General features: G+C 42.0%; 1 protein-coding gene across 1 annotated transcript; it reads left to right on the forward strand.

Moving 5' to 3' along the window:
* The first annotated feature begins 22,726 nt into the window (after positions 1-22,726).
* FER1L6 (fer-1 like family member 6) lies at positions 22,727-100,787 on the forward strand. The gene is made up of 42 exons (XM_008505332.2): positions 22,727-22,829; positions 24,076-24,211; positions 41,695-41,777; positions 44,834-44,960; positions 45,375-45,429; positions 45,525-45,656; positions 45,927-45,989; positions 50,168-50,246; positions 51,367-51,523; positions 52,644-52,830; positions 54,399-54,591; positions 56,948-57,297; positions 59,277-59,385; positions 61,122-61,302; positions 62,753-62,873; positions 63,948-64,048; positions 64,712-64,802; positions 65,597-65,716; positions 66,744-66,896; positions 68,231-68,417; positions 68,967-69,091; positions 70,935-71,069; positions 71,609-71,758; positions 74,988-75,098; positions 77,127-77,288; positions 78,295-78,478; positions 78,665-78,849; positions 80,317-80,439; positions 80,570-80,609; positions 81,225-81,340; positions 82,914-83,045; positions 84,241-84,366; positions 84,891-85,018; positions 86,842-87,012; positions 87,832-87,992; positions 88,254-88,396; positions 88,939-89,027; positions 91,036-91,134; positions 92,507-92,748; positions 93,078-93,241; positions 95,830-95,930; positions 100,607-100,787. Exons 1-42 carry the CDS (start codon positions 22,727-22,729, stop codon positions 100,785-100,787), a joined length of 5,796 nt encoding a protein of 1,931 aa, XP_008503554.2.
* Positions 100,788-144,179: the final 43,392 nt, after the last annotated feature.

The following is a 144,179-nucleotide window of genomic DNA, read 5'->3' on the forward strand; positions in this document are numbered from 1 at the left end:
CCACGCTTTGGCTTCCCTGAAACAGGACCAACAGTCAGGCAGGGCTCATGGTGCTGAGTGCTCCCTGTTCTCTCTTTGGGGGGCCGAAGGTTATGGCCTACAGGATAGGGAGCAATGGCAACCGATTCCTGGAGTTACACTTGGAGAATGAGAATAGTAATACACAAAGGGCTAGAGGGTTTAACATTTACCTGCAAAAAAGAGTAATACTTAAGTGACTGTCTTCCCTGTGGTGTTTAATCTCTGCCTGACACCTGCTGCATTCAAAGCTTTGGCTCTGATGCTAGTGGCTTTCTCTACTCAGTATTCAAGAGCTATAAAGGGTTTTGGCATTTCTGCAAAGGGATTCAGGTTAACTGCTCAGAAGAAGCTGAAAAATCATTGAATTAGACTCTGTAAAAGCTGCTCCTATTTTTACAGATCATTTGAGTGTAGCAGTCATTTTTTTCCAAAAAAACCCACACCAAACTACCTGAGATAAAAAACATAATAATGCAATTTTTGTACTTTGAACAAGGAAAAAACAAATTCAAATGATGTTTTTGAGTTAGGCACAAAACTTTTGAACTTTAAAAAATGTATTGAGTTGCCATTGCAAATCATGCCAGCAGCCTTCTTACGTGGTTGATGCAGATATTCAGTGCTGAAAACCTGGAAATGTGGTCAAGAACCCGAGTTACAGCTGAAGATCTGTTGGCAAGAGTGATATTACTGTATTTGCTTCCATTGAGTGCTGAGGTGAGAGGCTGTTTTCAGCAGGGCAGTTTTCTTACATTCTACCTGAATGTCATTTCTTCAGTGATTATGTGGAAAAGCCAGCATGACAGTTCTGTGAAGTTCTGCTCATAGCATGGGCTGAGCTATAGCAGCAGTGGTCTCTTGTCCACTGGGACATCAGCCCTGGGAAACGGTAATTAAAACATCTCCGCTCATCACTGTCTGCCTGAGCAAGAGTAGTTCAGATCTAACTTTGTTGTGGCCAGAAGGAAAGGTACACAGCCCTCTTTGTGTCCTCATTTTCACATGTAGGCAGAAGCAAGGTGTAGGGGATGATGTGGTGTCTGGCAGGAGATGGAGAGGGCAGCTGGCAGGGTTTCCTGCAGGGGTAGGGCTGTTCTTTTTGCTTCCCCAGTACAGACAAGGACTGGGATTACAATAAATAATATTACAATAATAAAATTACAGTAAATAATATTCTTTGTGTTCATCCCCACTTCAGCTTGGTTCCAGCCTGTGGCACTGTAAACCTCAGGGCAATGGACAGCAAGCCTGGGCTGCTGCCTGCTGGGGGAAAAGCTGAGGAGGTGACAACTTCTCTGGGGAATTTTGGAGCAAAACAAATAAACTTTTTATTGGCAAAGACATGCACAGCCTCTTATGTGTGTTATGTGTGAGATGGTGTTATGTGTGAGATGCCCTTTAGGTTTTTTTAGTGTCCTCATGTGAGAAAAGTGATGAATAAGGCAGTGTGACATACCTGTATACTCTACTCTGTGTTTTAATTGTTTCCTCTATCTGTAATTTGTAATAGGAATTACAGCTGAAGAGGTTTTGTAAGAGAAATACAGTCAAGATAGTTTGTGCCTAGGAGTATCGGATGTTCCATTTCAGAGTGCTATGAGCCCTTCTTCAGAAACAAAAATCACTTAAAACTCTTTTTCTGATCATATTTTATTTATTCTGAAATAGGCAAGATTTCTCTCCACAGCCAGTCTTCTTGAACTCTGAAAACTGAGATAGTTTTTACATCTGCATGGTCAGCTCCAGAGGAGGAGATTCAGCTGCTGCACTGTGCACATCTCCTGCTGTGCCACATCCCTCTTGCTGTTGCACTTCACAGGCTCTGCTTTTGTCAGCTCTTCCTTGGGATAAACACAGCAGACAAATATGAACTGTCAGTGTTGTTGCTCAGATTTATCTAGAGATGTCACCCTCATTTGATTAAAAAAATCACAAACCAATCTGCAGCCCTGTGCAAGGTGTTGGATGGCAAAACATTCATGCCAGCACCAAACCCTAATTTGGTTTTATCGCTCCAGAGAATGCAGATAAATGTTTGGGGTTTTTTTAAATGAGAAATCGAGTTAATCTCCTTCAACAGAAGGCATAAAACAAAATTAAACAGAAAACTGTTTAGCCAGTTTTATCTAAGAAAGGAATATAAGTGCTCCCACTAATATCAAAGTGCTTATTTACAATGGAAAGTTACGGTTATTGTCATCCCTGGAAGAATCATAATAATATTTAAAAAAAAAATTCAGGCTGGAGTGTCACCCCCTTTCCTTTCTGATGCAAACAAGCCAGTAAAAGATGAAGTCTGGGGCTGAGACACTCTGTTTGAATGACATATTTTGGACATATAGTTTGTCTGTTGAGAAAAGATGCAAATAAAATCTTTTTTTTTTCTGAAAGATTTGTTGATTTCACCTAAATATATTTCATTGTGAGATATTTTGCCCACACTTAAATTTGAAAGGTAAAAATCCCTAATGAATCATGGTTATATTCTTCCCTTCACCTGCAGAACTGAAGTGATCCTTTCCTTACTGCTGGTGACAGAGAGTGGGGCAGCTGTGAGGCCACAGGAAGCTTCCTGGAGCTGTGGTATCTGATGGAGATGGGTGCTGGCTGCTCCTCAGGGGAGAGTTCAGCCACGTGTAGGGTTGCAGTGGTTCTTCATGGATCTGTGGAGGTTGTTGCTTCAAGCATCTCTTAAAGGAAAAAAACTGCATTACATTTTTGGGGCCAATTAAACCTTTCTGATTCAAATGCCACCTTGGGAAGCTCAGGGCTGCTGCTGTGTCCCATCCCACTGGCACCCTTGTGGTGCTTGGTCCTGATAGAGCAGCTCCAAACCACAAGCAGCCAGTGTAAGCTGGTCAGGGAGGTAAAGTGCTGAACCATTCATGTCAACACGCTGTAAATGTAGATGTAAAGGGCAAGAAGATTTTAGCTGTGGGTAATCACTTCATTTTCTGCCAAGCAGCAGTGTTGTGCCTACATATCATCTGGCTGGGGCAATGATGCTTCAGAATCAGTAGTAAAGACCTTGATGAAAACTGAAGGACAGAAGTGAAAGTAATTCCTAACTAGAGCAGTCCCTAACAGCTTCTTAGGACTGACTCATTCATCACATCAATTTTATATATGGTGGTGGTCAGATAATTCCTTTTAAAGTAGGAGAGCAGATCTGGATCATTGCACTGAAATGAAGAAATGTTTATTCCCTAATTGTGCTGAATGCAAGATTGCTCAAACACTTTAAAGCCAGTATGGTAAACATGGTAGCAACTTCACAGGGAGCAACCCAGCTGAAGTGATCTGTAACAATAAAAAAAGCAAAATGTCTTTCAGTGCACCAGGTTAGTTACAAATAGAGGTTGCAGATTCCTGTGTCTGAAGTTTCAAATACAGCTGTGTTTGCACTGCATAGTTTGAAATGTCTCTTCAGCAGAGAGTGTTATTTCAAATTGACACACAAAATGTGCTATCACTGCACTTCTGGAAAGTATTTGGTTAAATGGATGTTTCTGGGAATGTGCCCTGCTCTGCTGTTGTTGGCACTAAAGATTTGTCATTGCAAATTAGAAATAAAAATGGTTTGATGTTACCAAAGACAATGAGCAGGAAATCTGCACGCCTGTCCCTAGTGCTGGTTGCAGGAGAGATTTATCCTGCTGTCAGCCAAAATGGGGGGTTTATTCCTGCTTTTTACTTAAATCAAGGTAAAAACCCCACAAAAGTTATTTAACTTGATGCTGCAGTCATTGCAGTACTATGTGGCTGGTAACATAAACACAAGGTCCAGTTTAAGCTGATGTGACCTGTGTCTGCAGGAACTCTTGCAGGCCTGAGTTATTCAGGTGACTGCTGGCAGGATTCAAGGCTGAATTTTAGTATAATAAATCCATGAGACCTTTTAAAAGTACTGGCCTTCAACCACACATGTCACCCCTGTCACCCAAGGAGATCGCTACTGTTTTTTCTGGGTTTTTTTGGAGGTAGAGAGGCTTCGGTCATTCTGGAAAGAGGAATGTGTGCAGGCAATGGTTCAAGATTTCCCAAGCCATAGGTTTCTGTTTCTGGAACAGCCTGCAGTCAAATCCAGAGAACAACACTAATGAAGATGGCCTTAAAAATGAGCCCAACTAATAAAGTGTGATGTGAAAAGATCAGCTTACCGGGAATTACTATCAGAAAAATAAAGATGGCTGTATTTTTCTTGCAGACAAACTGATTTTCAAAGTAGCTGACCTAAAAATGAAATGGAAAATATTGAGACTACGCCTCAAAGTCTTCCAGGGTGTATTTGCCTTGTGTTCAGTGCCTGAGTGCCTGTCTGTGTCCTCTTCTGCTGTACTGCCTGCCTGGGCTGCCTCATCCTGAGGGACAGTCCTGGCAGAGAGCTGAGATCTTTTTATTTTGTATTTTGTTCTATTTGGAGAACATGTTTGTCTGCTCAGCCTGGACTCTGCCCTCTGAGAGCCATGAGCCTGTGGCTGTGTGCATGGTTCTGCAACCCTCTCCCTGGCTGCCCCATGAGCATACTATTATTAATATAAAGCAAAAGAACAAGTTCAGCATAGACCAAGACTGGTGTTTCCTTTCTCCATTTTTTCCTAAATTTGTAGTGTCATGGTTAGCACATCCAGAGGGGATGCAGAAGGCTCAGCTCCTGGCTGGGTTTCTATCAGACTTAACCTTGAATGTCCCAGGGAACACCTACCAAGTGTTGAGTATCAAGACTTTTTCATGGAAAGCTTCAATTACTGTGCTGGCACTCCAGGAGAAATACCTGGAGTTTTTGTAAATAAATATTTTTATTTACAAAATAAATAAATGTATTTTTGTAAATAAATGCCATATCAGCTTAGCAGCTGGCTCCATCCATCCTCTGCAAAGTGGGTGTCTGGCTCCTAAGTATGTGAATCAAGCTCCAAGATACAGTGTTGGGTGCAGTGGGTGCTCAGAGCTCTGTGAGAGTTCCTGATGCTGCAGCTGTTTCTGTAGCTGTGGAGGAAACAGATCTCTGAGAAATGGGGTGGGAGCTCTGTGGTGGCTTTTGGGGGCCAAGGGAGAGAGCAGGTGAGTACTCTGGGCTCTGCTTGCAAATGGTTATGTACTCAGAAAGAAATCAATTAGGTGACAAGGGATTTATTTATCTTTCAAAAAAAAGCATCAAGTTTTCTTCTCTCCAGTGCTGTTCTGTGCTTGTGTGAAAGCATAGTGACAGTTAAATGAGCTTAGTTAAATGTTTCATAAAACATGTTAGCTATGGAGAAGGCAGAGGAGCTAAAATAAAGTCTAGCATTTTCCCTGCAGACTTTCTCGAAGAGACTCCTGCAAATAATGAGGTCTGCAAACCTATGATTCCTACATGCAGTTGTTCTGGGGTTTTTTTTTTGTTTTCTGGGGGTTTTTTTGGGTTGGTTTTTGTTTTTTGGTTTGGTTTTTTTTTTTGTACCACACAGAAATTCCTGCAAATGGCTTGTTTGAGAAATATCCTGCAGGTCCTGAATTTTCTTCTTTTCCATCTGAAGTAATTTTTCCCTAATCCAATTTAATCTGAATTCCGTTTTCCTAAGTTTTCAAGTGGGAGAAAAAATTTGTGTAAATGTGTTTTTAAGTCCACTCGTGGTTTTTTTTTTGGGGGGGGGTGTTTTTTGTTTTTTAAGGATCAACTAATCATTATTTAAAGATCTGTACAAAGAAAGGGAAAGGTAGGCTTTTGAGGACAGCTATCAATTTCTTAGATAATCCTATTTCCCTGAGTGTAAGTGGTCTTATAAACTACCCCTGGATATGAAACCCTGTATGAGAGCAATGCAGGTCTGCATTTTAAAAAGATCTTGGAAAAAGCAAAGACTCAAATGCTGCTGTGAGCAACAGCATATATCACAGGTGACTGACATCTGCATTTCCAATTTCAATTATTATCTCATTGCTGCTTGGGTTTGTCTTGTACTTATTAAGTTTTAGCATGTCTGACCTTTGTTAGTATCTTCTTTGTGACATTAATATCTAAATTAAAATTGAAAAACTTGACCAGGAGTCTACACAGTACCTTTCAGAAAACTAATGTAAATGTTTTGAAAAAAAGATTTAAATTCATGCTTATGGAGATAACTGACACAAAACTTCTGTCCTCTTTCTCTTTTCTCTCTTTTTCCTAGATGTTTATTTTATCTGGCCTCCAAGCCCCCAGTCCAGTGGAATTTTTTTGCTTAAAATAAAGTCATTTCTTTGCAGGCCAACAAATGTGCATCTGCATCAGGAAGACAAGTTTGGCTTCTGTGTTTATTAACCAGTGCTGCTGCTTTGAGGAGGTGGTTTGTTTGTTTGTTTCTCTGTTGATCCTGGCAGTGTTGGTGTGTTCAATAACTGACATCTCTGCTGTGACTTATGGCAGATCAGAATAGCAAATATTATTGCTGACTTCATTTTGAGCATTGGAGTTTTTTGTATGCCTCCTTGTATAGCAAAGGCTATGATTTCTTCTGCATGTGTTTATGCTTTTGGTGTGGGAAGAGAATTTAATGGAGGCACATTTCCTACTGTTTACAAATCAAACCCTCCTAATAAACAGTGAGTCAAGTCACAGGAATCTTAGGGTGATATTTCATCTTTCTTATATTTTCTTTCCTGCTTAGAGGGTGCTTTGAGGCAGCCTCTATATTTTCCCCTCTCTTACAGTCTGGACAGACCTCGATGGACTGTTGATTTTAAAATCTCAGAGTATTATAAAAAGAGCATAGAAATGGCTTGTATAAAAGGAATAATTTTCTTTTACCGTCACTTTTTGTGGTTGCTGTATTTTTAGTATAGTTTGAGGTAGTGATTGGAATGAAGATGTCAAACTTGCTCTGTGAAACCAGTTCATCTTGCAACCAGACAGCAAATATGATGTTTGGAGAGGGATGGAGTAGTGTGTGCCTTATACAAGCTCCCTTCAGCCCTTAGTTTGGGCTTAAAATTCTGGATGAGAGCCCCAGAGCCAAAATGCTCTTGTCCATTCTGTGAACTCTCTTTAGGGAAAAGATGCTGCTACGAAGAGCTTGGACCCATGTCTCAGCCAGCTTTGTGAATGTGGTTAAAGGTCACCAACAAAAAATGTAAGAATAAAATTGTGCAGAATGAGAATGAACAGGATTCTGATCATTGTAATTGTTGCTGTTAAGCACCAGGGTGTTTGGATCAGGGTTCCTTGGGGTAGGCTTTGGATACTGCAAAGCAAAGGGGAGTCTCTGTCTTACCTTTGTGCCTCAGTTTGGGGAGGCTGTCTGTCTGTCTGTCCCTTGCTGGCATCTCTGAGGGCTTTGGTGGTGATCTGCTGTGAGGCCATGCTGGTAATTCTGATATTTCCATTTTGCATTGCTGTCTTCTGTGACCCAGTATGGAGCTGTGGGTTGCCTCATTTGCTCTCTAGGATGGGAGCTGCCTGGTCTCGACTCAATCTGTGTGACCTTCCTGACCTGTTCACTTGAGCTTACTTTTTTTTAGTAAAATAGGGTTCATTCTTCCACCTTATCAAATTGTAAAACAGTTTTATATGAGTGATATGAAAGTGACATGTAAAATGACTGTTCATATGTCAGAGCACTGACTGAAGCATACCCTAAGTTTGCTCAGGTTTTTAAACCTTTTGGGATAGGAACTATCTCTCACATAGGTCTGAATGAGTCCTAAGATGGTGGCACCCAAATTTTGAATGGGTTCTTTAAGGAATGATCACTCTTGTTAAAAGCCACTCACAAGCACTTAGCATTTGCTGAGGCCATTCACAGAGATGTGAAATACTTGTGCTTGAGCAACAGCAGCAGCATCTTTCTGAGGAGGAGATTTGAGTGACCAGGGAAAAAGGTGAGAAGTGCAAACATGGGCCCAGAAGATTCCTACTGGAGCAAGGCTGGCCAAATCCACAAAGACAACTCTGCTGGGTGATGTTTGCCACTTCCTCCATGTTGTGATAAGGGAAGTGAGTTCATGGAACCAGAGAAACCACTCTCCTGACTTTGCATACTCCTATCTGAAGCTGCACCTGAATTCATGAACGTGTAAATAAACATTTGTCAAAAGCACAAGGAAAATTCTCATGGCTGTGGCACTGAAATAACAAGATTTAGCTGCATGCTTGATATTGACTCAAACTGGTCTGAGCACACGCTGTACAAAGCTGTTGACACACCAGTCTACTTGGCAAAATCTCCATGTTGTAGTCTAGTTTTATATTTGTACCTGGCCTCCACCTGATATATGTGATAAAGGCTGCACCACAACATAGTTTCAATGGGCTGACAATCAAAAGGAAACTGAAAAGTAGACATTGTAAGGGGAAAACCAAGTCCCATAGACAGAACTGTAGATGGGAGTTTGCATTCCTTCTCCTTCCCCTTCTCCATGCTATGCCTGAAGAATTTGCAGTAATGGAGTCAAATTCTCTCTCTCTTAGGACAGATTTGCATCATATGTGGGAACATTAAGAACTGTAAACCACCCAGGGGTGAATTTCCCCAAAAGGTAAGACTCAGAGTTACTCCCTGATTTCTCAGCCTGTCAGTGGTTTTGCTGCAATTGTGGATGGGTTTTTCTCTACAGGCAAAGCACATAAGAAATGAAGGGGATTATTTACAGAAAAGCTGGGATTCTCAGGTGATATTGTTCCACCAGATCATACTATACAAATAACCCAAACAAAAACACACAGAAGAAGACTACTATACCTTGCAAAAATACTAATAAGAAAATGATAGGATGCATCTGGTCATGGAAATACTTGTGAAAAAATTTCTAGCGTTTATACTACCAGAGTAATGATCTTGTGCCCTAGGTACTCAGACAAATCCCTTTCAGCTTGCTGCTTTTGTACCAGAAAATGCAACATCTGTCCATCATTTTCTATAACTGAGTTGAGCTACCACTGACTGAGTCGGTTGTAAGATCTAATGAGAGCTGAATACCACCTGGGATGCCCAAATCAGGGCCAAGTTATCAGATGGTCAGAAGTGCTGCTGTGAGTATTGTTGAAGAAGTTTGCCATGTGCAGAATTTCATATAACTTGTTTGGAAATCCTGTTTGGTTAAAACTTATTGGTACTTACCTCATATTGGTAAGTGGGACCACATCTGAGAAGTTGTTATCAAATACAACATGAGTTATTTTGGGAGCTCTGAATTGCAGTGTTCAGGTGACCTGGCATTGTAGGGACCCATGGTGGAAGCTGAAAAGGCTCTCTTCATAGTACCCTCTGTCGTACTTTGCTTTATGGAGCTGGTTTGCAATAAAGTCAGGGCTTCAGGAAGAGAGGCTGCTGCATACTCCTGTAATCTCCTGTTTAGGACCTGCAATCAGCTCTGAACCAGAGCCATACAAAGTCATCATCATTCTGGTCTCATTCTGTTTTGAGACATCATGGAAGAAGATTAAATAAGGTGATAATATAAAAACAGCTTTATAAATTATCCTACTGGTGTTATGAAGACAGAGAAAAGTGATGCAGAGAAAATGCATGAAACAATTCCAAATCCATTAGCAGTGGATATGCTCAGAAGCCCCATGTCTATTATGCAAATCTGTGGGTACCTGTCTGTAAAGTGATAAAAATGCACACTCCAAGCAATGCTCACAAAGCTGAGGCTATAAAAAAAAGATGTAGATGTGTAAGGCAGTGACACTAAGTATTTTCCATAACTATACATCCAGAGAAACACAGATGAGATTGGGAAAATCAGAATTACTGGCAATCTAACAATATGCAGAAGTGATTTTTTCACAAGTGCTGATACATTGAATAAAAGCTGCTTTCTGCAAAAATTAGGAAAAAGATCATTGGGTAAAATCAGGAGATTGGTCTACCTGACACCAAAATCAAAAGCATTTCAAAGGTATAGCTGTTCTTGCCTTATCAAGCCTGTACTGTGGAATAAGGTCTAAACAAATGAAGTAGCACATGGGGTATTGCTTAGATGCAACAAATTCCTCATCATGTAAAAGGAGAGAAGGTATACAAATAATTCCGTGGGCAATATTAACTTTAAAGCAACTTGTTCGTAGAAAATTAGGTTCAGGGGCAACAGAGGAAGGTAATAAAATGAATTTTGGAAAGGAATGAAAGTTTACTCTGAGCAATGCTGTGAGAAGTTTTAAAGCACAAAGCCCTCCCTCATGCATATGACCAAGCAGCTGAGGCCTGGAAGCTTGCCTAGGGGTAGGATCTGTATTAGGGACACTGCTGAGAAAATGCTGTAAAAACTTGTTTCTGTTGAAGTAAAAAAGCAAAATAGGCATCTGCTGACATGTGAGCATAAAAATGTAAAAATTATAAAGTATAAAAATAAAAACCACCACAGGAGTTCAGTTTCAGTTTAAATAAATAAACTTTTTGTGGATTAAGTAAACCAGCAGGGCTTATCTATGTGGGACACTTGCAGAAATGAGTGGAATGAACCTCACTCAAAATGAGGAGCAGCAATATGTTTTATCAAACTATAATAATAATTTATCAGAACTGGTGATTTAGATCACTTGAAGAGCCACTGTAAAGGGTATAAAAAGTGGTTTTAATATGATGTTATAAAACTGATTTTAAAAAGTTCAATGGCAAGTTTCACTTTGTTAATTACCACATGGAAGAAAAAGACAAAAGAGAACTGAGTTACAATCAGGTTACAATGATTCACATGGAGATCCAAGACCAAAAGGATAAGGAAGACCCTCCCATCAAGTCACCAGGTTCAGAACAGACCCCCTTGCTTTCTGAACTTCTCAGAGGAGTCTAAGTGCAGCTGGATCCAGACTTAGTCCCAGGCTTGGTTCATGGTTTATGTCTGAGGATCATAAAGTTCATGTCCTGTTTCGTTAACATCAATTCACCCTGCAATCAAAGTTATCAAGGGAAAGTCAACTGCAGGGTTATGCATAATATCAGTCGCTTACCAAAGATCTGCTGTTGGTAAAAGGTCTCTGTGCCTTGAGTAGCAACCTTGAGAGGTGTCCCAGCTATGGGGGACATCACCACGATGCAGTAACCCTGCTAGCTCAAAAAAGGCTCACCTGGGCTGTAACAGAATGAAGTGGGTGGCTTGTAGTCAAATTATGTGTGATAGAAAAGGTAGGCAGAAGACCACCCACAACTTTCTTTGTTCCTTGATATATGAGCCTTGGAAAAGCCACCTGCTATTCATTTATTGATGTACGACTGGTGTTCCAAGCTCAGATGCATCAATGCTTACTGTGCCACACTGTTCCTTTGGGGGCTTTCAGAGAACAGATGGAAACCAGGACAGCTCAGAGCCTGGCCACCTCTTAGGCCTTTACCTCCTCTGGAGCCAGTACCAAACTGCTGCTGGTTTGCTTGAGGGATTGTGTGCATTGGTCAGAGATACAAGTAAGTGCAGTTGCCAAAAAAAATGTTCTTTCCCTTGTGTAATGCAGGACAGCTGAGGAAGAAAGCAAACTGACTTTATCATGTTTTTAATTACAGTTGTGCAGACACAACTGTTTGAATGGTTTATAGAGAATTTTATTACATAGAGAAATCAAAACATCTATGGTTGAGCTGCATGAGAAGCTGTAGGAATGCAAATGAGGAGGAGAAATTTATTTGACTCACATGGAAGAAATCTGGCAGTGTAAATTCCAGTCTCTTCATACTTTAAGTAAAAGTGAAAAACAGATGCACACAACACAGAGACATCTCTTGTATACTTTCAAACCACTGTGAAATGCTTATGTAACAGCAGTGTGGGATCCAGGTACAAGCTTTTGGAAGCTACATTTGATTTTTCCAAATAAAACTAGATAAAGGATATGGCTGAAGCTTCTTTAGGTGGAGCAGGCAGGTGGGGTGTCACTAATCACACTACAGGGCAGGTCTGTCTAGTGCATATTCACGTGATAATCTTTCTACTTGATGCCAAAATCAAAGATTGCAGAGCTCTTGGGTGGTGTCAGCTAATGGGGAGACTGCATGTGTAGCAAGACTACAGTGGTCTGATTTTTGACGTTTATGTGAACAGGTGCTAATCCCTTCATGGAGCTGGTTATTAGATAGGTCTTGTTATGCCCGGAGGGATGATCTCACTACCACATGACTGAGAAGGACTACTGGGTCCTTTATTCCTCTCTCTTTCCTGGTTCATGTTGGCAAATGTGCCTTGGGTTAGGGCAGTGGTGTTTTTGAAGTGAGGGGCACAGGGGTGGCTCCTGTGAGAAGCTGCCCCCAGCTCCAGTTCCAACCCTGCCTCTGGCCAAGGCCAAGCAGATCTGGGAAGCTGGATGCACCCTGGTGAGTAACATATTCAAGATAGGGAAAACAAAACTGAAAAAAAATTAAATAAGAACAAACAAACAAAACCCACCACCAAAACAAAACAGAAAAAGATGGGCAGAGGAGAAGGTGAGAGCAAGCAATGCCAGAGCAAACACCAAGGTCAGACAGGAAGGAAGGGGAAGAGGTGCCCCAGCAGAGATTTCCCCTCAGCCTGTGGTGAGATGGAAGCTGTGTCCCTACAACCCGTGGAGAGCCATAGCAAAGCAGTCCCTGAGGAAGCATGGTGGAGCAAGTGTGGACTTGCAGCCATGAAAGATCATGGTGAGCAGATGTGGAGGTGCTGCTGAGGAGTGTCACAGGGGGGCAGATGAGGAGCTGCAGCCTGTGCAGGATGACAGAGAGGGTCAGATGTGGCAGCCATGGAGGACCCCGTGGCAGAGGAGGTGACTCTGTGGGCAGCCCAGGCTGGAGCAGTTTCTGAGGGACTGCACCTCCTGGGAGGGACTCATGTCCCAGGGGTTCCTGAGAGGGACCCCACGTTGGAGCAGGGGAAGAATGTGAGGAGTCCTCCCCCTGAGGAGGAAGGAGCAGCAGAAACACCGTGTGGGGAACTGACCCTGAACCCCCCCTGCCCGACCCCTGTGCCCTGAGGGGAGGCAGCAGGGAAGGGATGCCGAGTGGGGTGGGTGAGCAGAGGTCTGGGTGTTACTGGCTGGACCTAAATGGCAACATTTTTGGCAACCCAGCCAGGAGAAAGGGAGAGGTAAGAGGCAAAACATAGACTGAACAATCTTAGAGAATGGAATGATTGTGGAGACTTTTGTTTGTTTAAGTATGGTGAAGGGACTAGGAGGTGGGGGGTGAGTGAGCAGAAGCCTTCTTGCTACCAGCTGGGCCTAACCTGGAACAAAATGTTAAACCTGAACCTTCAGGAAGAGCTCAGGGGATTCCCCTGGTAAATGTCCCCAACCCTCATGACACCTCTTATAGGTCAGCAAAGCTCTCAAAATGCTACTTTACCTCCACTGACTTTACCTCCAAGAGGTTCCAGGTGACTAATTCACATGTGAACGTTCAGTCTGCAGATAGAGCATGTGAAATAAAATGAAAGCCTTTATGTTTGCAAAAGTGACTATTCTGGAGACTGACACTGTGTGGTTTCAGCAGAATAAAAGATATTCCTGCTGTAAAGGCAATCATGGTAGGGGGGTTTGAGTAAGAGAAAATACTGGTGTTGTAAGAGTTACAGCATGGGCTACAAATCTTTGCCATGTTTGTTTTCTGGTGCTAAAGCACAGCGAGTCAGGGAAAATACCTCACAGCATTTAAGACTGCCAGGGAATCAGGAATGTGCCCAAAGGAGGATCATGAGTACACAGCACCCATGTGTGTGGGTGGTTAACATCCAGGCCTGCAGCGTGCTGGGCACCCCTGATCCCACTGAGGCCCCTTGGAGCAGACTTTGCCAAGCAGTCCCATGTTCTGCAGCCCATGGGTTTCACAGTGGCACAAACCTTCTCCTTGGCCCTGTCATAGCTTGGACTGGCATGCGGTGTTTCCTGTGGTGGATGAGGACTCCGTGCTGCTGAGATGGGTGCTACAGTATACACAGGTACAGCACCTGCTCTCTCACAGAGGTCCTTGTGAAGGGGGAACCAAATGTCCTGGTGGCCACGTGGCTGCTGTGTAGCTTGGGTTAGATGTTGCTGTGGGTGTTTGAGAGTGAGGCCATAGAGGATAGGGTTGTGATGGTCTCTTTGACCATGGTTGTTTTCCACATCCTGCAGTTGTGTAACCGATACCTGTGTATTTCTTTGCTGTGCCTTTGGAAATGGAGGTGTGTGGTCAGGCTGTGTTGGTGCTAGTGAAGGGGGGTGGCCTCTCCTAAAACCCATGTGATGGAGGAAGTCAAAGGTTTCCTCCTCTTAGAATGGCAGAAAGGCTTCAGGGATAGTGGGGAAGGTTCAGAAAGAATGGCTTTGATAATCCAAAGGATAGGAAACATCTGAGAACAGCAGAGTTTTGTGACTTTTAAAGAGAAAAATGTATGTGAGGACATGGTAGAGGTCTATAAAACCCAGAGTAATCTGGGGAGCAGAGTGGACATCATGTTCACTGCCTCTTCCAACTCAAGAATGCCAGGCCAATCAATTGCACTAAAAGATAGAGTAAAAAATCGCTTGGTTTAGGCAAGATTTAGGCATTGGGTTTATGAAAGCAGTGGAGTAGGTGGCACTGGGGAGCTGTGGTTGCAAGAGGTGCTGGGTTGAAGTGCTCTGCTCTTACTTCTCTCCCCTCCCCATTCAGATCCTATAAAATCAAATTCCTGGGCGACTCCCTCAGCAGGGTATCTCAGGAGTGTCCTGCCATAATTTCCTAGTAGATATTCCTCTTGCCATAGCTGCTGCTGTCTCTACTAATTAATTCAGATAAAAGATGCAGAGCTGCATCCTTACCTCCCTTTCTCTGGAAGGCTTGGATTGCCAGGATACCTCTTGCCTGAACAACTTCTAGCACCAAGTTTTCCTGGAGAAGATGGCTCAGGCTTACTCTGCCCAGACTGCAGCCTCTGTGGTGTGCTCCAGACCTCACACCAGATTCAACTTGGCTGCATAGGATGTCACCTGTGTGCCTCTGGGAGCTCCTGTTCAGAAAGCAGAGAGAGAGAAGTCATCAACTATTATAACAGGTTGTAGTTAATTTACGCGTGGGAACTCTTCTTCCATTTCAATGTTTATATGGTAGCTGTGCATGATGTCTTTTCCAATCCTTTTCCATCAATAACCATCTTTTCAGGACTGAATTTATTCATGAAAACTCAGCAACTTTCTCTGAGTCTGAACTGACGGAGAAGTCAAAGATGATTGTGAATTTAAAAAAAAACCCTTCCCTTTAAAATCCTATTGTATTTGAGAGCCTTGTCCTTCATCCTCTGAAAAGAGTAGATTTATGCTGGATTTGTTCTGGTATATCAACAGTACATGGTCCATGTTGCACTAACTAGCAACAGCTGAACAGCTTCGTGTGTAGTTATGCATCTTTAGCAAAATGCTACTACAGTGAGAAACTGAACAAGTGTTTTCTGCTAATCTTTGCCATTTCACTAATGATTTAGTGGCCCAAATGTATCCCAGCCACTTGTCTTTTGCATGCATCAGTGTACTAATTTTTGTACTAGTTTTTGTAGCTGTAACTTGTCTGGAAGCTGCTCTATGCCCTTGGTCACTTCAGTCACTTTCCTTTGTCCCCTGCCAGTTTCAACTGTGTTCTTTTGGAAGACTGCATGGAATATTCCTTTCAGAATATTAAAACCAGGTGTATAAAGTGGCATAGTACTTTTTGTCACAAAACAAAGAAATCATGGATGCTTCATCCACAAAAGGGACTTCTAGACATGATCTCTGCATAAATAAATTGTCCTTGAAATGAAATCCTCAAGTGAATTTTCACAGTAAATTGCTCCATTTGTCTGTCATTCCTCTTTCTATCTGAAGTGTATGGGAAACTCTGCCAGTTTTGTTTCTGCCTGAGTGGAGCCCTTTCTCTCCTTGCCTGTTTTCCAATTTCTGCACAGCAATGTGTTGTTCCCAGCCTGTGCTTCTCCTCAGTGTCTGAAGGATCTGCATTACTTTACACAAACCCTCCCTTGCAATTGTAATGGCACTGTTCATACTAATAATGATAATGGAAACTGAGCACACCTTTTGGCTGCTGTCATGTAAACTGTCTGAACAACTCACTTTGTCAGAGGTTGAGGAAATATTACTGAGTAAACACTCATAAGTCACAGTGGTTTCTAGAAGTTACCTGGCTGGGAAGCAGGACAGTACCCAGTCTCACATAATCCCTCAGCCAGAGAGCACTGCAAGCAGCACTGCATCACTGGAGGTGGCTTCAGACAGACCTGGCTTCTGCCTTTTTTTTTCCTCACTATAGAAACACATAGTGTTTTCCACATTTAATCATCAAGTGGCTGCGTGGATAAAAATGTTCATGTTTTGTTCTTGAGTTATTAGTGTCAGTTGATACCAAACCAAATCCCACCATTGAAGGACAGCAAGAGCCCTGCTGTAGACTTGAAATAGAGTCAAACTTGTGGTTTCATCATCATCTGACCCAAGCTGTTGGCTCCATCTTCCGTCCTGTCCTTTCTCTCACTCCCCATTTCCAATGGCTTTCCTTCCTTTTTCTCCTGGCTGCAGACTTCCTGGTTCCTCCTACAATGTAGTTCCAACATGTCCAGTTGTTTCTGATGTATCAGTAAGTTAAACTGGCTTAGAAAACTGTTGCTACAGTTGGTGTCAGCATCAGGAACATGGCTAAGAGCAGATGAGGGCAGGGGGGAGAAGAGTGGTACAGGGGAATGATGCCCCCGTTCCTTTTTTAACACCATTTAGCTGATAAATTGGCTCAGATTACTGTGTGAAATAACATCAATGATAACTGTCAAACTAGATGGTATGAACATATCTTAATACCTAGAACATCTGTGCTGACTAGCCAAGTGCTAAACCGGCCACAAACCCTAAAATAATAAAATCATAAGAAATGTTGGTACCCTTTACTTTGTAACAACCTGTTTTTAAGCAGATGGAGAGCAGTTTCTGTTTGGAAAGACCCAAATTAACCTTCATGTTGTAAGACATTACTCTTGCCAAGAGACCAGACATTTCTTCCCTAGTGGTTCCTCAACACAACTCTTTGGCAACACTTGAACATGACTTGCAAAGCTACTGAACTGAGTATCAAAATGACTGCACATGCAATGTTGTGCACAGTGAACCACGTCTCCTCTTCTTGTGCTAATTGTATTAATTGCAGCAATTTGTTTATCCTCTTGTGGGAATGGCATTTTTTAATACACAAAAGAAGTTTACTTTTGCAGAACTGTGCAGCACAGTGAAGTGTATATTTTTTATATGAGAGATGAAACTATCAGGTAGTTGACACCCTCTGTATTAGGTCAACAGGTTAATGTTTAGTTTAATTTGTTTAAGCAAGACATTGCCTTAAATGTGCCTGTGGTTTGTCCCAAAATTTACATTTGTACTGCAACAAGGCCTAATGGAAATGCTGCATTTGCTGTATTGCTGTGACATGGTAGATCATAATCTGCTGTATGTATAATTTGAAAATTTTATGCTTTCAAAAGCCCCAGGAAAACGAACTGGAATTGCCCCCATACTGCAGCTGCTTGAGCTGTACTTCAGAGAGGATGTGTGACTTGTGCTGTAGTAACATCAGCTTCTCTACAGGGAGCAAATTTCATCCTCAGCCCATGCTGTAACTCCTCATATCTCTGCACACACCATTACCAGTATTAGGATCTTGGTATTGAAAGCTGTATGGATGAGATGGTACAGCCTCACTGAGCAGCTTGTTCTAATGCTGGACAGTCCTCAACTTGAAAACTTTTTTTTTCATATGCAGGACATACAGGGAGCAATATATTTGCACCCTGCAGGGAATTAGACTCACAGGCTTTTTCTTGTGCTTAACATTCCTCCAGTTTCTGATATCTTGGCCAAACTCCCACTGATCTCATTGGGTATACTAGGGATAGTCAGGAGAGTCTGTGCATGTGGAGAAGTAGAAACTTTATTAGTGCAGCAAATAACTGAACTACACGAAGCATACATTTGATATTGTGGCACACCAGAACATGAGGATGTTGTGTATCTGGAGCTTTTTTATGAGCCAGGATGCTGGATGAGTCATAAGCTGGTTCCACCTGACCACAGGAGTGGGAAGAACCCACTCGTGGCAAGAGGAGGAAGAAATGTCTCTGTAGTGGAGCACTGTGAGCCAAAACCACAGAGTTTTGCAAGGCTTCCCTAAGCAGGTAATTACACTTGTACACATCAGTGCTTTGGGAAACCTTATCTAGAATAAGAGTCATGAATATAATTAAGTGTTTAAACAACCTCACCCTACTGTGGCTGATACCTTGGTGATATCAGAAACACAGGCAGAATCCTGTTGACAGTCAGGGGAAGAAGAGTGGCATGTCTTGCAGGGGCTGGATGAGTTGCTGAAGGCTGGTTTGACACTGAACAACAGGAAAGCATAGGATATGGAGGGAAAAAAGCCCAGGTAATGTGTCTTCTCTTTTTTATGGTGGGGGTTTTTTTTGTTTTGTTTTTGGTTTTTTGGGGTTTTTTTGCTTTTTGTTTTTTTTAATAAGACAACCTCCAGTGAGAAAAATGAAGTTTAGTAAAACTTAGAATTTTAACACTGAGGTGCTTGCGTGAGGGTTTAATTTATGTCAGCAAGTTTTGTATTTATTTTTGTACTTTAAAACTCTTTAAGGAAGGATCATTAATTCTCTTGAACTGCAAATGGGAGGAAGTGGATGTCTCTTGCAAGCATATTTTCTTGTGTCCTTAGGGTTTTCTTTCCCTGACAACTGTTTTTTAAAAGTGTCTCTGGGATTACCCATGTTCACACTTGATGTGCACCACACTCCCTGAGGTGCAAGTAGTGCAAGTTTCTCTTTATAGTAGTGCAAGTTTTAGGTAGTGCAAAGATTGTTTAAATAGGATATCCTGCTTCTAGTGTATTTTTTTGTTTCTACCTTCTTTTGCAATAGAGCTTAATGTATTGCCAGCAAAAAGATTTTGTCCTGGCAGCAGTAGGCCAAACCCAGACTTGTTCATGGATTTTGTAGCATTTCTACAGACTCAGATGTGGAACTAAGATAAAAGCTTGGCCAAAGTGCTTAGAGGATTTAGCTGAAAATTTACCATAAATTAACTTATATAAATAGCAACGCTTAAGTAAATTTAGTGTAGTGATAAAGTTTAATTTGTGCTTGCCCTAAATTCTGGAACAACTGCACAAGGCTTTGTGTGTGAAGAGAAAGACGTGCTTTATTTCACCAGTTTGCTTCTTTCATTGAATCAGTGTAAGAAAAGGTACCTAAAACTAATCTAGAATTAGCTCTGGTAAGATTCAGATTAACTTTTCTGATGCTTTTGCTGAAATCAATTTGTTCTGCTTAGAGAGTTACATGGGTTTGGAGCCAGAGTCATTAAATGTTCTGTGAGTCTGATCCTGCAGACAACAGTAATCTTCTCTGTCAGATTCCTGTGGTGTTGGATTGGTCTCTGCACCAGAGATTTCCCAGATTCAGAGTTTTTAAAATTGACTCTAAATTTTTATTAGCTGTGGAAAATGGAAATGTTTGTTTTTCATGGACTGCATACATCTCATTTCAGTTCACATGGCTGATTTGTAAGAAGTCAAGGTTGTAAAAACGCAGTGTTGTGAAGAAGCAGTGCTCATACACTTGGGAGTCTGACTTGTTCACAGGACAATGTGAAATAGCCCAGTGACATGAATCCAAGCTAAAAAATACTACTACTGGTTTCTTGTGGGTCCTTTGCTTAGATTGCCCATGCTGACATCAATAGATTTTTGTTCTGAGGATGCTGAATCTTTGGTAATTAAATGGTCTTATTTTCTTACGTACTGCTATGAAACTTCAGAAATGAACCTAGTTTCTATGGGTAGTAAGGAAATACAGGTGATATCAGAGCTGACATTCTACTCATTGATACTGATTTTATCCCAGATGGAGCTCTGGGATAGCTCGAGAAAAATGAGTAATTGCTTCAGAGTTTACACCAGCATTCGTGACAGAAGGTATGACACTAAAAATAAATTATGTTACTTCAGCTATTTATCAAGATGTGAATATTTTTTTTTTGTTTTTAAATTGCACCAATTCTACAAATGAGACCACAAATAATTTTGCAGCTGAAGGCAAAGTACAATTATTCCCACTTGTGTGTATCTCTTTGCCTGCCTGTGCACTTTGAAGCTGCAGGGAATTGTGATCCGTTCTTTTTCTGGCCTATGCTATGATTTATCATCTGCACCTGCTGAGGGAAAGGCAAGGGACAATCCCCTCACAAACTCCCTGGGAAACATTTTGCTCTCATCAGCCCTGTGCCTTGTGGCACAACCTGAGCATGAAGTGACCATTGGCTGGGGCTCTGAATCATGATGGTGTTCAGCATCTTGGGGCTCTGTTGCTCAGTGTTGGAGTTTGACCTCTCCTGATATTGCTGGCTGTTTCCAGGTATAGCACTTGGAGGGCCTCACTTCCTGCCATTTAGCTCAAGGCAGCACATCCCCATCTACCCTGTGTAAAAGTCTCTGGTACACAAAAAACTTGAGAACTTGTTTAGAACTCAGAGCATGGGGCCATTGCTCAAGATGTTCTTAATTCAGAGCAAGCCATGAGCTTTGGACGTAAGTTTTGCTTGCAGGGAAAGGAAAATTCAGCTTGAAGGTTGGATCATCTCTCAGTGTAGAAGTGGCTCCTGGTGTTAAGCCTGTAAACACAGCAGGAAATGTCCTGCTGCTGGTTTTGCACCTGGCTAAAGTGTGGTGGTTTATGTGCCCAGAAAGTGCTCTCCACTGAGAAACAAACAAAAAAATCAACGCTACTCTGAAGTATTTCGAGCAAGTACCTCCAGAACACTTTTTACCTCAAGGATGCATAAAATGCAGCCTTCTTCCTCTTCCTCATTGCATACCTTGAATCCTTTTTCCTGGAATTTTTGTGGATCAGAATGTTGTACAGGCACTAGAGAGCAAGGCAGTGTCTCCAGCAGGTAACCTGAGGGATCAAGTCATTCCTCTCCTTGCTCATTACTTGTTACTTTTACTGCTTTTTTTTTTTTTTTTTTCATTTTATTGCCTTTTTTATTGTTTGTTGTGGAGCTATTGTAAAAGCTGTGGGAGTCTGGCATTCTGGTCTTGCTCCTAAAGCTGCTAATGGTATCACTGAATAACTTCACCTGATTAAAGTAACTGCATGGGTAGAAAATGTGTCTGATGGTGTATCTTTGGATGAGACCTGGAAAACATGCACTGGCTTCTCTGAGTAACAGCAGCCTTGGGTCCTGCCTGCAATGCACACATGCTATACGCACCTCAGGGTGGTTTTGCTGAATTGGTTCTGATACAGCTTTTCCCCACTGTCCCTTTCTATTATGTTGATTTTTAGCACTGTTTACTTCTACCTTAAAATGTTTATTACAAGCCTATCAAATAAATAAGTTCAGCGGAGACCAGACCTGTAGGCATCTCCATTCCTGCAGAGAGCATGCTACTGAAAAGACAAAACTCAGCCCTTTTTATACTCAAAGGATGATAATAATGACAGGTCAGGGCTTTGAAGAAGCACAACCAGGTGGCATTTGAGGACTGAAGCACTGGTGACACAGACAGGCTTTGCAATGTCACTTCTCCACCAGGATGGGGTGATGGATAATCTCACTTTGGAGGGCAGAGATTTGCTGACTCCAGCCATGATCAGGCAAGAACTCACACTGCTCTCTTCCCTTCACTGATCTACAGAAACACTGACATCAAGTTACTTGTGTAGAGCCCTGAGACAGAGCTAAACTGATCATGTTCATAAAATACAAGCTATGTTCCATGTGGAGGTCAGTGCAAGGGCAGAGAAAAACATTTGAGCTTCTTAAGTGAAATCCCTGAATTTTACCAAAAACTATAGGTTTCCCCCCTTCCTGAACACTCTATGCAATCTCTCTGAATTTGAAATCTCTATCTCATTAAGAAAGTTTGATATATCTTTTGGTTGTTGTTGATTTTAAACCCTCTTGCTCAGGCTTGCCACATGGGGATGGGTTTAATCTGAACAAATGTAGATGTCCCAACTGTCTAGACTATTCTTCCAGCTGATGGGGAGAAATGAACACTTCTAGTTTCTAATTCATTTGGATGCTTTTCTGACACATCTTGATACAGGTCACCTGGGATGACTGGCTGGGAGGTAGCAGCCTACCTCTAGATGTCTGAAGTTAGATGAGATGCATCTGTCACTGGCATCTAGATGTATGGCAAGAGGTCAAATAAACACAATACTGTCACTTTATGGGGTATTTATGTCTTTATTCTCTCATTGCTTTTTGATGAAAGTGTTGGTTGGGTGGCTGAGCTGGATCTAGCTGGTGTAAGTGGGAAAAATGTCAGAGGGATTTTGCTGGTTATCACTACTGAGCATGTGGCCTGAATTTCTTTTTCAATATTGATCAATATTTCCTACTTTATTTTCCTCTGAAAGTCACCCTGAAAGTCTTGTTTCCTGGAGATTTTTTTAAATTTAAATTTAAATTTTTTTTTAATTTAAATCCAGGCTGGAGCCACACAAAAAGCCATTATCCAACCTGTACATACAGACTGAAGGAGAGATGCAGGCTGTGCCTCATGGGCAGTTACTCTGAACTGCTGTACTCTTAAGGAAACAGGAGATAATTGGATTAACTTTAGCCTGCAACAAAAGATATTAATGTTAAGTGAACTTACTTGGCATTTCCTGCAGTTAATGATCTGTACTGATAGAAGGCAACTCATTTGTGTCTGAACACTTCTCATCAGCTGTGTCTCAGCTGTAGCTCAGGGCTTTGGGTGGCTCTGAAATGATGCCTTTGGCCAACTCCATCAGGAATGCTGGCCTGGGAGAAGTGGATGAAGGAGGCACATTCCTGACAATGGAGTCAGTGTATGGAAAACTACCAGGCTTTGGTGTGTCCCTGCTGAAGGCAAAGGGGTCCAGAAATCTGCTGTACATGGTGGCTTCCTCCAAGACAGAGATGCTGTAGGGTGGTCTCTCCACTGAGAGCAAAAGGCTGTGGTGCCTCTCCCAGAGTGCCCTGCAATGCTCCAGCAAATGTTATTTCTTATGGGGGATTTGTCAGTGGCAGGGAATTGCAGAAGATAAAAAAGAGACTTGCTGTAACACATTGCTTGTGACAAAAATATGTAATTCTTTCTAAAGCCAAAGTCAGCTTTCCTCACCTTTTTTCCATGTGTTTTAACTTTGTCACCCAAAATCCTGCTAGATAGGAATTACTTATAGCCTTGACACTGTAGGGCCATTAATTTTTCTATTCCTTGGTTTTACCATCTTTAAAAATGAGTCTGTGCTTGCCCTTTCAAAGCTCTGAAATCTTCAAATGAAAGCAATTCCATTTATTATCAGATAGATATTTCTGCTGCCTTACTGAGAAAAAAAATTAAAAAAAAAAAGGAAGTGTCCTTTGAAAAGGGCTTGTCAGAGTAGAAAGGCAATAGGAGGCTGTGTGGGATTACTGTGATTATTTTTTTTTTGTATTTTATGGGATTCTGGCACTGAAGAAAGTATTTTTTCCTGCTGAAGGCAATTCACATGATACCAGATAAGCCTTTACTGCTAAATGGTACCTGGAAGAGCCTTTGTATCTTCACTGGGCTTCTGTGATGATCCAATCTGCTCATATCATCGGGGCTCTTCCTTCCTTGCTCTCAGCAATGATGAACACTGTCTGTGAGTTTTATTTTGAGTTTCAGGCAATAGTCCCATCCATTGGGTGTCAGCAGCTCTATCAGGAACTGCAACACAAGTAAAACCAAACCAATTATGCAAGGGCAAAATGTTTTTGAAATAACAGATATGGAAAAGAACTTCAGTGATGTATTGGTTTCCCCCTTCAGTAATATGAATACCCTCAGCAAGTCTGCAGATGTCTCCAAGCTGAGTGGTGTAGTTGATTCATGTGAGGGAAGAGATGCCATCCAGAGGGATCAGGGCTGGCTGGAATAGTGAGCCTGTGTGAACCTCATGAAGCTCAACAAGACCAAGTTCAAAGTCCTGTTCTTGGGTCAAGGCAATGCCCAACATCAGTAAAGATTGGGGAACAAACAGATTGAGGGCAGCCCTGAGGAAAAGGACCAAGGGATTCCTGTGGATGAGAATTTGGATATAAGCTGGTGATGTGTGCTTTCACTCCAGAGAGCTGTCTCTTGGACTGCATAAAAAGAAATGTGACCAGCAAGTTGAAGGAGATGATTCTCTCCCTCTACTCTGCTCTCATGCACAGTATCCAGCTCTACGGCCCCCAGCAGAAGAATGACATGGATGTCTTAGAGTGAGTCCAGAGGAGGGCCACAAGAAGGATCAGAGGGCTGGAACCCCTCTCCTTTGAGGAAAGGCTGAGAGAGTTGAAGTTGTTCAGCCTGGAAAAGACATAGTGGCCTTTCAAGACATAAAGAACACCTACAAGAAAGACAGAGAAAGACTTTTTACCAAGGCCTCTAGTGACAGGACAATGAGCAAAGGTTTCAGAGTGGATGAAGGTAGATTTAGTTTTGACTTAAGGTAGAAATTTTTAATTATAAGGATCCTGAGACAGTGGAACAGGCTGCTCAGGGAAGCTGTGAATGCTCCATCATTGGAAGTATTCAAGGCCAGGTTGTATGGGGCTTTGAGAAACCTGATCTAGGGAAAAATGTCCCTGTCCCCCTGTACTCAGCACTGGTGAGGCCACACCTTGAGTATTGTGTCCAGTTTTGGGCACCTCAGTAAAAGAGAGATCAAGGTGCTGGAGTGAGTGCAGCAGGGGACAACAAAGCTGGTGAAGGGCTTGGAGAATAAATCTGTGAAGAACAACTGAGGGAGGTGGGACTGTTTAGTTTGAGGAAGAGGAGGCTGAGGGGAGACTTCATCACTCCCTATAACTACCTGAAAGGTGGAGGGGTTGGTGCTGGTCTCTTCTCACAGGTAATTAGTGATAGAACAAGAGGGAATGGATTCAAGCTGCAGCAGGATAGGTTTAGACTGGACATTAGGAAAAAAAATTTCACAGAAAGAGTGGTCAGACACTGGAATGGATGCCCAGGGAGGTGGTTGAGTCACCTTATCTGGATGTGTTTAAGGGTTGTTTAGATGTGGTGTTGGAAAATAGGGCTTAGGGGAGAGCTTTGTAGAGTAGGGATGATGGTTGGACTCAGTGATCCGAGGGGTCATTTCCAACATAAAAGATTCTATGATTCTATGCTTCTGTGATATTTTTCATAGAAGATTGATTATTATCTGTGTGTTTGTACAGAAGGGGTTATGTTAATCATTCCTCCAACAACTTTTTTTTTTTTCATAAAATAATCTTTATCTTATTTAATGTTTGTTTGCTGTTCTTTATTAAACAGTCCCAATAAAATATGGATGGAATTTGAAGTACAAGCGTTGCAGGCCTTATCCTTCACAAGAAGGTTCATTTCCAATTTCTTTTTTTTTTTTTTTTTGAGACAGGCTTCTTGCCAGATTATGCAGACAGCCATTTCTATCTCTGACACTAACAGCGCTTGTGGCTAATTCTGAAGCTTGGCTGCTTCTGAACACCTTGAAAAATACTGCAGTTACCAACAGTGTTCAATCAAGTGTGCTTGTTGTTGACAAAATGTGACTCACACCCCAGAGCAGCAAACTTTTCTGAGTTGCACCCTGTGATGGCTGGATGGTCACAGGGACACTGATGAGAAGCAAATACCGAGACATAAAGATGTCTATTTTAAGCACTAGAAGTGCTGTAGTCATTTTATACAACCTTTGTTTGACTACCCTCTCTCCAGCTCCAGTAACATAAAGCAGCAATATTAATGAATGATGTTGTATTGATGGCTATGACAAAAGTGGACAGAGGAGATGTTTGAGAAACATTCAGGTCCTCTCATCTGCAAGATGCAGCTGACTTTAAATGAAAGGGTGACTTTTGTGGAAAATCTGGGCTGGTTGCAGACTTTCCTTTTACAAGTTTGGATTTTCCAATAGCAAATAGAAACTGAATTGCTGCAGAACCAGTGCAGACTGATTTCCAGGCCACTTTAAAGGCTTCTGGCATTCTCAGTGCAAAACACATGTATATGTGGCTGGCCATGGCACCTCCAGCAGGTCACCTGGCACCGAGCTGCAGCAGCCCCATCTCCTCCTTGGACCCCTTGGAAACTTCCTGGGATTTAGCTTGGGGAATAACAATGCTCTACAAATAATAGTTCAAGGTGATATTATTTCTCTCTCACGACTACTTCACAGCCAGAGAAGGAAGTAGTTTACTTGGCCTGGCAGGGCACAGGCTGTCCAGAGTGAAAATGAAATCCCACCTGCAATGACTGTCTGGACTTTGACTGCACCATATGTTTCATGAAGTGCTCCATTTAAACTTGACATCTATAGAAACTTTGAGGGCAGCATCTGCTTTTCTGGCTTTTAGAAGGTAAAAGTCTGCTATGAAGATAATCCCCTAAGATCATATTGAAAACTAATTGGAAAATAGAACAGGAGGTTATTGTGGCATATGTGACTGTTAGGCATGAGCATTTCACAGCCCCACTGAGCCTGAAATATATGAGTTCTGTAAGAGAAATGGGATATTGATCCTGTTGGAAGAAATGTCAGAAGTACCTGCTACTAGCCTCTTCATCTAGGAACATCTTTTATGTTGGTCAGTGACTGTCTTGTTACTTATTCAAGCTGGGACTGCAGTATGTACAGTAAGAACAGATTTATGATGGAAGGATAGATTTAAAAAGGAAAGAGATCCAAGGCTGGTGATGTAGGATCACAGGGACATGCAAAATGAAAAAAGTGTTGTCAGCACATGGGCAGAGCAACAGTCATGACTTTAGTCTCTTACATACGCAGCTGTAAATAAAGAACTATATTATGTGCTCAAGTTTTGACAGTGGCTTTTGTTAAAACTGTAGGAGGGAAACCTACATCCCTTAATCTCCACCTCTACCCATCAGGGTCCTTGCATGGGCCCAAGAGGTCTCTTGCTGCTGGACCTTTGTAGTTAGTAAGGTGAGCTACAGCTTTTCTGAGGCTGAAATAAAAAATGTCTCTGTCAGCTGGAGTGACTTTAGAGCTGTTTTGTGCTCGGAAACCTTTCTGTTTATGGAAGTTGACCTGCTCATCCTCCTGAATGATCTCCTGACTTTTTGTCTGCCTGGTAGATGAGCTCAGATGCCAAGCACTTTCCCCAGAAAACAGTCTGGTTTTGTTCCTATGCTAGAAAGGATTAATTTGTGATTAATGCTTCCCTACTGAAGAGCCAACAGGTATGTTCTAGTGCAAACAAAGTGCTGATAAAAGAGAAGCATCTTTGCAAATGTCACTGCTCAATTGACATTCACAGAACATTTTATGTCATCACTGGAGAGTGATGAACTAGCCAGCAATTTGAGGATCATGTGGGTGGGCTGTAGCTTTGGGCCTAATAGCTGTACTGAGCAGAAGGCAGAGCCTCATTTCCTCATCAGAACACAGGAGAGCTCACAGGATCTTTGGGACTGACATGGTTTGGTACAAAATAGTGCAGCCCTGAGGATGTTTCATATCCATGGCCCAGGCAGCCTTCAATGACTGGGGACACATATGGGGAAGAGAGGGAGAGGAGTTAAACCACAGTGGCTTAATTCATACCTGGACAGGAAACTGACTTCTGAATTGGAACTGACTCTACAACAATGTCCAAACCATATGTAGTATTGTGCACTAAGTTCACCCAGATGGGACTTTTTATTCCTCTCTTCTCTTAGCTCCACATTAATTTGCTGAAAAATCTTGCCAACAGTCTTTGCAAAGCTGAAGATTAAGTATATTGGGAGTACTGAACAGTAACAAGGGCCCTGGGGAGAGCTGAGCTGAGAAACATGGGCTTGTATGCTGAACCCTGGCACTGACTGTGATGGGTCAAACCCCACTACCTGTGAGTAACAGCTTGATAAATGACACTTGTCTGCCTGATGTCAAGGAAACAAGGGTTGTTCAGGAACAGTTCTTGTCCAGCATGGAGACCCAGGCTTGTTCTTATACCCACAGGGCACCAAATGAAGTATCAGCACTATATATATCAGCATGAAGTATCAGTATCAGACCATAGGCTGATCTTTGACCTCTCCTGGCTAACCTGGCAATGAAGCTTTTCTCTGCTGGCTGAGTGGGTTTCTTTTTCAGACCAGCACAGACCCAAGCCTGTCACTTCTTCCTTACTTCTGTGGATACAGCAGGTTTTTATGACACTGCAGTAGAACCACAGACATTAGCAGGGGGCTGACACACTTTGTGCTTCCTGAGCCACACTGCAGCACCTGCTGGATAACTGAGTATGTGGGAGGGGAGGCAGGTCCTGTTTTTTATACCAGGCTCCACAAAAACTCTACTTATTTTCAGATGGATCATTAGCTAGATGCCTCACAATAGCTTTTAATGCATGGATTCTTCCCTTTAAAAGACAGTAATACCATTTCTCGTGCCACCCAGACACTGAGATAACAGCAATTTGTATGTGCTGAGGATACAGCCTATTTAAGCTTCTCAGGTTTTCTAATCAAATATCACTTTGTCTCAAACACAGTTGTTCCAGCACTTTAAGGACTCTCCAGCAGAAAATGATGTATGGTTCATGTTCTCTGACATACCACAAGAATCAGCCCATGATTATAGCTGCTTGCGTTCGACAACAATGTGTCCAGTTTGGATCAATTTAGAATCATAGAATGGTTTGGGTTGGAACGACATATAAAGGTCATTGAGTCCAACCCCATGCAATGAGCTGGGACATCTTCAATGAGACCAGGTTTCTCAGAGCCTTGACCTTGAATGTTTCCAGGATGGGGCATCTACAGCCTCTCTGGGCAACCTGTGCCTGTGGCTCAGTCCACATCCCACAGAGCAGAAAGCAGGCACTGGCTCCCTCAGGGTTTCAAAGGTGATTGAGAACAATATTCTGTACCCATTAGAGAAACCCAAAACAAAACATGTATCACTAAATGCCTGTGGTTGTTGTTGAGAACCAGTTTGTTCAAGCCTTACATGCATTGCCCCATCTCTACGCACTCTGGTTTCAGGTGCTTCTCAAACAACACCTAAGTCTCGCAATGGTTTTCCATGGGACAAGTAAGTGTTTAAAATCCATTAGCTGAACAGACCACCCAAACCTACATAACTGGCTGTGGCATGACTGAGGCTGGAAATAGACTCTGTATCTTGACTTTCTTCTTATCCCTTTCCTTCTGCTAGAGACCTGACTTTGCCCAGAACTGGTCTGGTTTTTTATGAGAGAAGAGGGCCTGAGTCACTTTTTAAATGTATTGACTATTGAAAACCTCCCCTTATGCAAGCTCTCTACACATTTACACTCCTAAATGTCCTATGACTTGGTCCTGGGCACAGCCCCCACCTTGATTTATCAAGTAGCTCAGAGAACTCCCCCTTTGTAAATACAAGGGAGTTTCCTGTTTGGCCTCAGTGTCATAAAATGGAAACCCCATCACTTTCTGTTCAGCAGCTTCTGTGGCACAGAGGGATTCATAAGGCAGAGGGATTGCTGCAGACACCAAGCCATCAGTGCTTGGGCTGGCTGCTGATGCTCACAGCCCAGCCCCAAGGGTTCCTGTATCCTGGCCTGGATCAGGAACAGTGTGGCCAACAGGTCCAGGGAGGGGATTCTGCCCCTGTACTCAGCCCTGGTGAGGCCACAGCCTTAGTCCTGTGTCCAGTTCTGGGCCCCTCAGTTCAGGAAGGTGCTGGAGCAGGTCCAGAGAAGAGCAAGGAGGCTGTGAAGGGATCCAGCACAAGTCCTGTGAGGAAGGGCTGAGGGAGCTGAGGGTGTTCAGTCTGGAGAAGAGGAGGCTCAGGGGAGACCTCATCACTCTCTACAACTCCCTGAAAGGAGGTTGGAGCCAGGGGGGAGTTGGTCTCTTCTCCCAAGCTCTTACCAGTAAGACAAGAGGGCATGGACTTAAGCTCTGCCAGGGGAGGTTTAGGTTGGATATTAGGAAATAATTCTTTACAGAGAGGGTGATCAGACATTGGAATGGGCTGCCCAGGGAGGTGGTGGATTCTCTGTCCCTGGAGGTTTTTAAGAAGAGACTGAATGTGGCACTCAGTGCCATGGTCTGGTAACCACAGTGGCAGTGGATCAAGGGTTGGACTTGATGATCTCAGAGGTCCTTTTCAACCCAGATGAATCTGTGATTCTGTTCTGCTGGACAGCAATGGGAGATGCAGAGCATGAAGGGAAAAATAATTCAACCAATATTACTGGGGATTGATTTTCCAGGGGAGGGGAGAAAAGATGCAAGGCTTGGGGAAACACAGCTTCCCCGGTTTGGGATCAAAAGATCATTTGTGGTGTTTTCTGTAATGTGTGATGGATGGTTGGTGAAGGCAGGGTGCCCTTAGGGTGTTTGCTGCTGCTCGCCTGTGTTAGAAACTGCAGCTGGAAGCACCTCCCTTTATTTTACATGGATTTCAATAGAATGCTGTAAATCATTTGCTGAAGGCAGCTTCAGTTTTAGCTATCACCTTCCTGAAGCCTGGTACCCCAGCTCTGGACCCTGCATCCCTCAGGGGTCATTTACTGGGAGCCAGAGGAAGAGCCAGTATTACTATGGTGACATTTTTCACTACCCTTGTTAGGATGGTAGGTAGAGGCCAGGATCCCACTGTGTTTGGGCCAGGATGTGTGCTTGCACAGCCAGTCTGTGTCCTGAAGAGGTTTTGGTTTTACTGGTGAGGACAGGCAAAGGGTGAAGGGAAAGGAATAAACAGTATGATGGCCATGCAGATAGGAAACATCACATAGCATCATTTCAGTAATTCAGCCATATCTTCTGTGTAGCAGGCATGACTTTTTCAGTGATTAAGAATAAATGGCAATGGTTGCTGGGCACATTGCTGCAACAAGAATCTCCCTATTACCAGGTGTTCTGCAAACACAAATTGATTTCTGTGTATGTATAGGCACACACACAGAGTCTGCTTCTGCTTGCCTTGTTGCATGACACCTCTGGAAATGTGAACTTTGGGAAACAGGAGCAGAAGTCACACCTGAAACATGGTTCTTCCAAGCAATAAGAACTGGAGATACCACCCTTGCAGCCTGTCCTTGCTGTTAAACAAATTATAAAAAGTCAGCGTGATTTTTTTGTCCATTCCAACCTGGAGGCACACAGACTGAGGAGCAGTGTGTGTGTTTACATCCCTGTCTTTCAGCATTAAACCTCCTCTTAAAAAGCTCCTGTAGATAGCTCAAGGCACACACCCCATATAGCCTGGGGCCTGATATACATGTCTATGCACACTGAGCCTTGTTTCTTATAGTCTGTAAGTCTGAAAACATTTCCCATGCAAAATGAAACTGTCAAGACATGTGTACTCTGTATTTTCTCCATCTTCCTAACAAAGTGTCTCCTCTTTAGACCTTTTAATCAGACATTTTTATTACTATCTCAAAAAAGAATGAAAAAAAAGGAAAAAGATAAACAAAAGTCCTTATTAGGTCAGAGCAGCTGCTAAAAGGTTGCCTCAGCTTTTGCAACTGAAGCACTAATTGGGTTCTCACTATGGAGCCACTGTTTCCAGCTGAGGAAATGAGATGCTTGCTGACTTGTTTCAGGTCTTACAGCAAGTTTCACTTAAGAAAGAATATATTTGGGGTCTGGATGGTCTAGGAAGTTTACAGCCTAGCTGGGAAACTCTCTCTTTGCAAGGAAAGTTTGATTGTCTGCCAGGGTGTTGGTGAACAAAACTGGTTAGCCAATGGTGGTTACTCAGGGCACCCAGGATGTGACAGCCTTTTTCCTGCAGAGATGCCAGTTCAGCTTATTCTGTTGCAAATTTTAGGTCACTGTAGTGAAACTGTTCTGTATTGGCAGTGAAGAGTTTCTGAATTCAGCCCTGCACAGGGGAGGTAATGAAATTAAAAATTTTGTTTTCTTTTTTTCCTTCCTCTCACCCATCCCCCCTGTTTTTTTTTGGTTTTTTTTTATTTTATTTTACCAGTTACTGTGAGCAACCCACTACTGAGAGGGCTGAGTGACTGCACGCAGTGTTTAGGATTTCATCTGGAACCAGAGTGCTTCAAACCCTGGCTCTGGTGAAGGAAGTGGCAGTGTTGTGTGGCATGTACCGAGTGACCACACTGTTCTGCTGCCAGCCACGTCTGCCTGGACTAGATGTGCTATTTTATACTACTGTGCACATTGCTGTGCCTTTCCTTAGTGAAGCTCATGCGTTTCTCTGAAAAGGTTACTAAGCCTTTTAAAGGAATTGGGTAGATAAAGCATCAGTAAATGCCTGGGACATAGGCACATCATCACCCAAACCTAAGGCATGTGCTGCTGGGTGTTTCCTGGGTTTCTGATGAAGAAAAAGGGATTTCACACATGCTTTTTAAAGAGACAGGACTGCATGAAATGCCTTATTTAATTACAGTTTCTCCTCTGGGTACTTTGTCACAGCAGGGAACTTTGTTATGTATCTTGGGAAGAATAAATCCCCTCACCCTGCTGGGGTGCAGATGTTTATTGCCATGAATGGACAATCAGGCCATCCTCTCTATAGGTCAGTTTCTAACAGACAAGTTTAAGAACAGTGTGAAAATGGACTTGTGGGAAGTGCAGTACAAAAGAGGTCTTGTGCCCCTGTAACCTGTTCTCAGTGAGGGCTGGAGTGTGGCCAAGAGGAAGTGTCAAGGAAGCAGCTGTACATGCAAGACTGGAGGCAAGAGTTGTGAATAATGTGAAAGTTTACTAACTAAAAATAACACATGCTAAGCCTTTTAACTTAGGATATGGGAGGAGCAGGAGGAACCACAATTGAATATGAATGTAAAAAACGAGAAAATATAGAAAAAAGAAATTATATTCTTATTAAAGAATAACTGAGTACACGAATGCTTGGAGAGATGTTTTTTCCAGATAGTGGTTGCTCAGTCTGTCTGAAAGCTAAGGTGTCTTGGTGGGCATGAAAATTTCAGTGTTATTTTAGCTTGGAGCTGTTGCATGAGGGCAGTGTTTGACTCCCTGGCATGGTCCCACAGGTCTCTGCAGAGCAAGAGGAGTTAATGTTTGCACAGGGATAAGTCTGTTCTTGTATAGTGTTTGCCAACTTGACTAACCAGGCACCACAAGTGCTACCAGCAATTAGCAAGCTGAAATGCTGTCTGAAATGCAAATGTGAGCTTGGAGATCCTGTTCATAATGTAAAAGGTAGCAACTGGAAGAAAACCAGCAGGATGGAGCCCTTGGCAGTGGCACCTCAGGCCCAGAGGTATGTCGAAAACCCCAGGGAATTCTTCCAAGGTTAAAGTTAATTTCAGTTAATTATATTTAAAGAGTTCTTATTGAAGGAAAAGAAAGGAAACAAGTCCCTTTAATGCTTATTAAACTCTTCCAGGCAGACATGAGTATTACTGATTGTATTCATCTGTTCCATACTACCTTGTGCTTTCTTTTATCATTCCTACTTGCACTAAGTCAAGGGAAGACTCTGAGACCAGCAGGTGCTGGGTCAAGCTCCCTGTGGAGGGAGGGAAGGATTCTAACAGGTGCAGGATCAGGAGAAAAGAACCCCCTGTGTGAAATAACTGCATTCTTTATTTTGTAGGTGTATGTTAGTGTTTACTAGCTCTGTTACCCAGCTCTTGTGCATTGACAGAAGATAAGTCATGGGATCTGACCACTAATTTACATGTGTTCAAGATGTGGCTTCTTTGCTGTCATGACTCATGATGTATAAGGATGCTAAATGTGTCAACAAAAAAGTCATTGCTTTTCTGCAGAAGGGGAAGGATTTGAAAGAACTGAGGCTGCATGTTCCTAGGAAAATGGACAGTGCTTGCAGAGGTCTTGTGCTGTGGCATTGCTGTCTCTGAAGCCTTTTCTGAGCTTTGGATCATTCGTGGCAGAACTACATACAATTAAAAAATTCAATTCTAGGTTGTTCAGAATGTCTTTGAATGTAGTTGGTATTTCTTCTTGCAGATCATCTTTTTGGTCATTCTGCATATAACAGCATCTAGGGAAATAATCCTAATGTCTTCTTCACTCAGGTTTTTGCATCCCAAGAGGGGCCAAGGGTGGATACTTGGGAAAAGGGTCCCTGATCCTGCCCTTAGCAGTTTTGTACAGTTAAAAGCTTATGAGTTGGATAGTTATAGGACTCCCTGGCCCCAACTCCAGAAATTTACCTGAAATCACTTTGAATTCCTTGGTCTGAACAGCTTTTCTTGCAATATGATTAATTTTCTTACTGAAGAACACTTCTTCTCATTTGTTTTAAACTTGTCTGATAGTGTCATTGAGTGGTCCTGCTGTGTTATCTGGGGACAGAAACTGAGAAGCTCCTTCTCTATTAATCTCTCTCTGTCACTCATTTTTTGATAGCTCATTGCCAAACACCACTTCAGTTCTAGTTGGCCAGTGCAGTAAATCCAGCTTCCTCTCAAGGACATAGTGATCCCATGAGACCATGCTAACTGGGAGTGAACTCACCTTCCTGTCCAAGTGTGTCCAAAGAAAGGATTAGTTTCTTCACTATCAGGCTTTATGCTAGATTAGGTATAATTCTGAAAAAAGGCTTGTGTTATGTGCTTTGATCATTCTTAGAGAAATATGATAACGAACCCGTATCTGATTAAAATCCATCATGACTGTCAGATGACCCATCCATTCACAGATCTGGTATTCATGATCAGGAAACCAACAGAAGATGAGAAATACTCTTAGGAGGTCAGATCCAGTATCCGTCTGTCACCGTGCTCTGTCTGAAGGTGATATTCAAGGAGAGCACATGAGCCTGCCCACCTTTTGTGGTCCATTCCCACCAGCATTAGGAACATTTTTGTCTTGAGTGTTAATGGATCCATCCCTGTCTGGTCCTCTTGGTATTTTGAGTCCTGTTTCATCAGGTGCATCTTCATTCTAGTGTTATGGGTTTTGCTAACTACTAGGCAGCTCTGCTTTCACCTTTTTCACAAGCTTAAATTTATAAACTTTGATCCTATTCCAATTTAGTCATCCCTTCTCCAAATGAAGAGTTCCAGCTGTTTCAGTCTCTGATCAAGTGACACTTCCCACCGTCTTCTATGCCTCCTCTAACCCTGCCATCTTTCTTGAGATATGGAGACCAGACCTGCACACAGTACTTGGGATGTCAACCAGAATTATTCTGTGATTTTGTCTTATGACCCCATGTGGTTTCACTAATGTTTTAGAGGCAAAGTGACACCCACTGGCTTCTTCCCAATGTCCATCCTGATGATACCTAGCACTGTGTTGGCTTTTTTGACTAACTCTGCACACTGAGCTGCTGACTTCAGAGACCACCAGTGCTGACTTCAGGACCATCTCCTTGAGTCTCCTTGATTCTGAGTTCAGAACTTCTCAGTCACACCAGATTATTCTTAGTGAGGTACATCACCTTCAGAACAGTCTCTCATCTCTTTTCCCAGGCTGAACAGACTCAGCTGGGAGCCCTCTTCTCATCACACTTCCCAGTATTTTTACATTCCTGAGTTTTGTGATCTTTTCAAGATGAGCCAACTGGAACAGAAAGCAGCAGCCAAAATGGAGTAATTTAGTGGCACATATTGTTTCCTACTGTAATTTTATCTCATTTCTTACATTTTCTTAAATGACTGCAGCAGTCTTTTAAGTCAGTGACTGCTGCAGTGCAATAGACTGAAGTTTTATAGAAAATTATCCACAAAGAAAGCAGAATTTCTTTCCTGAGTTGTAATAGCAAATATAGAGCCTATTATTGAACGTACATGTTGAACACCATATTGTCACCTTGCAAATTAGTTTTCCTTTTGCTCATGAGAAATTATTAGTCAAGACATAAAATGTCAGTGTCACTTAGATGTGAAAACTCCACTCTTCTGAAACCTGTGTGTGTGCCACAACTTTTTTTAAAATATCAGCTTGTCATACAGGCTTGTGTATTTACCTTCCTGAGAAACTGAAGCTTTTCCTTTACAAATCCTTTGACATCTCAGAACAGCAGAACCAGTGGGAAATCAGGAAAAAGGGAAACAAGTGAGAGCTCTGGGCTGTGAAAGAACCACAACAGAAATAATGGATTTGGGGATAAAGGGAGTCTCATGATTGCATCAGGATAAAGAATCTGACAATATACTGTACAAAGCAACTCTGCACTGAGATGAATTAAATGAAAAGAGATAAATTAAATAAATAATCAGACAAAATTTTCCCTTAACTTCTGTAGTCCTGAGAAAAGATGGTATGAAATGGTACATCAAACATTCATTAAGTTATTTCTTTCTTTCCATGTGACCTAGTGCACAGAAGGTATTTTATTCATCCCTCTTTGACAACCAAATGTAACACAAAAATTTTTTGCCCTGGGATTTTATTTGTTATCACACATGACGTATTAGCTTAACAAAAAATGTTTCTGAATTAACCAGTTATGCTTGGATTATAGTTTTAGATTGATTAGCCTTTTCATTTTCATGCTCCATCTTTGAATTGTTATTATATTTTAATCTTTGAGATGAGTGGTTTAAATGATGAGATAATTTACTTTTCCTTTCAATTTGCTTGACTAGTATATATCATGGAAGTAATAAAATGAGCCAAGAGTCTCTCCTGTGGCTCAGCATTAAAAAAAAAAAAAAAAAAAAAAAAAAAAAAAGAGAGAGAGAAAACACTTCTATCACCCAGACAATTCTTTTTGCTTGTGTTTATATGATGGAAATTAGAACTAATTGTGTGGAAATAATGACCCACCTGGTGCAGTACTTTTTGATCTACTGGAGAAGTCTTGAAAATTATATTTTGTTGAAAGAACTTTACAGAGGTGCAAAAAAATTCGAACCACCTTACAAAATGCAAAGAGCAAAATGAATGCAAAGATAGAAACCCAGGGAACATATTTTGCATTTATGTTTGAGAAGGCTGAAGGCTGTTTTTCCTTTGTCTTCAGTTTCTAACACTGTCTCAGCAAAGGCAGACACTGTGCCCATAGCTTTACGATCCTAAGGCACCAAAGCTGGCTCAGATCTGAGCTGCACGAACCTTTGATCATCCCTGAACTAATTAATTTTGATGGTGTCAAAAAGTTTGCTGAGACTGCAGCTTCCAGGGAGGAAGAACCTTGGGAGGAAAAGCAGAGCAGCTGTAAGGATTTTCAGCTTCCTGGAGCACACTGGCAGCTAACTCAGCCTGTCCCCATGAAAATGTCTGGATGGTCTCAGGATATGTACTGCATAAACAGGTTTTGTTTCTGTATCTGCCCTCTGTATTTCCAGGGATCCCAAACTCACACCATGCTGGTTTCATTGCTCTGTGTCCACCAGGAGCTGTTCATATTCCAGCAATAGGAAAGGGCATCCCAAGGCTCATGGCTGTGAAAATGGATTTTGAGAGGCATCCCAGCTTAATGCAACTCAGGCCCAAGACTGGTATTTCTTTGGAAGAAAGGGAGGAGGCCTTGTGGAAGGGAATAGAAGTTTCCTCCTTGAGCTACAGACCCCCGTGTTTAGGTGGCTCAGATTGTTTTACCGACTTTATAACCAATGGAGAAGTGATTTCTGCCAGAGAGCCTGTGCCTTAGGAGTGCCTGTTTGACTCTCGATGGTGCATCTTCTGAATCCGTAAGCTCTTCTCCCCATGCACCAATTCTCTGAGCACATGAACTTCTGGAAGGATTTTGCTGGAAGAAGAAACTAAGTTAGGAAGAACTCCAGAAAGAGTAGTAAGCAGTAGTAAGCATTTAGTAAGATCACTTGTACTCTCTTGCTGACAATTCTAATTCTGAATTTTTTATTTGTTTTTTTCTTGGCCAGCTTTCCTTTCAATTAGACTGCAATTAGCAGTTATTTTATATTAGAGAGAACATTATGCAGTGAAGAAGTGATTATGAAGCCTCAGTGATGATGAGAAAGCTTAAATGAAAAAGAAACAGCATGAAAGGGTTTTTTGAAAGGTAAGCTGGAAAGCTGGAAGCTGCCATGGATAAAACATGATGAGGGCAGAATAAATTATATGACCATTTTTCAAGGAGTATGAAAACTAATTTAGAGATCCAGTGGACCAGTGCCATTGGTAACAGGAATTGAACCCTTATATTTACAGATTTGTGGTGCAAATCTGACACAGTCGGAGTAGATTCAGGTGTTGTGGTATGGCCAGTGCCCCCCTCTTATTTCCTGGGACCCACATTGTCACTGTGCATACTCAGAGGAGAAAAGGTCATCCTTACCCCAGATGTTTTTACTACCCCCATGTGGATGAAGCTGGGAGACTCAGTCCTCTTTGAATTAATCAATGTTCTAGATTAGCTGGGATGGGTGATCTTTAACTGCTTCTAATCTGCAAAGGGCCTTGGGCATTGCTCAGCTACCTGAAGTACTTAACTTCAGTAGTAGGAACAACTGAGGTCCTCAAAACTTACAATGGGAAAAGTGTTGGTAACCTATAGGAACTCTTTCTTCCATCTTATCTTTTGGCATTAATTTGTTTTACTGTATCTTAAATTAGCCTGCTCATTCTAGGGAAGGACAAAATCCTTATGTCTATTTGTATCACACAGCATGTGAGGGATAAATTTTCCCAGTACTACCACAATACTATCACCATCCTCACCACGGGTGACAGACAGATGACTTTTTTTGCATCCCAAGTCTTTCTTGATTTCCCAGACTTTTGCAGTGCCATGTTTGTGCCTTCCTGTGGGAAGCATGGGAAGTGTTTTCTCACAGCACCTTTGTGGTCTATCTCAATGTGGCAGATACAGTTTTATACCTGGCTTGGAGATAACAGATGCATGTGAATAACTTTGAGAATCATGTGAAACTGCACAGAAACATGAAAGTTTTTTTTTTCCTGTGAACATTTTTACAATCTTGGGGAGAGAGAAAAGAGTATTTTTCAGCATTTAATTGTATTTATGTCCTAACATGCACCAAAAAAGAAACTTCTTTGTAGAAATTTGAAGAAAGCTTACTTTTCTTTTTTCTTTCTGGGAGAAAGACATTTCTATTCCAAAAAGAGTAACCACAGAATGTTTTTAAGAAGGCTCAATGATTTAACTAAGCACCGTGGATGTTACTCACGTGCACAATATTTGGAGACATACAGTGCCATCAGATGACATACACTTTACCTACAAAAGTGATGGAGCCTCTTTGTTGTAAGGGTTTGATATTTTAAATTCCATGAAACTTTCACTGACTTGGCTTAGACCTTTACAGAGAAGATTCTCTCTGGCAGACCCTATATATATTGCACACTGTCCTGGGGAGCAACCCCAGGCTCTCCTTTCCCATAGCTGAGTTTTGTGAGTAGCTTGTGCTTGCTGCTTTTGAGGGATACTTCTCTGCATGGCCAGCACTGTCCTTGGCCATGGTAGCCAGTGGGACCAGAGATGCAGGAGAAGTTAGGTGCCCCCTGATGCCTTTCTGCGCCTGAATCTCTGTCAAACTAAAAGGCTGGGACTGAAATCTGTTTTGCTTCAAAGACAGATCTGCTGTTGGCATCTGTGGAGTTTTCTCAAGCCTGGATGTTTCTGTCATTACATCGTGGCACCTCCTGCGGTTTTGTCTTTAAGCAGTTTTGGTGTTATGCAAACATAAAAAGCATGGAACATAGCCCAGTTTCCACATCAGTGGCTTTGTTAATGGCCATTCCCTCCAGCTGCCTTCTGACTCCTTTGCTTGAGACACTTTTTGCCTTGGTACTGCATTCACACTCATAATGATTGCATGAGTACAGTAACTGTGCATCTTCTCTGATTGTGCCCAGCATTTCCAGCATTCCTCTTGGGTCTGGCCAATAAACTTAATATGCCAACTCTGGAAACACCTTGTAAACATTATCATCTTTCCTTCCCAATTTGCAGTAACTTTTCCTCCATACCTAAATGCACTTTGAGTTTGCAGGTGATTTCAGGTGTTTGAGCACTGGTTGCTATCAGGTTTGCTCACCTCGTAGGTGTTGCTTGTTAGGGCTGGTTGGGTTGTGGCTTCCCTAGGCAAGGTTTTATTTCTACAGCAATTCAGACAAACAATTTCTCTGATGTCAAGAGAAAAAAATGTGCTGATTATTTATCATTGCATGCTTGTGGCCAGCAAAAGATGTGAAAAATGTTGCCATTGTTCTAAATCCTTTGTGATTCCACTCTCACCACCTGGTTTGTTTGTCAGTAGTGTAAAATTCTAGAGCAGCATAGATTGGTTTTCCCTGTGAAATAAGTGGTATATTTTTTTCCTTTGAAAAACTGTAGTATGAAATCATGCCCACAGAATGCTCCTCTTGAACCAATGTGACCAATAATTAGAAAAGCATTGGAGAGCAGTATACTAATAAAAATGAAGCTCTAGGTAGGCTGGAATTTTGTGTGGGACTTAGTGAATGCTTCAGCTCTCAAAATGAGGTGTAAAGAAATATATTTTCAAACTATAAAAGCATAAAATTTCAGCATTTCAAAATGAAATGCTTCAGCTACACTGAAATGTTTTTCTTGACATTTCAAATTGAAAAGGACCAGTTTGCCTGCAAACAGAACTGCCTATTTCTCTGCTATGGAATATGCAATCAAAACTATGTTGGCTTCAGCAAACACGTAAGGTCTGCAGCAACGAGATTTACGTTTTCACCATTAAATGAAGCCAAGTGAATCATCTGCAATGACTGGGTTTCTTAGTACATATCAGGATGGTCTGGTTATTTCAAAACGATAACTCCACAGGCTTTTCTTTAATGAAAATGTCCTCTCAAGCTTAGCTTGATAATGCTGAATTCTTTTCTCATTTTTTCTTTTTTTGTTTTAGTTCAAACATTCAAAGCCAAGTGTTTTTATTGTCAACCTCTCTTCCAAGCACTGTCCAGTGTATCCTTAAGAAGGTCTGTATATATTTCCTATATTATTGTTACTGTTTTGCCAGAACTCTATTGGCAGCAGACAAGAGATATACAGACACTAAGGGTCATTGTTAAACACTGGCTCAAGCCTCCAGAAAACTTCAGAAACCAGTGAAAATTAAACTGCACACTCCAGTGCTCCGAGATTTGATTTCTACTCCCCATCCTCCTCTTTAGTGATGAATCATGAAATTTAAAAATACAGACTTTTTAAAGAAACAATAAGAGAACTCTGAAGAAAACAAAATGCAGCAAGTAATTTCCCAAAGTGTAAGGCAATTGCAGGACAGACAGCTGCTTCTCCCACTTTTCCAAAATCTTGGCTTGAAAAGGGCTCTCCAGGCACAGCTTTGGGGTTGATTCTGGGCTGAAGCAGCTCTGTAACACAGCTTGAGGAGAAACACACATCCAGCCCTCTTGTTGGTTTTGCTCTTGGAAAGAGTGGGAATGAACTAAATAAATGGCAAAACCTGTTGTGGAATGTCAGCCACTGATATGATGGGTGTCCTCACCAAGTAGGTTTACACTAATGTTTTTGTTTTTATCTTAATTCACTGAAAAACTTCTTTTAATATGGAACCTGTAGTGAGAAGACTTTATGTCTGGTCTTTTCACAGGCATAAGGATTATGTCTGTCAGTAGATTGGAATCTTGGATTTCATTTCTTTGTCTCTTGCTGTCTTGATTTCAAAAGAAATTTTTGTTTTTCTCTCAGTACATTTGCCTTTACATTCCCAAGTTGTAAGAATAACCAGAGGTTTCTCGTGTTTGCTTTCAGTAAGAGGAAAACTAGAGTATAACAATCTCACTTGGAAATAAAAACTCCCTGCTAACAGTTCCTTAAGTGCAGCACTGAAAGGGGCTTAATGATATCACACTGATCACTTCTCTTCATTTTTTTCAGAAAGGGGCTGTTTGCTGGCATGAAACTGAAGAAGAAGAAAAAAGGAGAGAAAGGGTTGACTATTGCAAACAAAGATGCACTGGGTAAGGCCTCATAAATCAATATTGCAACAGCGAAGAGCAGGTGGGGTGTATATGATGTCTGACTTCATGTGAACTCATTTGAATTGTGTCTTAGAGTTTAGACTAGATAAAGCAGGCAGTAAAATCCTTATCACTTCCAAGTAAACAGAGAGAGAATTATTTTTGCATTAACTGTTTCATTAAGTCCACCTTCAGATTCTGAGAGTTCAAACTCCTGTATCTGGTAGAGTAAACCAAAAAATGTTAGCCTGACTCTTACCATAGAGAGATGACACATTTTTGAAAGCTTTTTTTCTAATCTAGAGATAGATAATTCATTATGGTTGTGTAATTCTTCCAGAGATCTGTTTCTTCTAGAAATCATAACACAACCTTGGTAGGCTCTGCTGGCTGGATAGGGTGGTCAATAAAGCTGGGAGCTTTACTTAGTAGCAATTCTCCTCTTAAGATCTCTTTGTTTTATTTTTAATAATTATTTTTTTTTACTTTTAAGACATGTGGATATATCTGTAAGATATGCAGTTTCCTATTTCTGTCCCTTAACACACTGTTGGTTTCCAAGCTAAGGATACATTCCACTGTACATCCTACCACTTTTAATTTTTCTCCTATCACCCCAGTGCCCCCACTCACTAAAATCTGTAGTTCAGCCACAACAAACTCACAAAATCTTCACCTTCTGTAGCTTTCTTTTGCAGTCACATACCTCAAATGTAGTAGAATTTTTAAAACACAGGGTACTATGTGTTTAGTGCAGCCCTTGAATTACTGTGTTTTAAGAGACCAGCCACATGTCTTAACTCACTGGTGGGTAGGAACAGGAATACGTATTTTGTGCCCTAAGTGTTATTTAGCTAGGGAGCACTACTTTTAAAAAGATTCTCCTCTGGTTCCTTACAGCGAGGGGTTTGGGCTTTTGGAGCAAAGAAAACTAAAGACTACCAAACTTCTTATTAATTAAAGATGTGTTAGTGCTTATTTATATTCTGCTCAATGAAATACACCATGGTTTACAAGATACATTATACTGTAGGTTGCTTCAGTCTTCTATGTGAGCCTTCAAATCTATGCTTCAAATGATTGTGTTTGACTCGTTGGATAGATTTAGGTCTTTATGCTGCTGCTTCATCTATTTCATTAACATCTTCATGGCTGAGGGGTCTGAACTAGCAAAGGGGAAGCAATCACCAGTTCTCTCTTGTCGTAGCTGGATTTGGGATTAAGAGATCTGTTGGGCTGTGTGCAGTGGGGGAACACTGTCACTCACTGAACCATTTGTATTTTCTGTCACTGGATCCATACAGGGCAATTGTTCCAGCTGGTTGGTTATGCACAACATACATGTGGTTATTGAGGGGGGAAAAAAGGATAACTAAACAGATGATAAAATGCCAGGAAAATGGAGCTCCAAAGAGTTTACATCTCAATAGAAACATGGAACCCAGAAAAATTGGTCCATGTGGAGTGTCTGGACACTCCTGCAGACACGTGCCTGTACCCCAGTGTGTGTGTGGGGGAGTTTTATCTGCTTTAGCCTCAGAGCAAACAATGCAGAGTACTACAAGCCCATAGTCAAACAGCCAAACAGCATGTTCTAGAGTAAACAGGATATGGAAAGTAGTCATGGGAACTTGGTGCTACATGAGAAAAACTATGGGCCCATTAATGGCCTTAAGGCAATCATAAAACTGTTTTGGTTGTAAAAAACCTTTAAGATCATCGTGTCCAGCTATTGACCTAACACTGGCAAGTCCACCACTAAACCATGTCCCTGAGTACCACATCTACAGTTCTTTCAAATACCTTCAGGGATGGTGATTCGACCACTTACCTGGCAGCTTGTTCCAGTGGTTGATAACCCTTTTGGTAGATACTTTTTTCCTAATATAAAATCTAAACCTCCTCTGGCACAACTTGAGATCATTACCTCTTGTCCTATCACTTGTAACTTGGGAGAAGAGACCAAGGCCCCTTCACAACACCTTTCAGGTGGTTGTAGAGAGTGATAAGGTCTCTCCTCAGCCTCCTTTTCTCCAGGCTAAACAGCTCCAGTTCCTACAGCTGCTCTTTGTTTTATGAGGTTCCTAGTGAAGGAACCTTCATGTAGCTGGTTCATGCCTGGCTGCCTCGCCACACCAGCAGAAGTTGTCTCTGTCTATATCTGTCATCTTCATTGTTGCAGGTACCACTTGACAGCTTCTGAACCAGAAATACCTCACATCCAATCACTAAACATTTCTTGGTTATAACAGTAATTTCTGGGATGAATGAAATACAAGCACCCAAATTTTAAGCTTTCAACACATGGCACCCTTCTCAAGGCAGGTAGTGACAGCAGATATGCTCTGCAATGGGAAGAGATGCTGGTAGGACTTCTGTTAGACTAGCAGGACAAAGCAGAGAAGTATGGGAATGGCTTCTCTGGCCAGTTATAGATGGTTGCTGAGATTCTCTTTATCATCAGGAAGAAAAATAAGTGCTTCTGGAAGTGATTTGTCTTATCTGACTGTAGCTCTCTACAAGATGTACCATGAATCATGCTCTTCAACTCTTTTTCTGTCTTTGGTCTTCCACTTAATCTTCTCTGCAAAGAGGAAAGGTGAGAAATTATATGCTTAGAAACTATTTCTAAGCATATTTCCACTATGGTTGTTTGGAAGGCACTGAAGCATGTCAAACTGTTATTACAAACCATGGATGGCAAACTCACTGCTGCAACGTAGTATGTGCAAACCCCATCATCTGTCCCTGCTCTGTTTTTCTAGCAGATGAGAGGTGGGATAGCCAGATGTGTCTGGTGTGCAGGTGAGGTGAGGTGAGGTGAGGTGAGGAGAGGAGAGCTGCTGGAGGCACAGTTTATATGGTGGATGACTTTGCACAGGAGGGGAGCTGCTGCTGTAAGCAGAGCTGCTCAGTACAAACCACTACTGAACCTCTAATTGGAATACCCAAATAAATAAATAATTGATTCCTGCTGGTGAATTCATTGCTTGCAGTTAGCTTTTTGCTCATGGAAATCAATTGGGTTTTACTTTTTTGGTTGTTTTCTTCATCAGGCAATCATGATGAAAGTGCTAATCTTCATGGTGAAACTCTTGGAAGAGAAGAAGAGCTACAGGAAGACTTAATGAACACTGATGCACTGACCAATATTTTCGGATCTTTAAGCCCAAAGAGAAAAAGGTGCTCCTTGGCATACACTACCTGAGGGCCCCCAAAACACCTTTTCCATCCTTCTTGGGAATGGCATTGCCCTAGGACAATTTCTGCTGACAGAAAATCCATTTGCTGACAGCAGAAATCCCTTCACTGCTGCTCTCCCACATGACAGGATGGGGTGTACTTGTCAGCAAAACATCATCAGCTCAGTGCAGATTGTCACTGGATGCTATCTACTTAAAGGAGAGATTGTAATGGATGCTGAGAGTTCCTCAACGGTGCTGCTAATGAAAATGAGCCAAAGGGAACAGCAGACTCTATAGCCAAGTCCTTGTGTACTTATTTTTTCATACAGGGGAGGAATGGAGTCAGGTTTGATGGGATCTTTCCCATGCATGGCAGGTAGATGCCTAATGACCTATTCTGTCATTTTTATAGGGCAAAGTTGGTGAGAAGAATTCATGAAGATGAGATGAAATCCCAGAATTACCAGGTGAGCTGAGGATGCTGGTGCTCACGTGCCTGTGAAATCCCCAGGCAGGCTAAACCTGAGCCCAAGAGTGCCTGTGGTGTCCTTGTGCCCCACAGATTGCCATCACCATCATTGAGGCCAGGCAGCTGGTAGGTGAGAACATTGACCCCGTGGTGATCATCGAGATAGGTGATGAGAAGAAGCAAACAACAGTGAAGGAAGGCACAAATGCCCCTTTCTACAATGAGGTAGGTGCTTTCTTTTGAAGAAGGGGAGTGAGGGCCTTGGGCATTTGTGAAGGGCAGTGCTGTGCAACCATGCAAGAAGGAGAGTAGAAAACAGGTCTGAGCTGTGCCAGACCTGAGCTAGGGAACAAGGAAAGAGTTCTGCTGTGTCCAACCTTCCTCCCCAGCACGCCCAGTATCTCAGTGGGGCTCTGTGTGGTGACCCAAAAAGCTGAACCATTGCTGGCTACCATCACAAGGGTGATTCCAATCTGCTGTCTCCTTTTCCCACAGTACTTTGTGTTTGATTTCGTTGGACCACAGGTGTTCCTGTTCGACAAAATAATCAACATCTCTGTAAGTACCTAGGAAAGCTTAGCACAGTAAGTAAAGGCCATTGTGTCACTTCAGCTCTAAATGATTCATCTTAATGTAATTAAAAAAAAATTAGGTACATAGAGTGCTGTATACTCAGCATAAAATACAGGAAAGAGAGAGAATAGGGAGAGGAAAAGTAGGAGGCATGTGGCGATGATTTGAAGAAACATCACTCTAAAGGAAGAGTGCATTTTCAGGGACATTCATTTCAGGGACACTTTGGCAACCTGCACAGTAGAATGAGAAAATTCAGCTTAGTTAACTCTTGTTAGCATTGTCTTTACCGTCTAATTTTCAAGTTTCCACCCTTTTCAAACAATTTATCTCAGTTCCTTAGATGCAATTGCTTCTAACTCAACTGTCCAGGTACCTTACCTTCAACAGTGGCTCTCAGGGGGCTGGGGTGTGTCAGTGGTTGCTGTTATCACAGGATTGGGCTGCAAGCATTCAGTGGTGCTTCTGGGAATGGCAGGAGCAAGCACTTTACTGCTTGCTGCAAGTAAAGTCCCAGGGAAGCTATGTGCCATCTCAGAATAGCCCTGATGGAATACACGTGTGCTCTTGGACTTGGGGCATTAGATTGTGATTAACAGTTTGGAAGGCCAGGTCTGTGGAGCCATGCTAATTATCTTTCCTGGGTCTCCTGAGGTTCATCACCACATTTAGCAAAGCTCCTAAGGAATTAAGAAGATCTTTTGAGACTCTGGACAATTATGTATTTGTATTACTTAGAAGTACCACAAGCTGTGCCCTTCATAAACTGTTTTTTTGCATTTCTACTGCCAAAAGCCCCATCACTTGGCAAGAGAAATGAGCAGTGTTAGTGCTCCAGGAAAAGTTCTTTTTCTCCAAGGTGCTCAGTCCTTTTCAAAACGTACTCCAGGAAAGGGTCTGTGCTGGTTTTGTTTGACAGATACACACAGAGGTCAGGAGCTACAGGAAGCATCAATGCAAAACCTCTCAGAGAAGTTCACTGTGTACCTGCTTTGCTGAGCTGCTACTACAGTGACTTTTCCCATCTACGGAAGTAAAAGATGTCCATTTACACATGGCCAGCTGGAAAACTCAGTTTCCAGTGCTGGTAGTAAACTTGCTGCCTGAATCCTAAATTCCAGTTCAGATTCACTGTATCACATGCAGTGCTCAAATATATGAAGTTCATCCCTACATAAGGTATCTGCAGATCTGACATTTACTTATCCCTGTGGACAGAGTTTACTCCAGGCTGACAATGATCCACCTCTTGCATGGGTGTAGATAACATTCACTGTTATGACTTAGATTACAGCATGTGGTCCCAATATCTGTTTCTGACAGGATTAGTACCAGCATGGTACCAAGGCATCAATTCTAAGGGGCTACTGCTGCTTGAGGATGTGTATTTTCCTCCAAGATATGAGCAGTCTTTCCCATCTCATGTGCTTTTGCTAAGAAGATATCCAGTGGTGGAGGAGAGTGACAGCTTTCTGAGGGTGCTGGGGATGTGGGGTAATGTATCATTACCTGCTGTGAATCTGTGGTTTCATCAGGCTCAGCAAATTACCTGATTTATAGCTCATGAAGGTGCAGTACCAAGAAATTAAAGGTATTCTAGATAAAAATCACTTTAAAAACCCCCACAAAACCCAACCAACTAACCTACTGCAATGCTCATGTACGCTACTGAAAACAGAGATTCATTATTCAATATATCAGGGGAATAGAAATAAATAAAGAAAAATAAAGAAAAATTGTATGCTGGGAGTAAAGGAAAGCCTGGGGGATGGAAAGTTTTCACAGCAGGAATATCACTTAAGGAGAAACAAAGATTGGCAGCCTCCATTGCCAGCTGCATTACCAGCATTCACACACTGAATTTGCTTAATCTGTGAAAGTGAACTCATCCACATAGGGAAGCTCAAGGAAAATAAAAAATATTAGTACCATTGTCCATCAGTTCAGCAGCTAGTCAAGCTGTATTCGAACCCCGTGTGTGAAGGGAAAATTAGATCTTCGTTTCTTTTCACCTGCTAATGAATAGATTTTTTCTTCATTAATACCTGTCAGTCAACTCCAGCAACCTTGTAGTAATGCCAAAGTAAAACTGCAATGTCTATTTCACACTAAACCTGTAACTCCAGTACTGAAATACTCCCCATTTAACACTGTTAATGCTTGTCTTCATTCAGAAAGTCTGAAGAAAATTGTTCAGTCATCTATAGAGCCAACTGTGGAAAGACATAAACCTTGAATTAGGTAGGCTGTAGATATGATGCTCTGTCTCAGAGAAGACAAGAGGCATTTGCTATAAGCTTCATGCTCATCTGCTTTATTGTATTAGAAAAAATATGCTTGAAAAATAATACCAGTAAAATATGCAGAACATTTAACAGAAGCAGTGGGTTATTTCATCAGCAGTTAAAAGGATATGGAAACCCCCATCATTGCAGTGGGAGCAACAAATCTTTTCAAGGTTTACACATCTAATGCTCTCTGAATAGGTTGTCATGCCCTGGAGAGGAAATGCAAAGCAAAATGAGACACCATTACTTTAGATTCCCCACATATTCTCCTCTTGTTTCTGGATCTCAAATAAATCCCTTTTTACAGCCTTCTATTCCCCTTCAGTCCTTCCCATGTTGGATCAGCTGATTTGGGCAAGCTTCTTTTTCTGTGTAGTTTCTCCAAAGCTCTAATTTTACTTGGTTTAAGGATGAAACCCAACAGTTTTCATGGTGTCTTTTCCACCTCCGTGTGCCCTAGACTGATTTCATAGGAGTGCGGGTCCAGTGCTGTGATGGGACCTGGCAGTATCAGGGACTGAAGAAAAGTAGCACAAGTGCATGAAGCATTCGCTTCACACTGCATCCTGTCTTGCATGAAGGTTAATTATTTTTAAAGTATTAATAGTAGAGTAAAATGATACTGCTCCTTTGTTTGCTCTTGATTTTTTCAGCCCTAGAAACTCCTTCCATGTTGAAGTGGGAAATTACGAAGGACAACTGAGTGTGTTTCCTCCATCAGAGGGGCACAGTCTTTTAGCAGAGAATGACATTACATTGCAACAAGAAACCTCCTGAACTTGCTGGTAGATCTTGATGAAAGACCATATGAATGATGAAATTTATCATATCTTGGCTTTGTAAGTCCAAAACCAGGGTATGATAGATTCCAGATTCCTAAAATGCTTTTAGAGGCTTGGTTGTTTAGCTCCAACATTTAAATTTTGCTTCTGTGAACTTGAACCCCATGGTTTTAGTTTCTCCTTGTAGTTTGGCCCAGGTGTTCCAGAGAATACAGGCTACTTTCAGATAGTACAATCAAGGAATAAGTTTCAACCTTTTAAGATACTGAGAGCCCAGGTGCAATACATTTTTTGAGAAATACAGTTCCAGAACCAGTTTTCTGTTAGAAGATGTTGCTGGCCTCTGCCTTGTCATAAAATGAAGCATACAGATGTATTTAAAACCAGACACAGGAGTACATAGATCTAGGAATCATGACAAAGGAAAATTATTGATTAAATTTAATTAAAATTAAATTATATTAATTACTTGGCAGGAAGCATAAAAAGACAGAATTACTGGGGGCTGCTTACCATCTCATTTACATCTATACAACTTCTTTGATTTCATTATTATTGGGGAGGATAAATCATAATTGAGTTTCTTCTTGGTGTATGTGCACACTGAAAGGTTGCAAAGAATTGCTTTACTTCTTTCTTCTCTGGGTGTACTCAGTTCTTATGGCAATTCACATAATTCTGCTGCACAGAAAGTGATATGATTTCTGCAGCCTTATTGTAAAACCAGTTATGCCCTGTGCTTATAGTCATTGTGATTTACTGCCAGGATAAGTAATACAGCTGCATCTGCTCTGAATTCACATCTGTCTGATTCCCACTGTATATAACCCTGGGGCCTGGGATGAACCTGTGTGATTCCACTTGGATACAACTATGTTTATTTCTAATTGGTGCAATATTGGGTAAAGCACAGCTTTAAAATGCTTGCTGTATCTTCTGTGGCTATGTACACCTGGTTTTGGGTGGTGCTGGATGTTGCTGAACATAACCTGTGGTTTGGAGCTTGCTTTTTCTTGGATTGCTTGGATTGCTTTTTCTTATGCTGACTGGGAAGAGAGATACTGACACTATTTAACTTGCCTTTTTCTAACAGGTTATGCACAATAAGCTGATTGGGAGTGTGCTGATAGGCTCCTTTAAAGTAGATCTGGGGACAGTGTACCATCAGCCAGGTAAGTGATGCATTTTTTGTCTGTTAGATGCTTTTGGTTTATGCCAAGGGATAAACTGAACAAGGCTGATGCAAGGATTATTTTCCTTTTTTGGTAACTGGGGCACCAGCCAATTTTCTGGGGAAAATTTCAACATTGGAAACACTTGGACAGTCTGCACATAGGTGGGAAGCACTTATCAAAGCCAGCTTTTCTTCGGGAGGTCAGAGTGGGCAGCTGAATGCTCACAAAACCTGACTCCACTCATTTATTAGAGAGCAACGAAAGCTCTGCTGCATGTGTTGGGATAAATGGGGTAGAGAGAGGGTGTGATGGACCATGGAGGGAATAGTGAGGAGAGCACAAAAAGAGAGGAGGGATATGTCATAACGGGAGAGAGAAGAAAGAGGTGAAAAAGAGGCAACCAGGGATCCACTTGGTCTGCCATCTCCAGAGCTGTCCAGTGCTTTCTGAAGTCTTTTTACAGCTATCCACAAAATATGATATTTCTCTTTTCAATAACTGCTCAAGGACCCAGTGTTTTCTCAGTCTTTAGGAAGTGACATATTAATGTAAGGTTTAAGGGCCTTGCTTGGGGAGGGTTGCTTGAGCAGGACTGCAGCAAGGGCTGTCTAGGGTGACTTGTCTTGTGTATTTTCCCACTGGAAAGATGGAGCTGAACCTCCTTGTAGCTGCTTCTGCTTCCTCCAATGGACATCCGTGCTCCTTTCTCCCCTTCTCAGCTGGCTGTCAGCATTACACCTGGACAAAGCTCTCAGCAGGGTTTTTGCTGCAGGAGGCTACTGAGATCTTAAAGCAGATCTCATAAAAAAAGGTGGCCTTAAAAAGCTGCAGCCTTAAGTCAGCTGCTGAATCTCAACTGCTTTGTAGTCATTGATCTCAGTAACTGCTGATGAAAATGAGCTTGCTCCTGACAGACTCTAGATCAATGCTCTTGTTTGCATTTTTGGTCACACAACATTTTTGTCCCTCCAGATGTGTGCTGTAAACAGTTGTACTTTAGCCTGATCCTCCTGGACCCCACGTGTTGTTTGCAGTGCTCTTTCTTGGAGTGGAGAGGAAAAATATTTGCATTTATTTGCATCCTATATTTGGGTGTTTAAATCTGTCCATCTTACAGGTCATCAGTTTTGTGACAAGTGGGCACTTCTCACAGACCCTGCTGACATTAGGACGGGAGCCAAGGGGTACCTGAAGTGTGACATCAGTGTGACTGGGAAAGGTGATGCAATACAAGCAACACAGAAAACAGCTGATTCTGAGGAGCAGATTGAAAAGTAATGCAATAGCTTCTTTTTTATTGATTCCTTGTTTACAAAGTATCTCAAGAGTCATCTGCTCTTCTTAACTCAATCCCTCTCTTCCTTACTCAGAGTTAATAGCTGGATAGCGTCGTACACCTGGCTGTTCTGATGTGCTCCAAGAGAGGTTTTACAGTCTTCTCAACTAAATTGAAGGGCATGATAGGGTCACTTCTCTGCAGCTGATAGAGTTGACCATGCCCTGTGGCTAAGTGCCAGATTACCCCTGACAGAAAATTCATTGATCTGAAACCAGATAGATATTTCTGAAATGCAGTGAAGTAAGAAGAAAAAATATGAGGAAAAGCTAATCCTTTTCCTCTATCAGATGTATGTGCATGGATATTTTTCATGCCCTTAAATAAACTCAAGTGCATTAGCATTTTCCTTTTTAGAACTGAGAAATTCAAAGTGGTAAAGGGTGCAGTCAGCATAATTTAAATTTTACAGAAGTGGTGTTTCTGGTCAATACTGATGTAGTTCATCAAGACAATGAAGAGTGATCAAGATGATGGGAGGGCTGGAGAACATGGTATACAGGAAAAGGGTGTGTTGGGCACTTGGTTTATTGAGCTTTAGGAAAAGGAGATGAAGGAGGGCAGAGACAGACTCTTTTCAGAGGATTACAGTAGAAGGATGAGAGGGTTTGGATGTAGGCTAGAACAAGAGAATTTCAGAACAGAGAGAAGAATTGTGTTTACTGTGAAGATGGTCAAATGTTATAGAGGCCCTAAGAGAATGGGGAATCTCCATCCTGGGAGATACTCAGAATTTACTGGACAAGGTCCTGAGTGACCTGATCTAATTAGCTATGCTTTGAGCAGAGGGTTGGATGAGATGACCTTCAAAAGTCACCTCCAAACTGTGTGTTCTGTGCTTTTGTGGTTTTATATCACAGACATACTTGCTGAGTTATGCTGTACCATTTTCCCATGGTAACCAGAAAATGTTTTGGCTTAGATGCAGAAGCAAATTCATTCACCTTTTTGTGTCTACTTAGGATGCAAACTATCTCGAGATGACAATTTTGTTGGAAAAAATATCACTTCATTGTCTGAGCTTTCATTTTTAAAGAAATGACTTCTTTTTCTTTTAGGAACCTCTTGATCCCAAAAGGCTTTCCATCTGAAAGACCGTGGGCCAGATTTTACGTGAGAATTTACAAAGCAGAAGGACTTCCAAAGATGAACTCTAGCATCATGGCCAATGTCACCAAAGCATTCATAGGAGACAGTAAGGACCTTGTGGATCCCTATGTGGTGGTCATGTTTGCAGGTCAAATGGTAATTGGGAATCCTCTTGATCACAAATGTAGGCCTTCCTTCCTGTTAGCTGTGCTGCAGGCAGGTGATTATGTCCTTTAGCTTATAGCTACATGAATTAAGTAAAACACACGTATACTTCATCAGAAAGAAGATTCAGTTCTTCAATTATGCAGGAACAAAGTGATGGAAACAATGCCAGCAGATGATATATCATCCTCACAGTAGTAAGTCAGGCAGCAGAAGGGGAAAGTAAAATCTGTAGATTTGTTACTAAAACATGAATTATGAGACAGTGAATTACCCATTGTGGTCTTAGGTAAATGCTGTGTTCTAATCTCCCTAGAGCGGAATATGGAAGCAGGACTGAAATTGATGAAGATGGTTCAATCTGGATTTTAGGGCTTTGTATTGACTTCTGAATTAATCTGCTGTAGTTCAGGACACTTGCAGCTTTTCTGCAGTTAGAAGAGGAAGCATTTGAGTAGACTCTTGTCTCAGTGTTGCCTGGCTTAACTGCTCCAAGAGTTCCCTCAACATCATGGCTGCTGAGGACATTCTGACTTTGGTGGAAGAGGAATGCAGAGGAGGTCCACAGGGACTGATTCCTCTGGGGTACACCTGTGAAACACCTTGTCAGGGATCTTGTCTTGATTATTGGTGTAAATATGAGGAAAGACTCAAACTGGGAATGATTTTAAGCTGTCAGTGCTCTCTGTTTGCAAGGAAACCTCAGGGAAAACTCCAGTTAATGCTTTATGGATGAGAGTGAGGCCCTTGGTGCTGAGTTCATGTTTTGTTGTGAATCCAAATTGCAAAGTATTAACTCTCAAACTAGGATGGGTTAAAATGGTCACACACATGCAGCTACTTCAGGTTTAATAGAGGGATGAAGAGGATGTATGAATGGGTCACTGATGTGAGTTTGCATGCTGGTGTGTAAAACGTGGGGTTAGACTTTTTGTTGGTGGGTTTTCCAACTCAGTTCTCCCTGTCAAATGGAAGAGAAGGAAGCCTACCACAGCCTGGGGCTGCATGGACTGTGATGCAGTCCTGTCTTCTTCAGGCTAGGAGGAATATTTCCAAGCTCTTCATCCCTATAACACAGACATATGCACAGAACATGAGTCACTGTAATCATATTTTATACTGGATAAATTGCCTCATTTAAGATAATTCAATTGGTACATGCAGCCTGCAGCTGTATTGAATTTAATCTTTTATGTGACAAACTGGATTGCATTACTACTACCCAGGTATTTCAGTAAGCCATTTGAAGATGTGCAGTGTGTAGCAAAAATGTCAGTCTGTCTACACAGCTATGTTTTGTGCACCAAGGCCCTAAAGAATTAGATCTTATTCCAGCCTCTGCTGTGTGCCCTTGAGAATTCTTAAGCTGTGATGTCATCTTTTATTAGGTATAGAGGGGAAAACAAATGTGTCAATGGGGAAGGCAAAGTAGTTTTCAGATAAGATATTTGTGCTTAAAAAATCACTGGAGAGATGCTAAGTGCATTTTATGCTACAGTCATTGCAGTTCTCCATAGTTTGATGTCTCTGGGGTTAAATTTGCTGAATTTTCATTTCAGGGTCGGACAACGGTGCAAAAGAACTGTGCAGATCCCATATGGCATGAGCAGATTATTTTCAAGGAAATGTTCCCTCCACTCTGCCGAAGAGTCAAAATCCAGGTCTGGGATGAAGGCAGCATGAATGATGTGGCCTTAGCCACCCACTTCATTGACTTGAAGAAAATATCAAATGAACAAGATGGTGACAAAGGTAAAACTGTCTGTTCATGCCCTTAAGGCAAAAAGTACTTATTGGCTAATGCCATTTTAGGAGTGCTTAGTGCTCAATCCATAGGTTTTGTTGGTTCTGAGTCACCTTTTCTTGCTTAATTTGAAGTTAAATTACATTGTCCTCAGTGCACAATGGTCTGCCAATGCCTTTCTTGTTACAGGGTTGCTATGTAGTTTGGTACTCCGTGGCTGTGGCAACAGCCTGCTCTAGTCCATTAAGGCTGACTCATGTGAGTTTATAGGTTCTGTCAGTTTCTGTCAGCTTCTTTCATTAAAGCACAGTGAGCAAACCATGGGCAGAGCAGGGTTGTGTTTTTGCCTTAGCCAGTAAGAGCAAAGGCAGAGCTCAGCTGGGTGGTACTGTAGCTCAAGAAGGTATCAAGGACTAGTGTGTTTGTCTTCACATGTGTGAGGTAAAATTCAGTATCTGGAGTCTTTTCATTGATATTTGAGCCTATGTTTACAGCCTTATTTATGCTATAGGATTCAAGTGCAGAACATGTTTAGTTATCACAGCTCTTCAAAGGCACAGTAATTCCCTAAACTTGGCTATTCAAATGTGGATCTGAGTCCTTAATCAGAAGATAAAGATAATTCATATTAGTGAGAAGTGTCCTGGGATTGGGAACAGTTTGGAAAAGCTGAGAAGGCCTCCAGTCCTCTCCCACCATGTTCCAGCCCTCAGTCTGTGGAAGCAAGATCCCTTTTTCAAGAGGTGCAATAAACCTCATGCTGCAGCATGTGTGGTATGAATACTTTAGAGAAAGAGCTTCATGTTGGCAGAGTGCCCAGTCTGGTATTGGCAGAGGCTCCTTTGTTCCTAAGAATTGCCCTGCAAAACCATTCTCCCTATGAAGTGCTCACCACATGTACAGAAATGCATCTAGGTTTGGCTTTCTGTGTGGGTGAGAGCATCTGTGATAGAGAGCATCTGTTATTTGGTTTAATTGCCAGGCCAGCATTAAATTCTGACACCTCCCTGCAGGTATGGAGGCCACACCTTTGGTATTCAGGGTGTGCAGTACACTGCTTTGCAGCTGTAATGAGTGGTAATAGTTTTAATAAGTGCTGCTTGAGAAAAATAGTAGTGATATGGTCTGCAATACTAACAGACAGTGCAGTACACTGTGCAGTGGTGTTTCATACAAGGATTAAAAATTTCATTGGTAATTACATTTTCAGTTTTAATTTGAGGAATTATACCACTCTTGGCCTGAGTTCACCAGATTCTAGTCAAAATGGCATTATGCTTATTATAGTTTTGATTCTCTTGCTTGTTGTGGTCAATGTTTCTCAGATGTGCATATGTATTCTCATATATTATCATTTATTGGTGAGGAATAAGACAACTGCAATTAGGGGAATGAGCACACCTCCTAAAGAGAGTACTGATATTTCCACCTCTGCAGCTGCTTCTCAACCCTCCTCACATTGGGCACCAATAAATCTGTCATGGTTTAACACTGGCCCAGCAATGAAACCAAATAGCAGATGCTCTCTGTTAATCCCCTTCCGTTCCCTGATAAAGAAAGGAGAGACAATAAGGGAGAGAGACTTTTGGGTTGGAAACTAAACTACACAGTTTAATGAAACAGTAATGATAAAGAGGAAAAAATTACTAAATATATACAAATATACAGGAAAATTGATACCATGTTCCCCCCCCTTTCCCCCAGTAACTCTCAGATTCCCACCAAAGCTGCAGGGCAGCCCTGGGAAAGTCCAGGCTGGATTCCTGGGGTCAGCAGCAGTGGAGAGCTGAAGGCAGGGAACACACAGATTCAGACTGGCATGGATCAGGACCACAGGCAGAGGAACAGATGGAATCCTCCCAGGATGCCAAAGCAAACAGGGACAGGTGAAGAAGGAAGGGAAAGAAGGATGGGGTTTGACTCCTGTGATCCCTCAAATTTATACTGAGTATGACGTGTATGGGATGGGGTACTCTGTTTGGTCAGTTTTGGTCATTTATCTTATCTGTTCCTCCCTAAGAGAAGGTTTGCAGGTGCTACCTTTTTATTCCTTTTCTCCTTTCTGAGGGTAAAATGTTCCTCAGAGCTGAGCAGTGTCTTTGGCTCTGCACACCAGTCTCCAGATGTAACTATAAGCATTGAGTGTTATCAGTCCTAGAAGCAGACACTGACTGAGAAACTTGCTGTTAATTTCAGCAGCTGCAGCTACTTACAAGAGACTTAGCTGAAAGCAAAAGTACAAGACAGAAAATTACCTTTATCCTGGCCCAAATCAAAACATTGAGACAAGATTTCTTGCAGTAAGGAGTGAGGAGAATGTGCTAACACTTATTGGAAATGCCAAAAAATGTGCTTTTTCTTCAGGCTTTTTGCCTACATTTGGACCTGCCTGGATCAATCTTTATGGCTCACCCAGGAATCACAGCCTCATGGATGACCACCAGGAGCTTAATGAAGGTTTTGGTGAAGGGGTCTCCTTCAGAGGACGTCTCTTCATTGAAATTGCTGTAGAGATACTTTCAGGAGGAGCTCGTGAGTCAAAGTTCTCCAGTTTTACCAAGGATATCAAATTGTCATCTAAAGATAAAGACTTCAAAACATGGAAAGGAAAAGACAAAACTGAGAAAGCAGGAGAGGATCGAAAGTCAGTTTCTCCTTCAGATAAAATGAATTCAACTGAAGTGGAAGTTGAACCATTTGATGTACCTGCAGAGGTCAGTATGATATTAAGAGACTGATTGACACATGTCCCTAAACCTCCAAGGATGGAACCAATGTGTGTATTTAGGTTCAGGCCATGTACTACTGCTTTTATGGTTTCCTTACAGCTTCTCCATGCCTCCATACTTTCAGGACCTTCCCATAATAATGCAGCACAGATGGAGCATTAGTGTATAGAATTATAGACTCAAATAATGTCCTCAGCCTCGACTTGTGTTAACTGATGTTACTTTCCTAACTCCATCTGTTGCACTGAGTTAAATCATGGGAAGATCTTTGAGAAGGTTGTGCAGTTGTGGTGGGGAATGTGTTCTCAGGTGTTGAGCCAATTATTGAGCTTTGAGTCGGCTCTGTCACACCACTATTTGGGAGCAAGAGCACATTGGTACATATTTAAGCTGTTCTGGTTTTGTTCTTTTTTCACCCAAAAGATCAGAAGAAAAATATTCTTATACCAATTTTCTTCCCAGTTTAGCATGGCACTTGGTCAAAATTTTGGTTTTTGTAATGGGAGTCTCACTTTGGCACTCAAGGCATTCATGTCTTTTGTCAGATCTGATTCTTGGTCTTTTGACTCCATCTCTACAAGTTAATAGGACAGAGGAAATTGTTTTTTGGTCTCAGGCCCTAGCCTTGGTCAATGGTTATTCTTGGCCTGTGCCTGTCACTGCCAGTGTGAGTGCCAGCATGAAACAGGTCTAAGAGTGTGATAGCAGAGGGCAATTGCAAGCCAGTTGTGTGAACTTGTGCCTCAGTCTTGCTTTATGTGCTCATATGGTTGTAAATTGTTTCTGTCCCTCAGTTGGTCTCTGGAGATTGTAATAGAAGTAACATGAGAAGAAATGTATTTCCATATGCATTTTCCTTTATGTGGAGGAAATCCATAATGTTGAGCAGATCAGACTCTATGGTCTTAAGTGCTAGCAAAATACTCTAGCTAGAGGAACAAACCCTGCTGTAACACCAATAAATGTTAAAAGTAGTAATAAGGATTTGTTTCTGACCACTGTGCCTGAGTTTCAAATGCAGAATGAGTAAAAGGCAACAATATAAAACAGGGATGCTGGATATGCTTCTGGTTTTGACATTCAGCAATATTTCATGCTACAGTGGACACAGTAATTGTATTACACCTCTCTGATAGGAAAAGCAGGACCTGGAGACATGACAAACAAGGTGAAAAATGTCTCATAGAGCCTCTGAGACAAGAGGCAAATTACTCAGCCCCACAGCACAACTTTATTGACCTATTCCAGCAGCAAGAAGATATTAAACATTTGTAATTTCCTTTCTTTATAATGAGAGAGAGATGTGTGTGCCATAATCCCTGAACCTGTGCTCTGGGCTCATGTTGAACATAATCAAGGTGCAGGGAAGCTAAAGCTGTGCTGGAGCTGCAGTCTGTCTGTGGCTTGAGCTTTGATAGGTGATGCTGCTAATCCTTCTGCTGAAGACCTGTGCTAGGCAAGCACTCCCCTGCCTGGATGCATTAGGATGGCATTCCATGCATAGCATTATCATTGCAATATGAAGGAAGGCTACTGATGGATTCACAGAGAAATGCCTTCTATCAGGGTGATAATATTTTATTGTTGCTGCTCAAATAGGGTCCTTGAGCTGCCTTAGATGTACAGTTTGAATTATGATATAACAGTATGTGAAGATACTGAAACCATGTATTTGTGACTAATGAAGAAGAGTATGAAGTGAGGAGTGATGACTTCTATGTAATCAATTATAATCTAACTGGACTATACTGACAAGACCAAAGTCACATGTGTCTTTTTTCTAATCATATACATTTCCCAGAGAAGAGCTATTACTTGTTCCAACAAATTGTGCCTTGCTGACCACCTCAGACTGAAAGATCCACAACACAGCTGCTAGAGACTTAAAAAGACTCCCCTGTGCTGTAAAACAAGAGCATAAAGTAAAATAAATGTCATTTTTCTGCTTATTTCTTCTACAATAGACCTATGAAGAGAAATCTGAGGAGTTCCTTCTCTTCGGGACATTTTTTGAAGCCACAATGATTGATAGGAAGGTCGGGGACAAGCCAATAACCTTTGAGGTTTCTGTTGGTAAGTGTGTTAAGCCCTTCTCCAAAGCAGAGATGGAGTCTCAGGAGCAAGGGGTTGTGTTGTTGACAGCTGTGCCTCAGGGCTCTAGAGTCAGCTTCAGAGCATGGCTTACACATCTGAATTAAACCCTGACCATCATTTCTCTAGGTAGCAGTCAAGCTGAACATACTCATGCCCAGCTGTCTCTGCTCCCAGATGTCCTGTATTAATACAGTTCCTCTCACTCAGTATATCCAGTGACTCATCCAGAATGGAGCCTCCTAATATTTTGAGAGCCTGAACTCACAGTTTAATGCAAAGAAAAGTTAATTCTCTGGTGCCCATTGCAATTTGGCCCTGGCCGCTTTGGAAGAAGGACCCATGTGGACCCTTTTGGCCAGTGCCACTGAGCTACATCCATATGGGTCTGTGGGTGTAGCATGGAGGTGAAGTACAGCCAAGCCTTTTGAAAAAGTATTCACCAGCTTGTCCTCTAAGATTCTCCTGCTACACATTGCCCTCTTTCTGAGTAAAGCAGACTGTAATACCTGAGGGACCTCCTCATGGTGGAGCTGAATTGTCCCCTAGAGCGAAGTAATGAGACAATTAAGACATTTTCATGAGCATTGAGTGGAAAATTTCAAAGCAGAAGAAATTTCCCAATAGAAAGCTGGTCTGGTTTCCTTTGCAGGGATTTGCTTTTCTCTGTACTCACCCCATTTAGAGTCCAAGTGCACAGTGGCACCCTGGCACTTCCATCTCTGTGCCTGGGTACCAGATTGTGCTCTTCAACTGTATGGCTGTGTGCAGGGAGAGATGTCTGTGGCAAACAGGGCAATCAGTGAGTGACATTGATTCCTACTAAAACTCAGCAGGAAGCAGAGCTGAGAATGATGAGAAACTCATTTGTATGTTCGGGGTGGAATTATACGGATTCTGGTAAGAATAAATACTAAAAATGAATCTGGAGCTGAATTCTGGACCTGAACATGTACCAGCTATCTGAGCAGTAGAAGTTTGGATTGCCATTATTTACATGAAAGACTGAATGAAAAGTCAAGATCAGGATGTCATATGGGGTGATTCAGCACATCTATCTCCTGCAGGGAATTTTTTCTTCCTGTCTCTAATAAAATCTGTAATTACCAGTTTGATGGTTGCACCTCTTTACCAGTGCTGATAATTGCCCTTTAAGACACACACCTATCAGAGAAGATGGTTTTATTGTTAGCAGAGTTGTCTGGTATCAAGCTTAAAGATGGGGCCCTAAAGCATCGTTACAAACTCTGAAACTCTATTATGCAAAATTTGTTTGTATGAAAATGAGCTTTAGCTCTTCTGAGATGTGATGTTGAAATAATCATCCATATGTTGTAAAGAAGACATATATTTGCTATGTAAATCAAACCTATATTTGGGCTCCTGAGTCTAGAAATATCAACAACAATATTGGTTTTGCTTCTGAATTCCTTTAGCAAAATCAAAAGTCCAGGGGGCCAGCACCCCTTAGTGATGGGGGTTGTATACCAGGTAGCTCACAGGACAGGAAAGGAAGCACTGTCCTGTAGTCTGAAAAGTCATTGGGACTGACATTCCCAGTCAGGACATTTATAAACTGTGGTATGGCCAGAGCAGCTAATGAACAGGAGGGGATAAAGTTTTCCACTGGTATGACTGATCTTTCTCATATTTTAACCTCATTCAGGTTTACTACCTGCAAGGTAGTCATCTCTTCACTTGTAACCCTGTGTCTTTAGGTAACTTTGGAAATATTACTGATGGGGTGTCAGCAGGAGCTGGAGGAAAAAAGAAGACACATGATGGAGAAGTTGAGGAAAGTCTGCTGCATGAGGGGGAGGATGAAATTTCTCATTACCTTGGGGTACCCCTGGTATCCACCACCCCTCCTGAGAAGCCATTGATCACAACTGGGAACAGGTGTGTTTCAAAACCTTATGACGCAGGACTCTGGTCTCAATTTTATAATCCTGCAGGACTCATTGATTAATCCTGGTAGCTTTAAACAGTTTGTGTTGAATTTAGGCTTTCAAATCCTCAGTTTCATCTTTCACAACAGTAAATTTTCCAGGCTCCAGTGAACTGAACGGGTTCTGAGCCATTTTACATTCATATTCTGATCTTGGCCACAGGGGTCTTTATCTTCTGGTCTTTCTAAAAGGGCTGTGTTATACCAACTATACATTGGAAAGCTATAGGAAAATACAATTCCTTCAATGCTATCCCTGGCTTAAGGGACAAGTGACATCTGCTCAATGACCAGCTCCAGAAGCAGAATAACACATCAAAAATATTAAAATCTGGTCAAACCAAAGTCAGCTTCTCAGGACACTACCCAGAGCTGGTAATTATAGATGTAGACTTAAATAGCAAGTAGCAGCAACAGAATTGGGGGGAGATAATCCTTGAAAAAAGAATGGAGCAATGGATGAAAACATGCAGAACAGTTCTTCTGTGTGGTCTTGTTTAGAAACAGAAGTGTATAAGTTTAATTAATTTCAAAGATGCTAGTAAAAATAAATATTTTCTTTGTTGCTTTGGTGGGTAGAATGATTTCTGATATTGCTGAGTGCCAGGATTAGATAGAACCTCTTTCTTAAGAAGGCCAGATGCTGCCAGATATTTTACAGATGGAAAGACCAGGTGGGAAATTTCAACCTGCATCTTTTTAGTTTCTGGACTTTCCTAAAGTTAAAAAGTACTTTCATCCCTTCTTGCAATCAGTGACTGATTCAGATTAAATAAGAGTGGGAGAAAAAAAATGAATTAAAATACTAAAGTAGAAATTTATGTTTCTGCAGAAAATAAAGAAAAAGGGGTGAAAAAAAAGTATTTGACAGAGAAATTGACAGAGCTGCTTCTCCTGTTTAACAGAACTGCATATTTTAGTTTCTCCCTTAAGAACTGATTTAAAGAATCTTTGTAAAAGAATGAATCATTATTCAAATATGCTATTTGCTTTTTGGCTCACTCCAACATTAACCAAGTTTTCTCTCATTAAGCATACCTTTTCCTCAAATTTATGTAAAATGCTGCCTCTTTCTTTCCCTCCTGTCCTATCTAAAACAGGTTGGCCAGTCAGTGAATTTCAGGCTCAGACATTCTGACATTGGAAAGTAGTTGAAATGTTCTTCCCTCTTATGAAACCACTGAATTTCAAAGTTTTTCTATCCAGGGATCTCACAGGTAGCATGAGTGTTCTTCCCATGCTTGTTCTTCCCATGTATTTACTGATTAGCACGTGTGAAGACGTCTTGTTATGTCTTTGGTTTCTGTGTTGTGACAGAGCACCAAAAAGTTTTTCTTTCCTGTGCCTCTACCTGAACTCTTCTCTCACCCTCATGATCCACTCCATACTTTGTTTTCACAGGAACTACCAGTACCTGCCATATGATGAGAGGAAGCCCTGTGTCTGTGTCAAGAGCTACTGGGGCAACCAGACCTTTCGTCTGTACTCTTCCAATACACTTGAGAAAATGGCTGATCACCTGGTAAGTGGCAACCATCCTCCCAGGCTCAGGTATTCAGCTGAATGTGGCAGTGAGAGGTCACATTCCCTGAAACTTCCCCCAACTGCATCCTGAGCTGTTAATTTTCTTAAAGAGGAGCTGATATCAGCACCTTCTCCTTTAATTTTTTTGCACATTGATCTGGTCTGTTGGAGCTAGTTAAGTATTCCTGTCCACTTTTATTTATTTATTTATTTTTTGGCCATAGGGTTGTCCTCTTTCCTCACAAATGTTTTATTCTTTGTAGAAATAGTCAAACAATGAAAACGTTGGATATAGAATAATTCCATCTCCTATGGCTCCTCCTCTGATGTCTTCTTGCTAGTCCACAGGGATTAAACTGTGTTTATGCTGGAAACTCCTTAAAGGACACTTTTTGGTTTTAATTTTCCCAAAAACATGGATAGAGACAAAATGGAATATAATCTCATGGGTACTCGTGGTGGCCTAGTCAGTGTTTTCCAATAATGATGTTTTTTTTCTACCTTTATTTAAAGTTGACACTCTCATCAGTCTCAAGAAAGAAATAATTTATTTTTAAGGCAACTTCTAATGTTGAATATTTTAATGTGGGGCATTCAGATTTAGAGTCAGATTCATCCTCTCTTTCTACACCTCTTGTATGACAACACTAAAGTCATAGTGATGCAAGGTTGTATCTGAGAAGACAGTGGCTTATAGGACAACGTTTTCAAGTCCACCTATTTGAAAATTAAGTATTAATACACAATTATATTAACAACCAACTTTCCTCCTGCCAGGTGAAGAATGTTTCCCACTGGCTGGTCTTCACCAAAGAATTGAGAAAACAAAGCTGCTGCAAGCAGCAGTAGCTTGTAGTAGTTGGAGAGACTGGGGAAAGGGTAAAATAAATCATGCTGCCAGTCTTCTCTCTGCACTTTAAGCATGGTGATATATCAGAGGTCCTGTTCTGTAAGGTTACAAAGTCACCTCCCTCATTCTTGCTAGTCATATAGTGAGTAATGGTGTTATAATACTGGCAGAATGATAAAGTGATTCCCTCTACACAACAGCTTTTGTGTGTGTTTTTTGTAGGAAGAATCATTAGAGGAAGTGAAGAATTTGATCAAGGTTTCAGAGATTGCAGCTGGGGAAAAAATGAGGATGACACTAAGTGATTTTATCAATCAAAGCAGGTAACTAAATCTACTAGAGGCATGCAGAAAATCAGCTTTATAAGTTGGCTACAAATTCCAGGGTAGACAAGGAAATGTTTTTTTTAAAGTACAGTAAACTTACTGAGATACAATTTTTTATTCTGCTGTAAAAGCAAAGACCTTCCTACATTGCAGTTTCTATGTACACAGATAAAGTATTTTATTGTTACTTTTGATATTTAGTATTGACAGTAGACCATTGCAAATCATTGCCACATTAGTTTGGCTTTCTAAACTCTAATAAAAGAACATACATGGGAGTACATAGGAATTAATAAAACACATGATAGACATATTTGCAAAGTACAAGGTTAAGGTGAGAACAAAGGATTTAAAATGCTGGGATAAACCACCCGGTAAGCTCTGTGCCTGATGACATGTTAGAGGTCAAATAGATATAAATCCTGATTTAGATATTAACATTGTTTCTGTGAAATGTGGTGCAGAGTTCTGGGGCTGTGCTTTTTGAATCTTATAGGTGCTCAATATTTATCTCAGAGAATTTCAGCATCTCTGTCTTCTGGGTCATGTACTGTAGCAGATAGAGAGCATTCCATTCCAGTGCATTTTAGCAGCTCACATAAAAAACCCAAACCAAACCAAACCAACACATTTAAAGGATCTGTTATTACTGTATCCTAGGGCTTTCATTACCTTTGCTGAAAAGAAGCCCAAAGGACTGAACTACACTGCTTTGGACAAAAAGAGACTCATGCTGTTCAAGCAAGAGCTGGTATGTGTGTTTTTTCTTTGATCATTGATGCACCAATTAACTGAAAGCACACAAGTTGTATACATACTAATTTCTATTTGGTTTCACTGTGGTGCAATGCTTTGTAATTAATAGGAATATGACATTCAAGACCACTTTTTTTTTTTTTTTTTTTTTTTTTTAAATGCACTCCACTGGGCATAATAAAGTGTTGTAAGATATCCTGGAATAAATCAGAACTTGTTAGTTTTAATACAGATAAGACGTAATAATTAGCTGCATGTTCTTTTCCATGCCTCTTAAAATGGGATGATGTAGAGTTCAGTGGAAAAACACCAAATTAACACTACTGTTACACATTTAATTTCTGTTGTGGAGCTGAACTTCAGGACTAGTTGAGTGTGGCATTTGATATTCCTTGACCTAGTCATCTTCTCCAGAGAACCAATAAGAAGAACCCAAACTGAGTGCAGGTCATCTGAATGTTCATTAGCCTCTCATTTACTGTTTGTGGCACAGACTTGCTTTGTGACTTCTGTCAGGACCAAGGCCCCATAATTCTAGGTGGTAACCACAGGTCTCTTGAGTCTTCCAATGCATTTGATATACAATGCATGCAGACAGGGGGGAACACTCATGTTTTGTTTTATTCCCCTCCAAAGGGTTGATAACTTTTTGTTGTAACAATGTAATTTTTACCTTGAACCAGTGTCTCCATCTTTTTAACTTGAATCTAAGACAATTTTCTTCTACTGTGTTTAATTCAAGCTACTTGAAAATGCATACAAAATACATATTGTCTTTTGTGGCTGCAGGAAGCAATGTCCAGTGATGCCAAGGGAATTGTTCAGCAGCAGAAAAAGAAGAAGCCACTGGAGGAAATGATGCGTGAGACTCAGACCTTTATAGATAGAATTAGGTTCTTGGTTGATGAGGTAATATATACAGAAATTCAAATAAATTTAAAATCCAGAACTTGACTTGAATTTATTTAATCCCATGTGACTAATAACTCCTGACCTGGTTATTCAAGGAGTTCTCTGAATAGCTGGACTCAATCCTGTTTTGCATTAGATGGAGCTATAAACAGACTGGAATAGGAAACACTGGGCTATTTGGGATGAAGAGGATGCAGTATGGAGAGATTTTTCTTCTTTCTTATTTCTTTAAATAACGTCCTCCCCTATGGGCCCTGGTAGCTTGAAAGAGAGCCAATTTTCTGATTTGAATTCCTTTGTGTACTTGTATGGACATAGTGATTTGGACTGGTGTGATCTTGGGGGTACAGACAATGTTTGGATATACTATATAAACCTGAGAATAACAGCAGAACAGCCACATGTTTTCAGCCAAAATCTAACCAGCCAAGTGCTGTCTCTCTGAGAGCTTTCTATTCCATGGCTATTCTCTGGCTCAGAGGGCAGGTGGCACAGTCTGGCATGGTTTGCCTCCTATGCACAAAGTCTCTTCCTTCCCAAAACAGAGTGACCTTGCTCTCAGTGCATCCAGGGAATAGCCCCTGGACTGGTCTTCGCCTGAAAATATTCTTAGGCTTTCCTTGGAAAAATGCTGTTTGTGGCAGGGCAAGGCATGGAGCATTCTAATAAGCAGAATAGATGATCATGTATCCGTGTTTTAGTTTTACCCTGCTCCTTTTTGGTTTGCTGGTATAGATGAAGTGGATGGTATTCCCATGGCAGGTACTTTCAACTTACATAGTCTGAAGGTAAGTTAATTCCTGAGACAGTCCTACCCATTCTACAACGTTCTTTACTTTCAGCTGTGCTTAGGTTTGGACTGCAAAGCAGGAAGTGACAGCCTCTTTTATTCTGGGTGAACATCTGCCATTCCACAGGAGTCATGAGGAAATCAGCTCTTGGTAGAGAGTGTTTTAACAAAATTAATAGTGGTGGCTCATAGAAAGCATTCAGATTTAGTTCAATATTCCTCATTGTTTAACAGCCACAGAATACAGTGCCTGATGTCTTCATCTGGATGCTCAGCAGCAACAAGAGAATTGCATATGCAAGAGTCCCAGCAAAGAACATCCTCTATTCCCCAGCCAAAGAGCAGAGAGGCAAGGACTGTGGGAAGATCAAAACCCATTTCTTGAAAGTAAGTTTGGGGCACTCTGCAAGCATGAATAATTCCTGGAGAACATTTAGTATCCATTTTTTCCCCCAGAGATTGTATTTTACAGGTTCACCATTGTAATATACTTCAAATGCACACACATTTATATCTGCCATCTACTAATGTTTACTTCTTTTATTTATGCTTATCCTGTATTCATCCTTATCCTGTATCATTGCCAGGCTTTTGGTGTCTGAGTAATTAAGTCAATACTTGTTATTTCAGTTTTATAGAATTGATTATCTAAACCAATGACATAAACAGGTAGAAGAGGTAAAGGCTTTTTGCTGGCAAAGGCATCAGAATGCAGCACATGAAAGTCTGGGAGGAGTCTGATAAGAGATCAGCACACAGTAACACACATAGCAAGGAAACCCAGGCATCCAGAGGTAATACAGCAAATATTTATGCTTGCTATTTAAAATGTACCTAGCTTTGTGCATTATATATTTATTGGAATTATTCATCTTGAAGGAAAGTATTAGCAAATATCCTTCCACAAAGTCAGGGTGATCCGTAGCTCCTGACAGTGGAGTTTATTGTGCAATTTAATTGTTACTATGACCAGCAAGAAAAGCCCAAACATGCAATGTAACAGTAACTTTGTATAAAGATTTAGTGGCTTCTAATCTGGAGCTGCTGGGAGCACTCCCATTAATTACAGCTAAAACACACATAGAAATACCTAAATTCCTGATAGCTGCCATAGGTTAAGCATGGTATTATTTGCCTTCATGACTGAAAAATACCATAATTAACTCTCTAGCCCCTTCAATATCAAGAATTACCTCAGGAAGAGATTTTTCTAAACACTGAGCTTAGCAGAGCTAGATGAAGCAGGAGAGAAGAGGCAGGAAATAATAGTATTGCTTGTCAAGACTAATAATGTTTTATACTGAAATATTTTTTCTGGCCTACTCAGCAGGTTAACATTTTTAGTAATATATGGGTCTAACTATCAGAGACCAGAGAAACTGCGTGGAGTGTAAAGTGGGCTGAAGTCTAGGAAAAATAAGGTACCAGGCAGCACTGATATGCATGCAGCTATTAACTTGTATGCACAAACCTCTGTGTATCAGCCAATATGCCTCTTACATAGACTTTCAACCAAGCAAACTACTCATTTGTTCCCTAGGAATCACAGAATTCCTTGTCTGAAACACATCTCAGGGCCACTCATCTCACTGTGAGGAAGTGCCATTTTTCAGTATATCACCTTAGTGAATGCTCCTTTGTTTCACTCTGGCTTGATAAGACTCAGCAACCAGCCATCTCCCTCTCAAGTTTATAGGTTTATGGGTGGATTTTTTGTTCAGTTACCAGGCAAGCGCTCAATGGGCTGGACTGTTCAGGCAAAGGTGGACATCTACCTATGGCTTGGACCTTCCAGCTTTGCCCAGAACATCATGGAGAACCTACCTGTAGGATATGAGACTGAAACACCATCCAACACCACCTCAGGGCACAGCGTGGTACCCTCACCTGCCTGTCTTCTATATAAAAGTAAGACACTGTTTCTTCTCCATATTATCAATTAAAAGGGCTTCTAAGAAACATATGGCCCCAAAAGGACTAGTTCAGAGAGCTGCAAGGCCTATCTTTAAAGTAAGACTTCTAAGATGATCACAGCTTAGCATCTTTTGATCAGAGAAAGCTGATTTTGTTGCCAAGTCATCAGTCCTTCCACTGACACTTTGGAGATCTCAGGGAAAGAAAGGACCTGTTCTCTTACAATTTCTGTTCCGTGTCCCATGGGTCTGTTTTCTTATAACAGGGAAGTGGTGTCTTTCAGTTCTGTTAATGAAGCTACCATGTTGAACATCTAGTAGATAAACCACCAATGGGAGATAAAACAGTAGTGTCTTAGATCAAACATTGATTTTAAGTGCATGCAGAAGTCTTAACTTCTGAGCATCTCAGGTGAGGGTGTTAGAGAGTGCCAGCAACATTTCCTGGTGTCAGATCTGTGTTGGATGGTGGTGGATCTTCGCTTCCTATGTGCTTCATTGTTTCCATGAAGTTGACATCAGTGTTTTCTTTGCCATGATGTAGCCCAACACTTCTTCCAGCTGAGAGCCCACATGTATCAGGCGAGGGGGCTCATTGCAGCTGACAGCACTGGACTTTCTGATCCTTTTGCAAAAGTTACTTTCACATCACACTGCCAGACCACAAAGGTAAGTTCCAAAGTCCCTTTCAGTAAATGAAAACACAATGTTTTGGGAGGTTTGGTTTTTTTTTTCTTTTTCTCTGATTAACCTGTAAAGAAGAAAGGCAGTAAATTTGGGAGCCCTTATGGTTCTCTTTTCCTATAAACTATGTGTACAAAGAAGACTTTTACGTGGTTCCTGTAACTGTGCAAGCCAGCATGGCTCTTTGTGATAGAATTTTGCAGCACACAGAGGATTTTAGAGTGGAGAAGTTGAAATGAGCTGAAACCAGAGAGCTGTGGGACTTTCTGCAGCCTTTAAAAGCTGCAAAAATGTGCTCATAAGGAGTAGTCTCACATCTCCCTCAGGCATTTCTGGGGGCAAATGGTCTCTTGGGGATGTTTGAGGAAGCCTCTAGAGAGAAGGGGGAATTTCTACACAGTTTCAGCAAGAAGGGTTTTAGTACAGCCCTGGAAAATGAAGGACTGACTTACAGAAGTTCTCAGCCATCTACAAGTAGCCCGGAATTAAAATGGGGCTACAAGCAGGATTTGATGAGTCAAATATGGTCTCATTTCAGGAAAAGTGCTTAACACTTCCTACCTAACCCCTCCCCTAAAAACTCCACAGAATCAGTCTAAATTTAATTGGCAGATTCCTGCTCTTGATTATTCCCACGGAATGCAAGAGCTGGCTGTGCACTAAGGAGCTCATTGCCAGAGGCCAGTGCAGTAGCACTTGTTATCTCTCTCTCTTCAATTTGCTGACTCTGTGCAGAGAATGGAAAGACCCTGACATTTCCTGAGCCATGGTTATGAGCTTCTAAAATCCCTCTGACATTTTCTTCTCCTAGGAAGCAAGTTCTGTAGGAAGTGCCTAAGGCAGGAAGAAGCAAAAGCTCTCTGATCTCTGAGTTGCAGGTGACAGTGTTGCTTTTGCCTGAAGGACATGAATTGTTTTTTTCCTGTAATGTGATTTAAAGTTCTAATAAAAGTTGTGAATGAAGCCAACTAAGTTAATGTTTAGAGGCAGCAGATTCAGGAAAGCAAAATTTGGCCTAGAAAAAAAAATTATGTGCACTGAAGTGTCAAGTTTATTCACTGCCTGAATAAAAGATTGTAGCCAATAACTTGTATTTTAGAAGACTGTCAATCAAGAGCCAATAAGCTGTAGTCAAGAGCCTTATTTCCATTCAAAAGAATAATAGCAGGTAATGAGTCATTTTTCAGTTGGCATATTTTTCCTCTTTAAATGATATCTTTGCTAAATATGTTTCCTGCCAAGACAGTTTAAACATTGTCTATGATGAAATGCCAGATGTATCCACATAAGCCAATTATAGCAAATTTAAAACTACTGATTTTTTAATGAGTGAGTCATTAAAATAGTTTTGTTGTGCGTTTTTTGTTTGTTTTTACTTTGTTTGGTATTTTTGTGTGTGTGTGTAAAATTTTTATGTATCATTACACTGCAGGAAAAAAAATGGAAAACATTCTTACTGGAGATGTGAAAATTGGCCCTGGCTAAAGGCCTGGGTTTTTTTTAATAGCAGCATGTGCCTACTTTCCTAAATCAACAACTTTCCTCTAAATTTAATACTAAGTTTTGTCAACACAGACTGGTGGCCATGTATTGATATGCCCACGAGGGATCAATGAGACAAAAAGGGAAATAAAGAAACTGGAGATAGCAGCCTCAAGGCAAAAGAACCATTCTTCAGTCTGAGAACAGGTGCATAAATATGCAGTGTCTCAGAGAAGGAACTGTTCAGGCTGTGGGAAAGGATGTCACCAGCAGATCAGCCTGTCCCAGTGAAACACTCCCAACCAAGAGGTTCACAGTTCATTAAACATTTCCTCTCTTCCATTAGATCATTCCTCAGACATTATCCCCCACCTGGAACCAGATGCTGCTTTTCAACCGCATTGTGCTTCATGGTGACAAAGAGGAGATGGCTCAGTTCCCACCAGAGGTTGTCATCGAGCTCTATGATGACGACGCAGTGGTAACCTCAAAATCCTTCTTAGTAAAAAACCTGGGTTCTTACATCTTACTGTCAGTGTGAAAGCAAAGCTGTGTCACTAAACAGGCATGAAATGGATGACCTTGCTGAATGGAGCTCAGTGTTATAGTGATTTACAATTTAACATGAACACAGCCTTGAGACTCACTTGATGTCCTGGCAAAGCTCAGGCCTTGTTTTTTCCCAAGTGAATCTTGCTCCCATGGCCTGGCTTAGAGAAATCAGAAGGATCTTGGGCCCTGCTCCCTTGCACACAACTGTAAATACTGAACCTAATTTTGAGAAGACACAGATCTATCTCTGACCATGTAAACTGTGACAGTCTCACTGGCTGACTATGAGCTCAGAAACTTTGGAAGCTCTGAAGAGGTGATAAGCACTCAGTTCTTCCATTTTCATAGCTGCCTTGCACTTCAGCTTGGTGTTTACTTCAGAAAAATGTATTTTTTTCCCAGATACTAAACTCTGCATCTGCTCCTATGATTCAAATGCCTTTGATATCTGTATTCTCCTTTATTTAGGGTAAGGCAGAATATATTGGGTCTACAGTGGCTACCCCTGTGGTGAAACTTGCTGATCAAAAGTATGAACCACCTAAACTTTCTTACCACCCAGTGCATTGTGGAAATCTTTCAGGAGGAGACCTTCTTGCTACATTTGAGCTTCTGGAGGTAAACTAAACTTTCTGAACTGTTACACATTTACACCTGGGGCTCAAAAAAGCAACAGTGGCATCAAGGCCCATCAACCTCTTAAATCAGTGGAATCTTCAACTGGAGCAGGAACATCCTGCTGTTGGATCTTGGAGTCCTAATGCAATCTCTGTCACTTCTTCCACCCTGCCAGGGGCCGCTGCCCATGTACAGATCACTGCCAGCCCCTCACATGTTCTGAGCCTCATTTTCCTGGCACTTATCTTTCCAACTGCAGCACAAAAGGAAAATTCTGCATTATCTCTGGGGGTAGCCCAGCAAATCATGACTGGGATGTATCGTGCCTGGGATTTCAGGGAATTTGCAGAGCCACCACTCAGAGGAAGCTTTTCTCTGCTGAAAACCTATAGCAGTTTATTCCAAAATCCGAAATAGGAATAATGTGGAACTCTGTGACATTTTTTTGAGATGTTCCAAAGATAAACCAGCCTCTTTAAGACTGATGGGTTAATCCTGTTCTTGTTGAAAATCTGAAATATGACACCATCCTCATTATGATGGGTACCTAGGGAGAGAGTCTAGTACCTTAGCCATGATTTTCCTACTTTTTAAATGAAATTAACTTTTTGGTAAACAATGAGACCATTGTATTACATTTTGCCACCTTTTGGGACAAGAAAAGCAGCACTGCTTCTGGGATTCATGAGAATATACCCCTAAGGCTTCTCTAGAGTTGATGACAGCTACGAGTAAAGACCCTGCAATCCTTATTTTCACACTCTAATAATCTTCTCAGTGACAACAATCTAAAGCATTTCATATGGCAGATAACAGCAGTATGGGCACTGAACAAAATTTCAGGAAAATAAATATAAACCAGGCTTTGAAACACTCTCAGAGCTTATGTGCTGGTGGCTTCTTCCAAATCAGGGGATTTCTGATGATACTCTGTGTGGGGATGAAAACAAAACCCACTCATAACTTATTTATACTTACTCTGAGCCCATAACCTTTCCCATGACATGATGTGTTCAATAACTCTGATCTGCAGGTGCCATTTGGCTCAATTGAAGTGTTATGTAAGCAGTGAATGCTCCTTTCTTAAAATCAATACTGTTATGCTGGGTCTTGCTGAAGGAATAAAATAATCCTTAAAGCATGCTGGCATTTAGAAAAATAGTGGCTGAAAAAAAATAGATTACCGAATCCTAGGAGTCTTGATTTTTCTCTCAAAGTGGGCTCAGGATTTACTTTTTTTTCTTTTAAATCAATAAAGCAGGATCCCCTTGTTAACATACCTTGTGGATATTTTCCTCTACTGTAATTTGAGTGCTAGATGATTCTTCACCTCTTGTTCTGTGCAGTTTGACTGTGACTGTGAAACAAAGTCCTTCCTGAGTTATTCCAAGCTAATTTTATGGAAATGAACAGCCTCACTGTGTAATACAGAAACACTCTCAGCTCCACTAGTTTTTAAAAGAACAAAGATGAAGATCCAGGGTATCTTGATTGGATATCAGTCTTAGGTTTTGCAGTCCTAGAGTTCTTGTTTCAATTTAAGTTAATATATTATGAGGCAAATTTTTGGAGTGTTTTATGTCTGTTAATACAAAGTTGGAAGCTCTGAATGTAACTAAAGCTAAGCAGGTGGATTTCTAGACATGCAGGTATTGCTTGCAAAGCTGTGTGTTTTTGCTTGACTTTTAAAACAGCATCACAGAAGTGGCTGATAAAAACCAAATATATTGGGCAGCAACAAAACTAGGCCTAGATCTCTAGCCTCAAGTTCTACAAAACCTATTAAGTGAATTGCTTTGGATTTTTACTGGTAAAAGGCAGTAAGTATCTGCATGTGAATTATAGCTGTGAGTTATGTGAATACTTACATAGTGGCATAGCTGCAGGTGCTGTTGCAGAAGATACATTTTCTACCCATCTCCTTCACCTACAAGGTACCAGGGAACAGATCCTGTCTCCCTTATGCTAATTAAACTCCCACACAGCTGTACATAGCTGCAGATAACAGACAGATGGCCTAGTTAAAAGAAGCAGAACTTCATCTTTACATGTCCTTTGAGAGCTGTATCTCAGCTGCTCACCTTTTAACAGTGACAACTTAGCTTTTGAATGGTGAAGGACTCCAGAAGTTGTTTCCTTTTCCAAGTAGCCATATGCACAGTGCACTTCAGGTACTGTACTTCATGAGAAAGCTGAGGAGAGATCTGTCTATAGGGTTTTTAAACTCACGTGTGAAACTATGTTCCTGCTGTTCTGTTATCACAGCCTGAGCTTCTGATAGGACTGATCATCAGGTGCTGGCCTCAGCTGTTCTATACAGAAATTTGCTAAATCAGGCCAGGCTTCTGATCTGCCCTGCATGGACAAACAAGGTCATAAACACACTGTTGAAAATGTGGAAGGGATTGGGAAATGAAGCCAGGGAGCTTTCCTACAAGAAAGTGAACCAAACAGGAACCAGGCCCCAGAACACAGCAAGACCTGATGATTTTAAAGGTGGTTTCCAACCCAAAGAATTCTGTTTCTAAGAGGAGAAGAGATGGTCAAGACTCAGACCCACAATGGAGTATTCTCTCCCCAAATAAGCTTCTAAACATGGGGAAAGCTTATGTATAATCATGTGCACAGAAGTGCCTCCTGCCACACAATTTCAGCTGCTGCACAGAGAAGGCCCATCCCTAATGCTGGAGATGTGATTTGCAAGTTCTCACATGGTGACAGCATGCAGTAATGCAGCACCAGGATTCTGTAGTGGCTGAAAAACATTTTGTCTGTCTGGCAAATATGTGGTTTAGCTGGTGCATCCTGTCTGCTAACCAGCCTTTTTAAGTTAAAATCAGATCTAGAATTTTCCTGTGACAATCTTCTAAGCAGTTTTGCACAGGATTTCTGTTAAATAGAATTACCATGCTTTCATTTTGTAATATATAGAATCACCATGCTTCAGTACACTCCTGTCTTTAGGGCAGACTGTGTCCTGCTAGGACAAAGGAGATGACTTTTTTCAGAAAGATGCATAGATCCAGTCTATTGAATACTCTTCCTGCCAAGTGTTTTAGTATCACAGCAGGACAGATAACAATCCAGGTCACATTTCTCTCACAGCCCAACCTGTCTGCTCTGCTGTGTGTCTTGCAGAACTGCATTAAGACCATTCATAGATACCTCTGAGACTGATTATATTGTTCAAAAAAAACCCAGCCTGAGTTATGACTGCTCAATTTTTTAGATTCCTGAATCAGATCCAGATAGACTTCCCCCACTGGATCCACCAAATGCTGGCCAGATTTATCCAGTCCCAGTCAACATCCGACCTGTTTTAAGCAAGTACAGAGTAGAGGTGAGTTACTTAAAATATTCCCATTTCCAGATCTCATCTCCTTTTACTCTCTTACTGAACTGTGAGATTAAGGGGTGATGATTTCAGATCCTGATCAAGAAGAATAATGTAAAAATAACATGTTGATCCCAAAATAAACATGATAAGTACAGATCACATTGGTCTAAGTGGGCATGTGAGGCAGTGCTTCCACTTCAAACTGGAAAAGGTTAAATCTTGGTCCTGGGCTTCTGGGATGGAACTGTTCTAATGGCAGAGCTTGGCTGATGGACTTGCTTTGTGTGGAGCCAGAGAAGTGTTTTCAGGAGATGGGAAGCTCCCCCTTGCAGCTAACCTTACTGGCAGTGAAGTTCTACATCAGCCACCTCCTAGGCTTTTTTTATGTCTGAAACATCCGCCAAGTGATGTCACCTGCCTATGTTCACAACTTCTCTAACCTCCTCTCTTGCACCATTTGGGCCCAAAGTCCCCTTATGTCAGAAAGCAGGGAAATGTGGCAGCTTTTCATACTCATTTGATGCCTGGATGCTGCTCAGCCTCACCACTCCCTGTCTCTCATCCAGCAGCCTTCATACCAGCTGCTTTTTTGCCCATTTTACTGTGCCAGGTCAGACCCTGCTTGCTTAACCTGGTGGCCCTTCCCAGGAAATACTCATTTGGGAGCTCAGAAGCAGTTCCAGCTTTGCCTTCAAAGATCAAGCAATTGAACTGCTGAAAAGGAGACAACAGTTGTTAGGTTGTCTCTATTGTTAGGCTGTCTCTTATTATTTAAACTCTTGTTTTCTGTACATAGGAAAGAGGGGGTTTTAGCAGGTTTTTTTAATATCCAATCCTGTGAAATAAGTAAGAAATAAACTCCTCTGCTGATCCTAAAGTGACAACTTAGATCCTTAAACTTAGGTGTTCCTCTAAGTTTAAGACCTGTGCAGTGTGACTGCATTGTTCTTGTACATCATCTATTTCACACTGCTGTGACATTTACCCCAACTGTCTCTAAGGCACCCAGCTCAGGTCCCTCTTGTTCAGACAGCTGGGCAGAGCAACCATCCTCCCAGAGTGATCAAGACCCTAAACAGATTAAATCATACTTTGAAGTGTATCTCTATCTCTCTCAGTTCTAGGGGAAGCCTGGGACAGCCCTGTTCCTCAGTCAGGTACCTTAGGCACTTTAATATTGGGGAAATTGCATGCAGACCCAGACAGTCAAATTGCTATGAGAACAGGTCTGCTGTTGATGTGCGTGTATATGAAGCAAAATATATGTGTTTCCCAAATGCACCCTCTCTGGAGGGTATCCATCAAGGAAATAACAAAGGATGAAGACAGCAAAACTACTTTTGTCAAGATATTGTAAACTAATACCCCATGTTTGCAGAAATGGCCATGGAGACCTTGTAACTATGGAAGTTTGCTCTTATTTTAACCGGGAACCTCCACTGATGGACCAGGGTCTCACTGACCCTCATTCATGTTCACAAGACTCATGACTTCTCTCACCAGTGGTAACAACCATCTCTCACTGCCCCAGTTTTTTTGCTTTCAGGGCCCCTTTTCAGGGTGTGTGTTGTTTAGAGTCTCATTTTTTTCCTGCAGACTCCTAATTTACAGACCCCCATCTCCTCCTCATCCTGCAGACCAGGAGCATGGTCCTTTGAAGGGAAGCTGCTTGGATACCTCTACCACTCAGTGCAGACCTTAGGGCCAGTTCAGCTGGCAAACCTCTATTAATCATCTCTGCTCCTATGGCATTTTCTCCTTCAACAGCTCTGACACTAAAAAAAAACTGAGCTCCTGCTGTTCAGACAACTTTTGCAAACATTTATGGCTTGATGTTGACAATTACTTCTTGAGAGCAGTTGGATGTTATTAATTAACTTCCACCATAATTCTGATGGTTATTTGGTACTAGACTTAAATTGTTTGGGGTTTTTCCTGCATTTTTAAAGGGTGATGGGATCCCAGTAGTGGCTTCTCCCAGACTGAGGGGTCTTTGTAAGCTACTGACACGTCTCTCACTGCCCACCACAGGTCCTGTTCTGGGGTGTTCGAGAGCTCAAGAAGGTTCAGCTTCTCTCTGTAGATCGCCCCCAGGTTTTCATTGAATGTGCAGGGAAAGGAGTGAAATCTTCTGTCATCCAGAGCTACAAGAAAAATCCCAATTTCAGTGGCATTGCAGACTGGTTTGAAGTGGTGAGTACAGTATGCTGCTCCTTGCCTGTTTTTCTCTGGTTAGGCAAGGTGTTAATTACTAACTTCCTTTCTTTCTTCTTAAATAATTTCCTCTGTGTCTTGATTAAATACTAAGGGACAGGGTTCTTATGCAAAAGCTACTGATTTGAATATGCTTTAAAAGATTTCTGCTAGATTTCTGATAGATTGGAACTTGTTTTCAGATAACTGGGATATTTTTAGTACTTTTTCCTCTTTTCTCATGTTGTAGGATAGTGATCAGTGTCCTTTATTTCAGTTATAATTTTCCTTTTTGTGTCACTGGGCTGTTAAGGGTACTGATCATTTCTGGCTCATGAGCTCTGGATCTTTTCACATTGTAAAACTTCCTGCTATGGGCTGGAAATTTAATTATCATCTGTTAACTGGGTTATAAGAGCTGGAACTTTCAGTGGACAAAATTCAACATCAGAAAAACAATCTCTTCAATTTGCTCAAGTTGCTAGCATCAAGAGAGAAGATTATGTATAAGATGAAAGCATATAAAGACATTATGCTGGATACTGAAATATGTTTGCTACAGTATATCTTCCACTGTATGTCACATAAAGAAAGAGCTCTTTTTTTCCTTTTGCAATTCATCCTTTAAGGCATGTAACCACCCATTGGGAAACTGAGGCAGGTAGAGTTAAAAGCCAACAATAAAGCAGCAGTGGCAACTTCCAACACAGCATTCATTCTTTTGGATGTACCTCATTCTCCCAGTCTATCCCAACAAGAGATGCTTGTATATGACATCATGGAACTCAGCTGAGGAGCACAGTCCATCCAGTCCACTCTGTATTCTTAAGGAAAAGACATTCTCCAGAATAATCCTGCCTATGCTGTATGCATTTTGAGTATGTTAATACTTGATTGTTAGAAGGGAGGAAAGAGTAAAAGTCTCATTGCTGTGCATGACGAATATTCTACATGTGTTCTAGATCCTTTAGCGATTCTCATGCTGCTGTCTGTCGTCCTCCACTAGGAGCTGCCTGAAAATGAGCTCTTGCATCCACCCCTAAGCATCTGTGTGGTTGACTGGAGAGCATTTGGAAGGAGCACTCTTGTTGGAACACACACCATCAATTGCCTTAAACAATTCTTACGTAAAACCCAGTTGGGTCCTCAAGTTACACCAAACAGGTTAAATACTATAGAAGTTGAGAAAGGTAAGTGTCCAATCCTGACCCTAAATAAAAAGACATGGGAGCATATCAGAGGCTTAACACTAGCCACGTGCTTAGAAGATACACTTCACTTTGTTAACTTTAGGGTCAAAACCCCTTAGTGATACGATGAAGTGATAATAGCATTTCTGGCATAATCTTACCTAAGTTGCAATGTTTCAATTTCAGCTTCACCTGAGTCTTCCCAGCTGGCTGAATTATCCCAGGAAGAACCATTTTTAGCTGATCACATCTACGCCGAGGTTGAGCAGGGTAAATGTACAGTGATAGAGCCAGACCCACATCTTGCAACACTTCCTGCCCCTGAACCAAAGCACTCTGCCTCGGGATCAGGGAAAGATGGAAAACAGAAGGTGGATATAGCTACCAGCTAACTTTCTTTGACAGTCTTGTAGATTTTAGCCCTTCCTTATAAGATGGGTATCTCTTACTTATCTTAGGATCAGAGATCTAAGTACTGATAATAACACCCACTTCATCTTTCTGTCCCTTAAAAGAAGTAGTTAGCAATGCAGCTTTGACCCCACATAATTTCATTACTTCCATATATAGAGACTGCCTTTCTTTCCTTTTGTGCTATATGGTCATCTCATGGGCAAGTACTACTGGAGTAGTAGAGTTTTTGCTTTTCCTGGCCTTGAATGATCTTAATTGCAGAACTGTCACTCTGAATGACACTTTCTGTGCCCATGGCATTGAGGCAGGAGTGAAAGCCCTCTTTCATTAGATGCTGTACAAATGTGGAGCATAAAGTCTGCTTCCAAAAGATCTATGGTCAAAGTATAAGACTGGTATCAGTCTGTGAGTAGAAGAAGAGAGGAAAGCACAGGAAAAGAGGGCAGTTCTTGTCAGCATGGAATTTACAGTACAGGGTATGCTCTGTGTTGTACACATTATTTTTGTTTCAGATGCACACACTCCTCCTTTCTCCTAGTTTCTCGCACCACAACAAATCTTTTCTTAACAACAATAAAAGCAGAGGATGCAGGACTGAATTTCGCTTCAGCAGCTGTTCTTGCAGCTATGTAAAGTGTGCTTCTTTAACCTTTGATGTTTCAGTGGTCAGATATTCCCAGCATCCTTCGTAACAAGGAGGGCAAAGAAACTGCAAGGATATCTTATTCTCTAGAACAATTTTAATGTATGACAGCGAAGTACAGTATGAAAAAATTCCTAAAGAAAACTGTAATCATCTGTGTTAAATTCATTATCATTCCCACTTACCTATCTCTCATTCCCAATTTTCTTTGCTCCAGACAAGATGACAGCTCTCTGTAGGTGTAGGGGTGCAGGATGAAGCACTCTGTTTAATAAGGGTCAGTCTTTAGGCAAGAATGAAGTAAGTAAGATTGCTCACATGAACAGGTGATTTTAGGATTAAATTCTAGCTTTTTGTAAGAAAAGAACAGCTGAACTGCAGCAACTGTTGGGACTTTTTCTTCTTCCAAAAGAAAATCAAATGGTAGTAGGAGCTGTTGCAGACTTAAGTGGGAGAAACCAGCTTGTATCTGAATGTTCAAATATCTTAAAACATTGTTTTCTCTGAGTAGATTTGCCTCTTGTATGGGTTACTTCTGGGGAAAATCCTAAAATGTTCAAAATTTTGGCATGATCAGTAGACAATGTAGAGATAGCTTTAATATTGTGATGACCGGGATGAAGTGTCTTGGAATAGAAGACAAAGACAACAATTCATATCCCATTTCATTTAGCTTGTGGAGGTTAAAATTTTCTTCAATTAGATCTATTCATGTTTGATATCATGAGTCAGGTTCAGTTTTAATTGGTTCTAGAGTTCATGTTTTCCCATGCTTTGGTAGGATATGAAAAAATCCACCCGACGGTCAACAAAGAGGAGAAGAAGAACAATTGCAGATGAATCAGCTGAAAATGCTATTGACTGGTGGTCAAAATACTATGCTTCTGTGCTCAAACTGCAAAAGGTGAGTTACCCAGCATGACCAAAACTCTCATGGATGAGAATTGATGTAAAAGCAGATTTACTGCTGAATGATTCCTATTCAGTATTACACTCATAATGAGGAGTTTGTCCATTGTCTTTTTTTTTGAAAGGTAAAGGGAATTTTTTCCACTGAGGGAAAATCTGAAGACAGTAAGTAAATTATTTGCATTTTTCTATTATTTTTCACTATTAATACTTTGATTAATGTTTGATATATAAGGTTTGATATCAGAGTGCTGCCAGTATACTGAGTTGTTTCCTCATGGGTGATCAGGTGGTGGGTAGGTTAAATCTTCACAGGCAGTGTTTGGTTAATGTGAGTTTTCTGTTATCCAAATCGTGTGCACAATGATTTGCAAAGCCAAACACCTGATATCTGAAGTACCAGTCAGCCTAAATAGTGGCTTCCAGTTTTAATCAAGACTTAAATCTTACATGAAAACTGTTAAGATCTGGTCATTGTGCCTGGGAAGAGTCAGAGAGGACAAAAAGGGTGTTCTAGGATGTGGCCATCAGGGGAGGAGAGATACAGGACATCGTCACACCTGGTCCACCAATCTCACCATGAAGACTGTTAGCCATAGGATAAAATGTCACCTCTCTGCCTGAGAGGAGCAGTGGGAAAGGAGAGAACCCTATGCTTGGCACTAGAAGAATGAATGGAGGAGGAGCAAGGGACACTCTTTAAAATGTATTTTGCACACTTTTCTGAAGCATTTGGTGTGCTTTGCTCTCTAAAACCTACATGTCATGAAATCTCTGCAGACAAGCAGACTTCTGACCACATTGCATTGCTCATAGAAGAGGAGCCAGATAAAAAGAAGAAGGAAAAGATGTTGAAAAGAAAACAGAAAGAAATTCCAAAGCTAGCAACACTGCAGGTAAGAAAGAAGTAAAGCTGAGATAAAAGGCTGTTATTCACTTTTTCCCAAAACTTTATGTCAGCAGCTACATTTAGCAAATCCTCCTTACACTGATTTCAGACCCTTTAAAATGAATAAAACACACAAAGTGATAGTGATAATGCACAGCAGCACACGGGTCTCAGAGGAAACCAGAATCTCTTAGGGTAGATCTTCAGTTTGACAGTATAGACACCTCCAGAGTGTTTTAAGTGAAAATTCATTTTGTATTTTGCTGGTAAAATCCTGAATGTGGAAATGCAAAATTTCATATTGGAAGTGTTGCAACCTATGAAGAATGACTTAAAAAGAGCAGGGAAAGCATCACTGCAATAACTAGGGCTTCTTCCCTGATGGGGTTCAGCTCACATTAGATTTGTTTGGCTACCTATAGATGGAATTCAAAGAAAACTGAATGAGTCATGCATAATGACTGTAGAGATAAGGAGGTTTGAGAAGTTAGGACTGCTTGGATTAGATTATAGCTGAATAAAGGGGAATTTGGAACAGGTGTTTCCATTTTTTAAGAGATAGCACTAGTCTAGGTGCTTTTATTTTACACTGAATAATACTTCATAAATTGCAGGGGGAAACCATGCAAAAAAAAATCCTGTTCTTCTGTAGAATAATTGCAATAATTGCTAGAAATGAGCCAGACTGCATCTGTACTTTTAAAGTAAAGGTGCAGCATTCAGAGCCAGTGGAATGTGGCATTATCAGGGGTACTCAGAGTGCTCACTCCAAGAGAAATTGCATGGAGGGTGGAGTGGAGTGGAGACTTCACAGCCATGCTCTGTGGAAAAAATACCAAATAACTGCACTTCTGATAACCTGGGCCAACAGCCTGCCACCCTTTGGCAAATGCTGTTGAAGTGCTCATTACAATCTCATTACAATATAAAAAACACACCTCCTTCCCTGAAGTTACCCACCTCCAAGTTGTGACCACCCCTCACTGATCCTGTGCTCTGAATTTTCTGTAGCTTGTGCCATAAAATGTGAAGTGAGAGAACTTTGCACCAATCACAATAAAGATATGCTTGATCTGAGTCACTTAAGCTCCACTTCTCAGATAAAATAGTATAAAAATAGCCAATGAGGGAAAGGATGTCAGGGAAGATACCATCATAGGGAGGACACCCCATTGCAGGGACACCCCTGGCCCCTGGGACCAGTTGATGGGCTGAGACTCTTCCTGTCCTTTGGGTAAGATTCTAACACTCGAGTGCTCTCTCCTCTCCCTCTCCCTCTCCTCTCCATTTTTTTCACCCATAGCAGTGCTTAAAATGCTCATTTTGACCCTTCTATAGCCCTTCTACCTGCTGCATTAATGTGCTGTTCCAGTAGTTGGGAAGGACTTTGGTTAAAGATGAAACTCCTTCTGTTTTAAGTGAGAAACTAACTTTTTTTCCTCAAGGGCTTTTGCAAAACCTTGTTTTTATTAAAATCTGTATTTTGAGTGAAAATGGATTTCTAGTCATCCTGTAATAAAAAAGTTGTTAGAAATATATTCACTGCACCACAAAAAAAGCACATTCTCCTATTTTCAAAGATTTATGAAGGAGACTTGGAGAGTGAATTTAACAACTTTGAGGACTGGGTGAAAACTTTCCAGCTCTTAAGAGGAAAATCTAATGATGAAGTTCATGCTGATTCTGAAGACAGGATAATAGGAAAATTTAAGGTGAGCTTTGATGTTGATTAAATGCATAATAGTGACTTCTTGGTTTTGTGCTTATTTCAGATATACCAAAGATGAAAGAAAAAGACAGTGACAGTCTGTTGTCAGTAGAATTATCACTTTTATTGGATCTAGGGTCATATCCTTTACAGTGAGGGGGGTGGTGAGACACTGGCACAGGTTGCCCAGGGAAGCTGTGGCTGCCCCATCCCTGGCAGTATTCAAGGCCAGGTTGGACGGGGCCTTGAACAACCTGGTCTAGTGGGAGGTGTCCCTGCCCATGCAGAGGGGTTGGAACTGGATGATCTTTAAGGTCTGTTCTAACCCAAACCATTCTAATTCCATGTTATTTTTCCTTTCCCATTATATGATAGTTTAGAGCAGCACCAGGTGGTCAGTGTTGTTTTGAAACAAGAAATTAAAAAAAAATGTACAGAAGGAGAGATGTATTATATAGTTTAGATTCTGCTAATGCTCATTTATTATTGTGTTATTTGTTACAGCACCTTTTATGTAAATTTTCTGCAATGTAAACAAAGGCCCTTATAGCTACTCCAGTTGGAAGCTACTGCACAGCCTGATCCAGGGCACCATTAGGCAATCTAAAAAAGGAATTTCAAAGCATGAATAATGTTGGTAGGATTTCAAGCACTTGCAGTTTAGAGGAACAGATTACACTCATTGATACCTCAATTAGTTTGCAATGCAAATTTCTGTTCAAATGACTTGCTAGCTGCTTTCAGGCAGAGTGAGATACTCAGCATCCTAAGTCAATATTGATTTATATAAGTTGTGTGGTGCCTGCAAAAATACAGTTCATTTCCAGTTACACTGCTGTGAAACTAACCCAGTGGAATTATCAATTTGCAAATATACAGTTATGGACAAAATATTTTTAGAACATTAACACTAAAGCTAGATTTAAAACACCTGCAGACATTCTATAGGTGTTCTTAGCTCTCTAATAAAATAGAGAAGTAAGAGTACATAAACTCTTGCAATCATCTATGTGTGATGGTAGTACCATTTTATAGAGCAAAGACATTTTAAAAGATGATGATTAATGTACTGAAACCTGTGTTGCCTTTGAGTACGAAATATGATGTGCTGCAGTGCAAGGTGCATGAATGATGCTTTGTTTGTTTTTGTCTTGCACTTGATCTGTTTCTGAGGGAAATTAAAAGCAGTGTATTACCAGGGCTCCTTCTGCATATACCCAAGCCCTGAGGATGGCAGCTTGCTGGACAGAGGGCAGCTCCACATCCTGCAAGGAATACCACCAAACCACTCTGTCCAAGTCCTCATCAGGGTTTATATTGTGGCAGTAAGTAGACAGATGTTCTTTTAACCTTGAAATAACTTCGATATTTCTTTTCCACTCTGTTGAAAACACACATCCAGTGTGTTTTTAGTGAAGCTGCTGAAAATCCTCATCCAAGTGGTAGAATTTTTGGGGGTCACATTTGAGAAAATGTTTCATGGTATAGAAAGAGGTGTTAAAAATGTTACATATTCATAATGATAAATCACAAGGCTGGAGAATTACTTTACTAATTTAAACTGAAAGGGCCAGAGACAGAACTAACATAGGATGGACAACCAGCCACCTTCTGCACATGCAGCCAGTCTTAATCAGTAGAGTTGTTTCAAAATGACACACATTTAAGCAAAGCCTTGGCAAGGGGAAAATGGGAGCATATGTTTTGAGGCCTGAGAATTGCAGGTAATCAAAGTGGTAGATGTTGGGAATATGTCATGGGGTAGAGAAAAACGTAGAAATATAGAGGATAAGACAACAAAGCCCCAAGCATGCAAGCTTCTTCAGGACACAGTCTTTCTTCTTAACAGGCATTTAACCTCAGTCCAGCTGATCCAGATGGCAAGTCAGATCCCTACATTGTGCTGAGACTGGGCAACACAGAAATCAAAGACAGGGAAAACTACATCCCCAAGCAGCTAAATCCAATATTTGGAAGGTGAGTGGTGGCTTCTTTTCAAATCCAGGGGTGATTTCTGCTTTGTCACTTGCCACCATTATTGCTGTTACCACTACAAAGTGTTTGTTTTATGCTGATTTCTGCCTATTTGGACGTTTTGTAATTCTACTGGTTAAAATGTTGAGAATTGGTGTCTCCCTGTGTGGTTATAATTTCATTTTCATACCAGTCAAAACACATGATGGGATGCCATCTGTGAGAGATTTTGCAAAAGGGTGCATGAGAGGAAGTGAGGCAACAGATGATCTTGTCTGTGCAAATTATTGCAGTTTTAAAGTTTAAAGTGCAATAAATATCAGTACAGTAAAGTGGGACTTCACACTTTTTGTTGCTGTTTCAGGTATCCCAAACAGATCTCATAATTTTAGAACTAAGACAAAAAACTTCTTAGTTTTCTAAGTGTACTCAGCCTTCTGAAGGGGGGAGCTAGGGGAAAGCTGTCAGAAAGCATCAAATCTGTATTACCATTATTTAATACTTACATATATTGTTACTGCTAATAGTAAGCTGGTAAGTTTTGCTGTTTTAAGAAAGTTTAAATTGTTTTGATTTGGGATGGAGTTATTATGTAAAAACATTAAGACAGAAAAACTGTACTACTTTGGACTGAAAGCCCCCAGGCCCATTGTTTAGTCTGCAAAGGCAGAGACTTGAAGACAAAAGTGTAAGGAGAAAGACAAGAACAGAGTGGTCTCTCCATCTCATGCCATCTGAGTTTCTGTAATTTTAAAGTTCCTTCACAGTAGAGGTTGCAACTGAACCATCATGATGATAAACTCTAAAGCAAAGCCATTTCAGATGCATATAAATGCAATGTGAAGACACCACTGGGGTTTTTTAGACAAGGTTGGGAGGGGGCTGTTCATTTGAATTGGCAGGACTTGACCTGCTGCCATTGGCAGCTCTGGGGTATTGCACTCCATTGGACCAGCAACTCCTTTGCAGCAGTAGCATCAGGGTAACCACCTCTTGACATTCCAGAAGCCCTGCTCAGCATGGCAGCACCAGCCTCAAGCAATCCCAGACCATTTCCAAAGCTCTCTCTCCTCCACGAAGTTCTCTGCTGTTGCTAGAAGATTGACTTTGGCCACTTTGAGAAAAAGGACAAAACTTATCCTTCAGGAGATAAAGCTCAGTTTGCCTGAGCTTTGGAGAAATCTGAAGCCAGTGTTGTGCTAAAGAGAATATCATGTCTTCTACTGATTTGTCAAATCCATTTTAAAATCACTTTTACATTTTCAGCTTCCCTAAGCATCTCAAAGTCAAACATTCCTATCACTGAAAAATGCACTGAGTGAAAAGGGAGTTGCAGTCTTTGCTTTCTTGAGACTTGTTTAAAGGCATTGCCTGATCACTTTGTTGAGTGCTCCCAGATTCCTATATTCAATATTAAACCTGGTGCTTTTGGAAGAAAACAGAAAAGACTCAGATGTCTCTTTTGGCTGTTCTGGAAAGTATGTGAGAACTCATATATAGCTTCATTAGCCTTATAATTTTCATACTTCCTCCTCTGTTGCCTTCAGGCTAAATCATTTCAGCTGATCAGCTCTCTCTCATTGCTCTGTTTCCTGTAGATAGAAACAGTCTTAGAACTGTACAGGGATTGGTAGGGAAGTAGGAGAAAGAAAATACTTTTGCTTTGTATGTTTCTAGTATGTACAGATATTTCGTTGAAACAAAAACACTTTGAAAAAACCCCACTGCTTATTAGAAGAGACACTGTCCACATTTTCACAGTATTCATTTAGTCTTTTAGGCTACAAAACTGATTTGACTGATGTGAGTCTCAATTTTTGCTGTAGATCATTTGAAATCCAAGCAACATTTCCTAAGGATTCATTGCTCAGAGTCCTGATCTACGACCATGACTTTGTGGGAACAGATGATCTCATTGGAGAGACTAAAATTGATTTGGAAAATCGTTTCTACAGCAGGCATCGAGCCACCTGTGGGCTACAAAGTCAATATGAAATGTAAGTACCTCTCCAGAGCAACAGAGCACACAGTGCATGACTTGGCCTGAAGGAGAAGTTCCAGATGTGGCTAAACATTCTACTTTCTCCAGCACATAAGTGTTACAAGAGGAATATTAATTAAAATTCAACAAAGTTCAGCAGTAGCTTTGGGTAGCTGACAGCCAAGGAACAGGTATTTTAAAATTAAAAGCACTATTTGTTCACCAAGTATTTTAGGTAGAAAACAACCTAGGTATAACATACCTGCTTGATAAACTGCCCTTGATAAAGGGCCAATTGAAAAAATTCTGTCAGAGAAGTCATAACAGGGCTCTTACTCTGCTCTCCATTTGGAGCTGCAATTGGAGTGGCTGCAGCAAGGCTGCTGGGACTGGGGGGGCATTGGGGGTAGCAGGAGTGAAGTTGGGGTGCTGGCATGGTCTCCATAACAGGTGAGTCACAGAGCCATGGTGCTGAGCTCTTGGTTCCTGGCTGCAGACTTTGAGTTGTGCCCAGAACACATAAACTTGAATTCTTTAGGTAGAACAAGGAACTAGCATGTCAGTGCCTGGGCTACTTTATCCAAGCTGTAGTTAAGGCTAATTCAACTTCTCCTGTGTTTTAGGAGAAAAGAGTGGTTGGCCTCAGGAATCAAGCAGACAGAGGGGGTGTCTCGAGTAGAAAGTAGTGCTGGATGATTCAAAGGAAAAGTTTGAACAGATGCCAGGGCCACAGACCATGAAATGAATCAAGGCATCAGAAGTCCCACTTTGCCATAGCACTTTGCTGAAGGAAAACTTCAGCCATTTCTCTTAACTCTCTTTTTCCTCCTTGCAGAGAGGGGTACAATGCATGGAGAGATGCAACCAAACCAAGTGAGATCCTCACTAAGCTGTGTAAGGACTACAGATTGAGTGGACCCTTCATGCGGCCAGGGGAGATCCAAGTAGGAACAAAAGTCTTCAAAGGACAGACAGTCTTCACAGAAGATGAGAATGGTAATGAAGTGCTTCATCATTCTTCAACCGAGTTGTAGCAGTACCAAGAGCCTGCCCAAGCTCTAGGTGGGAGCAGTAATTTTAAATCAAAAAATTAAATGCATTTCAAGACCCTTCTTTACTTAGCTGAGATACATAAAAGCCTCCTTTTAACTCAAGCAAATTTTAATCACCTCTCAATAGTGAATGGAACATACTACTAAGGGGTTCAACACTGTAACTCAGCTCTTTTTGTTCTTTTTGTTTTACCCTTTCTTATAGAGGAGCCTGTTGAATCGTATGAACATCTCTCCTTAAAGGTTTTACGTGCTTGGGAAGAAATCCCTGGAGCTGGATACAAGCTGGTTCCAGAGCACATTGAGACTCGGCCTCTCTATCATAAGGATAAGCCAGGCATAGAACAGGTAGAACAGCTCAGAGGTGATGGGGATGACAGACTTAGGAGCAGTTTTCCTTCTTCTGATTATTGTGGTTTCTATTTGTATCTGCAAATTTACAGAGACAACATCCAAATTCAAAGACATGAGTCTTTAAACAGTATCAACATGGAAATACAGCCACTTAGCTAAGAACACAGTAATCACAGAAGGTGCAATTGCATATTTTATTCTTTTTAAATGGTTTAATTCATTAACACAAACACTGCTTGTATTTAAACTTTGGTTCTTCTTTTCTATTCATCACATACTATTCCTATATGGATTTTACCTTAAATTGCCAATGTTTGAGCTCAATTCCAACTTCACAAAATTCCTGAGAGACTGATAAATGTGTATGAAAAAATATATATTGTATAGTAAGTTTATAGATTAAGTCATAGTTACAGGATGGTGAGCTGGTTGGTGCTTATAGAAAAGGAGTGGGTTTGGACATCAGAATTACATTTAAAGCCTTTTAAAGTCCTTCTGAAACAGGGTTACAGAGATCTTATCTCTTTGTTTCCAAGGGTCGTGTACAGATGTGGGTCGACATGTTTCCTAAAGATATGCCTCTGCCAGGACCCCCAGTGGACATTTCACCAAGAAAACCCAAAGGGTAATACTTTATGCTTCTCCCCCAGCACAGTGGCATAAATCTTAAAAGACTGAGAGTTTCTGAAGTGTCTGGAAAGAACTATAAAAGGAACAAACTTCTGTGATCCTGAGAAAGGGTTTTTTAGATTCACATGACTTCATGTCAAATGGGAGCATTTAATTTGGTCTCCTCCACTAAGCAACTCAAAGAACTATTGGTGATTTTTCATCAAGGGCTATCACATGTCTCTTTTTGAAAGATATCCCTTTTTCATATAGATGGCTGGAGGCAAGAGTCCCTTAGTAATTCTGATGTTATCAACTACATGTTGAGCTGAAAGAAGTAATTCTGGTTTCATTATCTCTTTAAGGTAGATAACTTACTTGACCATGGTTGAGATCTTTGATCTGATGCAATAGTATTAGACTTACTGGATTTCTAACACTCCTTTCAAGGATAAGATCAAAAAACCTGTAAAGCAGCAACAGTCAGAAGAGATAGATCTGGAAAAATCTCTTACATTTCACACAGATACTTATGCTGCTTTATATGCAACACTTCCAGTAATTCTTTAAGCTTACTGAAGTTTTGTGTATGAGTCACAAAAACTAGCAACAAAGCTCTCCAATATCATCTCTACTCAAATATTTTAGCAAGGTCTTTCCTGAGAATTTCATATTTGAAACATCAGGTACTATTCCTGTATTATTTAAGTTTGAACAATAAGCAATGTGATAAAAACTTGTTTCTTTCACTTTACAAAAGGACAAGACTCAACAAAATAAGTCTATGTAACAATTACTTTCTTTAGACCAGAACTTACTATAAAGCTCCATAACTATCATTTTCCAATCCAAAAAGATTTAAAACTAATCATACCCCCAGAATCAAATTGTTGCTGACTTTTTTGTAGTCTACAATACCAAGGGTAAATGTTGTCAAATGACTAATTATGGGAAAGAAAGTGAACATGCAAACAGAAGTTACACATTTTGCAGAGAAATGCCTATGTGCTGCAGTAAAAAAGCTTCCAGGCTCCACAAGAATTCAGACACTTTGAAAACATTTCTTGTTGATGGTCTTTGACTGAGCAAGGTTCTGATGGAGCATTGAAGGTGAAAGTTTTATTGGGTGGTCCTGAGGAGTGGTTTTCATGATTGACATATCAAGAGCTCCATGATGTAGGGTATCTGGTAACTTTTGGGGCAGTTTCAGACCTGAGAATGAGACCATTTCCAAGATAACACATCACGTCAGAAAACATAGCTGATAGTATTCTTAAACATAGCTGCGGGATTTTTTAATTTTGTGGTTCATACATTAACTCAAGGCATACTTATATTTTTGAGTATCAATTTTTTATGTCACCAGCAATATCAGCTCAAGCTTCTAGAGCTTTGGGGCCACCATAAATGTCTGTATATAGAGAATGGGAGGGCTGGGATAGCCTCAATTTCTTTTACTGTTGCTTCTTAGGATGACTGCACTTGCTTAAATGAAAATATCTCTAAATGCCTCTCTAAGCAGTGCTTCTCTTCCCTCTTAATGCACTGGTTTGCCCCAGCTACAGTGTTTTTAGTCACTTCTTCTAAAAAGCACCTCCCACAGAGATATGGATGTTATTAGCATGTTGTTCAGTCTTTTGGAGACTGCTCTGATGATGTTGTTCAGATTAAGTTTACCTCGTTTCACTGCAGCATTTCTGTGAAAAGAATTGAAAAGGAACAGGCACATAAAAAGCAAGGAATTTTCCATCCCTCTGAAACTGTCAGTGACCTCACTGTCAGCCAGCAAACTCTGAGAGCTGAGAGGAGCCACCACTCCGCCTCTATCACCAGACTTGTAAATAGAAGAGGCCTGAAGCTGCTAATATTTTAAGAATTTTGCATAAAACCCACATTTCTCACTTTATAAAACCATGGTTTGATAGAGGCTTACATTAGTGTCTAACCAGAACTTGAGTATACACAGGCTGATTGTTTTTCTTTTCTTTGTTTCTTTTTCTTTTCTTTTTTTTTTTTTTTTTTAGCTATGAACTCAGGGTAATAATCTGGAATACAGAGGATGTAATTCTAGAAGATGAAAATGTCTTTACAGGGCAAAAATCAAGTGATATCTATGTAAAAGGGTAAGTTCTCCAGGAGTTGTCTTCCAAAGAACATGTAATATTTTGCTCAAAAATCAGATGTAAAAATTATCATGTGAGAATATCCAATAAGCTATTTCTATGATCTTGGCACTTTGCTCTAAATGCCCTCCCAAGTTACTCATGTATATTGAGTACTGCTTTTTTAAAAGAAAAAAAATTCAAATCAAGTGACTGTAAAATGACACTTGTCATTAATCCCTGCTCAGAGAGAGATAGTATGCTAAACAGCTTTGCAGTTTAGCAAAGAGAGATGAAGCACTTAAAGAACTTGAACTGCAAGAGCTTGCACAGATGCAGAGAGAAGACATAATAAGAGAAAAGGGAATTATGACCACATCAGAAACAAGAAAGCCAATGTTTTCCTGGATATTTCTATTGGAAATATTTTCTAACCTCATGTGGGGGGCTTGTGTGGGTGAATGACCATGGCCATGCTGGGCAGACCTTCACATGGGCATTTTCTGCCCTCCAGGGAAAGCAGGAGTTGATAAATTTTTGCTTCTGTGTCTTAATGGTGAAGACACAAATTCCATTATGTTCAGACACTGCATGTGACACTGAACCAGCCACCAGGCAGGTGAGGGCAGTGCCATGCTTGGGACTGTTGCTGTTTTTCCCCAGCTCCTGTTTGAAATAATGTAGCTTGGAGGGGAAAAGCCACCCTTTGGACTCAGTGCTAAAATGCTAATCTTTACTCAAATCTTTTTATCCCTTTTGGGATAAATCTTCTGAAATAAAACATACCTAGCTGCAACATTACCTCAGTGGAGTTCTGAAGAAGACAAGACTATGTTTATGAAGGTGTTGTATTTTTGTACCATAGCATTGCACTTCAGGTGTTGTGTATACTGCAGCTAAAACCAAAAGAAAAGCAGAAGAAAAAGGAGACTTCTCAAGCCAGGCTTACACCCCCAAATAGCACCTGCAAAATTAGTCTCTAATACTGAGCACTGAAATCAGTCTTGGGACATTGTCAGAATTTATTAGTGTGGCACAGCATGGATACAGGGTGATTAGTAATGGATAAATGATTAATGCAGTCTTTGTCCCAAAGAAGACACACATCCTGGCCAATAGCAAATGACCACCTGGCATTTTTGGTCCTGATCAAAATAAAAATGATGTTTCCATTCTCAGCTTTTGATCATCCTTGGCCATTGCTACAGCCTGTGCCATGGCTGGGAGGTGGCCAGGAGAACCTCAAGCCAGGGCTGTTGCTGCATGTCCCAGTCCTGAATGGTGTGTTACCTGCTGCTGATTAGATGGGGGTTATGACTGGAATTCAATAGTGACAACTGAAATTCAAGTTCCCCTGGTGACAGCAGTGCTTTCCACTATGTGCTTGCCATAGGTGGATAAAGGGTCTGGAAGAGGACAAGCAAGAAACAGATGTACATTACAACTCCTTGACAGGAGAGGGCAACTTCAACTGGCGCTTTGTATTCCCATTCCACTATCTCCCAGCAGAGAAACAAATAGTGATCAGTAAAAGAGAAAACATCTTTTCCTTGGAAAAGACAGAGCGCAAAATACCTGCTGAGCTGGTGCTTCAGGTGTGGGACTTTGAAAGACTCTCTTCAGATGATTTCTTGGGTAAGTATGTAATGAATCTGCCTGAACTTCAGCTGAGGTCTCTCCAGATCAGTATTTTGTAGTGTGTACAAACCAGTGTCTGAGACACCCAGCATTTACTTGTCTTTCTCTGAAGAGCCACGCTACAAACCTACAGATTTCTTGGAGAGGGAATAATTATGAACCAAGATGAGATGGTTCCAAGGCAGTACAAATGACTGACTAACAATACAGAGGTATCCCCAGCTCTGAAGCTTGGGCCCAAGCTGATGCATTGCTACATCTCTCTGCTTGAATGCCTTTGTGTCTGTCTGGACTCTTGAGTGTTGTCACATTGCTTCTCCCTCCAGGAACTCTTGAGCTGAACCTGAATGGATTCCCTCGAGCAGTGAAGACAGCCAAGAGCTGTGACCTAGGCACAGTTGTGGCAGCAAGTGAGGAAAACAAGATCTCCATATTTCAGCAGAAGCGTGTCAGAGGCTGGTGGCCTTTCATCAAGGCTGGGGAGATCACGGTGAGCAGCTCACTCCAGAGGAACAGGTTTTTCTTGGGATTCATATGCTCTGCTGAGATCCTGAGGCAGGCAGATTTTGGATATAGCCTTTGGAGAACAACCACCACTGGCAATCCATGGGACTCCTCCAGATACTTTAGTGGTTCCCCACAGATTTGGTCCAAATAATCCCAGGCACCCAGAGCACTTTGTTCTTGCTTTCTTTCACTGTTCATCTCCAAGCACACTGGGTGGGCAGAGTGGAAAATCAGGTGTTTCCAGACAACTTTACACCAGCTGGGGAGATCCTGGGAGGAATCTCACCTGCATATTTCTTTATTTACTATTAATTTCTCACTTCAGTCATGGCGAATGAACTGATTTTTCCATCTACTATTATTCTCCTTGCAAGTGACACATCTGAATTAGAAAGAGCAGAGTCCCCTGTTGTTGCTGAAGTATGCCCAATAAGCTAGCATGTTTTTGGTTTACTGACAGGATACCATTGGTATAAAAGAATGCAAAGGACAATGACAGCTCCCTCCAAACTATACAAGACTTGTTGTATTAGAATTATCCTTCTAGGAAGAATAAAAATGCTGCCACACAATTTTTTATTTACCCAAAGCTTCTAGTGTTACAAGGCTTGCAGCAGGGTGTAAATGTCACCCTGTGCATAGCTAGCCAGTTTTTCCAGTGCTTTCTGCTGTAGCTTCTCTTCATAATGTAAAGCTTTCAGCAGTGTAGGGATCAGCAGTGAAAATGAAAGACTGCTCTGGATCAGGTTCCTAGGTGGAGTGCATGTATTTAGGCATGAAGTACATTCCTAGAGTTAACTCTGCACATGGATTTTGGGGCATGTCTACATGAAACAGAGCATGAAGCAGAACTGTGTGAGCTACTGAAGGAAAGCCCAACCTGATGTGCTCACACATCCTCAGAGCACTTTGGGAGCTTGACCCTGAACCTGAGCATCTCTGAAGCTCAGTTTGAGGATTAGTGTGGTTGGTGTCTTTTTAGGTGCATCCAGATCCCTGGGAGGACACAGTCCAACAGCTACGAGCTACTGTCCTGTATTACCTTCTATAAATTCACCTGCCTTGGCCCTTTTTTAGGGGATCTCACTCCACCTCTGGACTTTCATTGTTTCTCCAAAGGTTTTCTGAAACCTCAGCCTTCCTTCATAATTCTGTTCATTCCAGCAATAAGGATGTTTCAATACAGAGTGCCATCTTCATGTTCATTGCCTTCTTCAGACTGAAGGTGACTCTGTACTTACCATGGATTTAGTGAATGGGGTCCACCCCCAAACTCCTTTCCATCTGTTTTCCTCCTCTTTTCTCAGCCCTATTGTAATTAATTCTCTTTTTCCCCCTTCACTTTTGTCTCTTGATCCCCTTGCCTTCCACACTGGATTCTTTTATCTGTATTTTTTTTTCAGCCCAGTCCTGCACTTAATCCCAGCCGCTAGCCATAGAATAATGATTCAATTTTTGATATCCACAAAGACAGGAGATAGGAAAATAACAAATACCTGAAAAGCTGTGTGTCTGTTTTTCATCCATCACAGACTTTATGAGGCTGATTTGGTTTACCCAATCTTAATTGTTACTAGAATCTAAATTTTGCAAATGATTTTTTTTCCTTTGGCCTAATTAAAATCTATAGTGGAGGTAGTACTCAAAAATGTACCTGGACAAACAGGGAAATGAGACAACTTCTCTGTAATCTAACACAGAAATACCAACAGATTTGTTGCTGTAAGGGAAAAAAATGTTAACTATATTTAGGAAGCTCTGACTTCAGTAGCAGAAGTTACAGTTGATATTGATTTCAAATAACTCAAACTACATATTCCTACTGCAAGGCAGAGTAGACATCATCTTTTATAAGTGGGAATATTTTATTGGTCACCCCACAGATTTGATGTCTTGTCACAATGAAAGCAAGCAGTAAACCAACAGTTATATTGAATCATGACTATTCCAAATTCTAGAAGCTATCAATGTTGGTGCTGAACAGAGCTGTCCTTTTGTCACAGCTGAGCATTGTCTTCTGCCATGCATCAAGAAAACTGACTCTGAATCCACATGCCAGACCACTGTTCTTTTAGCCTGAACAGAGCTCTAGAACTGCATGTTTTCTGCACACAAATCTCATTTCTAGTCATGATGCTTTTGTGAGCTGAGACCTCACAGCTCAGCTGCTCCAGCATCTGTGACTAGTTGAGTTTCTACCCTCTTGGTGGACTATACCTCATCCATGTCAGCAAGACATCTTCCAGCTCAGTTGTTCTCCTCCACAAGGATGTATGATAGAAGACAGGTCTCAGGTGAATTATGTTATAATTTAGGTAGCAAAAAATATACTTATGGATCTGGAAGAAAACATCTTCCCTCTCTTCCCTCATTTCTTTAGCATAAGTCAGGAATTTGGTGCCTGGATTTCACTTTGTGCTTTCTCTTTAACTCAAAGTCTTTACCTTATTTTCTTTAACCAATTTCCTTCACCCTCAGTTGGTTCCATAATTGATCCACATGCAGAATCCTACTGTGATTTAGTGATAATAACCCAGGATTGGATCCTTACATATGATCTCCCTGATCCAGGGCAAGGTGGAAGCTGAGTTTCACTTGGTGACAGCTGAAGAAGCTGAGAAGAATCCGGTTGGCAAAGCTCGAAAGGAGCCTGAGCCCTTGGAAAAACCCAAGTGAGTAGGAGCATATTCATGAAACAAGCTGGGGCAGATAATTCAAGAATTATCTAGAATTCAGATTATTCTAGGAATTATCTGTGCACATTTAAAGTTATCCTAGTTGCTGCATATCAGTGGAAAACTAACTTCTGCATACATCTCGTCATTTTTACCTAAATTAATCACTTGCAGATAAAGGCACATAGAGCATGAGAATCAAGTCATATAGGAATGATATGAATGTAACAAATTTATCTCCAGTTTTTTTGCACTTCATAATTAAAGAATGAAGATGCTTATTTTTCATCATAATACTTTAAGTTGAAGACATTTTAAATGGTTTAGCAAAGGCAGATGATCTACAAGGAGCATTTTAGCTTTCACTATTTGTAACATTTAAAAAAATGATCAGCTAAGATTTTTGTTTTCAGAAATACGTACTTCTAATGATGAAATTCAACAAGGGGAAGTGTAGAGTTTTGCATTTGGGGAAGAACAACAAGATGTCCCAGTATAGGTTGGGGGCTGACCTGCTGGAGAGCAGTGTAGGTGAAAGAGACCTGGGGGTCCTGGTTGACAAGAAGATGACCATGAGCCAGCAATGTGCCCTTGTGGCCAAGAAGGCCAATGGCATCCTGGGGTGCATTAGAAAGGGTGTGGTTAGTAGGTCAAGAGAGGTTCTCCTCCCCCTCTATTCTGCATTGGTGAGGCCGCAGCTGGAGTATTGTGTCCAGTTCTGGGCCCCTCAGTTCAAGAAGGACAGGGAAGTGCTTGAAAGAGTCCAGCACAGAGCTACTAAGATGATTAAGGGAGTGGAACATCTCCCTTATGAGGAAAGGCTGAGGGAGCTGGGTCTCTTTAGTTTGGAGAAAAGGAGACTGAGGGGTGACCTCATCAATGTTTTCAAATATGTAAGGGGTGAGTGTCAGGGAGATGGAGTTAGGCTCTTCTCAGTAGTGACCAGTGATAGGACAAGGGGTAATGGGTGTAAATTGGAGCACAGGAGGTTCAAGTTGAATATTCGAAAAAATTTTTTTACTGTAAGGGTGACAGAGCCCTGGAACAGGCTGCCCAGGGGGGTCGTGGAGTCTCCTTCACTGGAGACATTCAAAACCCGTCTGGACACGTTCCTATGCGAAGTGCTCTAGGTGGCCCTGCTCTGGCAGGGGGGGTTGGACTAGATGATCTTTCGAGGTCCCTTCCAACCCCTAGGATTCTGTGATTCTGTGATTCTGTGATCTCTTTTGGCTCAAGTACTGTGTTCTACTGAAGCTATGAGGTAGATTTAAGGGAAAAAAAAAAAGAAATTGATGTTTGTAATATTACCTGCTACAAAAGCTTCTAAAAATCAATCGCTAATCATAATGGTAATTATTGCACATTTTGTTTAATTTTGTTGGTTTGATATATTTCTCAGGATAAACATTAAAAAAAAGGAAAAAAAATCATCATAAAGGTGGAATTGCCAATACTGCTACAAAGGGCATGAATTTAGTCTGAAAATTAGCAGTACCAAACACTTGTCAAAAATAAGCTTTGGAAGGACTTTAATCAATCATGTCACCCAGCAACTTTGCCCAAAGGCAGGATGAGCTATGCTTGAGAGATGTCTGAATGATTCCCAGTAAAGAAAACTGAATTACAGAGGAGAGAGGACTGGGGTAGCTCTGAAATGCATGTGGTGGGAAGTAATCAGCCTGGTCATTTTTAAGAGATAGTGTGGTATGTAATAGAAGGATTATATGGCTAGGGGTTGTTAACAGGATGCACAAGGGCACCACCTGATTTCCCTTCTATTTTTTGAGGCTCAACCCATTCACCCCAGGCAGCTTGGGGCTTCACGGATCCCTGTGTTTTTCACCTCAAGGGCATCTTATCCACAGATGTGCTGTTGAGCTACATGGTTGTCACTAGCCTGGTGACTTCTCTGCTGCATAGCCTGGAGGTGTTTTGACCCAGAAACTGCAAAACCAGTGTCTTCCTCCAGATTTTCCCCTGGGTAATCACAAAGGCTCCACATCTAGTTTTTTATGATTGAGTACACAGCCAACACATGGCTCAGCCCAGTTCTACTTTCAGCTGTGCATATTAAAATGAGGGTGGACCTATTCCCACTTGACATTACTCATCCATTCAGCCTGGAGAAGAGTAGGCTCTGGGGTGACCTTCTAGTGGCTTTCCAGTACCTCCAGAAAACTGGAGAGGGACTTTTTGTGTGTATTCCATGTAGTGACAGGACAAGGGGTAAAAGCTCAAGATGAAAAAGGCCAGAATTGGTTTTGATATGAGGAAGTGATTCTTCACTGTGAGGGTGCTTAGACCCTGGAATAGGTTGCCCAGAGGAGTTGTGGATGCCTCACCCCTGGAAGTGTTTAAGACCAGGTTGGATGGGGCTTTGAGCAACATGCTCAAGTGTGAGGTGTCCCTGTTCATGTAAGGGGTTTTGGAATTTGATGGTCTTCAGGGTCCCTTCCAACCTGAACTGTTCTATGATCTCAAAAGTAAACCATTCAGGCTCTTTTTGTAGCTGCTCATGTAGAGGGGAGGAGTCATCTCATTTACCTGACACACATATCTTAAGGTGGGAGCTAGGGAAAGAAATCAGTTGTCCTCCAGAAGCCCTTCCTCTCCACATGCAGATCACCTGTGTCTGACCAAGCTGGGCACCTAAGTTTTAAAGTTACATTTAAATAAATGCTAAGGTCACTGAAGCAATGTCATTGTGTTGATGGTAAGTACACTAGACACTCACTTACTGGAAAGAAAATAATCTAATAGCTGAAAATATTGCATGCCCCAGTTCCATAAAGCTGTTATTAAAGTTTACCAGGTCAGTGCCCCCAAGTGATGGAATTTATGGTTTATACCTGCAGATTAGTCAGAATCAACTGATAAATAACAAATACCTGTTTCTGCATTTCAAATGAGTTCCCTTCAGGAAGAAGTAGATCTCAGGGAGCTTTGTCAGGATGGCTGTACACCTATCCCAGTATTAAAGGTTCACTTTTTTCTTTGTTAATCATGTAGGCTCACACAGAGAAGCAGAAACATTTTAATTTTTTTTTTTCATAATTAAGTTTTTAAATTAAGAAACAAAATAATGTCAAAACCAAAGTTATCTTCTAGGCGCTACTAGACAGCAGCAGATTAGTCATGAACCAGTGAAAAGGTGGACACAGTTTAAATGTCTGAGAACTAAAGAGAAACACAGAAATGAGAAATAAGGTGCAGTGCCTGTAATTTCCTGGTGGCCAAAGCACCAGAGGTTATCCATCTCTTAGTCTCTGCCAGGCAAGACAGGATGATTTTCTGGATGCACTCTTAACAAATACACTACTGGGAATGGCTCTGAATTCTATTGCCTATCTTGCAAAGAAAACCAATTAAATGAGCAACAGTGTGGCCTTTTCCCTCTGCCTTGAAAAGTTATTGAAAGTCCTTAAATAGTTGGAACATGCAGATCAATAGTTTTATTACTCAGCTCTGTGATTCAGTACATTTTGTCCTTTGGAATGTCTATTTTAAATAATCCCTTTTAACCTGAAGGGCTTATTTGTTAGTTTATTTCTGAGTCACTTCCACCTCAGTATAGAAGACAGTCTAATGAAAAGCTATTTAGTTGATCTTTCAGATTTACAGACTCTGTAACATTGGCATTCACTTTCACATGAAAAATGCTGAATCTCACAGATGACTAAGGCATTGCTTGAATTCCTTGAACAGATTCTGGAGTGACACATGGCCATTCCTTTTTGTGACCCTCAGTCTTAATTTCCTTCTCCTTAGTGCAGCACCATCTTCACAATTACACTGAGAATGGATAAGAAAAACAATTTGTTCCAAATTTTGCTGGGGTTAATGTTGCTCTACATGACCACACTCCTCGGGTCATCCCATCACACAAGGCTGATGGATGGTGCCTCAGCTCATCACAGGGGCATCACACCCAAGCATGCCAGAGAAGAGACTACACCAACACTTTTTCTGAGAACATTGTTTTCCTGTCAGTATGCAGCCAGCTCTGTCATACAGTGTGAAGAAATTCCTGGTTACAGAGAGAATATTACATGGGGCAATAGTTAGAAAAAAAATGAGGACTGTGAAGTGCAGGTAGCTGCCACCATGAGAAGGTGACTCTTCTTCCTCTTATGTACTCAGGCCAACTACCCAGATTTTGGGGTTCATCTCTTGTCCTGCCTTCAGGAGGCCTCTTTTCAAACTCCTTTTGAAAGTGATCTCTCTGGGGATGTATGCCAGGCCTGAGCAGGCTCTGCCTGTGCTGGCCCCATGACTATTAGTGAGCAATTAGATTTTTTGTCGTGGCTCATTACTTCTTTTGCAATGCTAAATTCCATGCAATGATTAGACATCTACATTTCTTTTTTAGGATTTATCAAAATCTTACCCATAATTTTGAACTCCATATGTTGTCTTTAATTTGAGTAATTATGAAGTATGAACTAGAATTTCATAACCAGTGATGTGTGGAGTTTGGGCTTGGGGACAGATGGAAGAAGAGTCACCCCAGTACTAAGTGGAACTTCTGGAACTCCCCTTTAAACACTTCAATGAGTTCCCAGGAGTTAAGGGTCCTTTTTTAGATGTAAATATGTATTTTGCAGCAGGGTACCTTTGGAAATAGCTGGATTTGCCTTTACAAATGCTTTTTCTTTTTCTTCTTTCCCATTTAGCCGGCCAGACACATCCTTCTCTTGGTTTGTAAGTCCTTTCAAGTGTTTGTATCATCTGATCTGGAGAAATTACAAGAAGTACATCATCATTGGCATAATTCTACTTATTATCATTGTCTTCTTGGTGCTCTTCATCTACACACTGCCTGGTGCAATCAGTAATAAGATTGTTGCAGGATGAGTATAAGTTCTGGCTCTCATTGTAACCCATCATATGCTCAGTTAAAATAAAGTCAAGCATAGGGAATTAATGAACCCTCCTTTTAAGAAGAAAACATAAATATTCATATCAGAAACTGGAACTCTCTGAATATTTTGACATCTTAAATTTTTTGGCTCATTCAAATGCAACTTTAATGTAACTTAACATACATTATTTACATGTACATTATTATTAACATACTGCTGCACCTTTAGGGACAATGACAATGATTTGATTCTATATCCAAAACTGAGTTTGAAAGGAAATTTCTTAATGCTGTTCAGTCAAGTATTTATTACTACAGACAAATAATTAAGTGTTAAGAGCAAATTCTACACAGAAAGCAATGTATAGTTCAGTCTTTGCATAGTTTTGTAATTAATTATTTGACCTGCTTTCCAGTGTCCTATAATGGCACAATTATTTTGAGATTAAAATTTTATTTAAAAAAAACTATGGTTAAATTTTCTAATTTGATGTGATGTGCAGAGCTCATCCTGTGCCTCTCAGAAGGGGCTCTGGGCTCCATAAAGACATCTCATACACTTATAAATGAGGTGTCAGTGACAGGAGAGGTAGAAGAAGAGATGGAAAGAACTTTTTTCCACTGAAGTTTGACTGTGCTGGGGGTCACTGGAGAAGAGGGGCTGGGAAGATGAAGACTCAGCTACAGGCACTGCAGTAGCAAATGACCCTTGTAAAAGAGAAGGCACAGGAAGAATCCTGCTGCTTGATGAGCAGAGGGAAAGAGGAATGGAGAAGAGGAAGGCTGCAGAGAGGAACAAAGGAGAATTAAAGACCACAAGGAAGAAAACCTTCCATAGTTGTCATGTGAATTGACATCCTGCTGAAGAACACAGAAAATGCTGCAGCCTTTACCATGCCAAAGGCAAGGCTTGATAACTTAATGACCCCACTTTGCCTTAAAATGAGTGATTATGACTTTTCAAGTTGCTATAGGAATTTCCTCTACTCTCATCTATGATAACACATGCTGTACAGGTGACCTTTGAGAAAATGCTTTAGATCCTGCTCATAAAATGTGTGGGCACTTTTTGCAAATTTTAAAGTGTGAGAAGGCAAAAAATAAATCTTAGTGAATCTGATAATTCTGCTGAGTTCAGGGTGTGGGAATAGAAATTTGGGCATCTGCATTATTCTCAGAGGCCACTTCTATAGCAAGAAGGTTGTGTGGTACCATTTGTACCTGCCCTGTGAGGGCTGTGCAAGGAGTCTCTGTGTTCCCCTCTGGCCTGTAATCACAGGTAATCACATTGTTCTGAAAAATCGGTGTCATTGAATCTTCTACAGAGAAAATATTTTGCATTTGGAAAGCATCATAGAGGCTCATTTTGGAAAGGATGAATTGCTCAAGAAGTGCCACTTCCCTGTTCCACTGATGATAGAAGCAGATGACTAAAGGCAGTCTGAAAGCATCCCATCCCCATCCCAGTATTTCTTCTAAATTTCATATTCTAAGTATAAAATAAATATAAATTAATTATTTAGGTATGTGAGTAATTACATTACAGTTAGACATGTGGCAAAGGACCACACTTGAATTATATTGTTGAGCTGTTTTCTTCTAGAAGTGTATTTAAGTATTAAGGTATTAGAACACTGGTAAATGGCTGAATCTGCATTAGTTAAGCACAGTGCAGTACCAAGACAGTGATGTGGAAAAGTGCTGAGCACTCTTGAGCCCCTCATAGTCTCATATCCCTCTGTGGGGGCAGTTTCTACTTCCACAGCATCTGTGACACATTTCTCTGAAACCATTTGGGTTTCACCTTTGTGCTACTTTGCAATTGAGCCTGTATGAAAGAGGAAAGGAAATGAGGAAGTGTTATTTCTCCTAATACGTCTCATCATACCATGAATTTTGGAATTGCCATTTAAAAGCTTTAATAAGAGAAAATTCAATTTCTTTTGTACAAAAGGTGAGAGATTAATCACAACAACTGCAGTATATTGTGACAGCTCTATAAGCAGTGGTTCTGATTTTTTCCCAAAGTGTCAGGGCAGTTGGACCTGGTCCTGCATGGCAGTCACTGTGTCCATCAGTCTTTGTTTAACTTCTTTGCCTTTGTTTCCATGGGCTCTGTGAAGCACTGAACTGTGGCTCCAGCACCCTGCCCATGCTGGAGAGTCCTCCTGCCCCTCTGGATCCCAGCAGCAAACACGGAGTGGCAGCTCTGTTAGGATAAGATTGATGAAATGACATTTACCCCCCAAGTCCTGGTCTGATTCTGGACCCTGTTGCCCTTTGCCCCTTGTGTCCCAGTGTCACAATGGGTCTCCCTCCAACCCTGACGGAGTAGCAATACTAAACACCAGTCAGACAGGCTGGCAGCAAAGTCTTGTGGCTTTTTTAAAAAAAATTGTTTGGAAACAGAAGTGCTGAGGTACTAACAGGCTGACTCCTGTTCTTATCTCTGCTGTCAGAGGTCAGTTCCCTGCAGCATAACCATGGCTGGGCCCTTTCTATTGCTGAACACCCAGGTTCCCTTTCCCCTGCACAGCCCTGGAGTCTGGGCTGAAAAGGGCATCACACAGACAAAAAGGGAGCAAGCCAACCCCTCCTCTTCTTGAGCTGCCTGGCACTGCACTCAACACGTGTAGGCTGATCTGCACAGCATTGTCTCATGGAACAAAGCTGAATCAAATGCCTTTTTATCATCTCCCAGGTGGCTGCAAAGTAGCTGGAAAAGTGGGGCTGTCAGTAAGTGTTATAGAGACAAAACATAGAAGCAGTCAAAGCCCAACCACTCCTACAGAGTATGAGTACTTTTACATCTTTAGTAAGTTTATGTGACATGGACTTTGTGGTTAGTAGGGAGTGAGGTTTATACCAAGGAGTTTTGCTATTGTTAAGAGCTCCTATCTATTTCATACAAAAAGAAGAGAACATTATCTTTAGCAGTTATCTCTACATTGGTCTGCAATAATGCTGGCTCAATGTTGAGGTCAGCTGGTACAACCTGGAGTTCTATCAGCTGGTTTCTGACCACAAATGGCCCATTAAATACCTGAGTGGTGCCTTTGTCAAATACAAGATCTGTGGAACTCTTCAAATAGGAAGGCCAGCCAGGAATCCCCAAGAAATATTTGGAAATAATAGCCTACCACTGCAGACCTAAAAAGGCACACCCTGTTGTGAGACATTTATCTTGCAACAATAAACACTGCTTTGTGCATTCAAAAATCTCAGGTGGGAGCAGTTGTGATCCTTCCGGTGGGCACACCTGAATGATGCAGGGTGCAGTTCTTCAAATTTGAGATATAATGATTTATGAGTGCCTGATTTCAGCTTCCCTGGGCCAGATTTTTAGACATGAATTCATCTCCTGCTGGCATTTAAGGAGCAGAGTGGGAACAGAGTCCCTAGAGCAGGGAGTGCTGTGGAGCAGATTGCCCACTGAGTGGCTCTTCCAGCTCTGGGCTCCAGCTGCAGCTGATCAGACCTCACGGTGTGTGACTGGGGACCACGGTGTCAGAGGGTTATGCTGACCAGATTGAAGCCAGCTCTAGCCTGGAAACATGGAAACTGGAGGCAAAGCCTTGCTGCTTTCAGCAGGACACATCAGGACAGAGGAAACAGTGGCATCCCAGCCATGTGGCCATTGCTGTAGGAGGATGTGCTGCATTTTCCAGCACTGTCAAAACATTGCATCAAAAGAAATTGTGCAGGTTTATAGTTGCTCCTTGCAGTTGTCCCACAAGACAGAGATAGAGATAGGGCAAAGGAGGGGAAGGTGAACCTCTGCTGTGTTCTGGTGATACAGCTGAAGAACACCTGAGGAAAGGAAATGAAAATCTGCTTCTAAGGAGGCAAACCAAAGCAGAACCTAATCAAGATAAAATGTAAACCATGAGAATAGTTCTCTGCAGAGAAAAAGCTCAGTTCCAGGAATATTCACAGGTACACTAAAATCTTTGTAAGACATTATTATTACATGAATCAGAAGGAAAAATCATTACTGTCATTGCAGAGCAGAGATGTGAGACCAGTCACTTAAGCAGAGAAGGAGGAAAGCAGCAGAAAATCGCTATCAGAACTTTGCTGTCAGGGCCTCCCATAAAAAGGAGAAACCCATCAGCATCACTGAGCTGCAAGTCCTATCTGCTCATTAGTACCTCTGTCATTGCTGTTGGTTCTGTTTGGGAGCACACAGTGGCTCAGTAACACTACAGGCAAGCAAGAACATGAAATGCTTAAGGGCAGCAGAAATTTTGAGCTCAGCTGGTGAAAGCAGACAGATACCAGTAACATCACACAGTGGGGCTTCCCATATCCTAACTCATTTCCCACTGTAAGAACAGAAACAAGTTGTTATCAGTGATTTGGTTACAAGATGACCAAGTACATGACAGTAAGAGGTGAGCTGTGGATGTTGACCTCTTTTGACAGTTTTACATTCACATACAACTAATTAGAAATCTTGTGTCACACAGTATGGCAGCTCCCAATGATTAAGCTTGTTTTTCCTGACTCTTGCTATACAAGTCTGCACCAAAAAAAGAGGACATTATCTTTAGCAGTTGTCTCGATATTGATCTGCTATTATGCTGGCTCAATGTTGAGGTCAGCTGGTACAACCTGGAGTTCTATCAATTGGTTTCTGACCACAAATAGCCCATTATATAGCTGAGTGGTGCCTTCGTCAAACACAAGATCTGTGGAACTCTTCAAATAGGAAGGCCAGCCAGGCTGGCTACCCCAGCCCAGTGGCTGAAACCACCTAGCAAACACCATGGTGTGACAGGATCCCTGGACTCACTGGGAGTTAGGGATAGGGCCACATGCAGCACCCATTCCCAACTCGTGTCAGCTCATAATGTCAGGGCCCATCACAAATCAAGCTTCCCTCCACTGCCACCACAACTCAGGAACTTCGGTACCACAGGAGAAAAACAGATGGGGAAACACCCATTATTTCTAGTTCCCCCTCCCTGTCCATTGAGTGAGACAGAGAAAAGCAGCCCCTGATTTCCCTGATTTCCTTAGCACCCAGCAGCCCTGGCCCTGGCAAGGTGCAGCAAGAGGCTGTGCTGGAGGATGAGGTTTCAAGCCCAGGCTCATGCTGGGCCAGCCAGGACACTCTCACCATCACCTGCCCAGTCATTTCTTCAAAACTCACCAGGGCCCCCCTGTTTCTGCACAACTGTGTTGTGCAGTTCCTTTGCATTCCATACAGCAAGGCAGAGTCCTGGCAGTGTGGGCTGGTACCCCTGCAGCTCAGTGCTCTCTCCAGAGACCATCTCTGGAGGTCTGGTTTCCTTTTTTTGCCATGCAGCTCCTTGGCACTGTGACAGACCCCCTTGGCAGCAGGGATATCCCTGTCCTGCCTCATTGTGACCTTTGCCAAGGGCTGATTTGCTTCTGATGTGATGTGAATGTCTGCCCCCTTCCCAGAGTAAGTGGGCTTGAAGGTGGCTGTTCTGACAATGTTTCCAGGTCCTGTGTTGAGAGCCACCATGCTCTGAGCATGGTGTGTACTTGGCTCTTCCCCCACTCCAGTGCAGAAGACTTTTGGTGGCCAAGAGGAGCTCCTCATTGCACTGTGAGCTCTGAAAGAGACATTTATGAGCTTGGCTCAATAGCCTATTGCCTTCAGCTCTGAAGTGCAGGGTGCTGCCTCCTTCCAGACTAATTTATAATTTTCTATCAGCTGTGACCAGGGAAAAGCTCAACCTAAGATCTGGTTCCAGGCTCCCAGACATTTGGTATGTGATAATTCCTTATCTTCCTTCCTTATTCTGTTTAAGTTCTCATCTCAGAAGAAAACAAATAGGAAGAGATGATTTATAAAAATTTTCCAGACTGCATCTCTTCTAATCACTTCTGGAAGCAAGTATGGAGACTAATCAGAGCTACATTAATTAGCAGGAACTACATGATTGCTTCCTGGATGCCTCTGCCATGGCTCCAGGACTCCATGGCATTAAGAGTCCATCTTCATTAAGACCAAGCTATAAAGATCTCTGATTGTTCCCCTTCTCTTGCCGACTGAAGAGTGGCCTTGGCTGAACTCTCTCTGATGACACTGACAGCTCATTTAGATGCTAATTGTGGCACCCTGCTCTTTCAGAGCTACCTGCTCGTCACAGCACAGAACTTTTCTCATCTTGCAGTGCCTCTAAAAGGCTGCGCTCATCCTGCTGGCACAGGAGGATACAGTTACCAGCTATTCCTCTCCTTTCTGCTGTGCTGGTGGCTGCTTCTCTTTTGCAAGCAGCTGACTCCTGGTCAGTGAGCAAGGGAGAAAGCAGCAGCTCGACTGCATGCAAGTGCTGATTTGGAAGCTGGAGTGAAGAGGAGGCTGGAAGAGGGGAAAGAAGTTCCCCTCTTGTGTCCAGTTCTGGGGCCCTCAGTTTAGGAAGGATATTGAGGTCCTGGAGCAGGTCCAAAGGAGGGCAACCAGGCTGGTGAAGGGACTCGAGCACAGACCCTATGAGGAGAGGCTGAGGGAGCTGGGGCTGTTCAGCCTGAAGAAGAGGAGGCTCAGGGGAGACCTCATCACTCTCTACAACTCCCTGAAAGGAGGGTGTAGCCAGGTGGGGGTTGGTCTCTTTTCCCAGGCAACTTTCAACAAGACAACAGGGCACGGTCTTAAGTTGTGCTGGGGGAGGTTTAGGTTGGACATTAGAAAGAACTTCTTTACCGAGAGGGTGATCAGACATTGGAATGGGCTGCCCAGGGAAGTAGTGGATTCTCCGTCCCTGGAGATATTTAAAAAGAGACTGGATGTGGCACTCAGTGCCATGGGCTGGGAACTGCAGCAGTAGTGGATCAAGGGTTGGACTTGATGATCTCTGAGGTCCCTTCCAACCCAGCCAATTCTATGATTCTATGATTCTATGAAACTATCTCCAGTTTCCATGTCTGGCCCCAGCCTGTATTTTGCCTTGCCATTTAGGCACTGAAAACTCGGTAGACTTGCAGCTGGTCTCTGCAGTTGCCACAAGATTTCTTTCCCAAATGTCTTTTAAGAATTTTGTGTACAGGAATCTGGCATCCAATAGTGCACAAAACAGTAGTCTTTGGAGATTAGGAACACTGTAATATATCTAAAAATATGTTATAAATATAGAACAGGAACTCTTACAATGTCTATGTTGCTTAGTGGGATGGTTGATACACTGTCATCAGTCATCACCCTGCCCCAGTGGTTTCCCTTTTCTCTAGTTCTTTGCTACTCTCTGCAATTCTCATCTGGAAGGGTCTCTGTGTCCTTGGTCCCTGAACCAGGGCAGTTGGCCACGCTGGGGTACCACAGCTCAGAGAGATTCTCTCACCCACTTTTGCTACCTGCACCCTAAGTGTCTCCAGCCAGTCCAGCTGCCTCCTTTGGAAGCCTTGCCCCCCAAACCTTCACCTCGAGCTGGCACCTGGCACCCATGAGCAGTGGTTACAGCTGCAAGCCCATGCTGGCATTGCAGAATGTTAGAGGTTGAAAGATCATCAAGTCCAAGCCCCCTGCCAGGGCAGGATCACTTCCGTGTGGTCACACAGGAATATGTCCAGGTGGGGTTTGAATGTACCTGGAGAAGGAGACTTCACAACCTCACTGGGCAGCCTGTGCCAGTGCTCTGACACCCTCACAGTGAAAAAGTTTATCCTTATATTTAAGTGGAACCTCCCATGCTCCAGCTTGCATCCGTTACCCCTTGTCCTGCCACTGGACATCAGTGAGAAGAACCTGGCTCCATCATCCTGACACTTACTCTTTACATATTTATAGCCATTAATGAAGTCTCCCTTCAGTCTTCTCCAAGCCAAAGAGTCCTAGCTCCCTCAGCCATCTCCTAAGGGAGATGTTCCACTCCCTTAATCATGTTGGCTGCTCTGTGCTGGACTCTCTCAAGCAGTTCCCTGTCCTTCTGGAACTGAAGGGCCCAGAACTGGACACAATATTCCAGCTCCCATCAGGGCAGAGTAGAGGAGGAGGAGAACCTCTCTCAACCTACTAACCACCCCCCTTCTAATGCACCCCAGGTTGCCCTTGGCCTTCTTGGCCACAAAGCCACATTGCTGGCTTATGGTCATCCTTCTGCCCACCAGAACCCCCAGGTCCTTTTCCTCTGTGCTCAGGTCAGTCCTACCTCTCTAACAGCTCAGTCTGTTAGAGTATACTGGTACCAGCCTATACTGGTACCTGGGTTTGCTCTTTCCCAGATGCAAGACTCTACACTTGCCCTTGTTGAATGTCATTCAGTTTCTCCCCACCCAACCCTGCAGCCTTTCCAGGTCTCACTGAGGGGCAGCACAGTTTTCTGCTGGGTCAGCAACTCCCCTCAGTTTTGTGTCATCAGCAAACTTGCTGCCAGTGCACTCTGTTCCCTCAACCAGGTTGAATATGAACATTTGAATATGTTGAATTGTACTGGTCCCAGTACCAGCCCCTGAGGAACACCAGTAGATACAGGACTCCAACTAGACCCTGTCCCATTGGCCACAGCTCTCTGACTTCTTTAACCAGCTCCCTATCCACCTCACTGCCCGACCATCCAGACAACATTTATTTAGTTTAGCTGAGAAGATGGTGTGGGAGATGATGTCAAATGCATTACTGAAATCTAGATAAACCACATCCCCTGCACTACCACCATCTATTTGATAAGGAACCAATTTCAAGCACAAAGAGATCTATAGGAGTTTATCATGCCCAGACCATGATCATCCATGCTGTTTAGCACTGCACTGCCAGATTACATGCAAGATTTCAGAAAAGGATTGGAGAAAGAGCCAAAGGTAAAAGCAGCTACAAAAGCTGTTGGCACGTAGTGAAAAATACGGATTTTTTGTTTGTTTGTTTTCTTATTTGTTAGTGATATTTCTTTTTCCTGAAAGATAACTGATAGTTAATGCCCTCCAGAGAACAAGCACACAGTTCTGACACACTGGCAAAACACTGGCCTGTCAGTCTGGCTGTACAGCAAATAAATGTTGGATGCTTTTAGTGCATGTGTTGAACTTTCAGTTGGCTATTGCAATAAAACCTCACAGAAACACTAAACAAAGCACTTTTGTAGAGCTCATGGCCTCTTGACATCATAATTATGTTCTTGGCTCTTGGTGTGTCCATAACTTCATCCAAGAGAGCAGCTCTGCCTTTCACCTCCAGCTCTCCAGAGCTGGTACCCACAGTGCAGTTGGATGCATACAGCTTGCTCTAAAGTGCTGCAGTCCAGGAGCTTCAAAAGCTGTTTTAGAGCCTTGGAACACAACTTCAGGGAATATCATACAGTAAAGTAATTATATTAGGCAACCAGAAATAATAAGAGTAACCCATTAATCACAGAATTAGTGATAGTCATCTTTTTCTGCTCAGTTCACACATTTCTCCTCCTTCAATATTTATTTGGAAATAGTTTGCATGACCCATGCTCTGCTTTGGCTGCTTTCTGATGGGATGCAGCTCATGTAAATGCCCCACCTGCAGTTAGGACCATGAGGAAGGTTTGCTCACAGCTCTGGGAGCACAGGTGGATTTTGATGTGCTCTGGCCAGGTCTTCCTCTTCTTTGCACAAGAGAGTGGAGTAGCTACCAATGAGGAACACTTATGGACTGGATGTGTAAAATGTGACAAAATGAAGGATGGGTTTCAAAAACAGGCACTGTGATTTTTCCTGTAATGGGAAGGCCGAAGGTGGAGAGACTGACCTGTTTTTACTGACTCCACAGGCTTTTCAGTTTTTGCAACCAAAGATTGTGCAGGCAATTAAAAAGAGAAAGTTTGGGAAGAACTATGCTTGTAGTCCAAATCCCATTACAGCCCCTCTAAAATGCCAGTGACTGCAGACCCCCCTCAGTCCCTTGGGTCACCTTCATTTCCAAGAACCTCACTTTCCCACAAATCACCACTGATTCTGGGGATGGAATTTTGTAGGTTGGCTTTCATGTTTTCACTGATCAAGAGGCAAGTGAGTGGTGAGAGAAGCCAACTGGACTTAGTGAAAGAGTAGCTTAGACTGACTAGATCCTGGGGCTGCCCCATCAGGCTGGGCCATGAGCCTCCAAACCCAGCTGTCCCCCCTGGCAGCTGGCAGGGATGGTGCCAGACCTGTGCACAAAGCAGTGTAAGAGGACCTTGAGGGCCTATACCAGAAACATGCTCCAGATGGTGAGATCTTGCTCTGCTGCACACCTCCTTGTTGAAGCCTTTTCTTACTACATCAGAAAAATTATTTCCCCGCAGCTGTTGGGTCATCCATTGGACCCAAAAAGGGAAGCTGCACCTGTAAACCACTTGCTTCTGTAGTGCATGGGGCGTCCCCAGATCCTCCACCATTTATGCCAAAGACAAAACCTCTTTTAGGAATAGAATAAAAAATTGCCATCCAGAGGGACCTCGACAGGCTTGAGAAGTGGACTCATGCAAACTGCATGAAGTTCAACAAGGCCAAGTACAAGGTTCTGCACCTGGGTCAAGGCAATCCCATGCACCAATACAGGCTGGGAGGAGAAGGGATTGCAGACAGCCCTGAGGAGAAGGACTTGGGGGTGGGGGTGGACCAGAAGCTCAATGTGAGCTCTCAATGTGTGCTTGCAGCTCAGAAAGCCAACTGTGTCCTGGGATGCATCAAAAGAAGCACAGACAGCCAGTCAAGGGAGGGGATTCTCCCCCTCCACCCTGCTCTTGTGAGACCCCACCTGGAGTACTGTGTCCAGTTCTGGAGTCCCCTGCATAAGAAGGACACAGAGCTGCTGGAATGTGTCCAGAGGAGAGCCACTAAAATGATCAGAGGACTGGAGCACCTCCCCTATGAAGCCAGGCTGAGGAAATTGGGGTTGTTCAGCCTGGAGGATCTTGTAGCAACCTTCCAATATCTGAAGGTGCCTACAAGAAAGCTGGGGTAGGGCTTTTGACATGGGTGTGTAGTGAAAGGACAAGGGGAAACCGTTTAAAATTTGAAGGGAGGAGATTTAGGTTAGATATTAGGAAAAAATTCTTTCCTGTGAGGGTGGTGGGAGACTGGCACAGGTTGCCCAGGGAAATTGTGTCTGTCTCCTCCCTGGAAGTGTTCAAGACCAGGCTGGATGGGGCCTTGAGCAACCTCATCTAAAGGAAGATGCTCCTGCCCATGCAGGGGAATTGGAACTAGATGATCTTCAAGGTCCCTTCCAACCCAAACCATTCTATGATTCTACCTGCTTGAAACGTTGTTCCACTTGTTTAATATTCAAGTATATTAATTTATTTGTGGCAAGAAAATTAAATCACTGGACACAAAACTGAACACTGACTGCTGCTGTCACTTACATTTCAATAACATCACAAAAAGAGATTTGCTCCCATTCTTTTTACTCCACCTGTGAGGAAGTTCCCCTTGATGCCACTACAAACACCTCACAGACCTCCCAGACAGGCTGGGGGACAGACACCTGAGGAAAGACATCTCTATTCAGTATTGAACATGGTCCTGGAAAAGCTGTAATATCTAACAAGCCCTGCTGATCATGCCTTATTTTGTTAATTGATCCCATCTGGCAGGGCTGAAGGATGAACAGACTGTGTGGTCTGGATCCTACCTCTCAGTGAACTTTGGGTGACTCTGTGCCATCAGACCACTCCTCTGAATGCTTCAAGGGCATAAGGTTTTCCCTGCAGTCTCTGATCACAAGAAAACAAAAGTTTCTAAGCCAGCTTTCACTCACTGCTAAAATTAACCATTCACCACTGCCCAGTGAGCTGCTAAAACCCTTTCTTTTGCCCTATGCCACCCATTCTCAGCACTGTGAGAACAGACAAGTAATTCCCTCTTTAGAGAAAAGCAATGTCATGAGTTCTTCTTTCAGTCTAAATACCCATGGAACAAGCTCATCCTCCACCAGCAATGAAATGCAGATCCACACCTGATTTAGCTGGGTTTATCATTGCATTGTGTAGTGTGAAACACTCACAGCATGTTACTTACTGAGCCTGTATAATGGACTTTCTTCAGTTACTGGCTGTAAATTAAAGGTTAAAAAGAGATGGATTGCCTCTCTGGGACTGAGAAGTGTGCAGCCTACAGACATTTCATGTAAGTGAAAATGAACCACTGAAAATGAATTTTACAAGATGGTTTGGCAGCACAAACCAAACCCAGACTTGAAGCCCAGTTCCTGTGCATCCCAACCAGCAACAGAAGCACAGAGGAAGAACCAGCTCTTAATTTCATAGCTGGTCCTGCTCTCTCCAGATTTCAGAGCAGTTTGAGCATGACAGCATCAGACTTACCAGCTGGACCACAGTGCTCTGTGAGATATGTGACAGAGGACAGGCTCTGATGCAGCTGAGTCTCCTCATCACTCATCAGGATCTCAACACCAGCCCATCTGTGGGTCCATTGGCATTTCAGTACTTTTTACAGGTCTTTATGTAAGTTCTTTTTAGGCTGCAGCTGATTCAAAACCACTGGCAAGTTTCTCATGGAACTGAGTTTAAAAAATAACAATCCCTGTCTCAGAAAAACAGGCAGTACTTTTGGTTGGTGCTTTTGAGGGAGCAAGGCAAATTTGTCAATGAAAAAGTTATTTTAACCTGAGGCAGCTTGCAAGTACTTCGTATGTGACAGCTCCTTGATTGCACTGCTTATAATTACATTAACTCAGAGCTTTCACCAGGCTCCTGACTTATGAATATACATGGTTGTGATCTCTTTTTTTTAATCCATCAACATACCTTTCATCCCAAGGTTGTAAAGTCTTTTACACAGGAATCCTTGTGGGTTGGTTGTACTTGCTGCCACATACCTTGCTGAAAGGGGAGCAAACAGAGTGTGGCTCTGAATGCCATGTGTGCAGCTGAGCTGCAGCCAGTGCATCCCTGCTCACACCTCACGAAGCTCTCACCGTGAGACCCATCATCAGAGCAGAGCTCCTGAAGCCTTGGTATGCTGGAGCATTCATGCTCAGCTAATTACCAAACACACACACTATGGTTTTTATGCTAAATCATCCCTGGCACAGCTTAAACGTTAAGCTGAAATGACTCTGCCAGGATTCAGCCCCTGGTGCAGCAAAGCCTCACACAGGGAAAGAATTCTGCTCTCACTGGAGATGGTGGGAATTTCATTTCTGCTGTGTGTGGGACCTGGGATTGCCAGACTTCAGTCAACAGATTCACAGTAAGTAACTTCGCTGTTTAGGACTTTCGGAAAAGCCTCTCTTGCCTCTCATCAGACATATGTGCCTCTGATAGTTTTGGAGGAAAATGAACATATAGTAAGGAAAGAGCCACTGTAATAAATCTTTCTATTATAAAAAGCTGCTAGTAGCTTCACATTTTCAGACTTTTGTTGTGCAGCATTTAAAATGAAGACTGGGAAAAAAACCCGCAGCTCTCTGCCTCTCTAATGTCCTGTGGTTTGATTGCTATCCTGGAGATCAAACTCTCTACTCCAGAACCACCAGGTGCAGCTGAAGCAGTGAGTGGTCCTGGGAGACTGAGGCAGGACCAGCATCAGGCAACACACCTGCACTGCTGTGGTGGGGCAGAGCAGCAGGAGCACACTCAGTGCCTTGTGCTCACCTCACCAAACCTCACTGCAGTTTCTGACACGAGGACCTCACCAAGGGATCTATAGGTGCTGCTCCAAGCTTGGATATGAGCTGCTGATGCAAATAATGCCATAGAGGAAATATTGAGGTGGGGCACATGATGCCAAGGAGTCGGTGGCTGCAGAATTGAGCCCTCCTGGTCAACAGCATCTTGATGCTTGAAAAAAAAAAAAAAAAAAAAAAAGGAGGTGGCTACAGCACACACTAGGGGAATAATGTCCTGAGTTCCAATAGCTTGCAGCAGGGACCCAGAGCAAGCTGTTTCAATATGCCTAGAAATCAAACAACCTAATTATGAGATGGTGCTGAGTTAACAACCAGACAGTTCAGAAAGCAAGGCTGGGCCAATAGACAAACTTACTGCCTTCCTATTTGGCTGATTTTTCAATGGAAAAAAATTGGAAAGGAGTAAATAGAAATTCGAATTATACTGTGTCTCAATAGACAAAGAATGAGTAGCATTTCAGTTTGAAGATTAATAGAAGTGGAGAATTTGACAAAATGAAGAAGATGGGAAAGATTCTAGCATGTCATTTGTGAGTTTCAGCTACATCTACCATTTTTGGTGCATTTTTATTGGTATGTTAATTTTTATTTGCAATCTGTGCTGTGCTTTCACTGATCACCCCTTATTGTTGACTGAAATGATGCAGGCTCCTGCCAGAAGCCTCTCATCTCATCATAACCCCCTGGAAGTTTATATACTGGCTTGCCACAACCCCACTGGTAAAGCACAAAGTGAGTTGTTTCATTAAAAAGGAACATTTGAATCACCTATCCAGAATATGACCATCTGCTCCTTTTTCCTCATTTCTTGTTTGTAGAACAAGTAATTCATAGCTATATGTAGTTACATTTTTTCAGTAAGTCCTTTATCAGAAAAGCCCTTGTGCCAGTGAAGTTACCAGGCTGTAGGGACCTCTAAATCCACACAACCTAATGAGGATGTTGGTGATGCAAAAGCATCCCCCAGCACTGCAGGAAAACTGCAGCACCAAGCTCAGTCATTCTGCCACCCTAAAGCAAAACCTTAAGTAAACATTTATTTAAAAAAATAGGGAATATAAAAACTATGAACTCAAGAAAAGGTATATAAGTTAAGATGCTTTTTAGACCAACCAGCATGAAGTAGAAAAGCAGGCAAGTTTTTTGGCACACGGGAGCTTCTTCAGATCTGTGACAGGAGCAAGAAGCTGCACAGGCACACATCAAGCAAGAAAATTTACCACAGTTTGATGAGCTGTGGATCAGAACATCTCTGAAGGAAATGTTGTTGGTACCTCCCACGTGGAAGGACACTTGTGAGGTGGAGAGACAGGTGCTGAGGTAGATACCATCTGAGGAAAGAGAAGGCAAGATAGGCCAGAAAATGTGGAACAGAGGGAGGTTATCAGGGAGAAAAGAATCATGTGCAGTAAAAGCAATATTGTTACAGAGCCATAGATTTTTTATATGCAATAAGTTATTAATTTTAATTCCTGGGTTCATATTCAGCAAAAGTTTTGTAAGTAGTCTAAATTTATGTTTTGATAAAACAGCTAGGAAGAGTTTGAATTTTATAAAGCTGTTTTAGATGTGTGTGTGTATGTGTGTGTGTGTTACTTCTTGAATATCATGTATGTGCAAACAGCATCTTCCCATAACTCCTTGTGTTGTCTTCAGAGAAGACACATCCCCACTGAAGAGCTGAAGAGGACACAGCCAGGATGGTGGATTGTGCCCAATGCCCCTGTGTGGAGAATGGCTGCTTTAACCTTGGTGGAACCAGATTAAAAATATATCAAATCTTATACTCTTGCCTGCAAGATTGTTTAAGGGTTGGGAATTTGTAAGGTTGGGAAAAGCTATTCCCAGTGATCTGGCTGCCTGAGGGGGGCATAGGGGGCAGAGAGAGGAATTTTAGGTTGTAGTAAAGTCAGGGAGCATATTTGCTGTTCAGAAATTCCCTTTTGAGAAACAGTTTTTGCAGAAAATGTTAGATTTCTGATACGACAGTTTTTCCAAGAAGCAGCATCCTCAATAGCTGCACAGGGAAGGATGAGTTGGTCCCAGGCACAGGACGAATGGCCAAATGTAAAAGGACCTCAGTGTCTCATGGTGTTCACAGTGGGCTCTGTGTGCCCTCACTAGGCAGCTGTTCATGGTCTCTTTGAATCTGACTTTAAACTGTGATTAACATCTCCCTTCTTGGGACCTCAGTGAGGCTTTTCTTCACTTTATGTTTTCTGAGCAGGTACATGGCCCTGGCTTAATCTTACTCAGCACATTTATTTGTATGGAGATGCAGATGCAAATAGTCCCAGTGCTGTTTATGGACTTGAGAGATTGTGTAAAATGAAGAAATGTGTGAAAAGATGCCCACTCTTTCTTTTTTATTGCCTCTCCATCAGGTATTTGTGCAGATGGATAAGATCCCCAGACTCTTGTTTTCTCCAAGCGGGACAGTCCCAAATCCAGAGAGATGCTCCACTCCCTTAATCATCCTCACACCCTTTTGCTGGATGTGCTTGTCCCTCTTGTACTGGGAGCCTGGCCCTGGATGCAGCTCCCAGACATGTCCCACCAGTGTTGAGCAGAGGGAAAGAATCACCTCTCTCTACCTATTGGCAAAGTTCCTCCAGTGCACCTTAGGATGCTGTTGGCCTTTTTATTATTTATACTTAAAACTTCTGTTTCCATCTGCAAAATCTGACATTGTATCAGGGAAACGATAAAACTCTTTGAAGAGTTTGAGGCTTGAAGTTTGAGGCACTGGGAAAATGTGTCGTGGGTTGCTGCAATGTGTGTACAATAAATGTATCTCACAATGTGTGGTTCATTACAGCAGAAGGGTGGTCCCAGCCAAAGAAGACTGTAGAACTGAGCTGCCACCTGGGGTGACAAGGGAGCTCCTGTTGAATTTGTATGTTATATCTCCAAGTCTGTCTCCAAAAGATATGACAGGGAAGGTGTTAGAGCAGATGGTCCCATATAACAGCATTCTGAGCTACCTCAGGCTGCCTTCCTGTTACAGGTAAGAACAAGCAAGCATAATGCAAAGGAGGTCCATTACAGATAAAAGGAGCAAGAGAGAGCTCACCTCAGCTATCCTGGAGGAATAGGGAAGGTGTTTGTTTAGGGCTTACACTTCAGGGATGGAATCCCTTTAGGGTTCAACACTGAATAGCAGCATTCAGGGAGCCGTGCCTGAGCTCCTTTTTATGCTCCAGCAGCTGAGGAAAGCCTGAGGACATCTCACAGAATCACAGAATGATATGGGTTGGAAAGGACCTCTGAGATCATCAAGTCCAACCCTTAATCCACTGCCATTGTGGTTGCAGATCATGCTACATTCAGTCTCTTTTTAAAAATATCCAGTAACGGAGAACCCACCAGCTCCCTGGGCAGCCCATTCCAGTGTCTGATCACTCTCTCTGTAAAGGATTTTTTCCTAATATCTAAGCTAAACCTCTCCTGACAGAGCTTAAGTCCATGCCCTCTTGTCTTACTGGTAGCTACTTGGGAGAAGAGATCGACACCCCCCCTGTCTCCAACCTCCTTTCAGGGAGTTGTAGAGAGTGATGAGGTCTCCCCTGAGCCTCCTCTTCTCCAGACTGAACACCCCCAGTTCCCTCAGCCCTTCCTCACAGGACTTGTGCTGGATCCCTTCACAGCCTCCTTACTCTTCTCTGGACCTGCTTCAGCACCTCAATTCCTTCCTGAACTGAGGGGCCCAGAACTGGACACAGTACTCGAGGTGTGGCCTCACCAGCGCTGAGTACAGGGGCAGAATCCCTTCCCTGGACCTGTTGGCCACGCTGTTCCTGATACAGGCCAGGATGCCATTGGCCTTCTTGGCCACCTGGGCACACTGCTGGCTCACGTTCAGCTTCCTGTCAATCCAGACTCCCAGGTCCCTCTCTGCCTGGCTGCTCTCAGCCACTCTGTGCCCAGCCTGGAGCTGCCCATGGGGTTGTTGTGGCCAAAGTGCAGGACCCGGCACTTGGCCGTGTTGAACCTCATCCCGTTGGAATCAGCCCAACTCTCCAGTCTGTCCAGGTCCCTCTGCAGAGCCCTCCTGCCTTCCAGCTGATCCACACTGCCCCCCAATTTAGAGTCCTCTGTGAATTTGCTAATTGTGGACTCAATCCCCTCATTTATATCACTGATGAAGATATTAAACAGAACTGGGCCCAGCACTGATCCCTGGGGGACACCACTGGTGAGCAGCTGCCAATTGGATCAGCACTGTTCAGCACCACTCTCTGGGAGCCTCCAGCAGTTCCTAACCCAGCACAGAGTGCTCCTGTCTGAGCCCTGGGCTGACAGCTTTTCCAGGAGAATGCTATGGGAGATGGTGTCAAAGGCTTTGCTGAGTTCAGATAGACTCCATCCAGAGCCTTCCCCTCATCCCCCCAGGTAGTCACCTGATGATAAAAGGAGATCAGGTTGGTCAGACAGGACCTGCCCTTCCTAACCCCGTGCTGGCTGGGTCTAATCCCCTGTCCATCCTGTAGGTGCTGTGTGATTGCCCCCAGGATGAGCTGCTCCATAACCCTGCCAGGTACTGAGGTCAGGCTGACAGGCCTGGAGTTTCCTGGGTCCTCCTTTCATCCCTTTTTGTGGATTGCCATGACATTCCCCAACTTCCAATCACCTGGGACCTCCAGTGAGCCAGGACTGTTGGTAAATGATGGAGAGCAGCTTGGTGAGCTCTTCTGCCAGCTCCCTCATTACCCTGGGCATCTAACAGTGAAGATTGTTTTGGTACAGGTAGGATTTGAGGTTGGGGTACCTTATTCCTCTTATTCTCATCCATGATCTTTTCTTTGACTTGAAGTGCAGCTCCCTATCCTTTGGCTTGGCTGAAATAAACCTGTCACATTGCCATCTCTGCCTTACCTGGTGTTTGAAGTCTTGGGGAGGTGAGAAGACTTCAGCAGTAACAAGGTAACTTGGAGTCCAAACCACTGGGACTTAGCACCCAGGCTGAGTGATGACATTCCCTCTGTAGTGCTTTAAAGGGTGTCCATTAGGCAGTTTTTGCCTGCCTTCAGATCCCAGGCAGAAGTCCCACTGCAGCATCTGAGTGACAGCTTCCAGCTCCGGGCACCCTTGTCTCTTTGCCTGCCCTTGTCACATACCTCACTTATCTGAGGGAATGGGAAATTTTATCCCAGGTAACCTCCAGAAACACTCAGGTCTTCCCTGCTTCAGAATTAATTTTCTGTGTTTTGATCCTGCTGAGATCACAGCCCAGATCCAACTCATCTGCCCCAGGAAGTATCTCTGTCTCCTCTGCATTGCCTTACCCTTGCCAGTATGAGGGCATGACCCAAGCTGAGATAACCATGAGGAGAGGAGGAATGATCTCAAATCCCTACTTGACCAAGTGAAGATATCATTATCCTGGTATCATCACAATGCTTATCCATCAGTTGATTTGAGAATATGAGATATCTGTTTATTTTTCTCCAAATGGTGCCACATTTTCATAAGTGTTCTGAGGCAGAAGTTTCTTGTGGTTCAGGGCATTGCTATTTTCCAAGTAATAGCTGGAAAATCAATACAGAGACAAGTATGCTCTTCCAATCTGCTGATTACTATTACTAAAAATAACTAACTGAGGAATTAAAATGTGTTGCATATAGGTATTTGGTTGGGAAAAAAAAATTCATAATGAAATCAGCCCATCAGCTGGATGCTGGTTCCTTGAATGGCAGCAGGGAGCAGATTCTGTTCAGAAAGGACAACAGGGTCTGAATGGTCCCCACTCCTGAAAGTATCAGCAGGGTGTAGGTGAAGGTGCAGGAGCTTTGTACAGCACTACAGCATCAAAGGCCCTGCCAGACTCAGGTGGTCAAAGGGGTTTTCTTCAACTCAGTTTGCAAATTCAAGGAGAGTGTTTAAAATTAGCAGAGATAGGTGACTGAGATAGGTCCTATACCAGTTCTTGGAGAGGCAGCCATCACTTTTTCATTTAGTTTAGAGGGGGAAAAAAGATGCATGTGAGATACTAAAGGTATGTTTTGACAGTTCCACATAATGTGAAAAGTAGCAATAGAAGGAAATTCTCCAACACCTGATCAAACATAATTTATTTCAAGAGCCATTAAGGGCTGAGCTTGATTTCCTGAATGATGTCTTTCAGTTTGTTAAGCACAAAATACAGATATCTCTATTGAATGGGTACAAACAGAAGTGTGGGGGGTTTTTTAGGCAGCCCCTCTAGTTTGAATTGGATGACTGAGAACAGCAAAGACTGCAATTTTCCAAAACCAACTCTTTCCAGCCCAAATCAGCAATGGAGACAAGAGAAGTGGTGGAAAAGTGAAACTCTGTCACTGCTTGGGCTGAAAGTTTTGCTAAACCTTAGGTCCAGGGACATCTCCCAGGATGATTTTTCAGCTGAAAATGTTGCAGCTGAGAAAAATTACAGGTGTTGGTAGGCAGGCTTATAAGGCAAATTATAGGACTGGAAGGATCCTGCCTTCAGAGTAGGTATCTGACTGGGACCTGTTCTTGCTGAATAGATCAGCAGGGAAACATTGGCAGACTTGCAGGCTAATTGCAAAGGTCACCTTAATAATTAGCCTGGTGTGGCCAGCTGAGCTCTATCACTTGGGCAAAGGTGGAGCTGTCAGTCAGGCCCAGTAATTTACTCTGCTCTCTGGTTTGTAGGTAGGTACTGCAGCCAGCCCAAGAGAAGGAAGAAAATGGTCAAAGGAAACTGTTTATTTTCCCCATTGTTAATTTTAGTGGCTCTGTACAGGTGTTATTAAAACTTTTCAGTTGAAAGGTGTTTGAGGAGCACAAGAGCATAAAGGGCAGACGTGTAACACATTGATTTGTGGAAGATACCCTGTTGTATCAGAACACTTCTCAATCTTTTTTACACCAATGTATATGCAGAGTGATCTTACAGACTTATGTGCAGCATCTTAGCAGAGGCAATGGCTATAAAAAAGCTCCTGTAAGGATTCAGTGATTACACAGACATTTCAGAAACAAAGTAAAGGGCAGATGTGTTGCTTATTTGCAGATCACCTAAATTCAATGTCACATCCTTACCTCAGATCCCAAGGCAATTACTAAGTGAACTTTGTAGTTCAGACACAAAATATGACACAGAAGTATCCCCCAAGGACTGCCTCCAGTGCAGACTCAGCCTCCCTCTTCTGTTAACAGTGGATTAGTTGTGATAAATAAGCTAGGAAGAATATAGATTATTGTTATAAATTCTTTTATGATCTCTCTTCTGGTGCAATAAAATACAGTGATTCAGCTATCCAAAGAGTAGGGAATAAAAAGAAATGAAGGACTTAAAGAAAAGTAATTCTAGATGAGAAATCGATGATATAACTTTTGGATATATGGATGATATAACTTTTTTGGATCAGGAACTGGTTGAAAGGAAGGAGTCAGAGAGTTGTAGTCAATGGGGCAGAATCTGGTTGGAGGTGTGTGACTAGTGGAGTCCCTCAGGGGTCGGTACTGGGACCGGTGTTGTTCAATATCTTCATCAACGACTTGGATGAGGGTATAGAATGTACCCTCAGCAAGTTTGCTGATGACACTAAGCTGGGAGGAGTGGCTGACACACCGGAAGGCCGGGCTGCCATTCAGAGAGACTTAGACAGGCTGGAGAGTTGGGCAGAGAGAAACATGATGAAGTTCAACAAGGGGAAGTGTAGAGTTTTGCATTTGGGGAAGAACAACACAATGTCCCAGTATAGGTTGGGGGCTGACCTGCTGGAAAGCAGTGTAGGTGAAAGAGACCTGGGGGTCCTGGTAGACAAGAGGATGACCATGAGCCAGCAATGTGCCCTTGTGGCCAAGAATGCCAATGGCATCCTGGGGTGCATTAGAAAGGGTGTGGTTAGTAGGTCAAGAGAGGTTCTCCTCCCCCTCTATTCTGCATTGGTGAGGCCGCACCTGGAGTATTGTGTCCAGTTCTGGGCCCCTCAGTTCAAGAAGGACAGGGAAGTGCTCGAAAGAGTCCAGCGCAGAGCTACTAAGATGATTAAGGGAGTGGAACATCTCCCTTATGAGGAAAGGCTGAGGGAGCTGGGTCTCTTTAGTTTGGAGAAAAGGAGACTGAGGGGTGACCTCATCAATGTTTTCAAATATGTAAGGGGTGAGTGTCAGGGAGATGGAGTTAGGCTCTTCTCAGTAGTGACCAGTGATAGGACAAGGGGTAATGGGTGTAAATTGGAGCATAGGAGGTTCAAGTTGAATATTCGAAAAAATTTTTTTCCTGTAAGGGTGACAGAGCCCTGGAACAGGCTGCCCAGGGGGGTCGTGGAGTCTCCTTCACTGGAGACATTCAAAACCCGTCTGGACACGTTCCTATGTGATGTACTCTAGGTGGCCCTGCTCTGGCAGGGGGGGTTGGACTAGATGATCTTTCGAGGTCCCTTCTAACCCCTAGGATTCTATGATTCTATGATTCTATGATTCTATGATAACTTTTTTTAATCTATTAAACATTCCACTCAGGTTTTTTTTTTTTAATTTCTGTAACATAACTTCATCCAAATGAAATAATTTATAAAGTCAGTAAACCTACACCAGCATTCCACTGTGGATGGTTGTACCTCCACTAACGTGAGCCAGTGAAACGTTTTTGAAGAGTCTGTTTCTATTTTAATGTATTCGTTTTTAAATGAGGTTAATATTTTCTCAAGTTTTCTGCAGAGTACTGCAGAAGAAGAGTACTGCAGGCTTTTTTATCTTTCTCAGTGCAGCATGAGAACATTCCAGAGGCTGGAAGCAACTAAATGTGCAAGAGAAACTGGATTCTTCTAGTGGAAGAAATTAATATATTGGTTGTAACTTGACACAATACTTTCTAAAAAGGAAATTTAAAGTGGGTATTGAAAGGATATAGCTACACATCAATTCAGGTTTAAAGAGTTAGACAGAAAGGACTTTTAAGTAAAAATTGGGATGCTGCATCAAGTAAGCCCTGGTAGTCATCCACCATAGGAGAGTCTCAAAGATAGGCTAACAAGGTCCATGGAGGGAACTGGCACCACACAACATCCCAGCACCAGCACTCAGCCCCCTTGGCCCACCTCTGAAGCCCTAGTTCTGAGCTCAACTCATCTCAGTGTGATGCATGAAACATATTACACCAATGCCATAGAGATAAATGAGTGGTGCAGTCCTTAAACCACTGCAGAGCCTGTGAGAGGCAGACAGGTTAAATGCATCTTTCTCTATAAAAGGTTCCCTGGAGGCAGTGCTTCAGTCAGGGATAGCTTTTCTCACAGGAAATGGTGAAAGAAGTTGTTTGTGTCTCATCACTCACTAAATGGGGCAAAACCCCCACCATGGTAACACCATCAGCTGGGGAAGGCTGAGGTATAAATTCTGTTTATTCTCTGAAGCAGAAAATTCAGCCTGAGTTTTTCCTTTTACCCAGTTTCTCAGTTAAAAAGCAATCTCCTATATGCTTCATAAGAAAGAGCCACTTCAGCTGGTGTTAATATAGCTAAAATAATTCCACTTTGTACATGCAGACTCCACATTGCTTGAGTGAGCAAACAACATGCCACCTTGTTGCAGTGCTGTTTTTGCTCTCCTCATGTCAATAATAAATGGTGTAAATTCAGTCAAGCCCCTGATTGCTGTTGCTGGGATACTGTAAGCAAATAAAAATAAAAGATATATTAAAAGACACAAATAAAAAGCAAAAGAAAAGATGTGATATTGCAATTAACAAGTAACAAAGCATCACAGATGCAAAATTTCTCAGTAAAGGACCCAAAGAGTAAATAGAAATCACTGTATTTAGGATTCATCCCTATCAAGGTATTTAAAGATAACCAGCTGGATGTTGACAATATTTTAAATTGAAAGGAAAAAAGAGTAGAAGAGAGAGTGGGGTCTGAAAACTGAAGGACCATCAAGAATGCTCCATAGGAATTAACCTCATCCTGTGGCTGGAGGCCACAATGGGGTCTTGAGCAAGAAGGGATGTCCTACAAACAATTATTTTTTTTTACCTACCTTTACCTATTCTGGCAATAAATTAATATAAGCAGTATGACAAGGTTCTAGGGCTTTATTTGTTATCTTTGTTTGTCCAATTAAAACAGTGGTGTAACAGGCTAAGTGATTATTTATATATGCATAAGATTTACCCTTTCAACTGAGAACTGAGAGATGGTATCTAAGAATAAGAACCTTCCCCTGGTAATCAGAGTACCTTTGTCAGGTAAAAGGAGTATTTGGGTAATGATTGTCATGTTTACAGAAATGGTCTTAATAAGGCCTCAAGTGGATTTGTAATGTTACTTGATGTTATGGGACCTGATATTATTGCATTTGCTTTTACTGGATATCAAAGCCATATTCTGAAAGCATTTCCATGATGTGTTCTTCAGAGAGGGGAGAAGTACGTCTGCATAAAGCTGTATCTCAGGTGCTGAGTATCAGACCTCAGGTATCTCCAGCTATCATAAATCATTGCTTCCAGCTCTCTCTGTGATGGTGACAGTCTCCTCAAGCTGCTTTTGTCAAGATGAGCAAGAAGTGGTTATTATATAAAAATTTTACAGGTCTTTCTTATTAAAAGAGATGATTGTGATACCTAGGAGAGGTATCACAATTAATTGGATTTAATGTATTACATCTGTCTGAGAGTGACTGCGGAAATTGTAATGTGGAATTGAATGTGATTATTACTGACTCAGTGATGAGATCTATTTTAATAATATGAGAAGACAGGTTGTCCTGGAGCCTGGTTTGCACCTGCAAACTGTTCCCCTGAAAGGCCTGGTAAGGAGAGGTGACTGGAGCTTTTCCCAGGTCTTTCATTCAGAGCAGGGTGAACACCTGGCCTCCAGGAAAAGGATCAGATTTCCAGTCCTGGTAATTGCTCTCCTTCAAGGGTCATTCCATGGTTAATTGAACAGCTGAGATTCCCATTCACCCATCCATCACTGGACTGCAACACTGTCATTCTCAGATGATGAACCCATTACTTCTCTCACTGAGCTGTTCACAGAGCAGAGTTTTAACCCTTGGCAACTAGCAAAGGGACCAGAGACTGCCACTTGATGTTTGCTGCTGGAGGAGGATCACTTCTGGAGGTGTCTGGAGGTCTCATGTGCCCAGGGAACATGGCATCAGATATAATGTAGGCAAGAGTTCTTGCCTACATCTCCCAGATGCCAGTATTTTCTCACTGGTTACTTCTGTCATCATGAACTTCTTGCAAAGCTGGAAAGGCAGCCTTAGAAATAAGTACTTCAACAGCACTGAAATATGCCAAGGAATATCTTCAACTTCCCCAAGTATTCCCAGCATGGCACTTTCCCAGGCCTTATTTAGATTCCATTTCTCAGCATATAAACATGATTTCTCTCTCAGTAACACCCTACTGAATATGCATAGTTTGTTCATACCTATTTTTCATCCTTGGTTGCAGTGCCTTGCTGGAGTAAATCCAGTGATCAACAGATTTCCTCTAAATCATAAGGTCTGAGAACAAGCACATCAGGATACACACCGCAGTATGCTCCCAGGGACAGAAGAGAAGAGAAGGGACCTCAGTATAAATTTTCCTCACTGACTTACGAACACTTCTGGTACTTCAGAAAGTCTCATCCTGACTGTACTTGAATTCCTCTGGGGGCTTGTCACCTCTATACCTTTCATTAAGTTTTAATTTTTTTTCTTTCTTTTAGGTTAAAGTACTTAATCAATGTCTGAAGTTCTGCAAGTAAGTGATCTACATCTGCAAAACACAGGGAAAAATCTCCCTCAGTTAACTGGAGTGTGGAAAATTCCAAGTGTCAGCTATTGTGAAAATGGGTTTCAGTTTCAGTAACTTAGTGGGTCAAAAGTCCTGTCCTCATGGCCTGCTCTGGGCTCTCTGACCATGGCTTTGGGGCAGCCTCTGCTCCTGAGCCCTGAGCAGGCAAGGCAGGATCCCCCACTGCTCCAGAGGGGATCCAGGCTTTGACCACTTCCTCTACTTCCCAGTCAGAGGCTTCATTCACTTGATCCTCCAAGAGAAATCCCTGCCTCCAGACTGGCTAAGAAAATCACTGCTAGCTTCTTCCATGTCAAACATGGCACCATGCTGGGTGCATCCCATAAGGCAAAGAACCTTGGCAACAGAAATTCCACTCTTGGGATGAGGACAGTGGTGCAGCTTCCATATCTTGACATCAGGCACTTGGACACCAAAACCTTTCATACTGCTCAGTGTTACTGTGCTGGCTTTCACTGTATTTCTCTTTCCTAGAGCATCCTATAGAGACATCCCCAGAGATTGCCCACTTTGTTGCTCCTTTAAGTCCTGATGCCAGCTTCAGGTGACTAAAGGTAAATGTTCCCAGGCTACAGATGTCTGGCTCTGAGCTAGTCAACCCAGATTGCTCCTGAAGCTGACATAATCCACAGTTTCATGGGTGCACTTTCATCTGATCTTGTGACAGATGGTTGAAATAGCTCGTGTTAATTGTACCTAGGTTTTGTCTTCTCATTAAAAAAGATTATCCAAGATAAATGCTCATGGTCCTGGAAATATTTTCCAGGATGAGATGCTCCCTCACCTCCCCATGGACTGATGCAAGGCTGATTGTTCTGTAGTTCCCTGTGTTTTCTTTGCCTTCTTGAAAATAGGAGTGACATTTACTTTCCTCCAGGCTTTCTGCACTTCTCCTAATCACCATGACTGATCACAGATTGTTAAGACTGCAATGACATCTGGCAGCTCAGGCAGCATTCATGAATGCATCCCATCAGACCATTAGAGTCATGTATGTCCAGTTTGCTTAAGTATTCCCTGACCTTAAGTAATTTTCTTCCACCAAGGGCACATCTTCCATTCTTCAGATTTTCCCACTGGTCGTTGGGACCCAAGATTTCTGGAGCACAGAATGATTATTTCCAAGAAAATGAAAGAAAAGATGCAACTTTATTCTTTCTCACTGGAACATGTGACGCTTGATGTACTCAGAATCACTGTGTATTTCTCTGTGGATGTGCTGATGGAGCCTGGGAGGAACCAGTAATGCACAACTGAGCACTGTCCCTGCTTCACAGGCTGAACTCTGTCTCTCGTCCTCAGTGTGAGACAAGTCCAAGCTTCAATCCATGTGGGCCAGGTAGGTTGGAAGCAACTATTCAGTTGAATAAGTTGGCAAAAGAAATTAAAGCATACAGCATTATTATGATTGCATTTTAAAACAGCAACAATCTCCCATTTCAGTGTGGAAGTCTACTTAAAAACAACCAGGTGAAATGAACCCAGGTAGGACTGCTTGTTATTCATCTATTTATAAACTGGAGGAGGATGATTAATAAATTGATCAGGAGCCAGGAGGATTCAGGAGTGATTCATTTGCAGAAAAAACTATAGACCTATATGTTTGTGGCACACAACATAAACAGATAAAAGAACTTAGTGGCTCAGCACAATGTCTGCAGCTGGTGGCTGCTATTGTCAGGAAACCAAAACATGAGATCTAGAAGGTTATAAGTCAGAAGGGCTTAAATGGTGCTCCCAAGAAAACTGATGGGTTTTAATCCAGTGTTCCAAAGGCATCTGTATGGTTGGTGTTTGCCCAAAGTCTCTCTCCACCCCTTGAGACCTTGACTTACACCTTCCACAGGACCATCACACTTATATCCATTGCTCAAGGTGCTTTGTGTATTCTCAGACACTACTTGTCCCAGGCTTGGGGAGCTGATCAGCTCTAGATCTCTTTTTCCTCCTGTAGAAGAGCTGTCAGCCCCAGCATGGCAGCCTGCTGTGCCTAGGGGGGCAGATGGGCACCAAATATCCTGAACAGTTTGGGTCTCAGTATAAAGGAAAATGTCTCTCTGTAGGAGTGTTGCACTAAGGATTCAAATCCACGAAACTCAATGACTGGATAGTGTGGTAACAGTTGCAACTCCTTGTGGAGTGTTTTTATTCTGTGGTGAAAAAATACCATACCACGTAGAACACTGGGACACAAATCAAGAGGAAATAAAAAGGAAAGTGTAAAACTGCAGAAAGGAAAACTTGTTCTCTACTGTAGCAGTAGGACACAGTATGAGAAAACATGGCTGATTTCAGTTATTATGGGCTGAGGTACCATGGCAATCAAATAATTTGAAAGAAAGATGGGACTCAAACAGGATTTGAGACTAACTGGCTCAAGAAAATTTATCTCCCTTTGCCCATACAGGCCAAGATGAAATGACTGTAATTCTCCCCAGACACAGCTCTCTGTGCTGAGATGAGGTCTCACAGAGTTGCAAGACACTTTCTGCATGGCTTACTCGGGAGATACAGCTTGGGATTCCTTTACTGGAAGATATAATTAGTGAAAAGTACTTTGCTTATCACATAAGATTGTAAAATTGAAAATAAATAGAAAAGTTATATGACATGTTGGTAGTACCTAGAGATCTTGTCTCATCACCATGACAGTCCTACAAATGCTGTTTTCCAAAACATCCAGCAGAACAGAAAGCATGTTCTGATGAAGCAGCTAACACTGAGTAAACTTGATAATTAGAGGTAATTCAGAACAGGACATTTCCTACCTGAAATTTGCAATGGCCCAGACTTGGAAAAACTTGTGTCTCTTCAGATATGTACACTAGAATGCTGTGGGTGTGAAGAATACAATTTTCAGAAATTATAACTGTCTAAAAGCAATTTCTTGTCCATTTGTTCTTTTTTCCTGTTTATTATCCTCCTTAGTCAAGGTTAAGTGGTTCTAAAATTTGCTGTAATACTGTCTAATGTCAAGACCATAATAATGGTCCTTTCAACTTGTTTTCTCACCCTCTTACACGAGTTCTGGCTGACAAATGGCCTTTGTAGTCAACTACTCTGCAAAACTTTTTAGTTATGAAGTTTGCTGAATCCATGAGATAAGAGCTACAGGTTACACTCAAGACCAAGCAACATCAAACAGTCTTATTTATACCTTGGAGCTGAGTCTGAACATAATGTACATCACAGGGCAGCAGGTAGCCCTGGTCGAGTATCAAAGGTAATCTCACAGAACACTGACATTTATCACAGTGGATTAATTTCAATTCACTGAACATTAGCTTCTAAAACACAGACATCAGCTGCCAAGCAAGTCACCATTACTTTCCCCTTATGATCAATGGGGAGGAATAGGGGCAGCCCATCTCATCCTGCCATAGACAATGAATCATGGCCTACTCCTCTCTTCTGACTGGAAAGGAAACCTGGGGTGACTGGTTCAAATGGAGATATCTAAAGGGGTGATTATCTCCCTGCTTTCAGCATTAGGGAGGCCTCACCTTGAGCACTGTGTACAGTTCTGGGCATGTGAAGAATGTGAAGGTCCCTGAATACATCTAATGGAGAGCAACAAAACTGATGAAAGGGCTGGAAGGAATGCCCTGCCAGGAGCAGCTGAGGACTTCGGGGTTGTCTAGTTTGGAGAAAAGGAGGCTGAGGAGTGACCTCATTGCTCTCTACAGCTTCCTGGGGAGGAGAAGTGGAATGGGATCTCCTCTGACCTCCTCTCTCTGGTGTCCAGTTATAGGACTTGTGGGAAGGGTTCAAAGCTGGTCCAGGGGAGGTTCAGACTGCACATTAGGAAACATTTCTTTACTGAGAGGATGGTCAAACACTGGAGCAGACTTCTTATAGTGGTGCTCAATGCCCCAAGCCTGTCAGTGGTTAATAGGCATTTGGACAATGCCCTTAATAACATGTGTTAACTTGGTCAGTCCTGAATTGGTCAGGTAGTTGGACTTGGTAGCTCTTGCAAGTCCCTTAGAACTGAGATTGTTTGTTTTCTTCTCTGCTCTGCTTTAATCTATTCCATTCCATTCCATTCCATCCATTCCATTCCCAATCTTCCAGAAGAACTATTCTGTTGGGTGACCCCCCAGCCACAGAGGAGGCATGTGCAATTAATTAGAAACAAATATGCAGACTTTTGTGTCTAAGCATTGGCACAGATACAGGTAATACCATTATTCATGTCACTTTCAGTTGTCACAGTGACAATTATCTCCCCTGAGGGCTGAAGATTCAGAAAGCACACTGGGAAAGGAAGGAAGGGAAAGAGAGCTTGAAGGTTTTTTGCAAGTGAGATCCCTCCATTGGGTGGTGTGGGAGGAGGATGCTGGTTTAACATTGGCCTGAGCAAAGGTTACCCTGACACACAGCTGCTGCTCATGGAGGAAATGTTAGAAGGTGAGGACAGAGGTGAGGACAGAGGTGAAGTGAGGTGATGGCTGCACAGTCTCCATGAGTCAGTCTTCCTCTGCAGTGATCTGCTGGTTTTAGGTAGGACCCAGAAGGTACAGAAGTTCACCAAGTCTCCACAGTATAAAATTGCCTCCCTTCTGTATCCTGAGCATGGAAATACAGGCACTCATGTTGATTTCTCTACCACACACAGAGCAAAATCCCTTTGTACTCCATTGTGCTCTATACTTCACTTCAAGGTTTTCTATCAGCTGGAGAAAAGCTCTTCAAATTCATTTAAACAAATGCTTCTTTTTAATAGTTGCATTGGTTCACACCAAAGCTGCCTCTAGAATTTCATGCCTTTGACACAGAAAAGGCAATAACAAGAACAAAGGTATCTTATTAATACAAGAAAAAATACAGGGAAATACAGGCTATTTGCTAGGAGCTTCTTGGGAAGGACTGGTAAATTGCTCTGATTGTTGTTTGCCTGCTTCTGCCTATTCCCATTTCTGACATAATCTGGTTACTTTAGGAATAGTTTCCTTCCTTGCCTTTCCTTTCCTGCCTTGCCAGGGGCAACTGGCAGAAAGCAGTAATAGGGATGAAGATGAGCATTTCAGAGCCCTGGAGAAACAAAGAAAAAAAAATAAATTAAAGCTCTTTGAGATCAGCAGTAAATTACATTTGTAAGAGTATGTGGTCTCTAAGTAACCTCTCCAACTATGGCAGCAAGAAGCACATCACTACACTAATTGGAGAAGAGGCAACAGTTCATTGCACAATAACTTCATTAATTTTATTTTCCCGTGAAATAGAAGACAAGAGATTTTTATGTACTTCTCTGGCTTCTTCTGAATGTCAAGAAATAGAAAGGCTGGATGAAGATGGCAATTTTTTCTCCACCTCAGCACTTCAAACAAAAATCTGCTGCAGCCACCTGCTTGTCTCCAGGACTTTCTAGTTTGCCTAACAACTTCTATTTTTAAACTGGCTGAATTCCTTTCTGTAGGGAATTACTACAGCCACCATCCCCCTCCCCCCCCCAGTCCTACCCTGCTCCAGACTCTGGATTTTGTTTCCTCATACCCCATGGTCTTGTTGCTATTTTGTGACTTTTGATGGAGTGTTTCTCCAGCTCCTTCACAACACATGGTGAGTGGAAATGACTGGCATGAGGGAATGAAAGGCAGAAATGTGACCCAGTCTTTCTGCGTGTCTCCAGGTTACAGAGCACATGGAATTTTCCTGCTTGCTATTTTTATATTTTTTTCCACTTCTTATCTCTGTCTTCATTTTAAATGTGCTCTTCATATTTAATTATTGTGGCTTGTCCATGACTTAGTAGTGGAAAAAAAAAAAAGTTCAGTATGTTTTCTTGCAAATTTATTAGCTTTTGCAGTGATTTATGCCTCAAGCACTACTCTCCTAATACACTGGAAAAAGTCATTTAGGTATTGTTACTCATTCATTTACATGACACTAGGCACTAGGTACACTTACATGCACCTCATGCATGACCCAGGATCTCATGGTCCTCTAAGTCAACCATGAATAAATGCAAATGTTTTTAGCACAAGTTAAAAACTGTTGGTTTTTGTTTTCTCATCTGAAATTTTTTAGTAATTTGCTTTTTCTCTAATCACTATGCATGAATTTTCCCCCTGAATGATTAAGGGGAGCACAGGGCCAGGAGAAGTCACAGGACACAGCACCCTGCTCTGTTGCAGATCTCCTCAGGCACATTCTGCATCATGCAACACACAAAACAACTCATGGGGCTTACTAAGATTTGGAAGTGTTATGTTTAATTTCCCATTACAAGTATATACCACTCCCATGAAATGGTTAAATCCTCTGTTTGTTCAAGACATTTAAAACAAGTTTTTAAGCTAAGTCCTTTCTAATGCAACTCCTCCAACAGCACATTTCTGGCCCACTTTTCAGAATTGGACACCCTTGCCACTAAATGATTTTGTGACTCTTTGATCCTATAAATGCAGTGAGAGACAGCAGTTTTGGAAATCCAGGCCAAAAACCTGAGTGTAGGTAGGTCAGGACCAAAACCTTGGCTGTGAACACAGGCTTGAGAGACCCTGTATACGGCCAATGCTTCAGCTCATTGGTTTCCAGATGGTAAATTCATACAGGCAGGGATTTTGTTGTTGGTTGTTTTTAGTGTGTGTGTGTGTGTGTGTGTGTGTGTGTGTGTGTGTGTGTGTGTGTGTTCAGAGTTTAGCACAGCCTAATCCTGGTATTCAAGAAAAGTAATAAATGTTGAAAGGAAGTTTTTAATAGTGGCTTAGGTCAAACTAACCTCTAATCCTTCATTTCCCCAAACTGTGGTTTCTTTATCCTTATCCTTATGTGTGATTGCTTGCCTACCTATAATCTGTAACAAAGAACAGAAGAACAGAATATTCAATACAGCATTAAAATCCTTTTCAATCTCTTGTTGCTGCCCTGTTCCCGTTTAAAGGAAAATTTCCTTCAAGTTCTGGGAACTATGTCTTTTAAACAGGCATTAATTGAGAAAATATAGTATCCTATATTTAAAAACCTGTCTTGCACAATTCCATATTGTTAGATGTAGAAGCCCATCAATATGCAAAATACCAGGAATACACCTACAGATAGGAACTGAATTGGTAATAGTACTTTCTGTCCTGAACAAACAGTGAGATCATAGAATCCTTTGTTAAAGGACTTTAAGATCAAGTCCAACCATTAACCTAGCACTACCAAGTCCACCACTAAACCATGTCTCTAAGCACCAAATCTACACATCTTTACAAATACCCCCAGGGATGGGGACCCAACACCTCCCTTGGCAGCCTGTTCCAGTGCCTGTCAACCCTTCCAGTAAATAAATTTTTCCTTATATCCAGACTAAACCTCCCATGGCACAATTTGCAGTCATTTCCTCTCATTGTTTGTTATTAGAGAGAAGAGACCAATACCCACCTCACTACGATTTCCTTTCATGTAGTTGCAGAGTGATAACATCTCCTCCCCTCAGCCTCCTTTATTCCACACTTAACACCCCCAGTTCCCTCAGATGCTCCTCCTAAGAGTTGTTCTCCAGAGTCTTCTCCAACTTCATTGCACTTCTCTCGACTCACTCCAGCACCTCAGTCTTCTTCTACTGAGGGACCCAAAATGTAGCACTGCCTTGGGTCAGTGCAGTGGTTGCTTTGGAAGCAGGAGGGCCACAGGGGTGGCTCCTATGAGAAGGTGCTGGAAGGTCCCCTGGTCCCAGTGCTGGCCCTGCCTCTGGCCATGGCTGAACAGATATGGGAAACTGGATGCAGCTCTGTAACATATTCAGAAAAGGGTAAAGGAAAGTGCAAAAAGAAGACCTGCAGAGCAGAGGAGAGGAGGAGCAATGCCAGAGCAGACACCGAGGTCGGTGAGGAAGGAGGGGGAGGAGGTCCCTGAGCAGAAATTTACCTGCAGCCCATGGTGAGATGGCAGCTGTGCCCCTGGAACCCATGGAGCAGCACTGTGAAACAGTCCCTGAAGGAGGATGGAGGGGCAGACGTGGATTTTTAGTCCCTGAAGCATCATGATGGGTAGACATGGAGCTGCAGGCTGTGCAAGATGACAGATAGGGTTAGATGTGGCTCTGCAGACATGGAGGACCCTGTGCCAGAGGAGGTGACTGTTTCTGCAGCAGCCGTGACTCTGTGGGCAGCCCAGGCTGGAGCAGTTCCTGAGGGACTGCACCTCCTGGGAGGGACTCATGTCCCAGGGGTTCCTGAAGGACTCTCCCGTGAGAGGGACCCCGTGTTGGAGCAGAGGAAGAATGGGAGGAGTCCTCCCCCTGAGGAGGAAGGAGCAGCAGAAACACCATGTAGGGAACTGACCCTGAACCCCCCTGCCCAACCCCTGTGCCCTGAGGAGAGGCAGCAGGGAAGCAGCTCAGGCCTTTAAAGAAGGGGTGGGGGGAAGGTATTAAGCTCTGGTAGAGTTTTCACTTTCTCCTGATAAATTAATTTTTTTTTTCTTCACAAGTTGAGTCTGACTGGTTTTGTCTGCTGCCATGATGGAGGAGTCTCTCTGGAAAATCTCTCTCTCCTTATCTCAATTAACAATTATTTAGGTGGATTTTCTGCTCCCTGTGCCACAGTGGGGGTCCAGTGAGCAGGGGCCTGGTTGGTGCCTGAACCATGGCACACAGTATTCAAGGTGCAGCTTCACCAGTGCTGAGTTCAGGGGGACAATCACCACCCCAGTCCTGCTGGCCACGCTGTTTCTGATGCAGGCCAGGATGCTGCTGGTCTTCTTGGCCACCTGGGCACACTGCTGGTTCATAGACAGCTGAAAACCAGCATACCCAGAACCCACATGGCTGGTTCGGTCCTCCTGCAAGGTCCAATTGCTGGTGTAGGTCCACAACCACCCTGCAGCACCAGTAGTTTTAGCACCAAACACTCACACTTTGCTACAGTAAAATGAGCTGCCAAATCCCCCCATGTTCAGCATGTAGGCAGTAGGCAGTGGGCAGTGTCCATGACCACAGCACAGAAAGCCAGCAAATATAATGGAGAAAAGAGTTTCTTGATCTCATCCAGGGCTCCAGCCATGAGAGCCTTTACTCAATGCTATTTATGCCATTTAAATTGTACAGCTTTGCAATCCTTGAGAGGGGACTTCCTTACCACCTGTTCAATCCATCCTATAATCTGAGATATGGCTTATGTTTTGTATATAAGAGACTCAAAACATCTTGGGAAAAGATGCAATGCAACCAATTAACACACAGAGTTCTTGGCTTCACAAAGGCATTGGGCATCCTTGTCTTCAGAGCAGGTCAAACCCAGCCTCAGAACCAATACAGCTCCAAATGAGACAGATGAGAGTATATGACATTCATTTACTGTATAATTGTTTGATTTGGGTTTTCTTAGCCTGAAGAAGCTAATAAATGAGAGGAATGGCCCAGCCTATACTACTGCATTTTCCCATCCTCATAGGTTTCTCTGGAGGCTGCTACACATCATCTGTGTAGTTCCCTTGGGTCTGGACCAGGGTAGTCTGTGGCATCTCCCTTGGCACTCCACCTCACCCCACTGCTCCTTGGTAGAGAAGTGAAAATGCTCTTTTGACTACAGATTGGCAGCACTGTCCATACCAGAAAGTGCATGTGGGCAGTATCAAATGTTCTCCCAAGATGTGCAGCAGTCACAAGGATTGTGCAATGTGTTGGGAAATGGTTCAAGGACACACGGACACACTCTGCTTTATGCTTACACATCACGGAGAGGAACAGATGGGCCAAATACTATGGGAGCATCAGGAAGGGCACAAGTAAAGCCAGGAAAGGTCTGTGTGACTCTGTCTTTGACAAGGAGTGTTTATGTCCTTTCCTCCCATGCCAGGTGGAACCTTCTCAAACCACCAAATGCCAGAACCCCGGATGAGGAAGGGGCTGGTGTTTGCCAGCTTTCATGGCCTTGGTGCCAGGTGGAAATACCTGAGGGCAAGGAAGGTGGGGCAATCCTCTCTATCACATGATTTGAAGATAACAATTTCTCCAAACCTTTTAACTAGTTGTCTCTTCTGTGCAGAGATTGCAAGGGGAAGGCAATGATTATTTACCATTTACCAATAGTGAGTCATGCTTCAGAATGTTTGTGAGATTCAAACACAAGGTGAAGGAAAGCAGATGTTCTTTGTGCTAAACTAAAGAGTGATGTTGTTTATTCATGGGCTGGAGAGAGAGAGGCAGCACAATACTGATCATGTTTGCTGGTGAGTTATACCAATACCTGGTGCTTAGCAACACACAGGAGGGCAGACTCAAAGGAGAAGTGGGCTGAACCATAAGATAAGACTTGATACTATCTGTCTAGAACTCCTACAATGGGAAAAAAAATGTAGACATATCCTGCAAGTCTTACTATCTTGGTAAAATTGTAGGGGAAAAATGCAGAAACAAGACACCTTCCTGGGTACCCATGAGTGCAGCCCTACACCACCAGAGTTAATTGGTCCTTTTATTCACATCCAGTGGTAGGAAGATCAGGCTCTGCTCTCACAAGCAAATATGTGGCCTGTGCATGTGAGTTCATTGGCTCTGCAGTTAAATCAGGGTTAAACTGTGCACAGTTTATGAGAGTGAATTTTGTGCAAGACTTTCCAAAAGTAAAACAATCTGGAAAAAAAGTCCAACATAAAGAAAAGCTCTTACAGTCCTAAGTAATTGAATTTGGTTACAGAGTATGATCACAACTAAATTACTTTTATCCTCTAGGTAGTTTTCAATGTCATAAACAGTACTGCTGAACACCAGCATGAACTTGTAGCAATAGACTTTACAGTCTTATCTCTAGCATTTCAGAGGGTGTGGGACTTCTGCTATGCACTTGTGTTCAACTCTCCAGTCTTTGAACAGATGATATGTATATCACCCAATCTTTTGTTATTTTTGCTGGTCAGATAATTCAAAATGAAGTGGACACTGCCAGACACCTGAGGATTGAGATTTATAGCGTGTTAAGGAGCCTTAACTGAATAGTACTGCCAGGTTGCATCTGAGTAAATACTGGCTTCTACCTTCTGTGTGTCTCAACCTGAACTGCATGATTGAGACACTCTCTGGAGTCAGCAGAGAGGACTATGCTGGTTTAGCAGGCAGTTTGTCTCTTCACAATAGTGTTTAAAATTACTCCCTACAAGTCCCTATCTTTGTTTACTATCAAGACAGGCTGAGACTCAAGTACGTTCTGTGGGCATACAAAGTTAAGTGATTTTGACAAACAGTAAATTTGGCTATTAATAACTGTCTGTATGCAAGATACGGGTCTTAATAGTAGGGAAGTAGTGTGACAAGCTTTTTTATCTGGTGCTTGCAGTTGGTCTGCATTGTCTTTCACTGAGTTTTGACCTTCTCTTTGGGGCGTTGCCTCTTCATAGGTAGAACACAGCAACATAGAACATAGGAAGTTCCACTTCTATGAGGAGAAGTTTCTTTTCTGTGAGGGTAAGGAACACTGGAACAGGATGCCCAGAAAGGTTTCAAAACCTGCCTGGATGCATTTCTGTGTAGCCTGCCCTAGGTTATCCTGCTTTGGCAGGAGGGTTGGACTAGGTGATCTCTAGAGGTCACTTCCAATCCCTAACATTCGATGATTCTATGATGCTATGTAGGAATTGACAGGTAGTAGAGTTCAGCAGACCAGAGATGACTTGTTCCATCTCCTTTGTTTGGTTACTGCCTGAGTCAGACAGTCAGTTCTGAGAAGCCCAATCTTCATCTGCAATGGCCATTTGAACATGTGGTAATTTTTTTCCATATCTATGGATAGAAGTTATTTACTCTGCTCTGAGAAAATTAGGCAATGTCTGCAAGGAACATAGATTTCTGAACAGGCTAACATTAATTTTTACTTTTTTCCCCTCATCATTGCAATCCTATTAGCAGTTATACAACTTAAATAAAAGACCCATTTAAAAGTCCACTTCTAGAACAGATTTTGACTGATCACACTGCCATGTGGAGACCCAAGGCATGATTTGACCAGAGACAAGTGGACATTTGAAAAGGGCCATGCCATTCCTGACCTTGCAAGATGTGGACGAGACACATGACAATGAGCATGAAAATCTACTTGAATAATGAGATGAGAATAAATTTCCACATGAGAATATGCCTTCAACTTGTTCTTACACACCATGGATCAGCAAAAGGAGGTCAGGGAGGGAGTTAGTGGCAATGGTAAACCAGAGATCAATCAGCAGCAACAGCTGTGTGGTATCAGACACTCTGTAATCAGTGTGTGGTCTAAGCCTGATGACTAAGTACAAAGATGAGAAGTAAATGTGGTTTTAGCACTGGCTGAACTGAGTTTCTCACACAGATACATTTGCAGTCTGCAGCAGTGACCCACCAAGAGCAGAATAAGACAGTGATTGCAATGCACTCCCTGCACAGTGCTGCCTTTTCATTCTGTTTGCATGGGACCTAATGGCTGTCATACAGCACTCAGGTTCATGCCCAGAATTAAGTCACCTCAGTCATGCAGTCCTACAGTCCAGAGGGGAAAATCTGTAGAAACATCTCCACCATTCTCAGGTGCTAGAGCAGAGCCAACCATGCAATAGCTCACAAAGATGTCCTGCTCTCACAGCTATGTTCAACCAGCTGGAGTAAACAATAAAGGGATGCTTTATTAATGCTAAAAAAAATGAGACCAGAGTTGACAATTAGAAACAGGAGGCATGACCTTTTCTATAAATCAGGAAACCTCTGATTTGAGGTGAGTCTTTCTGTGGCAAAGCACTGGTTTTTGTTCTGGATGGTCCCATTGCCCTTACACTGCAGCTGTACCAGAGTTGGGAAAGAGGCAGTATGGTAATGAATGGCCCAGTATCCCCTTCATCTGCACCATCATGGCACAGGGCAGGTTAGAAAACTTACAGGTACACTTTTAATTTCTGTAAGGATAGAGTGCTAACATGTTTTTCTAAATGTTTTATTACTTATCTTATATAAACATCCCATGTTGAGGACAGGGACATTTTCATAAAACAGTGAAAAAAATAAAACAAACCTGCACTTAAACAGAGCTCTGAAGCAGTGGGGATGAGTTCTTGGTGTTGTTTGAAGATTGCTGTCTTGCAGGTCTGTGGATTGTACATTCCCTGTCAGAGAGAGCATGTGTTTAAAGAATCAAGAACACAACTGGAAAGCCTTTACAAAACTGAAGATGCAAACACCTGCTTAATGGTTCACAAGCAACCTACAAGTGAACATCAGCCTTCTAAAATTCTTGCAGCTGCCAACTCTTGTAGCTTTACAATGTATTTTTTCTGAAAGTCCTTCATGCTGAGGTAGGTCATACCTGGCAAAGAAAACATGTCAAGTTTTCTGTAAGCTGTTTCTGTTCTAGTCCTTAGTGTGAAGCTGAGACTCTTCTGCCTCTCTGGACATCTTGAGAGAACCAGATGTATTTCTGGACGGTTTGTTTTACACAAATACATGTTGTTAGGCTTCATCCAGGGTGGAAGTCTAAGCTCCCTCCATTCAGAACAACACAACAAATTATTTAACAGCCTTTACTGGCTTTAATAATTATGCATTTAAATTATAAAAAACAGATTGCAAATGAAAATATTTCCCTTGGCTTTTGTTAAATAATCTTGTGTGGGTTTCGTGCTTTCCTAGTTATGGCATGTTTGGCAAAATTGCAAATGACTTTACTCTTCAGCCTGAAAATATTTTGCTACCTACAAGACAAAGAGATCAGACAAAGAAGTCAGTGGCATAGATGCAGTGATGACTGTGAGCACAGCATCATCAAAGGCAGCAGCCTTAAACTCTATCTTTTGATGAGAGTCAGCCCTCAGGAGCTCATTTAGCCTCACAACATCTGCTGTTACTTTTACTGTTACTATTTTTGGTAAAGGGTATTAGGAGGTTATGCAACATCATTATAGTAATCCAGTTTTTCATGCAGCTGGAAATTTATGTGGCTTTAAAAATAAAGACATTTGCAGCCATTTCATGGCCCATATTAGCAATGCCTGCACTAGCAAGAAATTTGGTAGATCAGATTATTTGTTGCCAAGGTCTTTTTCCTCTCTGCTGTATGAGGCTGGGAGCAACTGATGAGTTTCCATCTGGTCCCCTGGACTACATCTCCCTGTGGGTTGTACTGCCCCAGACTGCCCGAGGAAAGCTCTTCCACAAACCTTTGCCCCAAGGAGAGCAGTGCTGAGCCTTGATGTGCTGTGCCAGTGTCAGGAGCAAATCCCCTCCCTGCTGTGCCCACCCGTGTAGGGCTCTGCACATGGAAGGGACCCATGACACTGCTGGGGCTCCTGCCTCATTTTACTAAGTAGTCAGTTACCATTTATACAAAAATATCCCACACAGGCTTTGATCAAGCAGCTGGTTTCATCTTTTTAGAGGGGATTAGATTTCACTGTGGAAACAAGCCAGGCTGTAAGCTGACACGAAGCTCGTCCTTTGCCAAAAACGTAGTTAAAAAAAAAAAATAACACAAGCATCTCCCCAGGCCCTGATTCCTTGCCACTGTCTCCATGTTTGTGAGTCCCCCACAAGTAGGGTGCAGCAGGACACAGGTTCATGGACAGGACTGCCCAGCAGCTTCTGTAACCCAGTGTCACCCAAGGGGCTGTCCTCAGGAAACCCCTAGAGCTGTCCCCAGGCTGGGAATGTCCCCTCTTGTGAGGAGAGGGTTGTGCCTCGCCAGCACAGCTGGGCAACTCTCTCTGCAGTTCTGGTATTTTCTTGGCAACAGGATGAAATCTCCATTAAATGAGAAATTTGTCAGAACTGATAAGCACTGGATATGCACGTCTCTGGGTAAAGAGGTCTCAGCTGAAGCATTTCCTTATTAATTCTTCTGTAATATCTCTGAATGTTAACATCAAAAGTTCTAAAAAAAAGGAACCAGATGCAGAAACTCTGTCTTTAAAACTATCAGATCTAGAAAACAATAATTTTCAATTACTTTCTGTCTGGTATTGAGTACACGAAATTTATTTTTCAAGTTTTTTGAGGAACAAAAGGAAGCTCATACTGTGACAAATATGACCATCCATGTCAGGAACTGGGGGTATTTGAAAACAGTTATCAGAAGATGGGAGGTAGAAATAGTCAATCTTTTCAGACAGCTTTCTAAATAATATCAGAAATTAAACAGAAAAATTTGCAGTTACTGTGGATACAGTTCCACTTAGACTTCTTCTAATGTCTTAAATCTCTTTGTTATTATTTATCTGTTCAGGATTCAAATCAAAGGAGTGAGAGCATTATTTTGGACTATTAGATACCTCTCATCAGAGCTAAAAATGAGAGAGAAGGTAAAGGAATTTAAATAGGATAATATTAGGATCCTTTCTTTTGGTGTGTTACCTTTATTACATAAATCATGGCAACATCAGCCAATGGAAGATTTTAAAACAACCCACAAAGGCAAGAATTGGAGTTTTATCATCATAGGAGGTGATGATTTACATTTCCCAAGAAATGTGAAACTGAAACTAGTCCTAAATTATCAGATCTTTAAACTTTAGCACTCTCTTTTATAGCTGCTGTGAAATGGCACACAGAATGATTATTTAATGACATTATTGCTTTATTCAAACACAAATGTATTGAGCTCTATTCAGGAGTAATTTATGAAATTAATGGCCCATGATGGGTACACAAAGTTCTAAGCTATCCTTTGCTAGCAAGAGTGAGAGACTTATAGGTAATGAAGTTCCCAAAAAATCTCTACTGAGAGAGAGAAATCTGTCCCAGGAACCTTTATAGTTAACCCATGGAGTGTTTCCAGAAGCTGCATTTCAGAATCAAATACACAGAAATGTTTCTTAGTGGTCAAAAGCATGCACCTGCTTTAGGTTAGAGGTGTAGAGTTGGAGAAGGAGATTGCACTGTCAGAGGTACCAATCCTGTTTGTACACAGATGAATTACATACACTACGTGCAGATTTTTAATATTGCATTTTTTTGCTGGTTTTTACAGTCACTTTTTGGCATGGAAGCAATTACTCCCATTTCAAATAGTTTTACTATGGCTCTTCAAATACTCTGAGTTAGTCAACAACCATTAAGTCTTTTTTTTTTACAATCTGCTTGGCAAATTACAACACTGGTGCAGTGACTGCAGGAGTAGATGCCCAATAAAATCTCAGAATCCTTTAGCATGAGAAAATGAGGGTTTTTTTGTCTGTGTTATATATCCAGCAGAGGCTATATTTATTTAGGCAAAGTATTACAACACCATGCGGACAGGCTGGAAAAAGCCCCTTTCTCCTTGCCAAAGGGGTAGAAAGACAGAGTCACACTGCATGTGTCCTCCTCTCTAGCCCAGTTTTGTGTATCCATAGGGCTGAATGTACTCACACAGTTGAAAAAAAGAATACAATTATCAAGAGCTGGAGCAATCCCACTGATGAGACATGAAATGGAAAGATTGACATTTCTGACTAGTTTTAATACAAAAGCTATTCACATCTTTCTTTCAAACATACGTGCCAGCTGAGGACATGCTGCTCCTCTTCTTTTCTTTTATCTGTCTGTCTTGTGAGGGCTTCAATTATGAAGTTGGTTGATTCTTTAATAATTAATAGTCTGAGTTTCTTTATACATTTCAGCACATATCATGACTCAGAAAACAATCCACTCTTCTGAATGGATTCTTTAGTTGAAACACTTCCATCAATCATTCCATAAGCCTCTGAAACATATCTTGGGTCTTCCTACTCATTCTGACTTCTGAGCATCATAATTACATGATGACAAGGGACGATGGATGGGCAGCTGAGGGGGAGCACAGAGGGCAGCTGGGTCAGGTTTGGTTCATCATGCCACGTCTCCAGCAGTGGGGTCACTCTGCTTGGCTTAGACACAAGACTTCACAACTCAAAAAGGCATTAGAAGATGTGTATGAGCCTTTGTGCAGGTGAGGAAAGAGACACAGGAAGAACAGGATACAGTTAGCTGTGTTTTTTTAATTGAGTTCAACTGAAACTGTGGATTCTTGCTGCTGAAAAAGGTCAGGACCCACTTTTTCATGTATCTGAGGTGTGCAACTTTCACTAATGTCTGGAAGGACCCCCAAGAACACTGAAACTTCTTCAGGGCTGAGCTGTGATCCCTGGGCTTTCACATCCTGCAGTACTACCACAAAGTGCATAAAAGGATTTGCAAAAAAACCTCAGTGTTGTTCCAGCAGTCACCCAGCAGGCAGACTCAACAAGGACATTACTGTCCCCGACACCCTGCATGGATTTGGGCTGATTCTGCCAGTGGTGCACTAGAAGTACCTTTTCCATCTCTAGCTTCTGCCCAGTTATTTTGGCTAAGTCAACAGTAAATTTAGCTGAAGAATTTTCTCAGAATTTTCAGACCACTGAACTACTTTGTCTTAGATTCATTTTGTGTAATAATCTATCTTTGCAAAATAGCTATTCCAGTGAAACAGTTCCAACTAGGTATCCATCTGAGTCAGAATCAAACAAAATAGAACTACATCTCATCTACAGCAGGCTCAAAAATATCAAAAAGGATGGTGTTTGTGCTGAAGCAGTAACTTGATTTTGTGGCTAAGTCTTTGCCCTGCCTGTGCCATAGCTTGCCACATAAAATGGCAATGAGAAGAGGTCTTTCCCTGGTATGGAACTACAAAAACAAATTCATAAGAACCACAAGAAACACCTGTTGTTTTGAAGGAATTATCACAGAATTCAGTCAGGGTATGTGCTAAGCTTTATCAGTCTGACTTTTGGCAAGAGCTGGAAAAACTAAATAGTTATTGATGACTCCCAGAGGCTGAAGTGAACTGGCATGACCTGTGGATCTGAATGTCTCCATCTCCATGAAATTAATGCTCATGATCTTCTTCCTTCCTAACTGCAATAAGATTTGTGATTCACTTTGACAAAAGTAAAAACTGAAATCACCATTTTTGCAAACCACTGATTCTTCTAAATATTGCATCTCATCAGCAGCCTTTAATATGCTTTTTTGACTGATTGCTTCCTAAGAAGCAGGAGTTGTGCAAGTCTGCTTTGCCATCTTTCTCATTTGCTTTAATTTCCCTTCTTACTACTCCAAGCTAGGTGCTTGAATTAGAATTTTGAAGCTTCAGGGATTGTTTTAATCTTTAAAAA

The sequence above is a fragment of the Calypte anna genome, chromosome 2 (genome assembly GCF_003957555.1).
Source record: "Calypte anna isolate BGI_N300 chromosome 2, bCalAnn1_v1.p, whole genome shotgun sequence".
In the NCBI taxonomy this organism is placed as follows: domain Eukaryota; kingdom Metazoa; phylum Chordata; class Aves; order Apodiformes; family Trochilidae; genus Calypte; species Calypte anna.

Coding starts and splice junctions, on each gene's coding strand:
- FER1L6 (XM_008505332.2), top strand. CDS start 22,727: ATGCCTTTGGCCAACTCCATCAGGAATGCTGGCCTGGGAGAAGTGGAT. Junction 65,717..66,743: donor TTAGGTTCTTGGTTGATGAG/GTAATATATACA, acceptor ATTGTTTAACAG/CCACAGAATACAGTGCCTGA. Junction 91,135..92,506: donor AGTGATATCTATGTAAAAGG/GTAAGTTCTCCA, acceptor TGCTTGCCATAG/GTGGATAAAGGGTCTGGAAG.